The sequence below is a fragment of the Adiantum capillus-veneris genome, chromosome 1 (assembly GCF_014529385.1).
Source record: "Adiantum capillus-veneris isolate H3 chromosome 1, ASM1452938v2, whole genome shotgun sequence".
Lineage (NCBI taxonomy): Eukaryota > Viridiplantae > Streptophyta > Polypodiopsida > Polypodiales > Pteridaceae > Adiantum > Adiantum capillus-veneris.
Genome location: NC_140931.1, coordinates 87381260 through 87525438, shown reverse-complemented (window position 1 = coordinate 87525438; position 144179 = coordinate 87381260). Strand labels below are relative to the sequence as shown.

At 44.4% G+C, this 144179-nt stretch overlaps 1 protein-coding gene across 1 annotated transcript; it reads right to left on the bottom strand.

The window, feature by feature from the left end:
- Nucleotides 1-26934: 26934 nt before the first annotated feature.
- Nucleotides 26935-142123, bottom strand: CBP20 (CAP-binding protein 20). Its single transcript, XM_086518332.1, has 8 exons — nt 141966-142123; nt 90570-90793; nt 82789-82927; nt 82647-82680; nt 82459-82554; nt 27527-27571; nt 27357-27442; nt 26935-27241 (listed from the first exon to the last, which is right to left on the bottom strand). The coding sequence occupies exons 1-8, from the start codon at nt 141981-141983 to the stop codon at nt 27179-27181; spliced, it is 705 nt and encodes a 234-aa protein (XP_086374458.1). The 5' UTR covers nt 141984-142123; the 3' UTR covers nt 26935-27178.
- Between the last annotated feature and the right edge of the window lie 2056 nt (nt 142124-144179).

The window sequence follows — 144179 nt, the reverse complement described above, 5'->3', positions numbered from 1 at the left end:
AAAGTTGCCTTATGAGCTGAAAAAAAACTTGGCATTTTTTTTGGAATATCGATCTCACCATTAACATTACTCTTATTCAATACTTTTGAACCTAAACTGTGTGAAAAAACGGGTCCTATTTTTGGCTTTTTTCAAAGTTTTGCAACTATACCGCTCTAGACTTCATGTTTGTGAGGTTTAGATTGCTAGAGGATAAGCCTTCATAGTTATCATAGGTTTTGATGCTTCTAAGAAGAACTAAGTGTTAAGATTGAAAGTTATGACAAACTTACAAGAATTTCATAATCATGTTTTTTTGGCCAAAATTAGTACTTTTATGATTTTTTGGTGGCTTTCTTGATATCCAAATGCAATTTTGATTGTGTAGGTGGCATGTATAACATAAAGCTAGTCTTTCTTGAGTTTTGGGGGACCTAATACACTATATAGCATAGTATTGATGATGGTTGAGTTTTTTATTGCTGAATAATATGAGACATTTTAGTGTAGCAAGTATAGCTTTCTCAATATTGCTAGTTTCTTGGGTCAATTGTGTATATTTTGTAGGTGTAGTAACCATATAGAATCATAAACCACAAATTTGGCTAGATATTGAGTAGTTTCTATGGGATTTTAGAGATCATAATGCTAAACCCACTTTTGTCATGTTTGCTGCATTCAACACTTCATCATTGTCCCCAAGGTTCCACTTAGTAAGAGATCCATTATTCTTTTGACATGCTCCATGGCTCCTTTCAAATCCAAAGGCCCAAAGGAAACTAAGAAAACATGTACATAGTATCTATATTGTGCGTGACTATAGAAACTTTGATGATAGGTCTGTAAAATGGCAAAAATACAACTTTTTTGTACCTTTTTTTTTTGCCTCTCAAAAAAATAGTGAGGCAAAAGCAACCATATGTTTTTATCACCAACCCATTGAAGTTAACGAGGCATTTTATCTCATGTCCTACAAAAATCCGGACTTTTATTTATATGCAATCAACCGTAAGAAATGGTTGTTTTGGGCAATATGCACTGGTCCATCAATTTGGAGGCTTGTTTTGACCAAGAGATGAAAATTTTTACAAATTTCTCATTTTTGTCATATTTAGTAGTCCTTGAACTATAAACTCATGAAAGGATTTTTCAAAATGAGTGGATCTACTATGGTTTTGAATTTTTTTCCAAAACCTTGAAAGGACACTTTTATGTCGTGTTAGGTTACAAGACTAGTGTTAAAACCACATAGCTTAAGAGTGTCGTCTTTTGCTATGCAGAGGTAGCTTGGAAGTAGATTGTACTTACTAAGTACCTTGTAGGATTGTAGGATTGTAGGATTAGGTTAGGATTTTGAAAATGATTGATGGACAAGACAAGTCTAAAGATCAAGGCTCAGAAAACCATAAAAAACAAGAAAACAAGTGTTTGTGGACACCTTCCACAACCCGATTACAACAGAACCTAAGAGTAGGGTAAGTAGAATCCGAGATGGGATCTCAAATCATTGCTCACTCCAAATGAATCATCTGTGAGTTGTTTATGTGAAGTTACAGAATTTCAGGTCTACGGCTTGAGCAGCATCAAAAGACTGTTAACCATTGAATCCGGCTAGAGATTATGCTCATAAAAGTTGTATGAACTAGTGGGTAAGCATAAGGATGCATTTGAGGTAAATTTTCAAGAGTTTGCAAAAACTCAACTTATTTACACTTTCTTGAGAGTTTAGGCCAAATTAAGTTTTGACTTGACTCAGAGGCTTAAAACATGTCATAAAAAGACTTACCAATGAAAAAATTGCAAAAAATGTTTATTTTAGGTAAAAAGTAAATAATCACGATTATTTACTTTTAGCTCAAAATTGACCAAGGTTGATACCAGAGACTCTATGCATGATTACAAACATCTTTTGTGAAGGCTCATAGAATTTGGATCAGAAAAGAGACCAAAAACTTGATAAAAACTAAAATGTGTACTGATTGTCGAGAAATTGAGTTTAACTTGATAAATCTTACTCAAATTTGGTGAAACTTGTCCAAGAGGCTTAGTTTAAAGTGTTTAACATGTGTGTATGCTCAGATGATTAAAAAAATGCTAAAATTTGCCAGAAGTAAACAATTGCGATTATTTACTTTTGTCAAATTTTCAAGTGTTTTTGGCCAACCCAGTATACCACAAGTTCTATCATGTTGTATTGAGCACTCACATCAAATTTGGTAAGATTTGGATCTTTAAAGTGAAAATTGTGGCCAATTTGCAGACACAAAATTGTTGATAAATTGAGCAGGGTTTATCCAAACTTGGTGAAACTTTGCTAGGGAGCTTAAGTTGATTTGCTTTACCTGGTTGTATCAACATTTTGGCAAAATATTGCTAAAACATCCCAGAAGTAAATAATGGTGATTATTTACATCTGCTTCAAAAATGAGATTTTTTGCACAACTGAGTATACCACAAGGTCAAGCATATCAAGTAGACTACACATATATAATTTGGTGGAATTTGGAGCACTCACATCAAATTTGGTAAGCTAGATTCTCAAAAACTAAGTCTACGGACACTAAACAGTTGATAACTTGGACAAATCTTGTTCAAACTCAGTGAAACTTGTCCAGAGACTACAACAAGGTGTCTATATAGAAAAACAATTCTAAAAAGTGAGAAAACTGAGAAAAGTAAGTAATTAGATTATCTACTTATGAGTCCCAGAGACAAAATTTTGGACTTTGAGCTTGTACAGTGTTAGAACAACATAATACAAGGTCACTAGTCAAGTTTGGGTTCCATCGGATCCAAATTAGTACATGTTAACTCAGTTTCTAGGCTACAGATTAGTCCTTTAGCTCTTTGCAAGGGTAGATACTGGAAGTCTCATCTACTGACTCACTTAGCTCAGATTGAAGTGATATACACGGACCAATCACAATAGTTAGCAAAAATTATACGATCTTTGAGAGAAAACAGCTAACTTGGTTAAAATTGACACAGGAACCAGGTTGCAGGCAAGGAATTGGGAGCTTGATAGGAGTTGAATTCAAGTCAAGTGAAAAAACAGATAACAATTCAATCCGCCAGTAAGTACTCTATCCAGGGCTTAACAAGTCTATATGAACCTTAGTATACTAGCAAATCAAGGCATATTTGGAGAGACCGCTAGTCGGGTATCCACTGAAGAGAGTGTGAATCAAGGAGATCAATTGGGCACTATCTTTGAAGAAGTCCCAGACCCTTATTCCTACTCAACATCTAAAATGTCTTCCTATTCGACTCAATCAGGACCCAGAACGATAGTGCGATATAAGCACATACTCACCTTTTATAAGACTAATGTCCATGGAGCTTAGGTTTACTTGGATCCTAATGAAGAGTATGTCATTCGCATTGCTGACCATGTCATAGAGTTTGAAGAGGAAATAAGAGCAAACAAACAAGGAAAAATGTATTTGGATAAAAACGGAACTCAGTATGTAAAAGTTGAAAACCCTGATGTGATAGACAAATGGGGGTTAGAAGTGAATACAATAATTCCAGATATGGCAGCAAAAGAAGGTCCACCAATTTAGAATTTGCGGGATACGATCAAGTTGATTTGAAACCTTTGAAACGGGTTAGTACTGATAATCCTAGGATTGGAGTCTATTGTTGGGAGGATAGGAACGTCAGGATCTTTTGTGGACCTCTCATGCCAAACCAGGGCTGTTAACTCCCATGAAGATTATCTATATCTTCAAGATCAAAGACAAGGGTTCAACAAATCTACCACCTCACCTATTTAGGGATTGTTATAACAATAACTTTGTTATGATGAGTCCTGAGGAGGTAGAACAGACCAGATACCAAGGGTACTTTATAAGAGATTGGATATTAGGACAAGGACCTGATCCTATTCCAAGAGAGGAACTTCGTGAGAGATCTTTTGGGATCCATGTTAAAAAACCTGAACCTACCTCATCAAAAAGAAAACTGAGTGACATTAAAGCCTGTCCAGGGCTACACGAGTCACTATTTCCAACAGATTGGTTTGAAGGACTCGAGACAGGACTAACTACCAGAAGAGTCGGAACTGAACCAAGTAGATGTGTCAGACCAGCTGATTTTCAAAAATGGGTCAGAAAATACAGTGGATCTGGGGATCCATATGACCACTTAGATAGCTTCAAGCAAGTGCTAAGAGAAAAATTCATATTTAATTTCCACACTCAATTTGAGGGATTTGGAATGACTTTAGAAGGAAATGCTTTGACATGGTTCCAAAACATTCCACCAAGGTCAATTATGGATTTAAATACATTAGCTCAGGGATTTGTAGCTGCATGTTCCAAAACGGGGATCAAACATAATACGGTAGCTCAAATCTATAGCTTCAAATAGAAACAAGGTGATTCTGTTAGGGATTGTGCAACTAGAATGAAGCAATATATTTCCAGATGCCCAAAATTAGAACTATCAGCAGAAGAAAGATTAGTGTCATTGTTTCTAGAAGGATTGCTAAACAAAGAATGTCATTCTATATTGTATAGCAAGAAGCATACGACCCTAGAAGAGTGCGTATTAGATGCTATTGACTTGGGAGACAATTGTGATATTTTCAATAAAGAAGATGTCCCTAAGGATACTCACAGTGAGAAAACACCATCCACAAAACCAACACAAGTGGGAATAGCTATTGCAGCACCACTTATAGCCATAGAAGACATGCTCAAAAGGATGAACATAATGATGAATAATATGTAGAAAGCTCCTATGAGAGGACCTGGACAAGGGATACCTCAATAGGGACAACCAGTTAGGCCGCAAAAATGGTGTTCCATTGAGGGTAAATGGAAAAACCATGAGACCAATGAGTGCTATTACTGACCAAAGTACGATGGAAATGTTCAATATGTGCCTATGAGGCCACAAGGACAACCCATGTACAGATATCAGGCTAATATGACCCCAGCACAAAGACCACCGATGGGTATGGAAAGACCACAACCAGTGTTGGGTCAACAACCTCTATATGCTGGACGCAGCGCCTATAAAGTACATGCATTCAGAAGCATTCACAGATGAACAAGCACTAGTGCTTGTTACACCTTATGTTGAGCCCAACCAATCTACAGTAATGGTAGAAGGAAAGTGGTATAATTTACATCCACCTTCAATGGAAGAACATGTGACTTATGCTACACCAGAGCTTACATCGATGTACTTTGTAGCTAATCAAGGTGTTAGACCTCCAATGGTAAGACCCATGATTAAGCCAAATATTGGAAACTACCATAATTGTGGTACAGTGATCATTGGAAAAATGAATGCCCAGAACCTGAAAAGAACATTACACCAATTAAAGCTTTTTGTACCCAATGTTGCAAAAAGGGTGGACACTTCCTGAAGACTGTTCAAAAAATCCATTAAACAAGGGAAAAGCAGTGGTGAATGTAGTCCAAGTGATACCTAGTAGCTCTTCGGAAAGTGAACCTATTGTTCCAATCAAGGTGATCACTAGAGCCCAAGCTAAGAAAAAGAAACATAACTCCTTTGATGAATCGGAGAATACTAAAAATTCCTCCCAAAAGACCAAGAAAAGAAGAAGCCAAAGGTATGAGTTAAGAAAACAGAAACAAAAGGACGAGATTGAGGAAAAAGCCAAGAAGCTATTCCAGGAAAAAGTGAAAGAGAATGAAAGTGAAATTAAGGAAACCATAATAAAATCTGGAGGATCAATTTTGGTAGATAAAATTTTTGAGCCAATTACTGTAGCCTTGGAAGCTTTCCATGTAGGACTTAAAGCAAACCAAAATATGAAAAACAAATGGAAAAACTATCCCTCTCCAAATATGGAAGCAGCTAAGCTTGAAGCTTATCAAATTTGGTAAGAATTACTTAAGAAATGCTGAAAAGCAAAAACCCAAGCTTGAGAGTATAGCAAAACTTGAGGAGCTTGTGGTAGAAACCAATAACGAGTAATCCAAAGTGGTGGTAGAACCCCACCTTGAAACTAAAGAGCCAGAAGTCATAGTGCCTAACAGTGAAGATGCTTTAAATAGAATTCTATTTGTGGAGGAAGACTGGCTAGGACATTTATGGAAAAAAGTGAGAGAGATTAATGACAGGAGCATAACTTTGAAATAATCTCCTATAGAGGAAGTTTGGTTAGAAAATTTACATCTTCTTGATATGGACATTGATATACAATCCTTGTATGGGGATTGCGGCTCTGGAGCTTCTGGTATGTCTAAACCATTGACTCTAGAAACACTACCCTCTTACTTAAGAGACAACGAAGATGAGTCTATAGTGTGCAAAACCTCTCATGTAAAAAGAGCGGAACAGACCCTAGAGGTATAGAACATCCATTCAATCATGTCAATATCCATTCAATGTACTCTTACCTTGGAAGAATTTTTAAAAATCAGACCATATTTATGGAATAATTTACAAAAAACTCTAGAGAAGGTGCGGATAACAAGGCTAATTGCGAAAAATTTGGGTAAATTGAAACATGAATTAGATAACAAGGAGATTAGATCCGTCCCTGTGAACAAAGTTGGAGAATACCACGAAGGGGACGAAGGAAACACAAACCTTCCATTGACATATCATGACGTAGAAACCATGGCAATACTGGACAGCGGGGCTGGCATAGCCATAGCTGCACAAAAGCAGTATGGGAATCATGGGGAAATTACAATTGGATGATGGACACATAGAAAAACCCTAGGACTGCTTGAAAAAGTGATAATTTAGTTCCTGTGGAATTGATTATCAACATACTTTTGCAATAGTGGAATTTGGAAAGAAACTTAATTATGAAATCATCTTGGGAAGGCCATTCATACGGCAAGTACAGCTCCTTCAAGATTGGGGAAATAATTACCTATACTTGAAGCAAGTGGGATCCATCACAAGGGTTAATTTGAAAGATCATACTTATAGAGATGTAATGAAAACACCCATTCTAGAATTTGACTCAGTCTCTGCATCTTGGGTTCCTGAACTTCTTCTTCAATGTGAAGGGCTGAGATCATTTGTATGGGAATTATGTCATAACCATCTTCATTGCAAAATTGAGTAGGCATAGACGTATTCACATACACATCCATTGTTGCCAAAATTTGAGTCCATTCAAATGGCTCAAACAAATGCTCTGAAAAGGGTTCATATATATATGCTTAATCTGTGCAATCCCTTTCTAAGATACATTCTTCTCATTTTAAACTCCCGTTCTATGAGGATCCACACATCCAAATAGATGTGTCTTTGTTTAACCAATGCTTATATTTATTCAAGGACTGAGGAATGCAGATCTCCAGAAGGACTTACATATGAAGAGGAGCACAACTTAATGAAAGCTCAACAAGTCTTTTTAGACCTCTGTTATGATGCTACTGACAAGTTTGAAGAACATTCAACTACCTCTGATGATTCTGGGTCAAAAAAAGAACATGTGAGAGCATAGCAACTCCTAAAATGAGGAGAGGATTTTTTTTTTAAACTTTCCCAACCAAAAAACAAGAAGACAGAAATGGCAAAGAAGAAAAAGAGAAACAAAAAACTTGAAATCTAAACCTATGTCATTAGTTCTAGCAGAACACAGTTTCTGATGTAGATAGATACACATGATTGTGTCAAAGACAAAATCACATGTAGATATCCTTCAAACAACAAACAAAAAACATCAAGGAAAATGAGAAAGGAAACTCAATCAAACCCTAAACACCAGGATGATGAATCATCCATGACACGAGTTGAACAAAAGAAAAAATATCAAGAGTTGAAGGAAACTCTAAAGGAGGTGTATACCACTGAAATGGAAACAACCGAGGAAGAGAGTAAAGATGTAATGAGTGTTACATCCCATTACAAGAAATATACCCTCCAAGACCGAAAGATCATAGTCGAACAACCTGTACGGAACTAAGAAAGTAGGGTGAGTCATATGAAGGAACTAAAAATACAAAGAAAATAGATTTAGCTCAACCAGGAGAAGAGCCCATACATGCCTACATTGCGAACGATTTGACTGAAGAAGAAGAAGAGCTTTTGCTAAGCTTACTGAAAGAATACCGAGATATCTTTGCTTGGTCTTATAAAGATCGCAAGGGTGTTGATCCAAAAATTTGCCAACATACCATACCTATGAGAGATGATGAAAAACCAATTAGACAACGGTCATATACTTATAATGAAACATTTGCCAAAAAGATCAAAGAAGAGATAGAGAAGCTCAAGGAAGCCAAATTCATTTATGAAATTGAACACAAAGATTGGGTGTCTCCAATTGTGGTGGTACCCAAGAAAATTTGAAAATTAAGAGTGTGTGTCAATCTCAAAAAAGTGACTGCAGCCACCATTAGAGATAACTACCCTCTTCCAATCACCGAGCATGTTTTAGAACGGGTTGCAGGAAAAGAAGCTTACAGCTTTTTAGATGGCTTTTCAGGGTACAATCGACTTTTAACTGATCCCAAAGATCAGCATAATACTGCCTTTGCAACTAAATGGGGTATTTTTTGTTGGAATTAGGGTTGCAGAGAAACACACACAGCTTGGAGAACACGAAGGAAGCTCAAGGCACACGATAGAGAGTGTGTTACTTGGTGTGCAATGGAAAGATAGATAGCCCTAGAGTGACGGGCGTATATACTATGCACGGGGGAAAAAACCTCCTAAAGAGGGAAAAAATGCCCCGACGGTCCTAGTGTGTTCACACACATCACTACCACATGTATATGGTAACAAATCCCCCCTGGAGTGATGCGGTGAACGAGAGCTGGCACATGAGTAAAGGGAAGTGCCATGTCCTGAGGACAGGATCAGTCCACAAAGGGGAGTAAGCCCAAAGCTTTGCGGAAAGCTTCAAGCTTCTCACGAGACAATGCCTTTGTGAAAAGATCTGCAAGGTTGTCCTGTGTTAGCAGATAAGCCAAGCTGATCTCTCCTGCTGAGAGCCTCTCCCTGACATAGTGGTAATGCACCTCAATGTGCTTTGTGCGAGCATGAAAAACTGGGTTCCTCGCAACTGCCAATGCGCTCTGACTGTCAGTGTAGATAGTGTTGGCAGTGTCCTGTCCAACACCCAAGTCAGCCATAAGGCGTCTGAGCCATACACACTCAACCGTAGCTGTGAAGACTGCCCTGTACTCAGCCTCACAACTCGAAGTGGCCACAGTAGGTTGCTTCTTGCTCAACCATGATATACATGAACTGCCAAGCATGAAACAAAAACCACTTGTGGACACTCGCGTGTCAAAACAACCAGCCCAATCTGAGTCCGAAAAAGCATGTAAGTCTGGCGGCAATGATCCCCCCTTGGGATAAAACAAGCCAAGATGTAAAGTGCCACTAAGGTAGCGGAAAATCCTCTTGACAGCCTGCCAATGCTTAGACCCTGGGCTATGCATAAATCTGCTGACCTGCGAGACTGCAAACTGAATATCTGGCCTCGTGTTGCATACATAAATGAGGCAGCCAACAGCAGTTTGGTAAAGAGTGACATCAGCAGGATCGCCAGCATCATGTAGACTCAACTTCAAACCTGTTTCCATGGGAGTGGCAGTAGGTTTGCAATCCTCAAGTCCAAACTTACATAGCAATGTCTCTATGTAACTTTTCTGACACAAGGCAATACCACCATCACACTGCTTAAACTGTATACCCAAGTAATGATGCAACAGCCCCAAATCTTTCATCTTGAAAGTAGCATTCAAATCAGCCTTAAATTCAGCAATATGTCTCTCATTTGGTCCAGTGATCAGCAAATCATCAACATAAAGAACCACAATGAGAAATACATCATCCTCACGCTTTACATACAATGTGCTTTCTGTTGGACTGTTACGAAAGCCTCGTTTAACCAAATGAGTGTCAGCTTTCTCATACCAAGCACGAGGAGATTGCTTCAACCCATACAAAGCCTTCTTACATTTGCACACTTTGTCCTCTTGTCCTTTTATGACAAAACGGCGAGGCTGCGTTACATAAACTTCCTCAAATATGTCACCATTCAGGAAAGCAGTAACAATGTCTGATTGATGTACATCCCAACCAAAATGAGCTGCCAATGCACATAGAAAACGCAAAGTAGTCATACGACAAGTGGGAGCAAAAGTCTCTTCATAATCTATGCCTTTTTGTTGTGCATAACCCTTTGCAACAAGTCGAGCCTTATGGCGATCGATCTCACCATCCGGCTTGCGTTTCAACTTGTAAACCCACTTCGTACCAATGGCCTTTTTGCCAGGAGGCAAATCACATAAAGTCCATGTGTCATTCTCTATAAGTGCATCATATTCTGATTTCATGGCAGCAATCCAATTTTCTGAATTCTGTGCTTCATCAAAAGACAGAGGCTCCTCAACATCATGTAAGCTAGACACAGCCAAAGCATAACAATCTGATGCATAAGATGCATGGCGAGAGCCTGAACGAGTACGACTAGATAAAGGTGCATCCAATTTACTGTCACGCAAAGTGTGCACCAGCCATTTTGGCAAACCTCTAGCCTGCTCATGTTCAACCCTTTCCTCATCAAGTACATCATGTACATCTGCATCAGTAATAGGCTGTTCTAAAACATTTTCAGAAACCCCCATAGGCTGTACATTTGCCTCATTGGAACTTACATTCGTATTTCCACCACTGAAAAGAGGCAACAAAGTGTCATAAATGTCCTGTGAGCTTACATTACTGTCTCTAGTACATGACAGCAAGGGCTGAACAGAATCTTCCACAAACACTACATCCCGTGAAACCAAAATACGTTTTGTTTGCGGATGATACAACCTGTAACCTTTGCTTTCAGCACTATAACCAACAAAAATACATTTGACAGCCTTATCATCCAATTTTCTGCGCTGCACTTGTGGCACCAAAGCATATGCCAAACAACCAAAAACACGCATGTGCTCAATAGAAGGCTTTCTATCATGCCATGCTTCATATGGAGTAATAGACTGGAAAGCTTTCGTAGGACACCTGTTAAGTACATAAGTGGCACACATGATGGCCTCAAGCCAAAAAGAATGCGGCAAAGCTTGACTTTTGACCATACATCGTGCCATTTCCGTTAGTGACCTGTTTTTCCTCTCAGCAACACCATTTTGCTGAGGTGTATAAGGCACTGTACATTGGTGTTTTATCCCACGACTAGCCAGAAATGCATTAAATTCATGAGACATATACTCCCCCCCTCGATCGGAACGGAGGGTGCCCATAGTACATTTTGAGACATTTTCAACCATAGCCAAAAATTGTTTGAAGCACATAAAAACTTTGGACTTCGCTATAAGCGGAAATACCCATGCATGCCTGGAGTAATCATCAATGAAAGTCACGAAGTACAGGTAATTGCCCAAGGACGGAGTTTGCATGGGCCCACGAACATCACTATAAACAAGCTGCAACCTGCATGTGGCCCTAACTGAACCATCCTTTGGAAACTTATAATGCTGCATTTTACCCAGAATACAGCCTTCACAAACATGTTTGACAGGTGCTTCAAGAGGCGGCAAAGAAGCAACCATATCAGATTTCTGCAAACGCAGCAAACTGGCAAAATTCAGATGACCAAAACGTGCATGCCAAAGTTTTGCATCTGAAATAGCCCTTGAATCTGCAACAGCATTTGCAAAATTTTGTCCACACTTGTCATACAAAGTGAGCTTATACAGCCCACGGCACAAAAGCCCAGATGCAACAATTTCATCACCAAAACCGAGATCATGAACTGTACATCTGTCATCCACAAATTTGACTACAAGTCCAAGTCTAGCAAGTGCGGATACAGACAAGAGATTCTTCTTGATCCCAGGTACATAAAGTGCATCAACAAGTGTGAAGGAACTGCCATTAGCAGCAGTGAGCACAATCTTTCCAACTCCCTGAACTGGATAAGAGGCGTTGTTGGCACAATTGACTGAATTCCCATGAGGGACAGACTCGAGAGAGGTAAACAATTCACGATGTGAGGTAATGTGCTTTGTAGCACCACTGTCGAAATACCACACATGTGAATCTGCAGCAACTGACAAGCATGCATCATGGACAGCAGGATTGTAAGTGCACTCTGCGCTAAAATCCCATTCTGCATCAACATCAGCGTCACAATCTCCTTTCACAGAAGACTCAACAATGGCTGCATTTGTAGTGGAACCAGCATTTGCAGTGGAACCACCCTCTTTCTTCTTAGCCTCTTTGGCCTTCAACTTAGGACACGACTTGATCAAGTGATCATTGGCTTTACAATAATGGCAACGCATCTTCTTTTTTCCCTTATCACCAGAATTGCCAGACGAAGTGCTGCCACCAGAAGCATTAGGAACAGAATTTTTGCCACTCGCAGCAGAACCATAAGAAGTGGCTGCATTACTGTTACCACCCTTTCTTTGAGAAGCAATAAAAGCCTGTTCAACTGCACGCTGCCTAGTCCTGTTTTTTCTAGAAAGTGACTCTTGCAACAGCAATGTGCATAATGCATCAAACTTGACAACTTCAGGATTTCCTTGGGTCATGAGTCTCCAAGTACTAGCAAAAGTCTGGTAGGAATCTGGTAAGGCATCAAGAACAGTCTGCACAAGGGAACTGTCCGAAATGACTTCACCTGCAGAAATGAGTTGCTCATTGATATCCTTGACACTAGCAAGGAAAGTGTCCATATCATCTTCCTCATGCATAATCTTCGACTCTAGCTCTTTACCCAGCAAAGCAATTTTAGCCTCATTGCGGCTTGCATAAAGACCTGCTAGAATATCCCAAGCCTGTTTTGCAGATTTTGCTGAACGGATGTGAGGAATAATGGTGCGCTTCACAGACAACGCAATCAATGCATGAGCCTGCGCATCCTTAACATCCCAACGAGCTTGTTCTGCCGTATGCAAAACAACTCTAACAGCTGCAATCCTTGCAGCAAGACCTGCAACATCCTCAACATCGCCTACATCTTCAGAACCAGGACGTACATCAATGCCCTGCACAATGTTCCAGACACCTTTTGACACAAGAACATGTTGCATCATATAAGCCCACATAGGGTAGTTGTCCCCATCCAACCTGTCCTCAGCAGCAAACATCTTGAACACATCTGTGTTGTTGTTGTCAGCCATGGTAAATGCTGCACCTGATGTGAAAACTGCCCGAAAATAGGAGAAATGGAGCGAGAACAACTTGTGCTATATAGCACAAACCGTAGAAAACTATAAGGCACCTGTTATGCAAAAAACGGCACTGACAGAAAATTTGCACAAAATGACAAAATAGCCTGTGCAGTACTGCCCGTAGTGGAAACGGAGGCCGAAATGAGCCCAAATCAAAATTCTGAGCAGACCAAGCTCTTCGAGTGCTCCCAAAATATTTGTCGACCTGCGAACGCTCGCCAAAGCTCACTGAAATCGGAGAAAGTGAGCAGGCGTGTGCTGGAGCAGCTGGCGACTAAGCCCGGGAGGACGTGACCTGCTCTGATACCAATTGTTGGAATTAGGGTTGCAGAGAAACACACACAGCTTGGAGAAGACGAAGGAAGCTCAAGGCACACGATAGAGAGTGTGTTACTTAGTGTGCAATGGAAAGATAGATAGCCCTAGAGTGACGGGCGTATATACTATGCACGGGGGAAAAAACCTCCTAAAGAGGGAAAAAATGCCCCGGCGGTCCTAGTGTGTTCACACACATCACTACCACATGTATATGGTAACATTTTTGCATATAGGGTTATGCCTCTTGGGCTAACTAATGCTCCTGCAACCTTTCAAAGATTGATGAGCCATGCTTTCAAAGAATACCTGAAGAATTTCTTGGAAGTATATATGGATGATTTATGTGTATATTTATCAATCCGGGCTGATCATTTGAGCATCTCAAAAAGGTATTTGAAAAATGTAAACTTTATAGGATTTGCTTAAATCCTGAAAAGTGCACATTTATGGGTAGACAAGGAAAAGTTCTTGGACATATAGTGTCTTAAAACGGCATAGGAATCGATATAGATAAAATTCATGTTATTGTTGAATTGCCTAGACCGACAATAGTCAAAGGGGTTCAGGCTTTCATGGAACATTGTGGATATTACATACAATTTATTTATATGTATGCTATAATCACATAACCTACGTATGGCTTGATTACACTCTTTGTGTGGACTGCTGAGTGCGAAGAATCCTTCATGAAGCTTAAACAAGCTCTCACTTCAGCCCCAATATTGAAAGCACCAGATTGGAATAAGATATTCCATATACATGTTGATGCTTTCAATTTTGCCATTGGGTGTCAACCAGGAGACAAAGAAATTGATTTTCCCATTTCTTATGTTAGTAGACAGCTGAATGTGGCAGAGAAAAACTATACAACCACCAAAAGAGAAGGATTAGGGATGATCTATTCCGTAAAAAAATATAGACATTACCTATTAGCCAACAAATTTGCGTTCTTTGTGGATCACCAAGCTTTATTGTACTTGGTCAACAAGCCACACAACACAGGGAGAATAGTGAGATAGTTCATTATTATTTTGGAATTTGATTTCACTGTAGTTGTGAAATAGGGGACCACACACCAAAGAGCAAATCATTATTAAGGATTATTTCAGGAGAACTACCAAAAGGGGTTCATTGATGACTATAGCTCAAGAGGATTTTGAAATACCACTTCCTATTACACCAGGATTAATTGGGGAATCGATTATGTATCAATTACTAACTGGAAGGCTATACAAAAGAAATCAAGATGGAATATTACTTTTTTGTATTAATCTTGAGGAGAAAACCCAATAGCTAAATCAAGCACACATTACCATAGTAGGACTTCACTTTGCGGAAGACCAAACTTTGCAATGGATGTTGAGACTTGGAGTATTATGGCCAACCATGAGGACTGATGTTTACTCATTTGTGAAAAATTGTCTGCAAATGCCAGAATAAACACCCATACTTCATGTGACATTATTTCAAATCTCACTCGTTCCTAAGTGGAGTAACTGTATAGTTACTTACTTATCAAGCAAAACATTTCCGGAGGATATGAGTAAATGCCACCAAAGAGCTATTGAAACTTAATCAAGAGACTATGCTCTTATTGGAAACCAATTGTATTGGAGAGGAAAGGATCAACATTTGCATCTCTGTGCAAATAAAAATGAATACATACCCACTCTGGAACAACCACATGCTGGATTAGCTGGAGGTAACTTTTCTACTGAAACCACCGCTAGAGCAATTCTAATGGCAGGCATATGGTGGCCAACACTTTTTGCAGATGCTAAAGAATATGTTTGAAGGTGTGATGCATGCCAACGAGCAAAAATGCCAACCAGGGTAGATATCATTCCTTTAAGACCAATCATGGGGGCTAAAGCTTTTGCAAAATGGGGCATAGATTTTGTCGATCCAATACAACCACCTGCTTATAGAACTCATGCTCAATATATCGTTGTAGCTACGGACTATTTGACCAAATGGACAGAGGCTAATGCAACCAAGAAGAATGATGCTAGAACCAGAGCCGCATTTTTGTATGAGAATGTATTCACAAGATATGGACTACCAATTGTCAGTGATAGGGGAACTCATTTCCTCAATGAGGTAATTGAGTATCTGTTGAATGAATTTATGGTCATCCATAATAAATTCGCTCCATATCATCCACAAGCAAATGGACAAGCGGAGCACACGAATAAAATTCTTAGCTCGGTATTGACTAAAGTGGTTAGTTCAAGACGAACTGATTGGAAAATGAATCTACATACCGCTCTATGGACTTATAGAGTTTTATTCAATACAACCTTAAATGCTACACCCTTTGACCTTGTTTATGGTCTTGATGCCATACTACCGATAAAATTTCTATTGCCAACACTAAGGGTAGCTAAAGATCTTGAGTGGACCGGACATGAATTGTCAGAGAGGCTTGAAGATTTAGAAAAGCTTGATAAAAACAAAGGCTAATTGTTGTAGCTCACATCTATGCACAATGAAAGAAACAATAATTTTTTGATTCACATCCAGCCACAAAAATCTTCAAAAAAGGGGACCTAGTTTTAGTTTATTCCCTTAAGCAACGCATTCCCAAGTTCAAGAACAAGGGAAATGGATCGTTTATCATTGAAGATGTATCTCCAAGTGGAGCAGTTAAGTTGTTCACTATACATGGTGAACCAATGGCTAACTGGATTAGTGGATGTCGCTTAAAAAAGTATCATTTGCCACTAACCAATGATTTGCTAGAGAAAATGCATGCAACAAAGCAAAGAAAGATTAAACGAATGCAGGTTGTTGATGAAGCTCAAGAGGAAGCTCGACTTTGAGTACTCAAGAGGAAAGATGCTTTTAGAAATCAACAAACACCTATTCCCATCAGCACTTTGGGACCAGATAAATGGGAATCACAGAATGATGCAGTATCAATGGATGATGAATGGTTGGATGGAATTGACCTTTGCATCGCGATACAACTGAACAATCATAGCACAAATACATCAGTGGATACTGGAGCTTGAATGAATGCCATCATTTATTCCACTTACAAGAAAGCTACGAATCAGTCTTTAGCATCGAGAATATCTGTTATCAAAGGATGCAACAAAAACCCATTACCGGTGTTGGGAGTGGTTAACTTGAATGTGATAGTAAATGGATTTTCATGCCCTCATCAATTTATATGCATACTAGATGAACATATGAATGAAACGATGATTCTTGGAATCTCATGAATGCAGACATACAAGGCAGTACCAGATTGGGACACCAATCAACTCAAGCTATCACTTAAAGGAGGACAACTCTTAGTTCCAATTGCACTGCGCAAAGAGAAATGAAAAACAGGTCGCCCACAGAAGAAACCAAGGAATAATCAATCTACATCATCCTCTAGACAAGAAAATGCTATAAGTAGCAATGCAAGGAGTCAGGCATATTTGGGTACCAAAAGCACAACTCAAGGACAATCCGTCTCAAATTTGGGTGCCCAAAAACTCATCTACCGTACTTAAGAAAGTTTCACATTTACCAATTCAGAGAAAAGAATCTTTCAGAAGAGAAACTAATACTAGATGGGTTTGGAAACCAAAGGAGCATTTATCTTCTCCACACCGTAAAGCCGATGAATCAGTGTAAAGTTAAATCTCAAAACACTCAACCACAACAGTTCATCAATGGAAAACCAAAATACCAATGGAGAGTTAAATCTCAGCAATGGTCATCATTGATACCTACAGCTCAGGAAATCGGTGTGCCAAAGAATCCATATGGTACAATCAGACAAAGAGCACATAAATTACAAAATCTCCTATTTAGAAAACAGTAACAAGAAACCTCGACCACGAAAATCCTTGAGTTAACTACTCAAGACCCAACTCTTGCACCGCATACCCGTTTAAATTACATTGACCTTCAAAGCATGATAGAGCCAACCACGGCTATGCAAAGTCACAATTGTTCAACCCATGCACACAGTCGTCCCTAAAGTACTCCATGTAGGAGGGGTGGAAGGAAACTTCAGTAATTAAGGGCAATGTTTGAAGAAGAGAGAGGAAAAAGTTGGATGTTAACGTATGGTTTTTTGCAAAATTACCTAATAATGCTCTTAAAAATCATCAACAGGGAAATTTCAACTGATAACATCTCCTTGATGAGTGTAAATAGTGTATATACTATCAAAAACTACATTAAAAAATAGTATTTTTTGCTTATTTTCATCAAGTTTTCTTGATATTGGAGCTTAAAAATGGAGAAATCCACCAAGAAGTTATAAAATAGTGTTTTCCAATGGATTTTCTTAATTATTGAGCTTTCAATTTGATTTTTTTAGTGCATTTTATTAGTTTCTTTGATTTTTTCAATAAACATGTCAAAAATTAATAATAAATAGCAAATGAGCTCTGATGGAGAAACCGAAGATACGTTGATGATCAAAAAAACAAGACGAACATGCACAAAAATTTTCAATCAAAATGACAAATGGAAGCGGGAGGCCTAAATTAGGCCGCCACGGCTTGCTCTTGCAAATTCTTGCAGAATGAGCTAACGGAAACCGATTGAGGAAATTTTCGAGTCTTAACATAGATTTCACGGCCTAGTAGGACTAACAGGGGAATCTGGAGAAAATAATTTGGGAAGTCCGAATATAGATATCTTAGGTAGCCCAAAATCACCTCGTTTCCATTAGTCACTCTTGTAGAAGAGAGCTCTCTACCTTCTTCGCACGCGACTTTCGGAGTCCACAGTCGCCCATTTTCAGCGCCGTTTCACACGAGACATGAGGGCTAAGTTCTAAACTCATCAAAGAACGTTTCTATGCAGGTCTAGGCCCAGGAAAAAACCCTAGAATCTAGTTGTGTACGAATTTCTACAACACAAAAACGACCATGGCGGCCTGTCAGCTCAACCGAATTGGACAAGACTTGAATTGTAGCATGCCCCTATATAGTAGAATACTTCAATATCATTAGATGACCATTTGGCAGGGGTCGAGAGGGTCCCCAAGTAAATAATCTAGGTTTTTGACACATGCCAAAATTGAATTATGACTCCACAGGCAGCTTATAGCCAAGGTCTATACACAATGTACCTAGATGGTTTCAAGAAAACAGTTAGGGAAAGCTCTCTAACAGCAAGAAATAGCTCAAAGTCTACAAAGCGTCAATTTTGACATATGAAGACAAACTGACTCCGAATGAGCCCAAACTGGATGAGCAGCATTAGGACTATGTAGCAGACAAGTCCATGGCTTCAAATGTGACCAAACAACTCTACACACCAAGTGGTAACAAAAACTGGTGATTTCAGAGTCCACAAGAGCACTAAGTGATGTCGGCATGACCAAATCTTACCAAACTCATTCTAGGATTTGTTTTAGATATAATGAAGATGTGTAGGTCATAAAATTGTTTTTTCAAGCAAAAAATACAATTGTTGTTAATAATCACGATTATTTACTTTTGTGCACAATTGGCTTGAAAATCTTCATTTGCTTCACCTATCTTTTGTACACCTCTATCTCATGCCACATGTCAAAAATGAGCCCAAAAGATCAAGTAAATCTCAGATTTTGTCAAAAAACGCACTAAAAGCTCTTCAGTCCAAATTTTGAGTTATTTGCCACATTTTTTGATCCAAAATATCCCATATCTGATACAGAGGGTTTGTAGCATGCTTAGAACCAATTTGCAAGAAAAAATGTTCAATTTGATGAAAATGTTAATAATCACGATTATCTACATTTTTGTTAGAATGAGCCCAAATTTCATCTTTGACCTTATGGGACCAAAGTACATGATGTGACAAGCCCATCAATCAAGTTTGATCACGTTTGAATCTCAAAAACTCAGAATCTCTTTATATCTATTGTTTCACATATGAAGACTAAATTTGGCACCATTTCCACCCTGTATACTCAAATGAGCCCACACTTCACTTAGAGTATCTAAATGACATGTTCTTCAAACTTGTGAAGTCAAAAATGCAAAAATATGAAAAAATTTCCCTACTATAAATAGTCGTGATTATTTACTTTGCTTGCAATTTTTGCCTGGATTAAATGATTTTGATCTTCACATGTTTTCATGCATCTATGCATGCTCCAAAATTTATTTGAAGCAAAACAGACATCATTTGCAAAAATTCAGACACAGGGCATGTCAGAGCAAAAATTGTGGAAACTTTTAACTTCAAAATTGTATTCTCCTAATAGATGCAATGCAAGCTGTTGAGAAAGCAAAGAAGAGAATTACCCAAAAAGAAAAGCTGCAAGAGTTGCCACCATATCAATTGGAGCCGAGTTTAAATGAAAAGGGCAAAAGTAACCTACTTATCAAAAGAACAGCTTGAGGAGCACAATACTACAATTTTCACTGGCAGATTCAACACTGAAGATGGAAATCAAGTAGAGTTGCAAATGCTACCCAAAGAAGTCTATGATGTAGCAGTGAAGCCAACAACAAAAGAAGCCAGCATAAGGTTAGGACTTCGAAAATTTTACGACCCAGATCCATGTGGAGTAGACTTCCAAAGGGCTTATGAACTATTATCAACAATCAAAGAGGATGGATCTGCCCAGATCACGGATCAACAAGGATAGAAAGTCAAAGTGGTCATTAACAAAGACATAGTGGTTGAAGCACTAAAACTGCCCACTGAAGATATGACAATGAGGGCCAGAGATAGGAAGACAGCTGGCACATTCACAAAGGATAAAGTTGCCACCCCCTTCTCTGACCTTATTCTAAAGCAAGTGGAGGATCCCACCCGTCTCTATCACCAGCACTTCCACTTTCTCGCAAAGAGACTACCAAGATACACTACTCCAAATCATAAGGTTGCAACCATCTTCACGCAGGTATTGAAGTCAACAACAAGACAATTAATAGATCATGCTCAGTATGTGCTTACAACACTCAAGAGCATAAAGAAGGAAGGAAGAGTAACATATATGGGAGCTCTAAAAGTTCTAACCCGGATTGCATACCATGCCATTGGGATGGCTGATAACTTGCCGCCAGCCCCATATTAGAATACATGGATAGTCAGAGCTCAACCCCTCTCCAGGAGCCACTAGATCAAAGAAGAAAAGAATCTATAAATCACATGAAGAATCAGCAAAAATCTCACCTAAAGCCCATAGCAGTGAAGAGAGTCCTGACAATGAAGAAAAAAGGGCAAGGAGAGAAGAAATTAAAAGAAAAGCAGTGGCCGCCCATCAGGGAGAACCTCAACAGAAAAAGCAAGGTTCGAAAGAGAGAAAGAATCTTATAAACAAAGTCGACAAGCTGCAGGAGAGAACCCAGAATCATGGAGTCCAAGGGAAATCAAGGATCCTATAATCAAGAACCCAAAGAAGAAGATCCAAAGGACCTGTTGGAAAGAATGCATACGGAAGCTGAAGCCCTAAAGATACAGGAGGCTTTAGAAGCACAAAGAAAAGCTAGAGAGGAGTTGACTGCTCGACAAACACAACAAGTAGAAGCTGTAGAACCAACTGAACCACAACATGAACAAGTAAAGATGTCACCAAGACCACCCTCACCCACTACCGAACAAGAAGATCAACCATTTCCTAGTCCAATCCCTTCACAACCTGACAAATCGAAAAAAGGCGAGGAAACAAAAGGAGATGAGAAAAAAGAGGAGGAAGCCAGTCAAGAACAGCCCAAGGAAAAAGACAAAGATGAGGATGAACCCTCTACAACACCACAAGAAGAATCGGTTGAACCCTCTACAAAACCTCAAGCAGAATTCAATGAAGCGTCTAAAGAGCCACAAGCCAAATCTGCAAGACCTACTAAAAAGCCTTAGATAGAATTTGAAGAATGGAAAACAACGGATGAAGTTATCATCCAAGTTAATGAATATGCAAAGCAGATGCAGCTGATGATTGAAAAGATGCGAACAATAGCTCTTAGCCACAGTGCTAAAGCTCGAGGACTGGAACAAGTGATTGATGCTCTCCAAGGCGAGCTTGAAGACAGGATGAACATCATTAAAAATCTTCAAGGACAGATCAAAGAGCTCAAGAACAAAGCAGAGCAACACAAAAGCGTCAGGGAAAAGAAACAAAAGGAGATGGAAGAATTAGGGGAGCTCCTCACCAAGCTACAGATGCATGTAAAAGCAAGGACCAACACTTGGCTGAAGTAACAAATGAACTTTTGACACTACTCAATCAGTACAAAAGCTCCAAGTACAATCAAATGTAGAAAATTCCTCTTTGCAATACTCAGAGCAGAGAATCAATGACCAAGCGGCATCTCTAAATTAGATCAGAGAAAACCTAGCAGTCGCTTCACTCAAGGGGACAGATGAAGTTTACAAGACTTTGGAAAAGAGAAACAAGGACCTAGAACTTGAGTTGAAGCTGGAAGAGACGCAAAGAAGGGACCTCGCCCTAATGCGGGTACAAAGAGAAGAGCAGTTTCTTAAAGAGATAGAAGACTTAAAGAGAGCCAATCGGCTGCTGAGAGAAGGGAATGTGGAAGTTCGTGAGGAGACAAGTACATCTGAACAGCCAAATCTAGAGATACCATCAGTCTCCTTTGCAGAAATATAAACACACCAACAAAAGGGTAGAGAGGAGTTTTTGAATTCCAAGTACCAATCACCGAGGAAGAGGAACAATTGCCAATGGTCCAACTCTCTAAAGCTGAAGAAGATGCACTTAAAGATAGATTGTTCACGAAGTGGATGCTGAATGGAAAGCGGCTATGGATTAGGAGTTGAGGGTTCTTCACTCTCTCAATGTAACACAGCTCACTCTCAATCAAATCAATTCTCAATGGCATCAATAGTTGCTGCCTTATCCTTTGATAAAGGTGGATCTACTCCAAGTAAAAGAAAGACTTTACAAGGATGTTCATAGTACTTAGCTATCATTCATAGTACTTAGCTAACTGAGCATACTCGCTTCTAGTAGATTCCATTCAAAGTGACTAACACATGCACACAAATTCCAATTAAATGGCTTGCATATAAGTTTGATTCCTAGCTTCAAAGAACCTCCAAGTACGTAATTTCTCAATTTACTCTATTAACATATACCTCACAAAAGCATTTTTCTTTGATCAGTCGGTTCTCTCTCTATAGGCCTAAATGCCATGCACCACCCTAGTAGTCATGTTACCCTAAGATCACCACATTATACAACACCTCTTACAACATCTGCTTATACGACAATTCCACAGTTTAATATGCTCGGTTTGATAAATGCTTATTCTATTTAATTCCTTTTAAGTGGCTCTCTTTGCAAATATACCTAACAAACTAAACGCAAGCAATTTTGCAACAACATAGAATATCGTCAGACATTGTTTTAGAAGACATGACTCTTTTACTCATTTTCATTAATTCCACTCACATGAGCTCATGTGATTTGAGATGGTCGACTTGCCCTTGCCGAGATTCTCTGCAACGTATCTGTCTCCCTTGTTCTTTTGGACTACAGGTGATGGGTGCTGCTACAAAGTGTGCAAGAGAGGGAAGCATGCAAGAGAGGGGAGAAGAGAATTGGGGAAGGTGATGAAGCACATAGAGTTTGGGTTAGTGGAGAGGAAAGTGAGAGAGAGTCGACTCTTTCACTCTCTCTCCCTATATTGATTAGGGAGAAATAAAGTAAGGGTTGTTTCCTAGGGCCACTTGGCCTACATCCCAACAACCTCCCACTTGAAGGTCATGGTGGCCAATAGTGGCATCAATATAGTTAATATATACAAAGTTGATGAAGCATCACCTAGGCTTCATCCTACATCCACAAGTGAACTATGAAATGTATAAATCGCTCTAGGGCTAGGCTCTTTGTGAGAGCATCTGTGGGGTTGTCATCAGCGTGAACCTTGACAAGCTCGATGCGCTTGCTAGCCAATGCATCTCGTATGACATGGTATCTCACCTCTATGTGTTTTGACTTTGAGTGAACCATCGGATTCTTTGCCAAAGCAATGGCACTCTCACAATGCAGTACTGGAACCTCGTGAATGCCCAAATCTCCCACTAGACGAGCTAACCATATGGCTTCCTTGCTTGCGTCAAATGCAACAACATAGTCTGCCTCAGTGGTAGATGAAGACGTGTAGTCTTGGAGACACGATCTCCAAGTGATAGCTTCTCTAGCAAACATGAACACTTAGCTAGATGTGGATCTTCTACAATCCACACAACCTGCATAATTTGCATCCGTGTAACCTACAATAGATGCATCGCTGTTTTCAAAGCGTAAACACTTGCTAGCTATACCCTTCAAGTATCTGAGTATTTTCTTCACTGCTTCCCAATGATTCTTGCCAGGGTTTTCCATGTACCTACTAACCACTCCGACTGCATGTGCAATGTCTGGTCTTGTGGCTACCATAGCGTACATCAAACTGCCAACTATTGAAGAATATGGTACTTTTGCCATTTCCTCTTTCTCAACAACTGTCTTGGGAGAATCTTCTTTGCTAAGTTTGGAGTATGCTTGCATTGGGGTACTCAGTGACTTCCCCCCCTGCATACTAAAACATTGCATGACTTTGTGGATGTACTTTTCTTGAGATAATTCCAGAACTCCACAGTGCTTGTCTCTCTTGATACACATACCAAGAAAGTGATTGGCATTTCCCAAATCTTGTATAGAAAACTGAGTGCTTAGCATATGTTTCAACTGATTGATCTCATCAATTGATTTGCCTACAATAAGCATATCATCTACATACAAGATCAAGATGATTAAAGAACCATCATTAAAGATGATTAAAAAATGAATAAATTAAAGAACCATCGTTCAACCTCTTTGTGTAGAAGCAGTGATCCTTTTGACTTCTTATGTAACCTTGAGACTACCTGACGTGTCAAAGTTTTGATACCATTGCCTTGAACCTTGCTTGAGGCCTTAGAGTACCTTTTTAAGTCTACAAACCAATTTTGCCCTCATTGGCTTTTGGGTTTCACATATGAGACCCTTTAGTTGTTTCATGTAGACATCTTCATCTACATCCCATGAAGACATAATGTGTTCATATCCATTTGGACAAGTTCCATGTCTTGGATAGCAACCAAGCCAAGCACAATGCGAAGTGTAGCCAGTAGTATATTATCACTTGAATTTTGGAATTGAAAATAAAAGAGAACTAAAAGGACAGGACTTATCTCGCTGCTTCTCTCTAATGTTGTTTGTACTCCATGGTATACATGCATTAAGCTAAAAAATGTAGGTGGGCCACATTATGTTCTACATTTGCTCTTGTGAATTGTCAGATGCTAAAAAGGTTCTTGAAAATGAAGGTCAGCAGTAAAATCATCATTTGATTGATGTCATACAAGATAGACAATTGGGTTATCTTAAAATATATAAAAATTATAGACTAAACAAAAGTACGAATGCTAAGCCACTTTTAATGTAATCAACAACTAGAAAAATATAAGGATGGGTCATTTAAATAGAATAAAATCATGAAAATCTCCACAAATATGTAAGTGCCACAACTTTTAAGCCCTACAAATATATTTATAACGTTTAAAAGTCATGCAAAAGCCATATCTGTTATCAACCAATCAATGATTGATTGATTGTGAGTATTCGTGTAGAATAAATTTTATTCTATCAAAATTGCTATGGAGGGTACTTGAGGTAGTGGGTAATGTTTTTTTTTTCGGTAGACATTTTTGTTGTCTAATTTTGAAGCCTCACTACAACAGAGCACAGAGGGCCTGCAAAATCAACAGACGCGCATACCTAAATGATCATGTACACATAGAAACCACAGCAAGATTAGTAAGTGAATGGCAGAGAGCGAGAGGGAGAGGGGAAGAGAACGTGCAAGTGCACCTCTTAGCGGAGTGTCACACAGACACAATGAGAGAGGAGAGGTGAGAAGAGAAAAGAAAGACACACACACTGGATGCAATCTCCCCCCGTGCAAGAGTGAGCATTTTCCTCTTGCACATATTTATTTATAGATCTCTTGAATGCTCAAAATGAATACAAACTGTCCGCTCGAACATAAAGTGGCCATAGCTCATAAAGAGCGAAATATCTCGCGTAGTACGTAGTTCTCTTATGCTTTTGCCACCTCGGCTGCTTTGATACCACAGGAATAGGCAAAACTCGCCATGTTTGTTCAAAGACAAAATTGGGTTTTTTTAAAAAAAATTGTTTCATTTTGTTGACCTATTATCAAAGTATATATCTCAATGCTCAATATTGCCACAATATACATGTTCTTTGGTTTGCTTTGGGCCTTTACATTCATGAGAAGCCATGGAGAATGTCAATAGCACATAAAAGTTCACTAAGAAGAATCTTGGACATGATGATGAAGTAATAAAAACAACAAACAGGAAAAAGCTTGACTCCCCATTATGACCTTTAAGCTCACATATAAAATCCTTCATATATATGCAAATTTGAAGGTTATAATTAGATAGTGTTACTAGCTACAAAGTTTACCTAATTGACAATCTTGATAAAACTATACTAGCTAGCTATACTAGAATGGGTTTGATTCGCGCTAGATTGAAAAAATTAACCATCGTTGTATAGTAAACTATATTGCGTATAACCCCTTTCACACACGTCCACTTGAACATGCGTGGATGAGGTGGCAAAAAGTGGTTGGTTGAAAACGTTACCGCTACTCTGCAAAAAGAACCAAGGCAAACCCCTTGTTCATCCGCGCTAATTGCTAGGGACGTCCGCCAAAGCAGCAACAAGAAGGCATGACAAAAGATTTGGTCGCTTCACGTCCTACTCAACAATGAAAACTCTTCCATCTGAGCTAAGCCATTCAACAGTAGCAAGTGCAAAAAAAAAAAGATAGTAGAGGTTTAATCAGTCTAGGTTTCACTTTAGACAAGCATGCTACAAGTAGACCGAATTTAAATTTGAAGAGTGCATCTACTCATCTAGTCTATCGAGGTGTCCGCACTGCTAGATGCACAGCCCACCAATGCTGATGTCTTTCCTTCAGATATGCCAATGGACTCCTTGACGCAAGGTTGGTAATGGGACACTTTTATGTCTTGAGACACTTTAATGTAGGTAACTGACCATTTTACTTGAGTTCTTTGAGGATTTTTAAAATCCATCTTTAAGTGCTACATATCCCCAAAGTTCGCCTATGGGCTAAAAAAAAAACTTGACATTAACCTTACTCTTGCTCATCATTTTTCAACCTAAAATGATGATTTAAGGTATTGGCCATTAAATTTTGCAGCTTAAACATATCTGCAGCTACAAAGCACCTTTGCTAGTACTCTAAAGAAATATCCTCCTTACAAAATGTCCTGTAGCAATCTATTTAACGGGTAGAAAACTACAATAAGCATCCGCTGAATTGAATCATTTAACATTGAAATAACGACCTCCCCCTCGATGACGAGTAAAGTTATCTATCCAGTCTTCGCAAGATGGCATGCTTGTTTCAAATCCATCTTTGGCAGAAAAACACTGCAAACAAGATAAAACGGAGATTTCTAGATGACGTTTTCTACGAGACACTAAAAAGTGGTACTTCATCCATCACAAATCACGCCTAGTATTTATGAAATAGGGGCTCTTTTAACTTGGAAGGAACATTGTAGCATGAGTCAAAGTAGCAAATCTTCCACCAAAAAGTTCTCTCAGTTTCAGCATCTGGTTAACCTTGCCCTTCATTAATCCCATTTTTGCTTGACCATCATCTTCCACAAGATCTATGTGTCTACATAACGATATTTCTCCTGTTTGTTTTCTTGCCCACAATACATCCAAAGACATATGTATATTAACGCTTGGAAGATTCTTCCTCATCTGAATCATGCCGTTCTCTAAACCGTGGGTTCTTCTCCTGCAAAATCCAACATATTCAATAAACAATCCAACTCAATAAACAATCACACACAGAAATTACAGAATGGACCACATATAACACTTATCAATGGCCAATGCAATATTCCACTTACGGGCCTTGAATCACGATTTGATTCTCTGTAAGAACGTTCAGAGGAATGATACTCATCATCTCCTCTATGTCGCTTCCGACTCGAATCTAGCAGAAAAAACAAAAAAGTTTGTGAGCAAATATAGACATTGTTCTCATCAGGCACAATGCTTTTTCGAATTTGAAGATTACCTCTCCCACTCCTATGAGAGCTCCGATTGTCATCGTGTGATCCAGCTGCCAGCAGATAGCCAAACGTTCTCTCTCTCTCTCTCTCTCTCTGAAAATGGAGCTATATACTGTGTACAAGAGACCTTTGGGGATGCTGAATGGGCCTTTCCCAGAGGAAACTAGAGTGCAGTATGAGTGCTAGCTATACATCACGGTGGCATATAGAAAGAATGACGTATGAAGTTTGAACCACCGAGGAGGTGCATAATGCCATACCATGTGTCCCTAATCCAGACTGAAATGGTGTATCACTATGCAAAAGCGCTCATGGCTTTACATATAGGAAGGACAATGAACGTAGTATGATTGACTATATGCTACTTTCTGAAACCATCGTGCGTAGCATTCAAAGTTTTATCCTTGGACAAAAGAACCCAGCAATGATGCTATTGGATATCTCATAAATATACAAAATATTGCACTCATATACTATGTATTGATTGCATAGTTACCGGGAACAGGAAACCGGAACGCAGAATGGGAACGGCAACGAGCGTGAATTGTCATTCCCTGTTACGGATACTCACGTGTGAAACACGGAACGGGGATTCGGAACAGAATGTTCGAACGGGAATGGGGAATGGAGACCTAAAAATGGCCATTCCCTGTAACTATGATTGATTGACCTTGATGAGTGAGAGGGACCTAGGCATATAGATTGGAGCTATAATGTAGGGAATTTATAACAATTTTGGCTAAAGAAGACAGACTAGGCACAGGAAGGTGTAGAGACAGATAAGAGGAAGATGCTGAAGACTCCGTAAAGCTACTTTTTATCCTAAGGTTAAAAAGCTTTTTAAAAAAGGAGGCCAAGTGAGTGCAAAAGGGGACAATAGTTTTTTTTTTAATAAAAGGGACTTCAGCTCAAACTTGCAGCGTGAGAATTTTTGCACAAGCCTTAAGAAAGCTGCGCTTGCGCTGGCTCTGCAATGCAGCAAATTCACCTCCTCTCTCTAACTCACACAGTCCTCTCTCTTACTCTGGCGCTTCCCTTTTCTTACCAACAGGAACACTTTTCCTCTCCTTCACAGTGATGCACAAGATGTGCAGAAGCTCTCCCTCTGTCTTCACGCTCTCACACACATACACAAGTGATAGTGCCAGATGCAACGGACTTGAGAGAATAGGTAGAACCGAGAATTCACATGTCTACAATCCTTTGTTCTTTCCTTGCGTTAATGAACGCAATTTTGCGTTACTGATGGTTCCTTTTAAATACTTGAGAAAAAAGGTCAGATAGATGAGGTATAGAGAGAGAGAGAGAGAGCATCGATGGCCAACTCTCTCAAGAGAGAGGAGAAAAGGCATTGATGGCCAACTCTCTCGAGGCCCCCCCACACGGTTACCGATGGCGTATTTGCTTTAGATAGTGTAAATGGAATGTACATGATGCAAGACTCGACTTGAGTTGTGGTAACTCTTCAAGATGAAGCACCTTCAGGGCGTTGATTTGATGGTGTCAGCGTTACACTCGATGTGGGCAACCAATGGCCACCGAAAGGAGATGCTCAGGGCTGATCTGATGCACCAGTTGGGAGGAAAACCTCGGCTGAAAACTTTCCTGAATATACGCTGCATATATATACCTGCAATGCACATGAATTTGCAGCCGTACGATGGGCGGATGATGAGGGAATTACGTCAAGATAGGACAGTCCACGAAGCACTAAATTTGGACCAGTAGATGGGCCAACCGTGGACTGAGATGGGACTGTCCTAGACTTGCAAGCAATGCACAGCAGCAGTACCTCTGTAGGGCTGACGGTGAGCCTCGTGGCAGGCAATGGGCTACTGATGGCATTTTCCTCCAAAACACAGATGAAGGAAACGGTCAAGGGTGACCCCCAATGGATAAAGCAACTGGCTGTCCCAAAATGCGAGAGGAAGAGGACAGTTGGAAGGCTGCCAGATGATCGCCAATGGAGAGGTGAGATGAGGGAGATGCCTATTAGGAAAACGCTGGGCTTTCTTTTTCTCCATGCTCTTGATTTGTGGCCCCAAGGTAGGGCAACTCACAAATCTGATAGATGCCTGATTTTATAGTGTCACCTTTTAAAAGTGAGGCCCCAGAACTTAACCATGTGGCCAAGTGCACCCAATCCAGTGACCTGATGGCTCAAGTGAACTGCCCAATGTGGTCTCATTATTTATTTTGGCTTTAGGGTGGTGGTTTTTTTCGATGCACCAAAGGGCCCAGAGGGGGAGGTCCCTTCCAAGTCTGGGGAGGCTTAGGTGGATATATATGCAACCCATTGCCCCCATTGTATATGCATCAGTTATTCATTGACAATGTTGGTTGGTTCAGGATGCGACAAGCTCGCCGTCTCAATGTGCGAGTGACCGGCATCAAAGAAGAAGAAGGGTCTACACCCGAAAGCGATGGGAAAGCTTTATGCAAGAAAGTGGGATACAAGGAAGAAGAGATCCCTTTCTCCAGAGTTTGGAGAGCCGGCAAAGATCCAAAGAAAAGAGCTCTCATCCTCCAATTCGCCTCCGAGGAGTCTCGAACTTCCTTCCTCCGAAAGAGGGTCATCTTGAGAGGGATAGACGGCCCCCCGATTTATCTTGATGATGACCTCACAAAGATGCAACAAGATCACCGTCGCACGTGCATGCCTCGAGTCCACCAAGCCCGCAAAGAAGGGAAGAAGGCAGTATATCGGGATGGTAGGGTTATCATTGATGGCAAGACCATCGCATAGGGACTCGCGGCCTGTGGGACACACGAGGAGATTCATGTCACGGTTTGGAATTGCAATGGAGACCTATGGACACACCCAGAGAGACTTGAGGAGGTGATGAGAGGTCGAGACATCATTCTACTTACAGAGACACACGAGAGCCAGGAGAGAGGGTTACCACGGATACATGGATTCCAGTGGGAGTCTCTACATCGAGGATGTATGCGCCAGCACACCACTCGCGGCTCAGGAGGAGTGGCCATACTCTTTAGACAGGGGCTTCACAGCAGACTACAGATTGTTGCCCGGGACCCACAGGCCCGCTACATGTGGATTCGCCTCGAGCTCTCACGAGACAGGATCGTCTACATTGCCCTTTGCTACTTTGCTCCCACAGGCTCCAGATTCGCCCCTATTGAGCAGGAGTCACCGTACGCATGCCTCACGGAGGAGATTATGGAGTACTCCACACTGGGTGAAGTCTTCCTTATGGGAGACTTCAATGCTCGTACACGCAGTGAGCAGTGTGAGACATATGACCATGAGGACCCAGAGACACTACACACTCTAGATGAGGAGGCTACTATGAGAGACACAGCAGACAGAGCTCCAGTCACAGCTTACGGACGACATCTACTTCGACTTGGCTCCCAGCACCGTCTCGTTATTTATAACGGGATGGTCCAGTGGCCCACCTCAGGGGGCCTGACTTGTATGCCACATGGAGTTGCAGAAGGAGGGGGGAGTACAGTCGACTATATTCTGGGACCCAGGGAGGCTACACACCTTATCACATCCTTCACCATTCCACCCATACCCATCGGAGCCGACCACACATACCTCTCTTTCTCCATCACCGGAGATACCATCACACACAGCTCCACAACACACACTCCACACACCACCATCCATTTCACACATGAGCTAGCCTCTATTTACTCGGCCAAGGTCGAACATGGCCTATGTCTCCTCCACCCATCCACACCACTCTCAGTTCTCACATCACATATCTCTTCCGTTCTCCACACTTCAGCTATTAGCTCTTTTCCACACACCACTCACACAGGACGCACTCCCCCCCCCGGGGCTATGCCTCAGAACCGCTGGTATGATGATGAGTGCAGAGAGCTATACCGACGCCTCCATGCACGGCGAGCCTTGGGAGAGATCACAGAGAGAGAGGCCAGACGGCATATGAAGACGCTGACACGCCAAAAGCGGCGAGCATTCGAAGAGGCACAGGAGCTTGAGCTATACCGCCTATTCATGAGCATGGAAAGCGCGACGGCATGGCGCACCCTACGCGAGCCACGTCCGACTACAGCTATTGAGGATCCACAGATATGGCATGATTATGCAGAGCGACTTTATGAAGTGCCAGGGCAGCCTCCTATTCCACAACCACACGAGCCTCGCCCCACGTGCTCCTCCTTCTTTACAGCAGAGATGGTAGAGAGGGCCATACGCCGCATGCAGCACAGACGATCAGCTGACCATACTGGATTACAGAGTGAGCACATCATTTATGCGGCCTCCACTATAGCCCCGTTGATTGCACATGTCTTCAACCGGGCTATAGGGGAGGGCTTCCCAGAGGAGTGGACACAGCACACCATAGTGCCTATCCACAAATCTGGCGACACCCTGGACCCAGGGAACTACAGGACTATCATGATTGGCCACACGATGGCCAAGCTATATGGAGCAGTACTTGAGGCACAGCTCAGCTGCTACGCAGAGATCGAGGGTTTACGAGCTCCAGGCCAGGCAGGTTTCAGACGAGCTTTCTCCACCATTGACCACATCTTCGTTCTGCGCTGCCTCATTGATGGGGCAAAGGCGCGGAAGAAGAGGCTTTACTGCTGCTTTGTGGACTTCCGCAAGGCCTTTGACACAGTCCCACGCGAGAGACTCTTCCAGCGCCTTCACAGCATTGGGGTACCAACAGAGATGATTTGGGCCATATATGCTCTCTATGAGAGGGTGACGGGTCGGGTTCGTTGCCCAGGCGGTTTTTCAGAGACCATTGCTAGCACCATTGGTGTTAAGCAAGGATGCCCACTCTCCCCGACACTCTTTGGGCTATACATCGACGAGATCTCCGACTACATACTGCGAGCAGGGGGAGAGGGGAGCGACTTGGCAGGTACTCCGGTCCACATCATGTTATATGCTGATGATATTGTGTTGATTTCAGAGTCACCCGAGGGCTTGCAATGCCATCTTGAGGCCTTGGACGAATTCAGCACACACAGGGGGTTGACTGTGAACCTTGGCAAAACCAAGGTTATGATCTTTCACACATCCAGTGCAGTGAGGAGCGCCGCCACCTTCACAGCAGCAGGAGGACAGGTTGATGTAGTCACCTCCTATGTCTACCTTGGCATCACATTCACCAGCCTACCAGGACCCTTCACTATGAGGCAGGCTGCTGTTGACAGGCTCACCCGAGGATATGCAGCTCTGGCCATGCTAGAGCGGAGGTGCCACCAGGCATACTTTCAGGAGCCCCGCACGAAGGGGTGGCTTTTCGACACCTTAGTCACCCCGGCCTTGATGTACTCGGCGGCAGTATGGGCACCAGGATTGACAGCTGACCAGTGGACACAGCTTGAGAGACCACAGGTATATATGATCTCACGCTTGCTCCGCAGCAAGAAGACAATGCCACATGACATTATTAGAGCCGAGCTCGCCACACCACCTATGGTTGTAGAGGCACTATTCCAGACAATTTGCTTCATCCAGAGGATGAGAGAGCTACCTCCTGACAGACTTACCCGTAGAGCATTTGAGGCAGCTATACAGCTATCAGAGAGTGGGCATGAGAGAGCATGGTACTCACAGGTCAGAGCATGGTTTGAGGGACACGGTCTTGACATGGAGAGCCTACCACCATTCCAGTACGACCCCCACTCACCATATGTTCACCTCTCTCGCAGTGAGAGGAACTTGGTATTGAGACAGGATCTGTGGCAGCTATACACTAGGAGAGTCTGGGAGGCACCTAGCTTGGGGACGAGGATGTCAGATTACAGAGACCAGTTTCTCACCATATTGTCTGGGGGGTTCATACAGAGACCACGCTACATGGACACATATATGCCACATAGCTCACGGGTGGCGATTGGTCAGCTGAGAGTGGCTTCACACAGGTTAGAGATTGAGATCGGGAGACATACTGGTGTTCCCAAGGGGGAGCGAATCTGCAGAGCCTGCACAGAGGAGGTGGAGAGTGAGGAGCACTTTGTATGTAGATGCAGAGCATACACTGAGATCAGAGGCAGGTATGAGGCCCTATTTAGAGGACAGCCCACTCTCCGAGAGATCATGGAATCTCGAGATCAGAGACAGCTCGGACGTTTCTTACTAGAGATACAGAGCCATCGGGACACACTACTACAGCCACACACAACTACACAAACAGAGGGGAGACAGTCGCAGCTCACAGACTTCTTTCAGAGGATTTCCGCCCCCCCCTCACCAGACACTCAGAGGGGAGTGACACTCCCACAGGCGGAGGTGAACCGAGCTAGACGACGACCACGAGTCACAGGCTACAGGGGCGCGAGCTCCCACCACCGACAGATCGAGGAGATCCGAGCCCGGGAGCGCCGTGCCACTGAGGAGCGAGTGGCTCAGATGAGGGCCGACCCGACAGCTTTCATCCGGGTAGCCTTGGCACCAGACCCACCCATGTACCACATCTTACATCCCCCCATTAGTACAGGATGGAGCTAGGTAGCTTGATGCATTCTCATGATTGTACTACCTTGAGCATACAGACATGCATATACCCCTAGAGATAGAGCTCCATCCCTCCTCCGATACTCCACTACCTACATTCAGTTCAGTTTTGTATCAATTTTGTTTCATTTATCTTTCCGATAGACGGATGACATACACACAATGTACATTTGATTTGTCTCATAGGCCGATTTCGGCCTGACATAGACGTTAAAAATCTTTCTTTCTTTCTTTCTCTCTCTCTCTCTCTCTCTCTCTCTCTCTCTCTCTCTCTCTCTCTCTCTCTCTCTCTCTCTCTCTCTCTCGTCTCAGCCCACCAGCCAGTCCACACCATATCTCCCTGCTGCCTAGCCTGCCATTTCTCTCTCTCCCATTAGTCCAACCCGTAGGCCCCCGCCCCCCAATTGCAGCTCAGCTGCCATACAGCCCTCCCTCCTTATTGGATGTACGGTGTAGCACCACAGTAACAGGGAACGGGCGGAATGGGGCCCTCCTGTTCCCGGAACATGTTCCCAAGCCGCGGAATGGAAACAAGAACGGAAAGCTGTTCCTTTCCCAGGTATAACCGGAATGACATCTGAAACCGGGCCTTGGAACGGCCCAGTTCGAAAAAATGATTGTTTGAGGCAGCTCTTTTAAACTTTTTTTTTTTTAATTTAATTTTTTTTTTTTTTGAGGGGGGGCGGGGCGGGGCGTCCTTCCTATCCTCTTCTATATAAAGAGGGACTTTAAACCCTATCTCTAAAGCTCTCAACCTCACCCTCTCCCCCTCCCTAAAAACTTCAGAGTTCAAGCCTCAAGCACAATCGCTCTCAAAGTCTCAAGCTCTCAACTTCACCCTCTCCCTCTCCTTCTCCCTTGAGCCTCAAGGCTCCAAGCCTCTATTGAAGTTCAAGCCTCGAGGCTCAAGCTCCATCACACCCCTCAAGGCTTACTCTCCGATCTTAAGCGCCATCTGGCATCCCTCCCTCGTGTAAGCCTTAAGGATTATTGAAACGCATGTCTAAATAGGATTCTACTTGGACTAATGGGTGTGTGTGGCTCTCTACCAACATATAGGTTGAATCCAACATATTTTAGGTTTACCGTTCCGGCCCCTTGTTCCGTGTAACTTTGTGTGGCACACCTATGAGGAAGGAATAGAGCCACGAACAATAATGACATTGAAGGCGACATTCATGCTCACACACAAGCTACTCACATAGATGGAAAAAGAGATGGAGTGGAAAGCGGAGATGGAAGGTTGGAGGGAGGAAAAGGCAGGTTTCCTTCAAAAGCAATCTAGCAAAGAGGGAAAATGGAAAGGGGAGAAAGAGGACTTGCGGGCGCGTTCAAAGGGGAGGTATCGGCCCTTTGAAAAGAGTTGGCTGAAGTTCACACAAGAGGGGGACTTGAAGGAGGAGAAATTCATCCCTCAATGATCAAAGAGCTCAAAGTTATCGAGGAGCAAGTGCAGGCGATCAAAGAGGATGAGAAGCAACATGAAGCAAAGACGTCTACATGGGTGGAGGTGATCACCAAGACACAAAAGATGGATGGATGAATCGGAGAAGTGGATAGAGGTTGCCAAGAAAGGAAAAGGGAAGGAGGCATCAACCTCCACACCAACCATCATCAACATGACATTAGATGAGGAACAACGGAGAAGCTCACGTGCTTTACATGTGAGAGTTACATGTCTCAAAGATCGAGATAAAGTCAAGGAAGAAGTGAAGGAACAACGCTCTACATGACGGAAGGGAAGGTGGTCATTGTGGAGCGACGCTCTACATGACGGTTGGAGACCTATGGGACCAAACTTAAAATAGCAGTGTGGAACTACAATGGATCTCTCAAGCTTGATGTGGGTGCCTTTGAGGACAGCTTTAGAGATAGAGGCTTTGTGTTTTATTCAAAGACTCACTAGGCCCCGGGTCAGGTGATGCCACATGTGATTGGATACAGATGGGAGACATCTCATCGAGTAGATGCCAGATCTGAGCATGGGAGTAGAGGATCCGGGGGGGGGTTTCCTTTCTAGGGAAGATTTGCAGCAGCTTGTACATATTGCTCAGAGAGACGATCATACCAGGTACATGCGGGTGAGATTGAAGGCTGACACAGGCAAATTTTTTTATATTGTCATATGCTACTTTGCTCCAAGTACATCGACTTCTTCGTCACCTACAGGAGACTCTCCTTTCTTTGTACTTAATGATGACATATGGGAGTTCTCTAGGGATGGAGATATCATTCTCTTGGGGGACTTCAATGCCCAAACGGGCAACCATGATACAATCTTCTATGATACTTCCAAGGAGATGTTTACAAAGCTGGACACCATGGACATGGGATACTCACTAGATACAGAGTGTACAGAGTATGGGAGATACTGGTAGATATGGGCATTGCACATGGGTTAACCATACTTAATGGCTTGAAGAAATTTTCAGTAGCCGCCAACTTTACCTATTTCCCACATCGTCACAAGGCTAGCACAATGGATTATATTATGGCCATGCCGAGCTTTCATATTAAGGACTTCATAGTTAGACCTCGGTCCAATAGAGTAGGAGTGGATCATGCCCTTTTGACATCGGAGACTAACTCAGTTTACATGGACAGGATTTAAAGACGCCTATGCACAAAGCAGCCAGGGCGACCTTTGGAGGGGCTCACCCACATTTTGATAGAGACTCTACGGAATGCAGCTAGGGAGGCATATCCACATACACACCCGAGGAGAGACGTCGTTCTAGGACTATGCCCTAGAACAGTTGGTATGATGAGAATTGTAGAGAATTGAGAGCCCGGCTATAGAGTGTCACAGGACGTGGCAACTGCTAACCTTAGTTGTTGGTTTCTTTCCGATGATTTTCGTTTAATTTTTGAGACCCTCTTTTTGAAGTTGCAAATGGTTGGACATTGTATGGCCAATGTGAAACGGTAGTTTCACCCGGAGACGCGAAGTTGGTTGGCACTGGAATTCGAGTAGTAAAAGGGTATCTAGGCTCAGTTCAAAGTCATTTAGGTACCCTCGCCGCACTTAATAAGTTGGTGGAAACTAGGAAACTAACTCAAATGAGGCACAGTGACAAGGTGGGGTCACCCAGAGAAAATCACCTAAGAACTGGGCTACATTGCATTTTTAGATGTGGTCTAGTGGTGAAAGATGGTCAGATGACCAGTGGAAGTGCCATGGAAGCATCTCCTATAATTTACAGTACTGCTATTTTAGGCCACAAATCTGTTCGCGTCATTAGCTTCAGAATGACAAGGGGAACATTTTATTACTCTGCCGCTAAGTCAACTGATGCACCAATTGAAAGATTTTTAAGCGGGAAGCCCAATGCAGGGAAATTGCATGCATGAGTGCCAAGTGGCACTTTCTAGCCAATTTACCAAAAATGTGAGGAGGGGCCGAGTAGAAATCAGCAAGGGAGCACATTTTTCATCTCCTGTCACAGGTTAAGAGCTATTGTGTGCAAGCTTTCCCTCTCATGTACAGTGTAGTGCAAGAAGTGATGTCCTGCACACTCTACACTGCTCTCTCTCCCCCCTACGTGCAGTAACGTGATGCCCCACAAGAGGGCTCTTCATTTGACCTATGTACAGTTGTGTGGTCTTATGCTTCTGTGCCGAGGCAAGAGCCTCTTTGAGCAAGAAGAGGAGTAGCTAACTGCTACTCCAAAAGCAAGCAACGGTGAGGGTGATAACCTCACCTTACAAGTGCATTTCCAGTGCTGGTTATACGCTGTTTTTGGAATGTTTTGCAGCCAGAAGCATTGGCAACAGTGCCCCACTGTTAGAGGACAGTTTCGGGACTGTTTAGGGCTGAAAACAGGGTAAAAACCAGTAAATACAGCAAGCTGTAGTTGCTGTTTTTGGGCTGAAAACAGAGGGTTTATGTCTTTGGAAGCGAGTTCCAGCAAGGGGATTTGTTCAGGGCAAGTTTTGGGGCCGTTATGCTGCCAAAATGTTGCTAGAACACGTGTGAAGATCCCCAAGACTCTAGTTTTGTAACTTTACCCTCTAAAGGAATAAAGACATAATGAAAGGGGTGCCAATTTTTGGGGCCTACACATTGTCGGCGTCTGCTCGGAGCATTCCAGCTTCCGAGCCGTGTGTGCTTTGAAGTGTTAATTCCCGTTACAGGTTCCTTCTGCAAGGTTTCTCTGTGTGTTAAAGCTTAAAGTAAAGTTTAGGGTGAAAGCCAAAGTCTACCACCCTACGGGGCCGGTTTTACAGAGAGAGACAGTCATGTATTGCCTTCCGGCGTTTAGTACGCCGGCAAAAGAGGGCCTTTCTTGCTTGCTTCGGGCAGGAGTTACACTAGCTATATTTGAGTCAGGATTCGGCAGAGGCTTGGCGGATTTTTCGTAAGTCCTCTCCCGCTCTAGCTATTACTTCTCCGGAGGTGTGGGACCGATATGCAGCATCCCTATATACAACCCCTGGGCAGCCACCTCTTCCAGACCCACCAGAGCCATGCCCACATGCATATGCTTTATTTGCAGAGGAGATGGTAAGGAAAGCCATTGTGAGAGTTTCTAGGTATGATGTTTAACCGTGCTATGTGTGAGGGTCTGCTTGAGACTTGGAGTTTTTCTACTATCATGCCTATCCTAAAGGCAGGAGACCCTATAGAGCCTGGGAACTACCGTACTATTATGATCGGTCACACATTAGATCGGTTGTATGCATCCAATCTCGAGCAGCAACTAAGTAGATGGGCAGAGATAGAGGGATATGAGCAACAGGACAGGCAGGTTTTAGGAGGGGTTTCTCTACTCTTGGCCACATCCTGATTCTGCGTGCCATTATCGAGGAGGGCAGGTCACATGGGAAACAGATATATTGTAGCTTTATGGACTTCGGCAAAACATTGATACTAGATTGATGCGACGACTGCAGGCCATGGCGGTACCCACAAAGCTCATATGGGGGATTATGGCTTTATACAAATCAGTTGTGGGGTAGGTATGCAGTCCAGAGGAGATCTCTACCTTGGTTCACTCCACTATTGGAGTGAAGCAGGGATGCTCGCTATCTCCTACATTCTTTGGTATGTTACCGTATGTATGTAGATGAGGCTTCTGCTTACATTACGAGACTAGAGGTGTCACAAGGACGTGGCAGATGTTAACTATGTCACGAGGACGTGGCAACTGCTAACTTAGTTGTTGGTTTCTTTCCAATGGGTTTTGTTTTATTTTTGAGACCCTCTTCTTGAAGTAGCAAATGGTCGGACATTGTATGGCCAATGTGAAGAGTAGTTTCACCCGCAAACGGGAAGTCGTCGGTACTGGAATTCGTATAGTAAGAGGATGTCTAGGCTCAAAGCAAGATCATATAGGTCCCCCCATCGCACTTACCAAGTTGGTGGATACTAGGGAGTGAACTCAATAAAGGCCTAAAGTCAAGGTGTGACTACCAACGGAAAGTACCCGACAGTTGGGCCACATTGCACTTTTGGATGCGGTCCCAATAAGGATAGATGGTCAGATGACCAGTGGGAACCCAACGGAATCATTTCCTAAAATTTAGGAAACTGCTATTTTGGGCCGTGAAATGTGTTCGCGTCATTACCTCCATTATGACTAGGGGAACACTTTGCAACTCTGCCGCGAAGTCAACTGGGCGACCAATCGGGAGATTTTTAGGCGGCAAACCTAAACGGGCAAATGCTTGTAAATGCGCCAAGTGGCAGTTTTTCATGAACTTGTCTCATGCAAAAAAATGGGCGCTGAATTTTATGCTAGGGGAGGCCTCCTTTTGCATTTTGTCACAAGTTAAGAGCTATGGAGTGCTTCCTTTCCCCCTTATGTACAGTGCGGTGCCAGGAGTGATGCCCTGCACGCTACGCACTGCTCTCTCTCCCCCCTATGAACAGTATGTTATGCCCCTCTCGTGGGCTTTTCATTTGACCAATGTACAGTTATGTGGGTTCATGCGCGATTGCCGAGGCAAGAGCCTCTTGCACAGGTACCGGATTAGCTAGCGGCTAATTCCCCGCACGTACAGGTGAATTCGGAGAGGTTTCACGTGAGAAATCTCATCCGATTCAAAGGGCAAGTAGCCCTACAGGTGCGGGAGCTCGAGGTCTTTCTACAGATGCGACCGGCACGCGAAACGGAGCCCAAAACAGGGAATTCCAGCCTGCTGTGTATTTCTGCAGGTTTAGGGTTTCGGCCCTAAGCGGACCCTAATACCCCCAAGAGGTTCGGGGACGCGAGGGGACCGCTATACAGGTGATCTGGTGCATTTTCGGGGCAAAAAACAGAGAATTCAGCGTGCTGCAGATACTCGCCAGGTTTTGCAAAGTGTCCGTATGCGTCGGGAAAGTCATCTATTGCGTGGGGATACTGACTGTGAAGCGTCCTAGTACAGTTATGCTGCCGAAATCGGGCCAGAACAAGTGTTTCTTAGCCTAGATTGTGTGGGCAGCTCGTAGGAGATCACAGGTTTTATTCCCTCTGTTAAAGAATAAAGAAATACCGAAAGGGGCGCCAATTTTGGGCCTACAGGTTGTCGGCGTATGATCGGAGCATTCTAGCTTCCGAGCCGTGTGTGCACTTAGGTGTTAATCCCCGTTACAAATTACCTTTGCAAAGTACTCTGTGTGTGTCTAAAGTAAAGAATTTCGGGTGAAAGCCAACGCCTACCGCCCCACGGGCCGGTTTCAAGGTTCTGTTGCCGGGACATCAATCACTTTTTCCTTAAAGAGTGAGCCTGGATTGTTTTGGGTAAAGACATAGAGTGCAGGAACGCGGGATTACACTATGGCTGACAAAGGAAAGGGCATTATGGAAGAGGGTTCCTCTTCATAGGACAGGTAGGAGATCCCTATGGTTTTTGAGATTGGCGAGAGCTCACAGCCACGTCAGTCTGTACCTCCTGTCAATGTGAATGTCCCTCCAGTAGTACAGGGCTCTATGACAGGGCAACTTGAGGATGATGCGTTCAAGACTTAGTTAGTTGCCGCGGTGAATGTCTTTTCGCAGCTGGTGCAGAATCCAAGGTTTATGGAGTTCTTGCAAGCGCCACCAGTGCAACAGCAAAATAGGCAATCTACGACGCGTACGGAGCTTGTTGAGGCTCAAGCCCACGTACTTCATGCGGCTCAGGAGGATAGGGAAAACTCACATGTTGCAGAGTCAGGGGCTCCACAACAGGTTCCTCCCGTCATTGAACACGTGGCTAGAACGCCTATTCCACAGGTTATGCCAGTTCAGTCCGCCACCTTTCAAAGCCAGCGTGCTGTCTTGAATGGACAGGGAACTAGATACCAAGCTATGAACCCAGTTTTTCCACCACCCACGATACATCCTGGGTATTTCGGGGGTGGATCAATGTTCCAAAGTATGGTTGGTTATGCGCCCGGAAGTCAACCGTACATGCCAGGAACAATGTTCGGGGGTATGCAAGGCATCATGCCAAACCCCATGTATGGTAGTATCGGCATGCAGCAAGGTTTTCACTGCAAACAGGGCCAGTTTGGGGTGTCATTTTGGCATGGCTGGTTTTTCTGGACAGCAGCTAGATATCGCACCTCTGATGCAAAATGTCAATGGCCAAGATGTGCCGATCATGCCTACTACACTGCCCATGTTGCAGACCATCCCTTATGACAACTTGGGGGCACTAGAGAAGCCAAAGGCTTACAAAGAAAGTGGTGCAGCTGTAAAGTTCAGTACCTTCAGTGGTTTCTAGGATAAGACAAAGGCTCTTACCTTCCACCAGCAGTTTGATACAGCATATGCAGGAGGAAATTTTATAGAGGCCTAAAAAGTCAGGAAAGCTGCCACTTTCTTAAAGGACAATGCGCTCACATGGTGGACGACATTGTTAATGCAAGGACAGGCACCCGTCACTTGGGTTTACTTCAAGCAAATGTTTGCATCTGCTTGGCTGTCAAATGAATTTGAAGCCGACGTCATGACAGATTGGCATCAGCTCACTTCAGCTTCGTGCAAGAGCTTGCTGGAGTACAATAGGAGGTTTGTAAAGCATTACTCTCAGTGACCTCTTACAAATTTGTGCCATTGACAGAGCAGATAGAGAAGTACTGTTGAGGGTTTCCTAAAGGGCTTCGCGATTACTGTACAAAAAACAGAGTGGCTACCCTCACTCAACTTATGGAAGTTGCAAACACTGGTCTTGCCTTGTTGAAAGGAGAGGACAGTGGATTTCCGAGCAACGACAAAGGAGGGCAGCAAAAGAAAAATTCAGCGAAGAAGCCCTTCGTGAAAACGGCTCCTGATGCGTCACAAGGATCAGAAAAGGCCACCAAAGACAAGGATTCAGCCGGGACTTTTGGAGCACAGGCAAAGAAACAGAAAACGAAGCCTTTTATGCGCAAGTCGCTCGACGAAAAGAAGGTTCTAATGGCTGAGAACAAATGCTTTATATGCGAGCAGCCTGGTCACTTCGCTATCAATTGTCCACAAAGGAAAAGACCAACTGACTCAGAGGATAAAGAAGACCAGAAAGGCAAGAAGCCTAAACCCACGGCAGGTTTAGTGTCAGACATGGTGGGTGATAGGCCCAGCACAGATGCCAGTGAGTTATGCAGGGCATGGGGTAAAGTTAGGGATCAGACGGCACTTATCTTCTTTGATCCAGGTGCCAAAGCCAACTTTATCTTAGCAGAGTTAGCTATGAAGCTAGGCATCAGAGCTGAAGAGATGGGGTACACAGCAGAGGCAGGGTTGGCATGTCCTGGCCACTCAGAGTGTGTTACTCCCATCATTGGAAAACTGTGTCTGCATATTCAGTCGTATGTGGACACAAAAGAGTTCTACATCATGCCGCTGGAAGGTTGTGACGCCTTGTTGGGGATCCCGTGGATGTTCCGAGTGCATGGAGTCTTGGATGCCTACAACAAAAAGATCACTGTACAGCATAGGGGCAAAACTCACATCTTGGATGTAAAGCTTAAAGGAGATTCAGTCCCTATTGTATCTGCTTCTGCTATCACTTCTGTAATAAAGAATCATCTTTCTGTGTACTTGATTTTTGCACGTGATGTCTCAGATAGTGATCACTCAAATTTATCTGTGTTAGATAAAGAAAGGTCAGCATTTTTGCAAAAGTTTAGTGACTGTTTTTCCGATTTATTACCGCCGCAATTGCCGCCAGAGATACTTGAGGACCATCGGATAGATTTGGTGCCAGGGTGTAGCCCACCAAATAGACCTCCCTACAGGGTTAGTGCGGCGCAGCAGAAAGAGATTATGGGCCAGGTTGAGGAGTTATTAGAGGAGGGGCTAATTCAGCCTAGTTCTTCACCCTTTTGCTCCCCAGTGCTCCTAGTGCAGAAGGATGCAATTTTCAGCAGGATAAACCTTAAGAGTGGGTACCATCAGATTCGTAAAAGGCCAGAGGATGTGCACAAGACTGCGTTTAGAACGACATTTGGTCTTTATGAGTTTCTAGTGATGCCGTTTGGCCTAACAAATGCTCCTGCCATGTTCAACAGAATGATGGACCGGATTTTCTGCTCGCATCAACTGTTTGTTGGACGTTCTTTGATGACATGATAGTGTATTCGAAAAATGAAGAGGAGCATAGGCATCACTTGACCATTGTGTTCGAAGAGCTGCGCAGTCACAGGTTACTTGTCAATCCTAAGAAAAGTGAATTCTTCCTCGAAGAGATCCAATTTCTTGGCCACATAGTCTCAAAGGATGGTGTTAGAATGGATCCCGCAAAGGTCGAAGCTATCAAGACAGTGCACGATGTCAGAAGCTTCTTGGGATTGTGTTCCTACTATAGAAGGTTTATCAGAAACTTTGCAGAGATAGAATCGCCTCTTCACGCTTTGCAAAAGAAAGAGGTCACTTTCAGATGGACCCAAAAAGAGATTTCAGCTTTTAGTCTCTTAAAGGAAAAGTTGCCTTCAAATCCAGTTATTGTTTTGCCAGATCTCAGGAAGTCATTTGTGGTCCAGTGTGACGCGTGTGGCAGTAGCATCGGAGCAGTGCTAATGCAAGACGGACGGGTAGTAGCTTATGAAAGCCAAATTCTGCAAGGGCCAGAGAGGACTATGCAAGTCTATGAAAAAGAGCTCTTGGCCGTGATTCATGCGCTTTCTAGCTGGAATCACTACCTCCTAGGTGCTGATTTTGTTGTCCAAACAGATCATTAGACCTTGCGATACTTCTTGACACAATCAAAGTTATCCGAAAAGCATATGCGATGGGCAAACATTCTTTCCATGTTCCACTTCCAAATTATGCATGTGGAAGGCAAGAAGAATATTGTGGCTGATGCGTTATCAAGAAAGCCACAAATTTCAGCTGTGTCAATTCCTTATCATCATGAGTTAGATGACATGAAGGAACAGTATACTGTTGATGAAGATTTTGCAAGGATCTTTGAACAGTTACAAGAGGGGCAACATCACCAGCACTACCTCCTCAGAAATTGGTTTTATGATGATGCATGGCAGACTTTGTGTCACTAGGCCACTGCTAAAGGTCATGGAAGAGAGTCATGTCCCACCGTATGCAGGGCATCGCGGCATTGATGCAACAGTTAAAGCGGTAGAGACGTTCTTCTATTGGCCTACCTTGAGGAGAGATGTGGATGCCTTTCTGCGAGCATGCATAGTTTGCCAAAAGGTCAAGTTTGACAAGCAAAGGGCACCAAGGTTGTTACAACCAGTGCCGATTCCGGATAAGCCATGGGAAAGCATTGCTATGGACTTTATCTATGATCTTCCAAGAACATCAACAGGGAATGATGGTATATGGACCATTATCTGCAGGTTCACCAAGCAGGCCCATTTTATCCCCGTTAGGAAGACGATAAAATCTGATTATTGTCTTAGATCTACTGAAATGCTATGTGTCAGATAATAAGGGCAAGTGGGAACCGTATTTGCCTATGCTTGAGTATGCGTACAATAATACAGTGCATTCGTCTACTGGCAAAGCACCTTTTGAGATTGTTGAAGGCGGCAAAAAGGTTCCTCCCATTTTGCATACAAAGGACAAAATCTTTGAGGCAAATTGATATGTTGAGAACATGGATGAGATGTATAAGAGAATTAAAGTTGCCTTGGAGAAGACTCAGGCAAAGCAGAAAAAGGCTACTGATTGTCACCGTCGTGAATTGTTGTTATCACCTGGTGATTGGGTTTTGTTAAGGTTCGAAAAGGCAAGGTTAAAGAAGATGAAGGGCAAGGAACGGCTGTTTCCTAAGCTCAATATGCGTTACTATGGGCCTTTTCAAGTGCTTGACAAGATCAGCGATGTGGCTTACAGGCTGAAATTGCCTGATGCATGGAAGATTCATAATGCGTTTCACATGAGTCTTCTAAGACCCTTCGTGGGTGATGTGCCAGAAGATATGCCAGATGAGGATCACCCAGAAGTTGAGGAACTTGATGAGATCCTGGTACCTGAGCAAGTTTTGGCACATAAGGACAGAAAAGTTAAAGGACAAGTTGCAAGATACTATTTGGTGATGTTCAAGAACTATCCGCCTATGGATGCAAAGTGGATGGAAGAGCATGAACTGTCACAGTCACCAAATGTATTACAGCTTTACCTTGAAGCCTTTGGGTTACAACCTACTTATGCCCCAACCCAACGTGTGCAAAGGAGGGGTAATGATAGAGCTAGTACATCAAATGTACATATGAATTCAGTGTAATAGATGGAAATGACAAAAGTATAAAGGTCTCATTAAGTCATTTGTATCTATATGTTACGACCTTTTTTGCAAATACATGCGATGATAAAAGAGTGTTAATAGCACAAGATCATCAGTGGCGTGTATTTATGGTATGCAATCGAGGATGTTTGCGATTTCAAGAGGGGGGTATGTCACAGGGACGTGGCAGCTGTTGACTATGTCACGAGTACGTGGCAACTGCTAACTTTAGTTGTTGGTTTCTTTCCAATGGGTTTTGTTTTATTTTTGAGACCCTCTTCTTGAAGTAGCAAACGGTCGGACATTGTATGGCCAATGTGAACGGTAGTTTCACCCGTAGAACCGTCTGCACTAGAATTCGTATAGTAAGAGGATGTCTAGGCTCAAAGCAAGATCATATAGGTCCCCCCGTCGCACTTAGCAAGTTGGTGGATACTAGGGAGTGAACTCAATAAAGGCCTAAAGTCAAGGTGTGACTACCAACGGAAAGTATCCAATAGTTGGGCCACATTGCACTTTTGGATGCGGTCCCAATGAGGATAGCTGGTCATATGACCAGTGGGAGCCCAACAGAATCATTTCCTAAAATTTAGGGAACTGCTTTTTTGAGCCGCGAAATGTGTTCGTGTCATTACCTCCGGTATGACTAGGGGAACACTTTACAACTTTGCCGCAAAGTCAATTGGGCGACCAGTCGGGAGATTTTTAGGCGGCAAACCCGAAACAGGCAAAGGCTTGTAAATGCGCCAAGTGGCAGTTTTTCATGAACTTGCCTCATGCAAAAAAATGGGCGCTGAATTTTATGCTGAGAGGCCTCCTTTTGCATTTTGTCACAGGTTAAGAGCTATGGAGTGCTTCCTTCCCCCCTTATGTACAGTGTGGTGCCAGGAGTGATGCCCTGCACGTTACGCACTGCTCTCTCTCTCTCCCCTATGAGCAGTATGTTATGCCCCTCTAGTGGGCTTTTCATTTGACCAATGTACAATTATATGGGTTCATGCGCGATTGCCGAGGCAAGAGCCTCTTGCACAAGTACTGGATTGGCTAGCGGCTAATTCCCCGCAAGTAACAAGTGAATTTGGAGAGGTTTCGCGTGAGAAATCTCGTCTGATTCACAGGGCAAGTAGCCCTATAGGTGCGGGAGCTCGAGGTCTTGCTACAGATGCGACTGGCACGTGAAACGAAGCCCAAAACGGGGAATTACAGCCTGCTGTGTATTTTTGCAGGTTTAAGGTTTCGGCCCTAAATCGACCCTAATACCCCCAGGAGGTTCGGGGACGCGAGGGGACCGCTATACATGTGATCTGGCACATTTTCGGGGCAAAAAACAGAGAGTTCAGCGTGCTGCAGATTCTCGCCAGGTTTTGCAAAGTGTCCGTATGCATCGGGAAAGTCATCTATTGTGTGGGGATACTGACTGTGAAGCGTCCTAGTACAGTTATGCTGCCGAAATCGGGCCAGAACAGATGTTTCTTAGCCTAGATTGTGCGGGGCAGCTCGTAGGAGATCACAGGTTTTATTCCCTTTGTTAAAGAATAAAGAAATACCGAAAGGGGCGCCAAATTTGGGGCCTACAGGTTGTCGGCGGCTGCTCGGAGCGTTCTAGATTCCGAGCCGTGTGTGTACTTAGGTGTTAATCCCCGTTACAGGTTACCTTTGCAAAGTACTCTGTGTGTGTCTAAAGTAAAGAATTTCGGGTGAAAGCCAACGCCTACTGCCCCACGGGCCGGTTTCAAGAGGATAGAGAAGCATAGCTAGCAAGGACATGGATCCCACTTTTGTTATATGCTGATGATATTGTGCTTATTTCTGACTCCCCAGAGGGAATGCAATGCCATTTGGATGCCTTACATGTGTTTGCGGAAGATAATGGATTGTCTGTAGACCTTGGTCAAACCAACGTTATGGTGGCAACAGAGAGCAACAAAGACTAGATTGACCAGAGCTTATGCAGCCTTGGGCAGACTTGAGAGGATGTCTTCGGATGTTCAGTTTTAGGAATCTCAAACAAAACTTTGGCTTTTTGATACTCTGGTGACTTCAGCTATGATCTATGGGTGCAAATTTAGGGACCCTCAGTTGTTTGTCACGCATAGTGGGCAGCACTAATGGTGTCACAAACTGGTGACGTGGCTGCCCAATACACTTCCCCTTGGCAATGGACCCTCGGGAAAGCCTGGTAAATGCTGACGTGGCTGGTTGCCGGAATTTGCGGCGCATTTCACGAGCTGGCTGACACGTGGCAGACTGTACGGACGTCCGCGTTTTGCGGCAGCGAGAAAAGCAAGCGGCAGTTTTTGCTTTGCTTCTTCTTTATTTACTAAAGAGAGACCTTGTGAGAGAAAATATTGAGCATGCTTTATTTTTACAGCTTTTGATTTTAAGGCTTTTGGGCTCTGCTATTAGCATCCCTTGTAAACTCTTTAAATTGGTAGTTTGGGCTCTCACTTCTCAGAGCATCTGGATGCAGAGTCTGAGAGTGAGTCTCGGCTACTCGCTTGTACTTTGAGTTGCAGATTAATAAAAAAAGAAATATCGAAAGGGACGCCAGTCTTTGGGGCCAATATTTCTAGGCACAGAACTCCGCCAGGCCAGTGTCGAATCAATTGTCAACTGTGAATTGTTTTGAAGTGATTATTTGTGGTGTCGCGGTATATTCTCGACTTGGAGTGTACAAGTCTATTACAATGGTATCAGAGCACGGCCGATTTCTCTTCTACCGGGAAATCCGATTCTTTTTACGCGGCACTTATGGCTTCAAACAGAGATCAGTCGACTTCCTCTACATCCGGAGATGCGGGAGAGATCACAACGAAGATTCACGTGATTACGGCCCGCCTCGGCCTACTCAGGAGGAGCTCGAAGAGATGGAGCGTCGGCGATGCAACAAAGATGATGCTTAATTTTGCGAAGCACCCGAAATTTGCAAAATATATGAGTCAGACTTCTTTCGATGAGGTGCATACGCAGTGGCGGCAGACCACAGAACCACCCCTCAAACCGGCCCTGAAGAAACCTCCCTACTCTGAGGATGTACACAGAGCAAGAATTAGAAGAGGTGGTTGATGCACGAATTGCTTAGCTTTTTGACGCGCAGAACAAAGCTAAAAAGCACGACAAAAAGCAGAAGAAAGGCGCTCACTTCCCGGGTTATTTGGGTCGTCAATCTACATTTGAATCGGCAAGAAAGCAGAAGAAGCGTGTTCGATTCGAAGGAGTTTCTTCTTCTTCTTCTTCTCCTTCTTCTCCTTCTCCTTCTCCTTCTCCTTCTCCTTCTCCTTCTTCTTCTTCTTCTTCTTCTTCTTCTTCTAGCTCTTCTAACTCGAGTGAAGAAGACAGAAAAGGCAAAAAGCGAAGCAAAAAGCAAAGCTTCGGAAAGGGCGAGAAAAAGGCAAAGAAGCCTAAATCCCGCCCCGTGGTTGACAGCTCTACAGAGGACACGTCTTCAGATAGTTCGCACTCTGATGACAACAGTTTTTACGCAAAGAAGAAGAATTTTTATAAAGCCAACCAGTATGACTTTCTGGAAGATAAAAGCAAGAAACTTAGAAACTCCGAGAGTTTAAGGTGGACAGTCAATTAAATTTGACACGTTTTCTGGTTATAGAGATGCTTCGAAGGCTTTGTCTTTTATATAGCAGTTTGACATAGCTTTCTCATGAGGGCGTTACTCAGAGCACTCTAAGATTCGGAGGGCTGCCTCTTACTTCAAGGGGAATGCTCGAACTTGGCGGTCCACGCTTTATTAAACAAGACAGCGCCAGTTGAATGGCTGAAATTCAAAAGGCTTTTTATTTCTTCTTGGCTGACTCGAGAGTATGAACGCGACATACGAACTGCTTAGGACCATCTTCGGATGACCAAGAAGGATACAATGGACGCTTATTGCGAGAGATTCTGGAGCTCTTTTCTACCTGCCTCTTCATTTAAGAAGATCTCATTCAAAGAGCAGATTGAGCGGTTTACCTTAGGTCTTCCTACAGAGATTCGAGATCACTGCTTAGAACAAAAGTCAGCTTCCATCCAGGAGTTGATGAGTCATGTGAAACGGGGTTTTGCCATTCACTCAGGCAGTTTGACTTACCCCACAGATGAAATCATGACGCAAAGGGCCAGACAGACTTCGACAAATAAAAGTAGAAAAAGGAAGAGCAACCCAGAAAAGAAGGAAAAGGATGCACGACCCAAACTCACTCCTCGAGAGAGAGCTCTCTACATCAAGGAGGGGAAGTGCTTTGGATGCAGGGAAACTAGGCATATCTCCGCGAAGTGCCCCAAAAAGGCACAGAAAGAATAGAACGACAAAGACGAAGAAAGGCCTGAGAATTTGAGAGCAGCTGAGGAACGTGGACGAAAAGGCAAGATGAAAACAGGACTGGTTCCAAATTGCGTGGGTACTGAACCCAGCACGATGGACGAGAGTACAAAACTTTGCCGAGCTTGGGGCAAAGCAAAAGACCAAGAAGCCCTGATTTCTTTGATGGAGAAGCCAAGGCCAACTTCATTTCACCGGAATTGGCGGTGCGGCTTGAGATCCCTCCCGATCAGATGGAACCACTTGCAGAGGCAGTTCTAGCCGCACCCGGCAGGGACGTAGCCATTACACCTGTCATTGGCAAACTTCGATTGCATTGTCAGGGGTATTTGGGGCTTTGGAAGGTTGTGATGTCCTCTTGGGAATTCCCTAGTACCACAAGAACAATGCCGTGGTCGACTATCGAGCGAGAAAAGTGACTTTAACTACAAAGAAGGGCAAAACCATCATACTCGATGTAAGACTTAAGGGCGAGTCTGTCCCTATTGTATCGGCTTCGGCCATTTCAAAATTAATGAAATGCGGACAAGACCCTTTTCCAAGAGGTCTTTCACTTGGTTCATAATTTCTTTGTTCTGGGCTCGGCTCACATGATAAGGTGGTCGGTTCGGTGGTGTGCTTCCAGGTATGAGATCAATGGTATGATCTTCAAGACGAGCGGGTGGTAACTTGCCTGGCAAGCCCTCTAAGAAGCAATCGGCATGAGTGTGGAGAAAATCTTGGCGTTCTTTATCAAGTTCAGACATATTTGTCCTATTCTCATCATTCATCTCTCTCAAAAAGATCGAGTAAACAAACAGACTAGCCTAGTACTTCACCGTACTGCTCTCCTGTGTTGTTGGTTTTGAAGAAAGACAGATCTTGGAGAATGTGCATCGATTATAGAGCTTTCAACAAAATCACCATCAAGAATAGATTTCCGATTCCTAGAATCGATGATATACTTGACCGACTTCAGGGATCCTCGTGCTTTAGCAGGATCGACTTGAAAAGTGGATATCATCAAATTCGAATCGCGCCGGGAGATGCCTACAAGACAGCCTTTTGGACGACTTTTGGGTTATTTGAGTTTTTGGTGATGCCTTTTGGCTTAACCAATGCTCCTGCGACATTTAATCGGATGATGGACAGGATTTTTCGAGAGTACAGACTATTTGTTGGCACTTTCTTTGACGATATCATTGTTTTCTCCAAGGATGAGGCAGAACATAGAGAACATCTTCTTCAGGTCTTTCAGGCATTACGAGATCACAAGTTAGTGATTAATGCGAAGAAAAGTGAATTTTTCCTACCAGAGATACACTTTTTGGGACACATTGTGTCAGCAGCAGGAGTACAGATGGACCCGGCCAAGATAGAGATTATCCGTGATTGGCCAAATTTGGAGAATGTCCATGTTCTTCCTACCGGCGGTTCATCAGAAAGTTTGCAGAGGTTGTTTACCCCTTTGCATTTGTCGACATTGAAAGGAGTCCTTTTCTCGTGGGGATCCACAAAAGTGACTGCCTTTCAGGAAATGAAAGAGAATTTGACTACAGGACCAGTTTTTGACTTTGCCGAATTTGTAGAAGTCGTTTGAAGTATATTCTGATACTTGAGGTCGTAGTCTGGATGCGGTCTTAATGCTGCTAGAAAGCCAATGTCATTGCCTATGAGAGCCGATTGTTTTCAAGGCCAGAATTGACAGTACAGATATGTGAGAAAGAGCTTTTGGCGGCTATCCATGCTCTTATTCAGTGGCGACATTACCTACTCGGAGCCGATTTTACGGTTTTCACAGATAATGGGAGTTTACGCTACTTCTTGTCACAGAAGCAGCTATCGGAAAGGCAAACATCTTGTCACAGTTTACTTCCGGGTTGTCCATGTGCAGGGACAGAAGAAATTGGTGGCAAATACTTTGCCCCGAAAGCCGTTGATTCTAGCTATTTTCCGCGATACATCATAGAAACTTCGAGGATATGGTAGGTCAGTACGCCACAAATACAGATTTTGCAGATGTATTCAATTGAATACAGAAAGGGGAGATAGTAGCGGACTGTTCCATTCGGGATGGCTACTTCATGAAGAAAACCATGTTGTGCGTTACACAACCGTTGAGGGAAACGGTTCTAACCGAATGCCACTGTCCGCCTTTTACGGGTCACCACGGCATTGCTACCACCTTGAAAGGGGTAGAGAGATACTTCTTTTGGCCGAAAAAGGGTGGACGAGTTTGTGCGCAGTTGCTTGGTATGCTAGAAGGTCAAGTTTGGCAGGCATAAAGCATAGGGATTGTTACAGCTTTTGTCCCTACCCACCCGCCCCTGGGAAAGTATTGCAATGGATTTCATTTTTGATCTCCCGAGAACACAGAGTGGTCACGATGGTATCTGGACTGTTATTGACAGATTTAGCAAGCAGGCTCATTTCATTCCAGTGAAGAAAATAGTCAAGCCGGATCACTTAGCGAGACTGTTTGTTGCCCAGATCTTTAGATTGCATGGCATGCCCGAGACGATTGTCTCCGACAAGGACCCCAAGGTTTACGAGTTTGTTTTGGAAGGAAATTTGGGAGAACATTGGCACGCGGTTGCAATTCTCGTCATCTTTCCACCCGCAGACTGACGGGGAATCTGAGATTGCCAATTCAATGGTTTTAGATTTATTGAAGTCTTACATCTCGGATTAGAAGACTCAATAGGAAAAATATCTACCTTTGGTGAAATTTGCCTACAATAACATGATACACTCTTCGACGGGGAAGGCGCTATCACCAAACGAGCACCACGTGCCAATAGAAAAGAACATGAACAGACTTTTAGCACTTCAATAACAATTGAACTGAGAGAGAGAGAGACTACACGCGACACGGAGTGGCGGAATTCCACCCCAGAGAGTATTAGCCCCAAACCTTGGCGCCCCTTTCGGTAATTTCTTTATATTGCGTCAACACAGTACAAGCAGGTACTCCAAACTCTGCACCTTCACTAGGAAGCATGCCAGAGAATGAGCCCTAACCTCATATCTAAAGGCCCTTGGCCTGAAAAGAAGTTACAGTGAAAAGCCTTTAAAACTCAAAAGCTTCTACTCCAAAAAGCAATGCCAAAAGCTGCCAGCGTAAAATCCGGAATTGCGTACAACTACCACTTTAGCAGTCAGCACAAAACGCGGAAATCCGTACAGCATGCCACGTCATCAGCCAGCGTGATTTTTGGAAATCTGCCACGTCATCCTGCTTTATTTTACTTCTTTATGTCACTTGGGGCTCCATCGGACGGGGTCCCCATAAGTTGGTACGACTTCTTCTTCTTCTGCTACTTGTTCTTCTTAGGGTTTAGACCCCTCGACCACCATCAGTAAGTTGGCTCCATTCTTTAGGCTTTGACACGTCAGCAATTTGTGACATCTCCCCTTCTTGAAAGAGAGTAATCGTCCGCGATTACAGCATATCTGCAAAACAACTCAAGTTAGCTCAAAAATTTCCGAGGGTCATTCAAAGGGACATTCCGAGGGACAATCAGTTTGCTCTTTTTGTTAAGGAGTTAGTTTCTTCTTTCGGCTCTTTTGATCAAGGAGTTAGCTTCTCCTTTCGTCCAGATCGGAACTCTTGATATTCCGGCGTAGTAACATTAGCCATCACACCCAGACCGTACTGATCTTCCACGGGTGTCTTGATGCACTAAAACTACATACCCAGTCAATCTCATCCAATTAGGAATATTCAGTGTTTGGCACATCACAATGCAACACAAATGCTCACATATGCATGTTACAAGACATAGAAACATAAAGCCGCCGATGAACACTCCTCCCGCATAACCTAGCAAGGTCCGGTCCGGGAGATATTCAACGACTCCCTCGTCGCTCCTCCCGCATAACCTAACAAGGTCCGGTCCGGGAGATATTCAACGACTCCCTCATCACTCCTCCCGCATAACCTATAAAGGTCCGGGCCGCGAGATATAGAGGCCTTTTACAACCAAGCGCCCCACAGACCGTAGTGTCACGGGGACGTGGCAGCTGTTAACTATGCCATGAGGACGTGGCAATTGCTAACTTTAGTTGTTGGTTTCTTTCCAATGGGTTTTGTTTTATTTTTGAGACCCTCTTCTTAAAATAGCAAACGGTCGGACATTGTATGGCCAATGTGAATGGTAGTTTCATCCGCAGATGGGTAGTGGTCCGCACTGGAATTCGTATGGTAAGAGGATGTCTAGGCTCAGAACAAGATCATATAGGTCCCCCCTCGCACTTAGCAAGTTGGTGGATAATAGGAAGTGAACTCAATAAAGACCTAAAGTCAAGGTGTGACTGCCAACAGAAAGTATCCGACAGTTCGGCCACATTGCACTTTTGGATGCGGTCCCAATGAGGCTAGATGGTCAGATGACCACAGGGAGCCCGACGGAATCATTTCCTAAAATTTAGGGAACTGCTATTTTGGGCCATGAAATGTGTTCGCGTCATTACCTCCGGTATGACTAGGGAAACACTTTACAACTCTGCCGCGAAGTCAACTGAGCGACCAGTCGGGAGATTTTTCAGCGGCAGACCCGAAACGGGAAATGGTCCGTAAATGCGTCAAGTGGCACACTCTTGTGCACTTTCCTCATGCAAGAAGAATTGGCGCTGAATTTCATGCTGGGAGAGGCCTCATTTGCAAACTATTACACGTTAAGAGCTATGGAGTGCTTCCTTTCCCTCTTATGTACACTGCGGTGCCAGGAGTGATCCCCTGCACGCTACGCACTGCTCTCTCACTCTCCCCTATGAGCAGTATGCTATGCCCCTCTAGTGGGCTTTTCATTTGACCAACGTACAATTATGTGGGTTCATGCGCGATTGCCGAGGCAAGAGCCTCTTGCACAAGTACTGGATTAGCTAGCGGCTAATCCCCCGTACGTACAGGTGAATTCGGAGAGGTTTCACGCGAGAAATCTCGTCCGATTCAAAGGGCAAGTAGCCCTACAGGTGCGGATGCGACCGGCACGCGAAACGGAGCCCAAAACAGGGAATTACAGCCTGCTGTGTATTTTTGCAGGTTAAGGATTTCGGCCCTGAACGGACTTTAATATCCCCAGGAGGTTCGGGGAGGCGAGGGGACCGCTGTATAGGTAATCTGGCGCATTTTCGGGGCAGAAAACAGAGAATTCAGCGTGCTGCAGATTTTCGCCAGGTTTTGCAAAGTGTCCGTATGCGTCAAGAAAGTCATCTATTGCGTGGGGGTACTGACTGTGAAGCGTCCTAGTACAGTTATGCTGCCGAAATCGGGCCAGAACAGGTGTTTCTTAGCCTTGATTGTGTCACAAAGTGATGACGTGGCGGACAGCAAAAACACTAATTTCTGCCAGAAACCCTAAAATTCCTGCAAACCCTAATTTTCGAAAATATCAGCTTTTTGCTATGATTTGAGAGAGAGAGAGAGAATCTGCTTTTGCTTTCAAGATTTTGAGGCTCTGCTTTTGGGCATCCCTTGTAACCTTTAAATTAGTGGTGAGGGCCTCACTTTTCAGAGCATCTGGACGCAGAGTCTGAGAGTGAAACCCTAACTGCTCTCTTGTACTTTGATGATCGATTAATACAAAAAGAAATACCGAAAGGGGCGCCAGTCTTTAAGGCCAATATCTCTAGGCACTGAACTCCGCCGGACCAGTGCAAATCTATTGTGATCTGTGAATTGTTTGAAGTGGTTATTTGGTGTTCTCGTGATTGATTCTTGACTTGGAGTGTCCAAGTCCGTTACAGTGGTATCAGAGTCTGAGAGTGAATCCCGACCCACTCTCTTGTACTTTGAACTGATTAATATAAAAAGAAATACCGAAAGGGGCCAATATCTCTAGGCACGGAACTCCGCCGGGCCTTGGGGCCAATATCTCTAGCCACGGAACTCCGCCGGGCCTGCGCAAATCTATTGTGATCTGTGAATTGTTTGAAGTGGTTATTTGGTGCTGTCGCGATTGATCTTGACTTGGAGTGTCCAAGTCTGTTACAGATTGTGCCGGGCAGCTCGTAGGAGATCACAGGTTTTATTCCCTTTGTTAAAGAATAAAGAAATACTGAAAGGGGCGCCAAATTTGGGGCCTACAGGTTGTCGGCGTCTGCTCGGAGCATTCTAGCTCCCGAGCCGTGTGTGTACTTAGGTGTTAATCCCCGTTACAGGTTACCTTTGCAAAGTACTCTATGTGTGTCTAAAGTAAAGAATTTCGGGTGAAAACAAGCGCCTACCGCCCCACGGGCCAGTGACATGGTTCCATTGCCGGGATATCAATCACTTTTTCCTTAAAGAGTGAGCCTCGGTTGTTTCGGGTAAAGACACAGAGTGCAGGAACGCGGGATTACACTATGGTCGACAAAGGGAAGGGAATTATGGAAGAGGGTTCCTCTTTAAAGGACAGGCAAGAGATCCCTATGGTTTTCGAGATTGGCGAGAGCTCACGGCCACGTCAGTCTGTACCTCCTGTCAACGTGAATGTCCCTCCAGTAGTACAGGGCTTTATGGCTGGGCAACTTGAGGATGATGCGTTCAAGACTCAGTTAGTTGCCGCGGTGAATGTCTTTTCACAGATGGTGCAGAATCCAAGGTTTATGGAGTTCTTGCAAGCTCCACAAGTGCAACAGCAAAATAGGCAACCTACGCCGTGTACGAAGCTTGTTGAGGCTCAAGCCCAGGTACTTCATGCGGCTCAGGAGGAAAGGGAACACTCGCATGCTGCGGAGTCAAGGGCTCCAAAACAGGTTCCTCCTGTGCTTGAACAGGTGGCTAGAGCGCCTATTCCACAGGTTATGCCAATTCAGCCCGCCACCTTTCGGAGCCAACATGCTGTCTTGAATGGACAGGGAGCTAGATACCAAGCTATGCACTCAGTTTTTCCACCACCCACGGTACATACTGGGTATTTCGGGGGTGGATCAGTGTTCCAAAGTATGGCTGGTTATGCGTCTGGAAGTCAGCCGTACATGCCAGGAACAGTGTTTGGGGGTATGCAAGGCATCATGCCAAACCCCATGTATGGTAGTATCGGCATGCAGCAGGGTTTTCAAAGCAACCACGGCCAGTTTGGGGTGCCACAAGGTCATTTTGGCATGGCTGGTTTTTCTGGACAGCAGCCAAATATCGCACCTCTGACGCAAAATGTGAATGGCCAAGATGTGTCGATCATGCCTACTACAGTGCCCATGTTACAGACCATTCCCTATGACAACTAGGGGGCACTAGAGAAGCCGAAGGCTTACAAAGAAGGTGGTGCAGTGTAAAGTTCAGTACCTTCAGTGGTTTCGAGGATAAGACAAAGGCCCTCACTTTCCTCCAGCAGTTTGATACAGCTTATGCGAGAGGCAATTTTACAGAGGCCTCGAAGGTTAGGAAAGCTGCCACTTTCTTAAAAGACAATGCGCTTACATGGTGGATGACATTGTTAATGCGAGGACAGGCACCCGCCACTTGGGTTTACTTCAAGCAAATGTTTGTATCTGCTTGGCTGTCAAATGAATTTGAAGCCGACGTCATGACAAATCGGCACCAGCTTACTTCAGCTTCCTGCAAGAGCTTGCTGGAGTACAATAGGAGGTTTTGTAGAGCGTTACTCTCAGTGACCTCCTACAGATTTGTGCCATTGACAGAGCAGATAGAGAAGTATTGTTGTGGGTTGCCTAAAGGGCTTCGCGATTACTGTACAAAGAACAGAGTGGCTACCCTCACTCAGCTTATGGAAGTTGCGAACACTCGTCTTGCCTTGTTGAAAGGAGAGGACAGTGGATTTCCGAGCAGTGACAAAGGAGGGCAGCAAAAGAAAAATTCAGCGAAGAAGCCCTTCGTGAAAACGGCTCCTGATGCGTCACACGGGTCAGAAAAGGCCACCAAAGACAAGGATTTAGCCGGGACTTTTGGAGCATAGGCAAAGAAATTGAAAAGGAAGCCTTTTGTGCGCAAGTCGCTCGAGGAAAAGAAGCTCCTAATGGCTGAGAACAAATGCTTTATATGCGAGCAGCCTGGTCACTTTTCTACCAATTGTCCACAAAGGAAAAGACCAGCTGACTTAGGGGATAAAGAAGACCAGAAAGGCAAGAAGCCTAAACCCACGACAGGCTTAGTGCCAGACATGGTGGGTGACAGGCCCAGCATAGATGCCAGTGACTTATGCAGGGCATGGGGTAAAGTTAGCGATCAGACGGCACTCAACTTCTTTGCTCAAGGTGCCAAAGCCAACTTTATATCACCGGAGTTAGCTATGAAGCTGGGCATCAGAGCTGAAGAGATGGGGTACACAACAGAGGCAGGGTTGTCGTGTCCTGGCACTCAGAGTGTGTTACTCCCATCATTTGAAAACTGCGTCTACATATTCAATCGTACGTGGACACAGAAGAGTTCTACATCATGCCGCTGGAAGGTTGTGAGGGTTGGGGATCCCGTGGATGTGCCGAGTGCATGGAGTCCTGGATGCCTACAACAATAAGATCATTGTACAGCATAGGGGCAAAACTCACATCTTGGATGTAAAGCTTAAGGGAGATTCAGTCCCTATTGTATCTGCTTCTACTATCACTTCTGTAATAAAGAATCATCTTTCTGTGTACTTGATTTTTGCACGTGATGTCTCAAATAGTGATCACTCAAATTTATCTGTGTTAGATAAAGAAAGGTCAGCATTTTTGCAAAAGTTTAGTGACTGTTTTTCTGATTCATTACCGTCGCAATTGCCGCCAGAGATTTGGTGCCAGGGTGTAGCCCACCAAATAGACCTCCCTACAGGGTTAGCATGGCATAGCAGAAAGAGATTATGGGCCAGGTTGAGGAGTTATTATAGAAGGGGCTGATTCAGCCTAGTTCTTCACCCTTTTGCTCCCCATTGCTCCTAGTGCAGAAGAAGGATGGCTCATGGCGCATGTGTATTGATTACCGTGCGTTGAATAAGAATACCATCAAGAATAGGTTTCCTATTCCTAGAATTGATGATATTCTCGATCGTTTAGAGGGTGCTGCAATTTTCAGCAGGATCGACCTTAAGAGTGGGTACCATCAGATTCGTATAAGGCCAGAGGATGTGCACAAGACTGCGTTTAGAACGACATTTGGTCTTTATGAGTTTCTAGTGATGCCGTTTGGGCTAACAAATGCTCCTGCCACGTTCAACAGAATGATGGACCGGATTTTCCGCTCGCATCAACAGTTTGTTGGGACGTTCTTCGATGACATGATAGTGTATTCGAAGAATGAAGAGGAGCATAGGCGTCACTTGACCATTGTGTTCGAAGAGCTGCAAAGTCATAGGTTACTTGTCAATCCTAAGAAAAGTGAATTCTTCCTCGAAGAGATCCACTTTCTTAGCCACATAGTCTCAAAAGATGGTGTTAGAATGGATCCCGCAAAGGTCGAAGCTATCAAGAGATGGCCAGACTTGAAGACTGTGCACGATGTCGGTTGCATTCTTGCTATAGAAGGTTTATCAGAAATTTTGCAGAGATAGCATCACCTCTTCACGCTTTGCAAAAGAAAGAGGTCACTTTCAGATGGACCAAAAAAGAGATTTCAGCTTTTAGTCTCTGATAGGAAAAGTTGACTTCTCATCCAGTTATTGTTTTTCCAGATCTCAGGAAGTCATTTGTGGTCCAGTGTGACGCATGTGGTAGCAGCATCGGAGGACTGCTAATGCAAGATGGACGGGTAGTAGCTTATGAAAGAGCTCTTGGCAGTGATTCATGCGCTTTCTAGTTGGAAGCACTACCTCCTAGGTGCTGATTTTGTTGTCCAAACAGATCATCATACCTTGCGATACTTCTTGACACAGTCAAAGTTATCCGAAAAGCATATGCGATGGGCAAACATTCTTTCCATGTTCCACTTCCAGATTATACAGGTGGAAGGCAAAAAGAATATTGTGGCTGATGCGTTATCAAGAAAGCCACAAATTTCAGCTGTGTCAATTCCTTATCATCATGAGTTAGATGACATGAAGGAACAGTATACTGCTGATGAAGATTTTGCAAGGATCTTTGAACAGTTACAAGAGGGGCAACATCACGAGCACTACCTCCTCAGAAATTGGTTTTATGATGATGCATGGCAGACTTTGTGTCACTAGGCCACTGCTAAAGGTCATGGAAGAGAGTCATGTCCCACCGTATGCAGGGCATCGCGGCATTGATGCAACAGTTAAAGCGATAGAGACGTTCTTCTATTGGCCTACCTTGAGGAGAGATGTGGATGCCTTTCTGCGAGCATGCATAGTTTGCCAAAAGGTCAAGTTTGACAAGCAAAGGGCACCAAGGTTGTTACAACCAGTGTCAATTCCGGATAAGCCATGGGAAAGCATTGCTATGGACTTTATCTTTGATCTTCCAAGAACGTCAACAAGGAATGATGGTATATAAACCATTATCTGCAGGTTCAGCAAGCAAGCCCATTTTATCCCTGTCAGGAAGAAGATAAAATCTGATCAGATGGCACGCTTGTTCATGTACAATGTGTTTAAGTACCATGGTATGCCACAATCGGTTATCAGTGATCGTGATACTCGCATGACCAGTTTGTTCTGGAGAGGATTGTTTGAGAACATGGGCACCACGCTCAAGTTCTCGTCTTCCTTTTATCCACAAACTGACGGACAGTCAAAAGAGGCTAATTCTATTGTCTTAGATCTGCTGAAACGCTATGTGTCAGATAATAAGGGCAACTGAGAACAGTGTTTGCCTATGCTTGAGTATGCGTACAATAATACGGTGCATTCGTCTACTCGCAAAGCACCTTTTGAGATTGTTGAAGGCGGCAAAAAGGTTCCTCCCATTTTGCATACAAAGGACAAAATCTTTGAGGCAGATCGATATGTTGAGAACGTGGCAGTTGTTAACTATGTCACGAGGACATGGCAACTCCTAACTTTAGTTGTTGGTTTCTTTCCAATGGGTTTTGTTTTATTTTTGAGACCCTCTTCTTGAAGTAGCAAACGGTCGGACATTGTATGGCCAATGTGAATGGTAGTTTCACCCGTACATGGGTAGTGGTAGGTACTGGAATTCATATGGTAAGAGGATGTCTAGGCTCAGAGCAAGATCATATAGGTCCCCCCGTCGCACTTACCAAGTTGGTGGAGAAAGTATCCGACTTTTGGGCCACATTGCACTTTTGGATGCGGTCCCAATGAGGATAGATGGTCAGATGACCACAAGGAGCCCAACGGAATCATTTCCTAAAATTTAGGGAACTGCTATTTTGGGCCACGAAATGTGTTCACGTCATTACCTCCGGTATGACTAGGGAAACACTTTACAACTCTGCCGCGAAGTCAACTGAGCGACCAATTGGGAGATTTTTCAGCGGCAGACCCGAAACGGGAAATGGTCTGTAAATGCGCCAAGTGGCACACTCTTGTGCACTTTCCTCATGCAAGAAGAATTGGCGCTGAATTTCATGCTAGGAGAGGCCTCATTTGCAAACTGTCACAGGTTAAGAGCTATCGAGTGCTTCCTTTCCCTCTTATGTACAGTGCGGTGCCAGGAGTGATGCCCTGCACGCTACGCACTGCTCTGTCTCTCTCCCCTATGAGCAGTATGTTATGCCCCTCTAGTGGGCTTTTCATTTGACCAATGTACAGTTATGTGGGTTCATGCACGATTGCCGAGGGAAGAGCCTCTTGCACAGGTACTGGATTAGCTAGTGGCTAATCCCCCGCAGGTACAGGTGAATTCGGAGAGGTTTTACGCGAGAAATCTCGTCCGATTCAAAGGGCAAGTAGCCCTACAGGTGCGGAAGCTCGAGGTCTTGCTACAGATGCGACCGGCACGCGAAACGGAGCCCAAAACAGGGAATTCCAGCCTGCTGTGTATTTTTGCAGGTTTAGGATTTCGGCCCTAAACGGACCCTAATACCCCCAAGAGGTTCGGGGATGCGAGGGGACCGCTGTACATGTGATCTGGCGCATTTTTGGGGCAGAAAACAGAGAATTCAGCGTGCTGCAGATTCTCGCCAGGTTTTGCAAAGTGTCCGTATGCGTTGGGAAAGTCATCTATTGCGTGGGGATACTGACTGTGAAGCGTCCTAGTACAGTTATGCTGTCGAAATCGGGCCAGAACAGGTGTTTCTTAGCCTTGATTGTGCGGGGCAGCTCGTAGGAGATCACAGGTTTTATTCCCTTTGTTAAAGAATAAAGAAAAACCGAAAGGGGCGCCAAATTTGGGGCCTACAGGTTGTCGTCGTCTGCTCGGAGCATTCTAGCTCCCGAGCCGTGTGTGTACTTAGGTGTTAATCCCCGTTACAGGTTACCTTTGCAAAGTACTTTGTGTGTGTCTAAAGTAAAGAATTTCGGGTGAAAGCCAACGCCTATCGCCCGACGGGCCGGTTACACCGCAGCTTGCGTCGTTTGGAGGTGCTGAGAGTAACCACTGCTCTCTATATACTCCTCCCGCATAACCATCCACGTCCGGGCCGGAAGTCACAACAACAATTATGTTACAAGCATACAACCAAACGCTCCCTAGACATCCCACCTGCGTCATTCGAAGGTTCAAACAATAGCAAAACAACATTTCTCACTACTCCGTCCGGGAGTAAAATCGCCAATCATTGAAACCAGTATTAAAACCAGAGTCAAACATCTCAAATTGGCACCAAAACAAGTTCAAAACAGATACTTTCCATTTCAAACATTACTTTCTAGCTATAAGAAAAAACAAATAGAGAGAGTTCATTCGAGGTTTTGTTCAGACAACCGAACTTTGAGGACGACTGGCTTGTCCTTCTGCATCACGGTGATGGTTCGGGTCCGATCTTGGAGAGTCGCATCATTCTTGTCATGCCAAGGCATGCCGTAGAGAACGTCGCAATTGCCCAACTTCATGATGTGGAAATCAACTTTTCCATGATAATCTTGAATAGTCACTGGAAGAGCACCAATGAGCGGTACTACTTTCTGAGTTTGCCCCGTGGCTAGCTCAGCTTCAATTTCTCCACCCTTTGCATCATAATCAAAGTGCATCTGCTTTAAAAATTCTGAATGGATGAAGTCCTCTGTAGCTCTAAGATCAAAGAAAATAAGGGCTTTGAAGCCATTGACTTTGCCATATGCTCGACACAATTCATTTGTACTCTCAAGGCGTATGCCATAAATATCAGAAACTAGTCCAATAGCGGGTCTAGCTCTCTTAGCAGGAGGTGGCGCTAGGGTTCTGTCGACCGTTGGTGCGGGCGTCGGCTCATCTGGTCTATCAGTGCGTTTGGAACAATTAGAATGATTATGCCCTGTTTGAAAACATCCAAAGCATCGGCCTTCTTGTAGTAAGGTGTCTTGTTGTTCAGGCGTCAAACAAGGCCTTTGCGGTTTTCATGAGACTCTTGAGAATTTGTTCGTTGTTGCCGAGAGTTGTGGTTAGCGGCCGAAGATTCTTCTGTGGTAAACTCTAGCTTTCCCTTCATCAGTTTGTAGCCGACCGCGGCATGATCCATAAGTTCTTGCATGGTAGAGACTTGCTTGGATAGACAATATTCCTGCAATGGTGATGGTAGTCCAATGGTGTATCGCTCGCATTGGGCCTCCAAGGGAACAGATCTAAAGAAGGACATCGGAAGGTACACGTCGAGAAACCTTTGGTTATATTCGTCCATGGTTTCGGTGGCAAGCATTTTCAAGTTGCCCCACTTTGCCAAAATCCGGACTTCAAACATCGAAGTCATGTAACTACGTGCAAAAACTGTCTTCAAAGCTTGCCAGGTCCTTGGAGCATGTTGTTGTGTCGCGATTGAACTCCACCATTGCATAGCATTATCTTTAAGAAATCCCGCTGCTCGAGAAATCTTGGATTCTTCTATATAGTTCCCCAAAACATATATGTTCTCGAATTGTTGTAGGAACTCCAATGCTTTCTTACGATCTTTCACCTCGGAAAAAGTGAAAAATTTGACTGTCGTGCCACCATCTTTGAACTTTGGGTTGGTTAGGCGCATATCCCGGGTATGGATAATAAGGGTATCTATATGGGCTTCAACCATTGTAGCCTGGTGGCGGTGGTGGTGGAGGTGGGGGCAATGGCGGTGGCAAAGGCGGTTGCACTGGATCAGCGTCAGATGACTGCACCATATTCCTAAAGACTCCCCCAATTGGAACAGACGGCTGAGAAGGTTGCCGGTTGGAAGCTCTCGTACTTTCTGGTGCCGGAGGAGGAGGTACCACCTGGGGCATCAGAGGGGGTAACATGTAGTTCAAAAATTGTTGAAAACTTTGCAGCATCGGAAGATTCTGCTGAGGATGCCGCGAAAGAATGTCGTGAAGCTCATTGAGCAGAAATTGCAAATATTTTGTTGAATCCATGAATTCCAAGTATTGGATTCTTTATGGCTTATGCCCTCTAAGACACTGTGATGAAGACGGGAGCGCGCCCGATGCACGATGAAGTAAGGGTGGGAGTGGCTAATAAGTCCGGGTTGGAGGGCGAAGATAACTCAAATAAAGTCCGGGTTGGAGGGAGAAGATAACTCAAATAAAGTCCGGGTTGGAGGGCGAAGATAACTCAAATAAAATTCCAAAAAGCTCTGTCTGATCTTTTGTAGGACCGGTATGCTTTCAAAAAAGCACACGTCTGATGCTCTGATACCATTGTCACAAGACGGGCACCACGTGCCAATAGAAAAGAACAGACTTAACAAACTTTTAGCACTTCAATAACAATTGAGCTGAGAGAGAGAGAGAGAGAGAGATGACACGCGACACGGAGTGGCGGAATTCCACCCCAGAGAGTATTCGCCCCAAACCTTGGCGCCCCTTTCGGTATTTCTTTATATGCATCAACACAGTACAAGCCGGTACTCCAGACTCTACACCTTCTCTAGGAAGCATCCCAGAGAATGAGCCCTAACCTCATATTTAAAGGCCCTTGGCCTGAAAAGCAGTTACAGTGAAAAGCCTTTAAAACTCAAAAGCTTCTAGTCCAAAAAGCAATGCCAAAAGCTGCCAGCGTAAAATCCGGAATTCTGTACAGCTGCCACGTCAACAGTCAACACAAAACGCGGAAATCCGTACAGCATGCCACGTCATCAGCCAGCGTGATTTTCGAAAATCTGCCACGTCATTAACCAGCTTCGTAATTTCTAGTCCTGCTTTATTTTAATTTTTTATGTCACTTGGGGCCCCATTGGACGGGGTCCCCATAAGTTGGTAGGACTTCTTCTTCTTCTGCTACTTAATCTTCTTGGGGTTTAGGCCCCTCAACCGGCATCTGTAAGTTGGCTCCATTCTTCAGGCTTTGACACGTCAGCAGTTTGTGACAGGCGCCATTTGAGATTATTGAAGGTGCTGCGAAGGTTCCACCCTTCCTAAGCACGAAAGATAAGATTTTTGAAGCTGATGAGTACACGCGCGACTTGCACACGACTTTTGCCAAGGTCCACGAGGCTTTGCAAAAATCTCAAGAAAGACAGAAAAAAGGCAGCAAATCGCCATCGTCGCGATTTGAAATTGGAGGATGATTGGGTGCTCTTACGTTTTGAGAAGGCCCGCCTGAGAAAGAAAAAGGGAAAGGAGAGGCTTTTTCCAAAGCTTAGTATGCGATACTACGGACCTTTCCAGATCTCCGAAAAGATCAATGATGTCTCCTTCCGACTGAAGCTGCCTGACACTTGGAGGATTCACAGTGCATTTCATGTGAGTCTCTTGAAACCTTTTTAAAGGTGAGGTGGCCGAAGATGGAGAGCTTGATGAGCAACCCGAAGTGGAAGAAAACGAGGAGATCCTTGTTCCTAAACAGATATTGGCACATAAGGACAGAAAGAGAATAAGGGTAAAGTGAGAAGGCAGTTCTTGGTTAAATTCAAGTACTATCCTGCATTGGATGCGAAGTGGATGGAGAAGGAGGACCTAGCAAATACTCCTCAGATTGTGAAACTTTACCTTGAAGCTTTTGGTTTAGCATAGTTTACTCCAAATGAAACCCCGAATTCAGCTTGGCCGGAGACCTGGTGCAGTGGGTTTGCACAAGAGGGGAGTTACTCTACTCCTTTGCCAACAGATGCCTCGATTTTTGAATACTAGAGTCACTAATGTCTCTTTGAGCTTCAAAGATACTGAGAGCTGACAGTATTCTGTTGTATGACTTTATGAAATGGAATTCTGGAAAATATGAAACTAATTTGTTCTTGACTTGTTTAAGTGCAGGAACTGATAGACGAAATGATTGCAGCATTTTGGTCTGAATGATATCGATAGACATGGTTGCAATAGGGATTAGTCAATCGAGCATGTATAAGACCTGAGTGGATCTAGATGCGATTGCTAATTGCATTGCCGATAAATCATGACCTGAGATCCGAATGAATGTTGAATGTGATTTGTCATGTGATGTCCTGTGATGTCTTGTGATGTCAAGTGATGTCCTGTGATGTCGTGTGATGTGACTGTCGATTCGAACATGTACTAGATGTGAGTTCCTAGTGCGTCGGTACTAACAGTCAGTGTCTGCTAAGATAGTTTATGGCTTCTGTTTGTTTTGCAAGCGTAATCTAGGGCGATTACAATGCTTTCAAGAGGGGTGTATGTCGCAAACTGGTGACGTGGCTTCCCAGTACACTTCCCCTTGGCAATGGACCCCCGGGAAAGTCTGGTAAATGCTGGCGTAGCTGGCTGCCAGTATTTGCGGCGCGTTTCACGGGCTGGCTGACATGTGGCAGGCTGTATGGACGTCCGTGTTTTGCGGTAGCAGGAAAAGCAGGCGGCAGTTCTTGCTTTGCTTCTGCTTTATTTACTAAAGAGAGAGCTTGTGAGAGAAAATATTGAGCAAGCTTTATTTTTACAGCTTTTGATTTTGAAGCTTTTGGGCTCTGCTTTTAGTATCCCTCGTAAACTCTTTAAATTGGTAGTTTGGGCTCTCACTTCTCAAAGATTAATACAAAAAGAAATACCGAAAGGGGCGGCAGTCTTTGGGGCCAATATCTCTAGGCACGAAACTCCGTCGGGCCAATGTCGAATCAATTGTGAATTGTGAACTGTTTTGAAGTGATTATTTGTGGTGTCGCGATAGATTCTCGACTTGGAGTATACAAGTCTGTTACAGATGGATGGAGAGGGATGGAGAAGCCTTTGGTATCTATGATTTTCCGGATAATTAGAGCCTAGGCTTCAGTACCTCATGAGATTATTAGAGCAGAGCTAGTTGCCGCTTCGGTGGTGATTGAGGCACATGATAGATCGGTCTCTTTCATACATAGCTTGTGGCCCTGTGGGACCTTCCCAGAAATAGATACGCCCAGCTTGCTCTTGAGTCTTCCCGGAAGTTGGCCTTACAGGAAGACACGGCTTGTTGATATGGACAAGTGCCTTCTTGGTTCCAGATGCATGGTTTTAGCATGGACAGATTGCCTCCCTTCCAGTACTCGTTGGAGGCTCCCTCTCTCGTTGTGACACGAACAGAGATTACTAGACTCATCTGTCAGGACTTGATTCAGCTGGACACCAGAAGGACTTGGATAGAGCCTACTCAGGAGTTGGGCACGAAGATGGCTTTTTACAGAGAACATCTTCTCCAACTCATGGCAGATGGCTTTGTAGTCAGGCCTAGTTATATGGATACACATTTATCGTATGGGGTGCGGTGTGCTATTGGCCGGCCGCCAAATACGTACGTATCAGCTTGAGATTGAGACTGACAGATATAGAGGGGTTTTAGTTCCAGTTGAGGCCAGGATATGTTGCGTATGCTATAGGCAGCCACTGTCAGCAGCTGCAGCGGAACTGTTTAAGAATTTAGCTCAGATCTAGTACTTCGCACAAACACAAGGTTACTTTACTTCACTTGAAAAGAGAAACTGAACTGAAGACAATGAGGGGGGGGGGGGGGACGACGTGGCATATCGGGTCCCAACCACCCTCAAGGGCCCCTCGCTCTGTTGCCAGAGCAAGTACTTGCTTTATTTACTCTCACAATGCTCATACAATGGTCCTAAATGTTGAGATGTTGATGGGTACTTGTTAGAGATGCTTGGTAATGCGAGGCTAAGACGGGAGAACTGAAAAACGCTAGAGGTTCTAAGGCTGGACTCTGCAAGTTGCTTGGCAATGAAGAGTGAAATCTTCAAGGCTGAATATGTTGATCTGCTGGCCGATTTCCTGATGCTTCATGCTGAAAAACACTGGCTGAATTTACTGATGTGTCACGTGACACATCCAACCCTGTGTGTCCGTGGACAAGCTACAGCATGAGCAAGGTTCAATTCAGTCAAGTCAGTCTAGAATAGGAAGTGATCTGGCGTTCGCAGACCGTGCATGTCCAGACACTTAGTATAGATGAATATCCTCTGGTTGCACACAGCATGATCATTAGCATTCCCATCAGAATCCTTCAGGGGAATTTTCCAGTGCATTTAGCCTATTTTTCCTATTTTTAAAATTTTTCACTTCTTATTTTTAAGTGACTTTTGTTGGAAAGTAGGTAGGGCAAATTCAATAAGTTTGTATACAAGCAAACCTAGACTAGCACTAATTGGCAGAAGAGGCAGCAAGAGCACTCGCTCAACAGGCAACTTCTCAGCAGAACCCAAGAGGCCTAACGTTTTCTGCATCAGTAGGACAACCCTAGCGTTTTTCATCTACAAGACCAGCCTTGGCGATTTGTGCACAGCAGATCAGCCCGGCGTCAACACGACACAGCAAACCAGCCTAGCGTTTTGCATTTGCAGGACATCCGACGACAGCAGAACAGTTTTCAGCCCTAGCGTTTTTGGTTTGCAGATCAGCCCCCGCGTTTTGCAGATTCACCGCGACGGAACACCAAGAAGCATCAGAGTTTTCAGTTTCAGCCTTTCGACATCGCAGAAGAAGTCCCGAACCTCGCAGATCTCACCTTCCCGCAGCAGTTCCTTGCCGCACAGTCAATTTCCGCAAGGTTTACAATTTCAGCCCGGAAAACGCAGATTTCAGCATCTGCGTTTTCAGCGCGTCGTCGTCGCATCGTCGCCATCGACATCGTCATTGACATAGAGTCAGAATTCAGCAGATAAAGATTTGCAGATTTCAGCCCTTAGAGTTTTCAGATTTCAGCCCATCTCGTCTTCGTCCGCATCGTCGTCGACATCGTCGGCAAGTCCAAGCATTGTAGAGATTTGTGCAATCATAAGTAGACCACTCTCGCCATAGAGAGTGGGGCCTTTGGAGGAGGGTTTTACAACGTCTCTGGTGTCGTATTCTCTTCTCTATCTCTCAGTCTCATACACTTTCACACACAGTGTCCATTCTCTTTGTTTGTGTTCATTGCACTCTCATTAAGAACGGAAGATTCTCCCTTCCATAAGAACAAAAGGAACCTTGAGCACAGTTCGGAGCACTCATCTTGAGCAAAGTTCAACATTCATTCCGCTGCACCTTACATGATGCTTCATGCTGAAAAATGCTGGTCTGAATTTACTGCTGCTTTATGTTGAAAACGCTGGTCTGAATTTACTGATGCTTCATACTGAAAAACGCTGGTCAGAATTTACTGATGCTTCATGCTGAAAAACACTAGTTTGAAGAGGCTATAAAACGCCAAGGTGCTGAGGGTACTTGTGCTGCGGGTATTGAGGGGTCCTTGCCTACTTGAGAAATGAACCCCCATGTCTCTTATATAGCCAAGTAAAGCTAGGTCAAGCAGCATTGTTTCTGAGCCCCTACGACTTTTACAACATATGCTTTAAAATGTCACTTATTATTAAGTGCCTTAAGGGACTGTTCACATGCCTACATGCCTATATGCTGAACTGACTGTACTGTGCAAGAGAGGGTATGCAACTACGACCTGCCTGAACATGCACGTCTTGCTAGAGGCTCACAAAGTGGCACGCTAGATCCTAAGCTATGCTAAGGCTGACGCTAGATTGTAGCAGAAGCTTGTCCACGTGGCTCAAGTGCAATGCACACGTGACAGCCAAAGATAAGAGTTGCATTACATATGTCATTGCTCCGCATACTATGAAATACGAGGGCGATTGTAAGGTGCAGCGGAAGTGAATGTTGAACTTTGCTCAAGATGAGTGCTCCGAACTGTGCTCAAGGGTTCCTTTTACGTACGGAAGGGAGAGCCTTCCGTTTTTTAGTGAGAGAGTGCTGCGATCACAAACAAAGTGGATAAACACTGTGAATGAAGGTGCTAAGACTGAGAGATAGAGAGAGAAGAATACGACACCACAAAAGCTGTCAAACCCTCCTCCAAAGGCCCCACTCTCTATGGCGAATGATTGCACAGATCTCTACAATGCTTGGACTTGCCGAAGATGTCGACGACAATGAGGACGACGACGAGACAGGCTGAAATCTGAAAATGCTAAGGGCTGACATCTGCAAATTTTTATCTACTAAATTCTGACTCTATGTCGGTGATGATGTCAACGACGACGATGCGACAGCGATGCGCTGAAAACGCAGATGCTAAAATCTGCGTTTTCCGGGCTGAAACTGCAAACTTCGATGGATTTGATCGTGCCGCGAGGATCTGCTGCGGGAAGGTGAGATCTGCGAGGTTCGGGACTTGTTCTGCGGAGTCTATGTGCTGAAAACTGAAAACGCTGATCCTAGGGCTGAATCTCTCGCGATGGAATTGCAAAACGTTGAGGATGATCTGCAAACCAAAAACGCTAGGCTGAGTTCTCATTCCTGCAGTGGAAATCGGCTAGCACTGGGAATTTGCTGTCTTCTGGGGAATCTGCTAACGCTAGGGCTGATCTGTTGTCTACCTTCCCCGGGAATATGCAAGTGAAAAACGCTGGCTGATCTGATGCAAAAACGCTAGGCCTTGTGGTGAGTGAAACGCTAGTGTTGTCACGGGGGGGAGTCTTGAAGTTGCCTGATGAACACCGGGTTCCTGCTGCCTCTTCTGCCAAAAAGTGCTAGCGCTAGGTTTCTTATATACAAACTTATGAAATTTGCCCTACCCAGTTCCCAACAAAAGTCACTTAAAAATAATACGTGAAAATTGTCAAAAATAGGGAAAATAGGTCTATGCACTGTAAATATGCTCTTGATGGGAATCTGATGATCATGTTGTGTGCAACCAAAGGATATGCATCTAAGCTAAGTATCTGGACATGCACGGTCTGCGAACAGACTCACAAAAGTGCCATATCACTTCCTATTCTAGACTGACTTGACTGAACTAAACCCTAGTCCTTCTGTAGCTTGCCACGGACACATAGGGTTGGATGTGTCACATGATAGCGATTCCATTGCTTATTCAAAGAGGGTTTTGGTCCTTGGACCACTTTCCAAAGTTATGGGATACCAGGATCACAAATGCTTGGGTTTGTTCTTGCTTGAGCTGAGGAGACATAGAGATTGCTTGTTGAGGCGATCGAAGAGACAGACTCAACGGCAAGTTACAGACTATTTTAGGACTAGACAACTAGACAGACAAGTACTGCAGCAAATTTTTGATCCTACCTCCACTAGAGGCACACTGATTGACCGTGCGATGGACCTAGGGAGATACAGGCGTCCATGATTATAGAGGAGGGCATCTCAGCATAGATGGAGGCTACATAGGAGGATTCGGATTATTTTGGCACGCCAAGCGCGATATCCAATCAAGGTCTTGACCATGGAGGACATCGAGGAGATCCGACACCGATCAATGCTAGATTTACTCTGAGCAAGAGGACTATCCCTTCTTAGTATCTAATGTCATTGTATCCCTCATTATTTTTTATTTCATGAAATTGTATCCCCTCATTGTATCTTCCAAGTTATCAACCCTCATTCTGTATCATTGTATTAGCTAGAGAGTCTCTAGTCCATCTCACTTTCACTACAACACTTAATTTAGTTTTTTCGTCTTTCTTTAAGCGCACACACATTGTATCAGATTCACCACTTTGTAACTTGTTGGTCTCATAGGTCATTTTGGCCTTTTGTAGACGCTAATATATCATTTTCTCATTTCATTTCTCTCTCTCTCTCTCTCTCTCTCTCTCTCTCTCTCTCTCTCTCTCTCTCTCTCTCTCTCTCTCTCTCTCTCTCTTTCTTTTTGGAAAGATCAGGGCTGTATATTACTGAGTACAAGATAATCCCCAGCGGATGCCAAAATAGCCTATCACGTGGGGTGTACAAGCTGAATGTAAGGTTGAGAACCACTATAGTGACAACTCGACTAGAATAATCTCATGGTGGTCTGTACGATGAGTGGAGGAGGAACCACTTAGGAGGCGCATAATGCCATGTAATCTGTCCACCTGTAAGTGTGAAGAAGAGTGGAGATCTTGCCCAACACCGAAGGAAATCAAATCGACGAGGCTCGGCTGCTCTATATGTACCTGAGGAAGAATCCCACTGCCAAATGAGGGTGTGAATGATGTCCAGCCAAATGGCATTGAGGATATCCGGAAGGAGCTGAGGTGCCGCACTGAGAATATGAAGACAACGAGCTCTCCAAACTTTCGAGAGTGCAATGCTAGTGATGATTGAGAAGATTTCATCACGTGTCTGAGGATCCCCCTGCCAAGCAATCTGTGGTAACATAGCCAAAGTCCCTCGTCGATAACCAGTCGTGGTAAGCATAAGAGCTGGATCTGTGTCTGAGCCCTCGTAGAAAAGATGCGGTCCGGGCATCGGCATCAACCAGGAAACAGATCCCCAAGTGAGAAATCCATGCTGAACACCAGCTCTGCTAAGTAAAAAGCAAACTGCTAGCCAAACTGCATGAGAAGACGAGCATGACCAAAGGCAGTGCGCAGGTGACTCAAGTAGACGCAAAGAACAGCGAGTACATAACGGATCGTGACCCATAGAAGCTAACCAAGTCCCAACTGGAAGTCCTGCATGTGCAGTCATCCAGAGCAAAAAGGAAATACGACGAGCCACATGTAAATCCCAGATGGCTGACCAAAATTGCCGTAGATAGACATGTGAGAGACCTGAATGTAACCAGAAACGCATACGAGTGGGCTACTCTGGGTGTTGTCTCATCAATGCGAATCTTCCAATTCTGACGCTAATATATCATTTTCTCATTTCATTTCTCTCTCTCTCTCTCTCTCTCTCTCTCTCTCTCTCTCTCTCTCTCTCTCTCTCTCTCTCTCTCTCTCTCTCTCTCTCTCTCTCTCTCTCTCTCTCTCTCTCTCTCTCTCTCTCTCTCTCTCTCTCTCTCTCTTTTTGCGTTCTAAAAGGCAGGTGAAGGTCATCGTCATCTTGTGGTAGTAGCGTTTGTGGGGCTCTGTCTTGAGGTGGCGTTAACTGCTAGCGTTTTAAAATGCTAGCCGTGGAAACCCCTCACCAGGCAACGACTGCAACAGTTAGGCGACCCTCAACCTCGCGTTTTGACACTCTATTCCCCAGCACCTCTTGACGATAGCAACGACGATTCTCTCCTCCCCCTTGGTAGCGATGGCAACGGTCACCCCCAATTGGTGACCCAACGTTTTAAACGTTGCTCTTCCCCCTCATTGCCGACAACCCTCCTACTCTCTCTCTTCTTGATCCGACCCACAAGCTCCCTGCCAACGTTTTAAAACGCTGCAAGTGGACTTGCATGTGAAGTTGGAGCTTCGAGAGGGGAATCTTAGGGCCTGCTTGATCCGCTTTGAAAGGAATGAAAACGGGTCGCAAGGGGCAATAAAGAAGTGAAAAAAACAACCATCTTGCTAACGAGGAAGCAAAGTTTTTTGGAGCCCTTTTAGCGGAAGTTTTGAAAGTTTTTGGTGGATAGCTTGGACTTTGCGGCCACCCCTTGGAGTGCTAGAAGGAACCCCTTTTTTCCAGATCTTGTAACTTCAGTATGGCCCCCCCCTTGCTTGAGTGCCAACGACAAATTGAACGGCGATAACTACGCCCATTGGAACTTGATTATGCGACTCTGCTTCACACAGAAAGGCTTATGGGACATAGTCGACGGCTCGGAGCCCCGACCTACGAGGGATCCCAACAACAGGTACACCCGCCTTCAAGATGACGAGTATCAAAAATGGTGTGTCGATTGGGATGCAAGTAATGTGAAGGCAATGTCGACCATTGTGGAATCTCTTACAAAGGAGATTTATCTAGCCATTCAGATTTTGAAGACTGCCAACGATATGTGGTTCAAGCTCGTTGGAATGCTTGATAGGGATTCTACGATGCAAGTAGTCACCCTTCTTGGACAGTTATTTGCCATCAAGTTTCCACCCGAAAGTTCCATGCAATCATTTCTTATGAAGACTAAAGTTATTCATGATTAACCATCGGCGATGAAAAGTGCACTGACCAGATCTCAATTAGCTGCTTGGTACTCACACAAATCACGAAGGAAAAGCTAGAATTTGATGATCTCAGTTCTTTTCTCATTGAGCAAGAAGTTCTATTAATAACTCTTGGAGTATTTTGGACGTGATGTGTTCATAGTTCACGAATGGGGATTCTTGGACGTAGTGTGGTCTACAATTCAATTTTCTTAAAAGCAGTCGATGCTCAAGATGGCATTCTTCTAAGGTGTATCCAACAAGCAGTTGTTGCTGGGGTGTCCATGGTAGCTTCTTCATCAACTTGGTCTCACCATTTTATGTCCACCATAGTTTTTCCATACCTCAACCACACGTCAGACGCACACGGGTACAAAAGAACGGAATAAGTACGGATCAAACTACCCAAAATTCCACACGTCAAATAGCCTACTACATAGGATGCTTAAAAGCCTACATACTACACCACCAGTTTAAAACTTTATACACAAACACAAAACCGTAGAAACTTTATAAATTAGAATTTAGAGACTAGCTTGTTGCTCAATCTGCACACGGTACACCAATCAGTCAATGACCATCAGTCAATCAGGCATGTAGACAAAGAACAAAAAGTGGAGACATGGAGCCTCAAAGTAATAAAGTAACCTCCAAACAAAAAGGAGTCAGAACTGGAGAAGCAAGCCAAAAATCATTCAGGAGTCACGAGTGTAGTCTCCTAAATCCAAAACATAAGTAGAGACTAGAGGCTAGAATCTAAACTGTAAAGTCAACACCATAAGTACAGGTCCAACACCATAAGCAGGCGGCCAAGCGCAGTGAGCTCTAACTCTCACCATAGCTCAAATCCTCATCGTCATAAGCGGCCCGTCATCACCGCCATCATCATAACCATCACCATTATTCTCGTCCTCATCCTCGTCCTCATCACCACCAATTGAGGATGATGTCCCAATATGACTGGCACCAACAATGGAAATAGGCTCTATCGCATCTGTAGTACTCTCTACAATGGCCTCTTGAATCTCTTGCAAGGAAAGCAAGCGGTCCTCATCTTGTTCCTTCTTGAGCATTTCCAATATGACCTCCATTCTCTCATAGCCGCTCTCTTTGATTTTGGATATGAGCCCCAAGTTCATGTGTATGTACACAAGCTTCTCTGTATGAGATGAGAGTAGCCTATTTCTCCTCTTGGTATGAACGAGGGAGAAGGTGCTCCAATTTCTCTCACATGGAGAGGCACATAAGTACCCTTAGAGCAAGAGCTTGCAAAGCAGGTGTGCAAGCCCCAAAAAGTTTCCACCATTTCATTCCCTCTTGCATCATGTTTTGGTCTTTTGCAATTGAATGAGCAAATGACTTGCTTTTAGCTTTATAAATGTCAAACTAATTAAGGTGCCTTGCAAGGTCAAATCACCCTCGGTGTACGTCTCCAAGAATGTCATCAATCCTTCATGCACATCGCCATCACTTTCTTGCCGTCTTCCTCGCCATATAGGATGCAAGATGTATCCAACATGTAACGGTGTGTGCATCATATTCCATCTTTCAATGCATAGATCCTTAATCTCTCTCATCTTTGCAGCATCAATGCCTTGCATGTTTTCAATTTGCTCTACCATGTGATCCGTAAGCTCGTACAAAATCCCCATGGTGGCTCCTTCCCTATCAGCCAAACAGAGAATTTTCAAAATGGGAGCACAAATTTTCAAAATCAACCTGGCCTCTTGCCAAAAGGATGCATTAAACACAATGTTCGAGACCTCGATAGCCTTTTCAGTCTTGGATCTCTTCATCTTCACAAATTTGTCATCAATCATAAGCTTGCGCATACCTTGCATGCATCTCTCATCCACAAGATTGGCCAACATAATAAAGTAGTACGCAAAAGTTGCCGAAACTATGCCAACACAGTAGACTTTCTTGTCACAAATGTGACAATCGTTGTTGCATCCTCAAGCACTTTTGCAACCCAAGAAATCTTGCCAATGTCCTCGAACAAAAGGTCCAAGCAATGGCAAGCACATCAGGTAAAAAGAATGTGTTTCCACTCCCTTTCAATCATCTCCCCAGTACCAACACAAATGGTTGCATTGTACAAGCATACATGTACAACATTTGCTGGGCCATGCAAGAAAGTTAATGATTGGCCTGCGACTAGTATCAAACCATCCATCACACACAATAGAGCATCCATGTCTTTTCCATTTCTTGCGCACACGCATGATCTCAGTCTCAGTCTTTACGCATTTGAACTCCTCATTCAATTCTGTGGTGCGCAAAGCATGGTAAGAGGGGGGAACATACGAAAGACCTGCTTGTCCAAGCGCTTTCACAATATGCAAAAAGTAAGGGCTCCTTACTTTCCATGTAGGAACATCCTCAACATGAAAAAACCTGCGCAAGGCTTGATCTGCTTGCTCCGTGGTTGCAAGTCAAATGCACTTGCCGAACCCCCTTGTACAACCTTCCTCTTCTTGCTTAAGAACCCCACATTGGACTTATAAGAGCCACTTACATTAGTCCTTCCCTTAGCATGCTTACTCATTGAAGCATCTCCTTGAGCTTGAGAGGCATCTCCTTCCAAATCATTGACCAATGCATCTACAAAAGCACCATGCAATCTTCTGACAATCTCTACAACATCGGTTGGGGCCTCATCACATGGGCCTTTCACACCATGGCCAACAATGCCCAGTATATGTGCACGGATACGCAAAGGACCACCGTCCCATGAACACCCACAAAAAATACATTTGCAAGTCCAGTTTCCTTTTAGGAGGCCCTTCACTTGCTGCACATATTGCCACTCTGGACGCTTGGTTAGGTCCATCTACAAACTTGCAAAGAATGCGGCCTGGAAGATGAAGCTTGAGCCTTGGAGTGCTCAGTGTCTTGACTCTCGACCTCTCGCAAGAAAGAGTCACGCCGCGTGACGATTTAAGCTTCGTGGGCTTTGTGGGCGCGAGAGGATGGCCGAAATTCAAATCGCATGCTCCTTGAGTCCGTGCAATGCCTGCATAGCGTATACAGAGACTTGCACCCAAACTCTCTACGCTCGCGCCGCCAAAATATTGCAGTTGAAAGCATTTTGACCCAAATTCCCCCAATTTTTTTGGCACGCTGGCTGCCTATACAGATTCCTTTTCCGTACGCCTTCTGTACTCGAACCCGTATGGACGTACGGCAGGCCAACCGAACGCGTATGAAAAAAAACTATGATGTCCACGATGAGTTGCAGAGAGGGTGTTAAAGTTATGGCATCTCCCGTGAACTGCCCAATGTGATCCCATCATTTATTTTGGCTTTTAGGTATTTATTTCACTTATTTGTCAAAGTCTGGGTAGGGCAATTTACTTAGGTGGGTATATATGCAACCCATTGCCCCCATTGTATATGCATCAGTTATTCATTGCCAAGGTTGGTTGGTTCAGGAGACTCTCTCTCTCTCTCTCTCTCTCTCTCTCTCTCTCTCTCTCTCTCTCTCTCTCTCTCTCTCTCTCTCTCTCTCTCTGTGTGTGTGTGTGTGTTCTGCATGCTACTCTTCGAGGATGGATTAATTCTGTTTGGGGTGGAGATCCAGATGGAGTCTGGACCATGTTCGATACAGGTTACACCTTTTTATTTGGTACAGGAGAGATTTCAGGGAGCAGCACGAAGCAAACTACAGATACCTTATCATCCACAGAGGCCGAGTATCGAACTGGTTGCAATGTTATGTTGTTACACAGGTTGCTTTTGGAGATTGGTTTTCCATAGCAAATGACCACAGATTACTCTGACAATCAGAGTAGAATAACCATTGTGAGGTTTCATGGTCGAACCAAGTATATAGAGATACAGTATCATTTTCTTCATGAGAAGCTCCTAACGTATGCATTGTATGTATGCATGCATGCTTGCATGTCAGCATGGATGTCTGTTTACACCATAGTTACATGGGACGGCGGGTCGGGGTCGGGAACGGGGTCGGGACGGCAAAAGTCAGGAAACGGGGACGGGGGTCGGAACGGCAAAAAAAAAAAAGAGAGTTTTTTTGGCATTTTTTGCATAGTTACCGGGGAACGCCCCCTAGCCCCCGTTCCGGCGTTCCGGGGGGCAGTTCCCTTCCCGAACGTTCCGGAACGTCCCGGAATGTCTGACGTTCCGGGTGGCCAATGCAAACCGGAACGGCCGTTCCGGAACGTTCCGAAACGCCCTCGGACCGTTCCGGAATGCCCCTGGAACGGCCAACGGCTACAAACAAATTTGGCAAAATTTGAAAAAATTGAAGTAAATGTTTGGGCTTCTTTTGAAAGTGTGCAAGGCCTCAAGGACTCATAAAATGCACCCCCCTCCCCCTTTCTCTTCACAAGCTAATCCTCAAGGCTCAAGCTCTCTCCCTCTCACTCTCAAGATCTCTCCCTCTCAAGACTCACTCTCTCAAGGCTCAAGGCTTCAAGCCTTCAAGCTCTCTTCCTCTCCCTCCGACTCTCTCAAATCTCTCCCACTCCATCTCACTCTCTCTCTCTCTCTCTCTCTCTCACATCATCTAGTCATAGCAAGGTTGAATGGTCTTCAAAACGAGTTTTTTGTGAGTATTAGAGTCAAAGCACTCTAATACTCCTTGTATTTAAACACAAGGAGCTAAAAATTGTACTATTTGGGTGTTTTTTATACCTCCCATTCCGCGACGTTCCCGTTCCGGACCCCTAGCCGTTCCCCCGTTCCGCGGGGATCTCGTTGCCGTTCCCGTTCCCGTTCCGCGTTCCGGGTAACTATGATTTTTTGACCTACACACATGCCACACACATAGAGCATCACTATGACCATAAATTTACACTAAATAGACCAAAGAACACGAGTCATATAGGCTGAAATGTGCTAATAAAACATCGATGATCGATGGATACAAAATGAGAAGTGCATGCCACAAGGGCTCAAGAGTCAAAAAGCCTAAAAGGACTTAGGACAAGCCTGAGGCCTCAAGGATAACAAAAAGTACAAAGGGCTATGTAGTAGGTAGAGTCGTAGACTCAAGAGTCTAGACTCGAGAGTCGAGTGATCAATGATCATCAAACTCAAGAAGTGCTCGCCTGCTGAATCTCCACATCGTCGTCGTAGTCGAGGTCGTCAGCAACGTATGAGGGCTCCGGCTCGGGAGGCTCGCATTGAGGCTCGAAATCCTCCTCTAGCTCCTCCAAAAGAGTATCGGCCATAGATGGATTCTCTTGTGCCATCTCCCACTCAGTGAAAGGATTTGCCTTGTGTGTGATGCTCTTGGCAAGCATGCGCAAGTTAGCGCTCACAAACACCAAATCATTGGCCCTCTGAACGCCAAGGCGATTCCTCTTCTTAGAGGCAATGTGGCTGTACACACTCCATAGTTGCTCCAAGCAACTAGTGGTACATGCTTGGCTAAGGACACGAACAGCCAAGCGCTGCAAATGTGGGCCATCTCCTCCATAGTCCTCCCACCACAAAACCGAGCCAATCTTGTTGCGATCAAGCTGTGCATCTACACATCCATAGGAGCCCTTCTTTTGCCTGTAGTTGAGTAGCTCGTCTCTAATCTTGCGCCTAATGTCACTGCTAGGCTCAAGGCGCTCCAATGCAAGCCGCCATCCTTTGCTCACCTCCTTGTCGGTCTCTTGACGCCTTCCTTGAAACTCAGGGTCAAGCACATAAGCTGCCGCATGAAGTGGAGAGTAGTATCCATTTGACCTCGACTCACACAAGCCATGAATCTTTGCATACTGAACAGAGTCAGGCACAAGCTTCTCAAGTGCCTCTATCATCCGATCCATGGCTTCGTAGACTTTGCCAATGCATGGCTGCAAGCCATCCACCACTCGAAGTAGGTGTAGAATAGGCTTGACCATGGCGTCAAGAGTCTTCACCTCCTCCCACCAAGCGGCGTCGTCGGCCCATTCTCGGCATTTCAATCCTACTGCTGATGTAGACTCCGGCATGGCCTGGAACTCATCACTGAGAAAGAGGCCCCTTAAGGCTCCGCCACATGTAGACAAGCGGCCTAGCATAAGCCAATTGAATGCAAATCTTGTCTCTGAATATTTGAGCAAAGACAACTGGCTCCTCTTTGAGAATTCATGGCGCACTTTTTGACGGTTGAGCACAAAGGAGACAATTCGAGAGGCGTCACCAATGGTGGGTGAAATCCATGACAAGTTCCCTATGTCCTTGAGGAGGTTATTGAGGCAATGCGCCATGCAAAATGTGACATGGATGCTGGGATACATGCCCTCAATGATAGCTCCGGCTGCCCTATTTGACGCCTCTCCGTCTGCAACCATACAAAGGACATTCTCCGGGCCGGTGATCTCTATGGTGCTTGTCCACTCCGCAGCAAGCATCTCGGCGGCCTTGCCACTATCGGATGCATCATGTGACTCCACAAAGTACATCTCCCCCCGAGAGTAGGCCACCACCCCGTGGATGGACCGCTTGCGGGTGTCGCTCCATCCATCTACAAGAAGAGAGACGCCATTGGTCTCCCACAAATCCTTTGTTGTTTGGGCTGCTTGCTCCACCGCAAGCTTCTCTTTGTCAAGAAGGGTGGTGCGAAGCCTCTCCGATGAAGGTGGCACATAAGAGGAGCCATATTCCCCTATTTTCGTAACCATGGTTCGAAAGTATGGAGACCTATCCACACAAAATAGAGCATGTTGTGTTAGTATGGAGAGTCGAGAAATTATAACCCATTATGAATACAAAATGGAAGATTGCAATGTGCATATGCCAAGGGAAACTCACCGCGAAGCATGGAAGGCAATGTGGTCGTGGAAGAAGAATCGGGCAACCGACCTATCTACCTCTTCCTTCAATTTAGGATTCCAATTTTCGTTGAGAGTGGTTTGGCGATGCGGAAGGGAAGAGGACGGTGTAGATCCATGGCTCTTGAAGGTTCGAGAGATGTCGTCAAGGTTGGCTTCCCTTTGCTCTCGCGGTGTCACCGTGGCGGAGGGATCAACGGCAACAAAACGCCCCCTCTTGGCCGCTTCCGCAACCTCATACACCGTGAGTTTCTCAAGAAGATCCAACCTCTTCTCGGGAGCTACATGAGGGCAAAACTTCACCTCGTGACCGGGTTCATGAAGAAGATGGGCTCGCACTTTGTTTGAACCACCCGATCTCTTGTATGGACATAGCTTGCACGTCCATGGTCTTGCACCGCCACCTTTGCCACGCGAGCTAAAGTCGACTTCATCCCACCACGACCACGTTTGCACGGCGGGCCTCCTTCGAGAAGAAGCGGCTTGAGAAGTGGAGTTGGCTTGAGATGACATGATGGTGGAGAGACTCGAGAGAGTAGAGCTTAGAAGTTAGAAGGGTTAGAGGAGAGCTTGTGTGGAGAGAGAGTAAAGGAGAGCTTCAAAGTGGGTAGAAGAGGGAGAGGAGAGCTTCAAAGTTCAAACTTGAGCCTTGAGCTTCAAAGTTCAAAGTTGAGCCTTGAGCTTGAGGGAAATGGAATGAGCTTGAGCCTTGAGCTTGAGGGAAATGGAATGAGCATTGAGCATTGAGACTATGAGTATTAAGAGGCCCAAGGGAGCCTTTTATAGCCTCCCAAGGGCCAAGGCTTAAAAAATATGGCAGTTGGGGCTGCACAGAGCCGTTGCAAACGGTCAAAAACGGTCACTTTTTTGAATCGGACCCCTGCCGACCCCTGCTGTCCCCGTCCGGTCCGTCGGACCCCGGTCCGGCCCCGGCCGTCCCCGGTCCGTCCCCCTGCGACCCGCCCGTCCGGCCCGTTTTCCGTCCGTCCCTCGGCGTTCCCAGCCGTTCCCGGCCCGGTTATGGCCGTTCCCCGGCCCTAGGGCCCGTCCCCCCCGTCCCCTGTAACTATGGTTTACACACACATTCATAAAAGATGTACATGCACAAGCATCAAATATATCAATAATGCATACACTAACCTCACTGACTACTTAAAAATGCCAAAAAGGTCCGCTGAAAAATAGGGCAATGCACTTCAATTGGAATACCTGCTCTACAAAGATAACTGATTGCTCTTTGCTGACCATATAAGAAGGCTAGCAGGATGCGCATGGCTTATTTTAAAGAGATTACCAGGGTTCAACCACTATCACTTATGAAAAGGCATGTAAGAAAGCAAGACGCACAACCACCATATCAGTATCAAAGTCTGCAGTTGCTTACAAGAATGCAGGGTGCATGCGTTAATTACAAATAATCAGAATGCAGTGACACACAATGCATTCCCACCAATGCAGCTCTCATGTATAACAAAGCAATCTTAAGTAACAGTAAACCAGCTTAAAGCCAATGTCTGATGTCTGATGTATTTGTGCTCAGTTTTCAAACCATAAAGGCATATATTGACCTGCTAAAGAAATATATAGGAGTTAATAGTGCTTACGTGTAGTGTAGTAGGAACCTAGACCTCCAGTATAGTCAACAAGTTGCCTGCGAGATTCTAACTCCCGTTGCACAATCTTTCCATACCCTCCTCTTCGTGAACAGCAGGTCAAGAGAAAACAACTCTAGAAGTTAAAGCAAATAAAGTAGAAAGGTTTAATTTCCAGCATGGTAGCACACAAAGGATATCTGGATCATAATCAGTTCGATATTCATCGCGAACCTGTCATATTGAGAAGATCCACCAAGAACGTTACTCGCAGGCAATCTCTAAGATCTAAAGTCGTAAAGCCATGATTACTGCTAAACAGGGAACAAAATGGACACTTGCCTGCCCACCACTTCTACCACGACCCCATTGGCGACCATCTTGAAATCCCCAATCAAAATCCACTCGAATAGGTCGCTCATCAAGAATAGTTCCACTCACATACTTCACCGCATCTTCTGTATCTTCTCTTGAATAAAATCTGAGGCACATTCAACTAATGAAGCTTAATTCTTTTAAGATTGAAAAGAGGATGGGGGTTTTGGGGATATTTTTTTATTTTCTTTTGAACCGGGGGGGGGGGGGGGGGGGGGGGGGGGGGGGGGGGGGGGGGGGGGGGGGGGGGGGGGGGGGGGGGGGGGGGGGGGGGGGGGGGGGTCGGGGGGGGGGGGAGAGATAGAGAGAGTATAGCATCAGTGCCATCTGGAGGCCAGATTGACCTATGAGACAATCAGCATACAAACATTCAATGTCTTTGTATATCATAAATGAAAAAAAAAATGTACAAAAACGAGATTGAAGCTATGTACAGGAATACTCAACTAGGAAGACAGCCCATCTTACGACCTGGGGATATCATAGGGAGTAATATAAAGTGACCGAAAACGGAACAATGGCCTCCCCGCAAGTGAGAGAAGGAAGCTAGCATCATCCCTCCTCTCTTGGGGTCGAGCTCATCTTGCCAGGCTCAGATTGTGGATGTGGCATGCAGCTTTGAACTACCTCAGCCTCCAAAGTTCTGAGTCAAAGAGGGAATTTTTGTTTCTGATTAGAGGAAAGAGTATTGTGTAACATGAAACGAAAATGGCTGCCTTCAATAGCACAATCACAACCAGAGAGGAAAGTGCAATGTGTGAGGCTTTGCCAATAACCTTGTTAAACTGTATGTGATGGTGATAGATAAGGATGAGTGCTCTGTACGTACATAGGGATCCTTTCAATTAATGAGAGAGATGTGCAATAGACAAAGAGAGAGAGAAGAGAGAATGCTACTGCGAGTGAAGGTTATGTGAGTTGTCACGTGCACATCTAACCCTATGTGCATGTGGACAAGCTAAGTTCTAACTCCTACTTTTAGGGTTTAGGATAGCCTAGGAAGTGTTTTGGCACCCTTGTGAGCCTGTACGTAGGACGTCCATGTCTAGGCACTTTATAGTAGTTGCATACCCTCCGATTGCACATGAGCACAACCAATATCTGCTAAGTGTAGGCACTCAGGAGTGTTCCCATTACAATTATAGTAACAGGCCTAGGTAGTTATCTACATACGAAACACCTACTATCAGTAAGTTATTGAACTTACTAATAAGTGGCATGCAGCATTAATTGACAGAATTCGTGGGTGTCTTCTGGCGTTTTAACTACTCGACCAAGTCTGTCAGGAGCTATAAAGGCAACCCTTGACCTCCAATTGCAGAACACAGAGATCAATATTGGTAGCACCCTACGGGCAGCCCACCAATCAGCATCCCCAATACCCTAGCGTTTTGCCCAACAGTAGTCCACTGTCACAAATGAGAGCGCACACGAATAATCAATAGGCTGAAAGTAAATAAAATATTGATCAAAAGCGAATAGGGAGAAGATAGACACGGTATTGGGGACCAGATGCCCCACCCCCCCCCCCCCCCCCCCCCCCCACCCCCCCCTCCCCCCTCCTAGGAGAATCTTTTTACAAGCACAAGAACCGAAGAGACCTCTCCGTTCTAGATCTTAGACTCGATGGTCATTTCCTTCCCATTAGGGAAATCCAAGAGACGAGCTCTCAATTCCAATTCCTTTCCAGTCTGTGTTCAGAGTGTAAAGCTCCACAAACCGTTCCGGGTTCCGTTTTCGGAATCCCCAAGAATAGGCCGAAGCCTCATTGCTCCTCCTCCGCAATGGAGTACCTACAAAAATCACAAACACAAAAGCAACAATTCGTAGAGCATATTCACAGACTTCACCTGTCGCTCCTAGTACGGAAAAGCGACCTCCGTATTTGGACTTCTCGCGATCACTTGCGGTTCCGTAGCGGCAAAGTCTCCTTGTGGTAGCCCTAGAAAAAACTGGCAGAGAAAGGGCACTAGGGCTGCTTTTATAAACTCTGGAGGGCGGCAGGAATATCCACGGTCATCCCTCTGGCTTCTGAACAGTTGTCCTCAATTGTAGTGCTTGTACATATCCTTCTAGAATCTCGGGATAAGATGCTAATTACTACTTGGTCATCCACTTAACGTCTAAAGTAGAATAGTTCTTGACTTTTACTAAATACTTCCGTGTAATCTTTCTGGATTTTAGTGGCCACTCCTAATAATGAATAATCTGCTCCAGTTGGAGTATTTCTTCTCTTTCCTCAACCTCATGAGGTTCCTCAGCAATAGGCTAACTTGGAGGCAATTCAACATATGGCTAGAGTAAACTAACATAGAAAGCATTATAGATCCTCTAATTAGGTGGTAGCTCTAATCGGAATGTCACATCATCCACTTGGTCAATTATCTTAAATGGTCCATAATAACGATTGAAAAATTTTACAACTTTCCCTTTATGTGTAAGGTGCAGCGGATGTGAATGATGAACTTTGCTCAGAATTAGTGCTCCGAATTGTGCTCAAAGGTTCCTTTTACTTACAGAAGGGAGAGCCTTCCGTTCCTTTAGTGAGAGAGTGCAAATGATCACAAACAAAGTGGATATAACACTGTGAATGAAGGTGTTGAGACTGAGAGATAGAGAGAGAAGAATACGACACCAGAATGTTGTCAAACCCTCCTTCGAAGGCCCCACTCTCTATGGCGAGAGCAGTCTACTATTGATTGCACAAATCTCTACAATGCAATGGACTTGCCGACAATGAGGACGACGACGAGACGGGCTGAAATCTGAAAACGCTAATGGCTAAAATCTGCAAATCTTCTATCTGCTGAATTCTGACTCTATGTCGGTGACGACGATGCGATGACGACACGCTGAAAAGCAATTTCAGAAATCTGCGTTTTCCGGGCTGAATCTGCAAACTTCGGTGGATTTGACCATGCGGCGAGGATCTGCTGCGGGAAGGTGAGATCTGCGAGGTTCGGTGCTTGATCTGCGGTGTCTAGGTGCTGAAAATACAAAACGCTTGTATGCACGTCTTGCGTACAAGCTCACAAGGGTGCCAGAACGCTTCCTACGTTGTCTTAAACCCTAGAAGTAGGAGTTAGCTTGTCCACATGCACATAAGGTTAGATATGCACGTGACATTCTCCCCTTTTCAAGATAAGGTATTGGTACCAAGTTGCATGGAATCGGGATACTAAGGGCACTCCCATGACTTGTATTAGCTGGGCATGTCACTTAATAAGTTAAAAAACAAACTCTTAATAGGAGGTGCTTCGTATGCTATAAGCTACCTAGGCCAAATACTAATGCTAGAGGATGGGAACCAGTGCCTACACCTAGAAGCAGACACTGGTATTGCTCATGTGCAACCAGAGGGTATGCAACTACTCTAAAGTGCATGGACATGCACGTCTTGCGTACAAGCTCACAAGGGTGCCAGAACGCTTCCTACGTTGTCTTAAACCCTAGAAGTAGGAGTTAGCTTGTCCACATGCACATAAGGTTAGATATGCACGTGACATTCCCCCTTTTCAAGATAAGGTATTGGTACCAAGTTGCATGGAATCGGGATACTAAGGTACTTCGCGTACTGGATCCTTGGTACTGCTTCAATCTGGCTTAAGAAGGTTTTTCTCTTACACAAGCTCAACTCCTTCCTGTGGGTACGCCCTTGGCGGCCTTGCGCTCACACCAAGGTTGCTTTTTCCCACCTCAGGTCGATTGACTTGCCGCAATGTGCAAGGTTTGCTCTCCACGAGAGGAATAGAGGAACTATGGGGAGTCTAGACAAGCCCTTCTTTTCTTACTTGCCACTCTTCAAAAGCATAGATTAGAGAGATCAACACACCCAAGTTGTCTTGGGTTACGTGCAATCTCAAACAAGCAAAAAAAATTGTGGTTCTTTAGGTTCTTTTTGTGAGTGATAATACCGAACACTACCAAAGAGCTCTAATACCAATGTTAGGTGCCGCTGAAGTGATTGATGGTGATAGCTTAAGATGAGTACTCAATACCTACACAAGGTTTGTCACAAACTGCTCACGTGTCAAGTCACTGAAGAGCAAAGCCACTGTGCAAATCCTGACTGAGGGGCCTAAACCCTAAGTGAAGAGGTAGCAGCAGCAGAAGATGAAGCAGCCTACAGGACCATCACACACACACACACACACACACACAAAAAAAGATACACAACTAGCTGATGACATGGCACATCTGTACGGATAGCCCGGATTTTCCACTGTGTGCTAACGTGGCAGAACAGTACGGATTTCCGTGAATTGCACTAACATGCTCACGAGCCTGTACGAATTTTCGCAATTTGCGATGCTGACGTGGCAGTTGTACGGATTTTCGTAAATCACGCTGGGTCTTAATAAGAGGTGCTTCATTGCTATAAGTGTCACAGATACCGAAGCGTACACTTAAATACTTCTGTAATTAGTTAATTAAATTCATGTATCCACACGGAGCGGAACTTAGAAAATAACGCAAAAAGTGAACACAGCACTAGGAACCAAAAAATGGGCTAGTCCCCCCGCCCTCCATCTTAGGAGATTTTTCTATTTGTTCTAAACTGTTACAAGCACATAAACCAAAAAAGTTTATATTGTTCCCTGTCTCGAGAGACTATTCTGATGCATAGATTCATGAGTCAATTTAGCTGAAATTTATCATACCTGTAGCCGAGAGTGGCTAATTTTGCTTCGCTCTGGAATTTTCTTGGCGGAAAAACTCTTTAGTGCTGTCTTCTCGCTTGTGTGGTACTCGAACGGGAGCACCTTGGCTGAAATTGACGACTCGAACTCGACAAAGTGTTGAAAAACTGAGCGAGCAGTTTCTACGGCTTGCTATCTGCCAACCGTGGTGTTTCTAAAATCTTAGGCTAGTTGCTATAATTTTTAAGTCTTATTTTAATGTTAAGTGATTTGACCGCTTTCTTACTAGCCTGGCCACTCGTTTCTTAAGGTATTAAACCTCAGACTTAAAAAGGAGCTTTAAAACCCCGAGTTTTTAGCCAATCTAGAGCATTAATAACTTGGCCGATTTCATGTCTCAATCTATCAGCTCCCGCCAGGACGTATTTCCATTGTGTCCATCCGATCACTCAGCCATCGTAAAAATATTAAATTATAACTTTTCTGAGCAAACTAAGGACATCACCTTATTCATGTGCTTGTTTTGAACTATTTTGTACTGCATCGGCTACTGTTTTACTTATCATACTATCCGAATACAAATAAATTTCAAGATGGCACATTGCATAGGGAATTTATCCGTTCATTAAAATTATTAGTTGGTATCAGTAAATTCATAAATCATTGTGTGCACAAAAATCATTTTGATTTATCTGTAGCCGTAGCTAAAAATATTACATCCCTCTGGCTTCTAAACAGTCGTCCTCAGCTGTAGGGCTTCATGATACTTATGCAAGATGTCTGGAAAATCGTTCGATTATGATTCTGTCATCCACTGAGCATCTAGAGGGGAGTAATTCTTGAACTTTCCTAAGTACTTACGATGAGTTCTTCCAGACTTCGGTTGGCGCTCTTGATGATGGATAGTCTATTATGAAAGAAGTATTTCTTTAGTTTCATCTACCTCACGAGGATCTTCTATAACTGGTTCTACAGAAGGTTTGCCAACGAAAGGTCGTAGAAAGGCTCATGTGAAAAGCATTATGGATTTTCGAAGTCTCAGGAAGATCCAATCTAAATGCAGCTTCGTTAATCTGTTCTGTAATCTTAAACGGGCCATGATATTTGTTGGAAAGTTTTACAACTGTAAAACTTTCCCTTTCTGATTGGCTTGTTTCTTAAGTCTCGCTTTATCGAACTTGAGAAGAACAAATTGTCCTTCAATTAGCTTGAGATTACGACGATGTTTATCTACTAATTTCTTATGCTTTTCTTGAGATCTAAGGATAGCACATTTCACTCGAGTGTAAGCGGTATCTAGGTCTTGAACAAATTCATCAGTTGTGAATATCTTATCCTTGGTGAGAAGGATTGGGGGAAGATGTGGTTTGCTATAAATAACCTCGAAAGGAGCTTTGCGAGAACATTAATCTTCCTAAGAAGAAATTTCCCGCTTTTGTTTTCGATGACGAAAACGCTTTTCCAAGGAGGGAGTAATGTCAAGGCAAGGGTAGGACCAGGGAGGCACAGCCCTAGGCTAGGCATGCAAGGTTCAACGGTCTCCCAAAGATAAACCAAGAGTCTATAAAAGGAGACAAGTTGGGTGGAGAAAGGCATGCATAGTTTCCCTGCCTTACAACATCAATAACCTCCAAATGAAGAACCTCTAAGAGCACCCTGTCATGGTAATCTCCTAGATCTACAAGGTACATAGCTGCCAAAGCGTCGCCTAAGGCAGCAGAGGACAAAACAGGAGTGGTAACTGCAAAAACACAAGGCAGAAGAGAAAGGGAGGGTGATTTGGCAAAAAAAGAGGAAAAGCGCTAAAGAGAGAAACTCTGCACGAGGAGAGAGAAAATTCGGGAGAGAGAGACCCGAAACGTTGGCAAACTACCTCCCCCAAAAACCTCATGACCCTAAAATAGAAAAAAAAGCAAAAACTGCCCATAGGCGGAAACCAGTAATATACCCCCGACCTGGGGTCACTAAGATGCAAACTAAATGACACTACCAGCAGTACAGGGTGGGCAAAACAATGGCAGGAATAGGCCAATAATGAGAAAACTACCTTCCATAGGCCAGGCACACCCAAAAACAGCCCTCACTCCCTATGATAGGCCCCAGGGAGATAATGGGGCACTAGTAGCTATGCGGCCAGGACCTGCCAGAGAGGTGACAACTCCAGCACTTTTATCTACATGTGTATATGTGTGATTGCTCCAGCACTTGTTATGTGATTTTTTGCAATTCTTACACGCATAGATTGATTTCTTTAATAAATCTTCATTCCGCTGCGTAAACCCAATTTGTCTGACAAGAGGATCATGGCCAGTGTGCCAAAGTGTCAACAGCCACAACACCTCAAGCAACCATCGACATGAAAAGGTAAAGGCATGTAAGCAAGCTTCACATATCAACCTTCTACTTTAACTTGAACACACACATGGGGAAGACATTGTAGTGTAACCTCTGCTCCAAATTGGAAATGTAAATGAGCAATGTAGAACAAGTAGGCACCAAAAGGCCTCTGCCAGGATTCCAAAGAAGGGCTCGAGCCATGATTGAAAGGCACGTAAGCAGACCTCACAGCTCAACCTTTTCCTTCACCTCGAAAGCAAGGACATTGTAAGTGTGTCATAACAGGTAGGCAACTAGAGGCTTCAGCTACGCAACCAAAAAAACCGCCCGAGTCAAGATTAGAACCCTCAAAAGTGCTCATGAAAATCTCTTGATGAGCAATGAGTCTTTGGCTGTTACTCAAAATGAAAGGGAATCACCGTTGTCATAGGAAGTATTTACAGCTGAACTTCAACAAGTTAAGACGGTCCTTGGAAGTATTTCTGAGACTTGAAGTGTCCATTATCACATATTTGGGTTTCATCATCCGATATAGAATGCTTCATCAATGTGTATACCAATGAGAAATGTTCCTTTGAAATGTAGAAATATCGAATAAAGAAAAAAATCAACCTTCAAAAGCATGCTTGGGGGCTACTCTGCACATTCAACAACAATGACTGGAAGAGAAATGTAATCATCAACCTACAAAATCAACAGAGGCGAAAACCTATCCCAGCTCTAGCCATACCAATAAAAGATTTAGATATAAGCATATAGCAAAGAGCTTACACAACAAAACAAAAGCCACACGGGGTCTTTGTGTTCTTGTCCAGTCCCATAGTGATTTTCTTTATTTCACCACATCGAGAAAAGAGATCATAGATTTGCTCCTCTGTTGTGTAAAATGAAAGATTGCCTATGTAGACTGTGGTGGATGTCTGCAAAGCTACTTCAAACTCATCTTGAGTTCCAGGAAATCTGCGATCTCGATATGGAGAAAGTACTTGAGTATTCTGCACAAGTCCAGATCAAATCTGTATTAGAGAAAAGAATTTAATGATAGAACGAACTGAAGCACCAAACCTAAAAACAACTATTTCAACTTTAAATTAAAATTTCCTCCTGCAACCAATAATTTACCTACAGTCACAAAGGCTGTTAACAAATATGTACATAGACATGAGCATTCACAACACGATAAGATAAACATGAAGCAACTCCTTACAATTTCACTGAGTGATTATGCTTACAACATTCTTATAGAACCCAGTCCTGACACCTACAGATTAGAAGGTTTAGGATTTAGGATTTAGGGTTTAGGTGCCATGTAGCAATGGCACTAAGCAAATTCTTGACAAGTGATGAGCGTGGATCTAATAGATGCCACATGGCAATGCCACTGAGAAAATGTGAGCGTGGATGACCACTGCTAAAGTTACCTCTAGAGGATAGTCATATCCTGGATCCACTATGAACAGAGCTGTATGTGTCCTCCATTACGGCCCTTGTTTGTAGGCTTCCTAAATGGTGTGGGCACGCCCTCCTATGAGGGAGGATGACTTATTATGGCACTTACAGCATATGTGCACACTTTATTTATGTTGTGGGCTACACATGCGATGCTGTGGTTTTTATCTGGCTTGTCATTGAGGTGCAATCCATCGACTACATACACAGGGCTCCCTCACATCCCCCTCCCCCCCCCCCCCCCCCCCCCCCCCCCCCCCCCCCCCCCCCCCCCCCCCCCCGCTTTTAGAATATCATCAAATTCTGGGAGTAAATTCAGCTGCATGGAGGCCTCTATCCATCAAGCTCTCTCAGTGTTCTCTCTCCCTCTCCCTTTATCTCATGTGCGCCTCAAGTGCCCACCTTCCTCTTGTCAAAGAAATGGGAAAGATACATGCGCTGCGCAGAACGAACGGTGGAAGAGAGAGGAGATGAAAAAACGCAAAAAGAGGGAGAGAGGGAGTGCACAAAGACCTTGATACCCAGTTTTAACCATAATAAATGCAAAAAAAAACCGTGGTTCACAGTCGTACACATCTCCTTCTGTCAATTTGATCACACGGAACTAGATGCATGTGTGCTACTTATCCTAGGCTGCATGTTGTGCCACTCAATGCTCACACCTCCACAAAAGTGCAACAACACCCAACTACGCCTTATACAATCATTTGTGAAAAGGGTTATGCAGGGGTTGTATGTACTCTAATGAATCCGTCCAAGCATGCAAGTCCTAAGGCACTCACAAAGGTGCCAAACTAGGTTCACCTAGGCTTTCCTAGTCTAAGGGTAGCATTAAGGACATAGTAGCATGACCCCATGGCACATAGAGCCACTGTGCATCTAATGCTCTATCCTGCTTGAGGTGAGACTATACTGAGCTGTTGTTCGCATCAAACGGGAGGTATTTGCTTCACTTTCTGCAAGTCTTGTAGACGCAAATGGTCTAAACGGGTCCACAATCAATGTCCTTAAGACATCTCCATCACACTCCCAAAGATGAGCAAAGAGAGCTTGACGTTGAATAGTACCTCCGATCCTAAAACAGCTGTCCTGCAATGGATGGCACTACTTTGACAAGCCTTGGAGAGACTTGAAGACTTGAAAACCAATCAAAACTGAAAACACATCACATAGATTAATGCCTTCAAGAGACTCAAGAGGCAAGTTCCTTTCAGACATGCATTGGCCACTAAGGTACGCGCCCCTAGCGGTATTTCTTAATTATAGAAAGTGTTGGAAGATAGTAAAAAACTCTCTTCTTGGAGAGACCAGTCTCAAAATCTGAGTATAACTCGCACACGAAAATAGCTCTAGTTCTTAGCAACTCTCAAACGCTTATCTAAAATCAACCACTCCGGCAATCCCATGTAGAATCAGCAAAAAGCATCTGCATTGGCTCTCCACATCAACAGTGGGCTGTATGTTTCTTTCTATATTGAGAGTTGGAAAACAGTACATGAACTCTCGTCTTGAAACAACTGCTTTCAGAATCTGAGTACAACGTGCAAATGGCCTGCAGCTCCAGTTGCCAAAAGCAACTCTTGAAGTCTATCAAAGCTACTCCTTCCGTAATAGTAGCTTGTACATGTCACAAGTGTGATGAATCATGATGTGGCATGTTACCAGTGGACAAAAGGGGCCAGTGAGAGGTCGGACAAAACCCTAAATCCAGGCACATCAAAAAAACGAACGCCAAGCAGAATTCAATCCAACGCAATTTGAACCGTAAATCACACTTAACGTGGCAAGGCTGTGCGGACGGCAGTTTTTGGGCCTATGCTTTTGGGCTTAGCTTTTGGGGATGAAAAGCATCAAAGTGGGGCGCCAAGATTTAGGGGCACTTGTACCTTCAAATAAGAACCTAGGGCCCTCTCTCTGGCGGATGAGCTTGGGCGCCGTGCAAAGAGGAGAGACCCATGGCAAGTTGTTCTTCGTGATTCATCAATCAAGAAAGGAATACCAAAAGGGGTGCCTGTCTTTGGGGCCAGTGCATCTGGAAGCGGAACTCCACCGCTTCGTGTCGACTCTTTTCTCTCATTCTCTCTCTCTTATAGTAAGTCTGTATTACCTGTTCTTCACATCCTTCCTCTCTCTCTCTCTCTCTATCTCCCCACATCATGGGTTTGGACCTCTCTCTCACTGTTTTTAGAGTTTCGACACCACTTTTTTGTTGTTTTTAGGGTTTCGTCACTGTTCTTTGCTATTTTTCAAGGTTTTGAAACTGTGTTTTTGCTGTTTTAAGGGTTTGTCACTGTTTTGGCAGTTTCGAAACTGTTTTTGCTGTTTTTTAAGGTTTTGCCACTGTTTTTTGCTGCTTTTTAAGGTTTCAACTTAGTGTTTTGCTGTTTTTAAGGTTTCATCACTGATTTTCTCTAATTTTTTAGGGTTTCACAAGCAATTATAGCTGTTTTAGGGTTCTCTTCTTTTTTTTTTATGTTTAAGAGTCTCTCTCTCTCTCTCTCTCTCTCTCTCTCTCTCTCTCTCTCTCTCTCTCTCTCTCTCTCTCTCTCTCATTCTCATGAGAAGAAGTGCCAATGGCTTTAGAAGTGCCAACAGCTTCCCCAACATGTAAGAAGACGCACCCCTCGCCAGCCGCCCACAAAGCCTCCACGCAGACAGGGAAGAGGATGTCGGCAATAGAGCAGAAAATCGAAGAAAGCGATGGTGCAACTTTCAAACCATCAAAAAGAAGAGGCCATAGGAAATCCTATGCCGCGTGGAAGAGATCGTCCAAGCTCAAGAAGTTCAAAGAGGGAGGAAAGAGCATCTCTTTCCTTACCTACGATGGCACCTTTGGTGCTACGGACAAAGTCTTGGCTTTCATCCAACAATTCATGCGGCGTTTGGAGATGAGGGCTTCACGGAGTCCTCTAAGCTATGCCATATAGCTATGCACTTTTAAAACACCGCCAGGCAATGGTGGTCTAGCCTACGAGAATTGAGAAATGAAGTGGAAGAGTGGAGGAAGGAGAGGAGCACTATTCTTGAAAGATGGACTGAAGAAAGAGATGGAATGTGGAAAAGGATCGCTTTGTTCGAGGAGAAAGTGATCATCCAAGATTCCACCATCCAAAATCTACAAGGTGAGCCTCGTGAAGCCAAGAGTGGGCAACTTGAAGGAGGGGAATTTTAGCCTTCCATGATGGAGGAGCTGAACACAATCAAAGAACAAGTGCGGGTGATCAAGGAGGAGGAGGAAAAGAAGTCATCTTGGGTCGAGGTCATCACGAAGACACAAAAGAAAGTGGAGGCAGCCGAGAAGTGGATCGAGGTCGCCAAGAAAGGGAAAGGTGAAGAGGCTTCTTCTACACCTACCATCATTAACATGACCCTCGAAGAAGAGCAAAGAAGGCGGGTACGTGCCTTACATGTGAGGATCACCGGACTCAAGGATGTCAACAATGTTGAAAAAGAGGTCACGGGCATATATCCTTTCAATACAGTACAGACCAAGTGTCAAGAGGGAGGACACACACCCGCTATACATTTACACCAGAGAGTTAATTTGTTTATCATAGAAGATCTATAGTCGTCTATGTACAGCAGCCAAGCCAGTTCTCTCAGTGGAGGAGATCACTACTTTCTTGACTGAGACATTGCAAGATGCAGTAGCAAAGGCATACCCACACACTCAGCCTGATCAGAGACGCCATTCTGGGAGTATGCCTCTATACAATTGGTGTGACGAGGAGTGTAGAGAGACGAGAGCACAGCTTCAGAGGGATCTTCTCCCAAGGGTCATCAATCACAGACAGTCTTGAATAGCCTTCAGGCGCCTTGTCCGGACGGGAGAAGCGAGCTTAGATGAAGCGAGACTTATACCAGTTGTTCTTGAGTAGAGACTCAGGAGAGGCGTGGTGTTTCTTCCATGAGCACTACCCTCCCCCAATGATTACTTCTCTTGATATGTGGGGTCTGTATGCAACATCCATATATACGGTCCCTAGATAGACACCCCTTCCAGATCCTCCTGAGCCATGCCCATCTATGAGTACCTTCTTTACCACTGAGATGGTAAAGACGACCATTGGCAGGATGAGGACCAAGAAGGCATGTGATCATGATGGTCTAGTAGTAGAGCACTTTATACATGCTAGAGATATGCGGGCACAGGTTCTTCTGTTCAAACGTCTCATGTGTGAGGGTCTACCTAAGACTTGGAGACTCTCTACTATTGTGCCTATCTTCAAGGCAGGTGATCCTATGGAGCCTGGAAACTACCGTACTATTATGATTGGACACACATTGACACAGTTGTATGCATCTATCCTTGAGCAGCAATTGAGCAGATGGGCAGAGAGTGGAGGCATATGGGCAGTGGGATAGGCCAATTTCAAGAGAGGCTCGGCTCTCCACTCTTAACCATATTCTAACACTCAGAGCCATCATTGAGGAGGGTAGGGCAAATGGAGACTGATTTATTGTAACTCTGTGGATTTCTGCCACGCATTTTCCGAGAGCCAAATTGATGCGCTGACTACTGGAGATGAGAGTGCCCATTGAGTTGATTTGGGGGATCATGGCTCTATATAGTCAGTGGTGGGACATGTACACACTCTAGAGGGGATAAATGATTTAGTTAACTCTACTATTGGAGTGAAACACGGCTGTCCATTGTCTCCTACTCTATTTGGTATGTATATAGATGAGGTTTCTTATTACATTGGCACAGAAGGTGACAGAGGTGCCCACTTGGCAGGGACATGGATTCCATTGTTGTTTATATGCTGATTATATTGTGTTGATCTCTAACTCACTAGAGGGTATGCCGCAACATTTGAATGCATTACATGGCTTTGCGGAGGATACTGGATTTTCTGTAAACCTTTGAAAAACCAAGGTTATGATCTTTAAACCACACCGCAGTGGATCAGGTGACCAGCACCTACATTCACTCATGTTTAGGAGAATGTGTACACGGATGCATACACTTATCTTGGGGTAGTCTTCACTGGGCCAAAATATTTTTTGAAGAGAGCAGCAGAGGCTAGCCTAACCAAAGCGTATGCAATCTTGGGAGGATTGGAGAGGATGTGTTCGCAAGTTCAGTTCCAGGAACCCCAAACAAAGCTCTGGCTCTTTGATACCTTGGTAGCTTCAGCTAGGCTCTATTGGGGACACTCTATGGGTTAGGATGGGTGGAGAGGTATGGAGAGGCCATTGTTATCTATGATCTCACAACTGATTAGAGCAAAAGCCTTCGTGCCACACTAGATCATTATTGCAGAGTTAGCAGCCCCCCCGATGGAGAGAGAGGCGCTTACTAGATCAATCTCCTTTATGCATAGTTTATGGGATACTACCAGAGACAAATATGTCAGATTGGCCCTTGAGTCCTCCAGACAACTAGCTTTACAAGGGGACACATCATGCTGGTATGCACAAATGCCATATATTTCTGTCAAGATCCTGGATACGAATCACAATCATTGTAACTTATCAACAATCACATTCAGATTGCGTTGATTTGTTCATATATGTCTTGATCTACTAAATCTCGTCACTATCTGATCACATCGTTTCACATTTCATGCAAACATGCTAACGACCATCCCCCATAAGACAGTACATTCACAAAGCATGTATTCAACAAATCAATAATATAAGTTTACACTGAACACTCAGATGCAAAGACTTATTCTATTCATCTCGTCCAAAACTGTCGATGCTTCTATATCACTGCTTAGCCATCTCATCCTTGCGGAACTCTTGATGGGACAAGATATAATCTATGCTATGGGTGGCCAGCCCGGAGACACTAGCCGTACAAGGAGGTGCCCTAGATTTGTGTGAAGCAGCAGAGTGGTGTAAATCTAACACCCCCTCTTGACACCTGATGTTGAACAAACCGCGTGAAGCTGAAGATATGAGGCAAATGATGAAGATGTTTGCTGCGATGTCCAGTGAAGGATACTCCATGAGTGTAGCAGCAGTCTGGGGTGTCCCAACCTCCGAGAGATCTCCATGGTAAAGTGTCGTCACGAGCAGTGTAGCAAACTGCTGTACTCTGCCCCAATACAGGTGAAAATATCGCGTGAAGGTCTCAAATGTGAAAACAACTCCTTGTCGTGAGAAGAGTGCCAATAGACCTACATAGTACACGTGTCCTGCCCAATAGAATCTGTGGTGTATGTAGTCAAAATGTCTAGAGAAAATGGGAAAGCCTAGAAACCGTCATGAGAATGACCGAAAACCTGTCAATGCATGAACTTGTAACCCAAGGTGGCTAGGTGGCTAAGCTGTGTAAAACTCCAGGAGGGAGACTGCAGAGACCACCACCAGATGCTGTCTTGTCAGTAGGTAGGGTAATCCAAGATGAGGGGAAAGCTAGACTCAACAATCTGCACTGTGAAGGGCCTCTAAGAATAGTTGTGGTCAGACCAAGCTGTCTGCATCGTGATCATCCTGTATGAAGAAGGGAAGCCAGACTGAGCAGTCTGCACTCTGAATAATCTTTGAGAAGTGAAGTGGCTGTCAAAGCCGTCTTGATTGTATCTCCTACCTCCTATCCTCTGGTGTCAAACCAAAACATAATCCGTGCCAACAACGCCACCAAACCGCATCTCGGTGTGGCTCTCAATGTGAATGAGCTGGGAGTGGCCTGCTGCCCAAGTCTGCTGTAACGAGGGTGAGTGTAAGCAACTTTGAAGGTAGCAATCTAAATGATCACAAGTGTAGAAGAGCAACTGCACTACCATCCAAGCCAAGTTCAGGGTGACTCCGGATGTAGTCGCGTAATGATGTCTGATCTCCCGCATCTTGCAACTAAACTCTCCAAGAGAGTCCAAAGCACTGAAGTCCCCACTCCAATCTGTAGATCCAAGCAATAAACATGTCCAAGAAGAGATCCAAGATCCTCTCCCTAAGTCCATGTAGATGCTCCTGTGTAAGCAAGTGATCTGACATGTCGAGATGAAGTGGTAAGTTTCTGTCCACCCAAGATGGTAGTGTCTTCTCAGGGAATGTCAGAATCCCATTTGCCATTAGCATGGCCATATCTCGTGTGAACTATGATGGCTGGATTGAATGGATCTTCCAAGGATCGTACGCCCATAAATGATCAAGCCGATGTCGAAGATACCGTGTACTGCAGCAGTCACTGAGAGACCTCATGCACCACAATCGAATGGTGTCCTGGCAGGAGGTAACTTCATCCTCTGTAAAAAACTCAAACCATGTGGCTGCTGGCCACCCAGAAACACAACTGCGAGATGATGAAAAAGCTGCTGTCCAGCGATTTTCAGCGTGCTCGTATATGGCTGAAATCAGTGTACAATGGAGAGGATGTGCCCCGGTCCTGGAGTGGGCAAGGCCCAGCAACCCCCCTATACTGGTTGAAAAGCGCAGGCTGCTGGGGCCCAAAAACGCAGGTGTATGGCTGCCCAAAAACACAGCTCCACCTGAAACACCTTGATGGAGCAAAGGAAGTTCCGGCGATGAAACAGGCTTCTGTGGCTAGCACTGATGGGGGAGGGTAGAGATCTGGTGCTCTCAACCAAAAACGCAAGGGGAAGGATGAGGTCTTCCCGATGGATATCCTCCAACTGATGGCGTCCCCCCTCTTGGTGTAAAAACGCTGGCTGATCTGATCCCTTGGGAGGAGAACCTCATGCGGGAAGCACCCAGACCATGGAGAGTTGAAGCTCTAATACCATGTGAGAGTGCGTGTGTGCGGAAGTGTGAGAGAGAGAGAGAGAGAGAGAGAGAGACAAACGGGAGCATAGCAATATAAAATATATTCGGATAAATAGGATTTATCACTTATTACTGAAGCCAGAGGATATAGAGAGAAATAGAGAGAGAGAGAGAGAGAGAGAGAGAGAGAGAGAGAAGATCGAGACAGTACTGGGACCAGAAGATGAGCTGGTCCCCCCCACCCCCCGGTAATAGTATCTTTATTACTGAGGAGAAGTCTATGCAAGCACTTGAACCGAACGTATTACCACGTTCGTTCTAGAATAAGACTTGATGGTTCCCGGAAGCCTCGGCTTCCTATTCCTAGAGCAAAACCCTATCCCAAGGAACTTCCGTTCCTTATTCCAAATGTCACATGACACATCCAACCCTATGTGTCCGTGGACAAGCTACATCATGATCAGGGTTCAGTCAGTCCAGTCAGTCTAGATTAGAAGTAATCTGGCACTTTTGTGATTCTATTCGTAGACCGTGCATGCCCAGTCACTTAGTGTAGATGCATATCCTCTGGTTGCACACAGCATGATCATAAGCATTCCCATTAGAATCCATCAGAATAAGTCAAGGAAATTTTCTAGTGCATTTAGCCTATTTTACCTATTTTTGGCATTTTTCACTTATTAATTTAAATGACTTTCCAACAAAAGTAGGTAGGGCAATTTGGGTAAGAAAATATATAAGCAAAACAAAGTTAGCACTAAATGGCAGAAGAGGCAACTGGAGCCAAGCTCAGCACGCAACTTCTCAACAAGACTACTTGGTGGATTCCCTCCAAGCAAGAAGCAAGATCCCCCCGCAAGATCCTCTCAAGACTAGCGTTTTTGCAGAGCCATTGCCTGGCGTTTTTGCACCAGCACACCATCGCCAGAAGACAACTGCAGATAGCGTTTTTGCATCAGATTCCCCCGCAAGCAGATCACAGCACCTAGCGTTTTGGAAGTTCAACAACAGCTAGCGTTTTTGAACCAGCTTCCCTAGCGTTTTTGGACTCCAGCACATGCAGCAATGCAGCGTTTTTCATCAGTGAAGTACCTTCAAGTTCAGCCATAAAAGGTAGCAGATTCAGCCCGGTAACCTCAGTTTTCAGCCTTAAGAAGTCTCTGTTTTTCAGCCGTAAACCTGCAGAATTTCAGCGACAAAAACTCACAGAAACAGCCCCAAAAACGCTGGCGTTTTTGGACTAGTCGCAGATTTCAGCCCATAGCGTTTTTGGACAGCAGTAGAAAGATTGCAGATTTCAGCCCTTAGGTCGACTTCACCGTTGTCGTCGTCGACATAGCCTAGACTTGCATCAGTCTCATGCATACCATTTGTACCGGATTGTGCAATCATAAGTAGACCGCTCTCCCCGACGAGAGTGGGGCCTTCAGAGGAGGGTTTTACAACGTCTCTGGTGTCGTATTTCTCTTCTCTCTCTATCTCTCAATCTCATACACTTGCACGCACAGTGTCCATTCACTTTGTTTGTGATCATAGCATATTCTCTCATTAAGAACGGAAGGCTCTACCTTCTATAAGAACAAAAGGAACCTTGAGCACAGTTCGGAGCATTCATCTTGAGCAAAGCGCAAACATTCATTCCGCTGCACCTAACACCAAATAGTTGAGAACCAAGGTTCTCGACTCTGGATCTCACCTTCCAAACTCAGGGCATAGCATCCTTGCAACTCTTTTCCGACTCGATTTCCAGAGTCCTCTTCCTACAGAATAACTCTGCTTTCCTCGATACGGAGTCCTTACTTGGGAATCCCCACTTCCGGATCACAACTCGAGAGACTACCTCTCTCCGATCGGTGGATCTACTTCCCAAACTCGGGTACGAAACCCTTGGGCTGATCTCGCTCTAGGTCCTCAGAGCGCTTTCTCCTGCAGAGGCTCATGCCTTTCTCTGCTCCTACTCCCTCACTGAGAGGAACTACACCTGCAAACAAATACTTAGAGATCATAACATGAAAATCGTTACCTTCAAAGTCTCGACTCTCGAAACGCAACTCGGTTCTCAAAAAGCAATTCCCCGGAAGAGATCTCTACATAGGAAATCCTCTCTTCTAATCCTACACACAAAAGAGGTGTGTTCTCATGTTCTTTCTCGTAAATCAGCCCTGTCTACGACGTTTATGGGCTGAAAACAGAGAAAAACAGTAGCTTGTCGCGATGGAAACACGCTCCGTAGGCACTTCTTCGCGAAAGAACTCGCGCACTGGGTCCTAGCAACATCTGGTACACGTGGGGCAGCCATGGGCATCACCAGCAACGTCTTCTTTGCGGCTGAAATCTGCAGCAGCATCTCCTCCTTGCGAAAACTGGTCTTCCCTCTAGGAGAGGGCATGTGATGCTTTTATAGCTCCCTGGCCACGGCAAAGATAGCAGAGCACTGGCTGCCCGCGTAGAGATCGTGGCTCTTTTTTTTTCGTTGTTCTGCCAGAGAGAGAGAGAGAGAGAGAGAGAGAGAGAGAGAGAGAGAGAGAGAGAACGCTGGCTGATCTGTTGCCTTATTTATCAGATGGCTGCCCACTTATTAAATCGACGACCAACGTATTTTAAAAATAGGTATGAATCTACCCAAAAACTCAATAAAACCTTATAAGTTAAAGACAATGCTTTCACAGCACTTCCCAGACGTCCTTGGATGCAATCACATGCACAGTTGCAATGCAGACATAGACTTCCTCGCGGGAAAGCATTTGCTTTTCCGAAAAGCAACCTGCTTTCTCAGAAAGCAATTGTATTTCCTCAAAGTTTCCTTTGAACCCATCTTCATTCAAGTGCTTGCTCTTCCTTGTGCACAATTCTAACACAGTTCGGAATTTCCTCTCGACTATGGATATCCCCTTTCCGATGCACCCATCACCCACCTTGTGACGCATCAGGAATACCCATCACCTAGTCCTTTCCTACCAAACTTACGATACAATCTCCTTCGCGATGCTCTATGTCACCCATCCTATGACGCATCAGAGATGTCCGTTCCCGGATGGTCGGATACTGCTTCACGATGCTCCCTGTCACCCATCCGATGTGAAGCATCAGAAGTACCCATTCCTGGTGGCCTTACAGATATTCCCTTTCACAGTGCTCCCGTCATTACTCTGAATGACGCACTAGGAATACTCTGTACTCGGATGTCTCCAATGAGAAAAACACCCTCTCACTTAAAATTCCAATAATTCATTTTTCTTGGTTTTCCAAGCAAGAAAACCCTCTCACTTATAAATCCAAAAATTCATTTGAAATTATTTTTCTGTCAAATAAAGCCAATTTAGCAACACAGAGAGAGAGAGAGAGAGAGAGAGAGAGAGAGAGAGAGAAACGCAAAAACGTTGGTGTAGGGGAAGAGGGGACGATCAGCCCCGCATGACTACCAAAACAAGCAGACCCATACAATGATCAGATGATAATGAAATGTGTATCCCCCTGGCCCCATATATATGAGTGCCCAAGGTGGGCGCCCAACTCAAGTCGGCAACTGGCCCCAAACTCGGACGGCCGGACAAGTTACAACTTATGCTATGGGTGGCCAACCCGGAGACACTAGCCGTACAAGGAAGTGCCCTAGACCTGTGTGAAGCAGCAAAGTGGTGTAAATCTAACAGATAAAAACAAAAAATCTAGATACTACAAATGTCCATACCAATGTCAAATGTAGTGGAATTGAGAGAATAGGTAGAATCAAGCAATCACACTATCAAAATCCTTTGCATTAACATTGTGTAATTGCTTTGCGTCAATGAATGTAACTTTACATTATTGATGGTTCCTTCTAGATAACTAAGAGAGGAAGTTGTCACAAAATGATGATGTGGCATGTCCACATGGATGAATTTCAATGGATGAAGCACCACTCATGGGGCCCGAAACCCTTGAAAAAATAAGCTTGAACCTTGAAGGGGACTTCCATAAAATGCATTGACAAGCTAACCTGGCAGATCGTATGAATGCTGAAGTGGCAGGGCTGTACGGATTTCCGTGTTTTGCGCTACTACTGCCACGTGGTAGGCTCTATGGATTTCTGCAAATTACGCTAGCTGCTTTTGGGAGTCTCCAATGCTAGCTTTTGGGTGAAAGTGCTTTTGAACTAATTGCTTTTGGAAAGTTTATAAGAGCCCTTGGGGCCTCACTTTGTAGAGCATCTGGACGCAGAGTCTGAGAGTAGAGGACCCTCGGGAGTTGTACCTTGTTGTGATCAATAAATAAAGAAATACCGAAAGAGGCACAAATCTTTGGGGCCAATGCTTCTGGGCACAGAACTCCGTTGTGCCGTCTCTCTCTCTCTCTCTCTCTCTCTCTCTCTCTCTCTCTCTCTCTCTTTTTTTTTTTGGGGGGGAAAAGTCAGGGCTGTATATTACTGAGTACAATATAATCCCCAGCGGATGCCAAAATAGCCTATCACGTGGGGTGCACAAGCTGAATGTAAGGATGAGAGCCACTATAGTGACAACTCGACTAGAACAATCTCATGGTGGTCGGTGTGATGAGTGGAGGAGAAACCACCGAGGAGGGGCATAATGCCATGTAATCTGGCCACCTGTAAGTGTGAAGAAGAGTGGGGATCGGGCCCAACGCCGAAGGAAGGCAAATCGACGAGCCTCGGCTACTCGAGATGTACCTGAGGAAGAATCCCAGTGAGGGTATCCTGAAGGAGCTGTGGAGCCGCACTTAGAATGTGAAGACAACGAGCTCTCCAAACATTCCATAGTGTAATGCTAGTGATGACTTAAAAAACTTCATCACGTGTCTGAGGATCCCCCTGCCAAGCAATCTGTGGTAGCATAGCCAAAGTCCCTCACCGATAACCACTCGAGGTAAGCATAAAGGCTGGATCTGTGTCTGAGCCCTCGTAGAAAAGATGCGGGCCAGGCATCGGCATCAACCATGAGACAGATCCCCAAGGGAGAAATCCATGCTGAACACTCGCTCTGCTAAGTAAAAAGCAAACTGCAAGCCACACTACATGAGAAGTTGAGCATGACCAAAGACAGTGTGCAGGTGACTGAAGTAGTCGCAAAGGACAGCGAGTACATAACGGATCATGACCCATAGTAGCTAGCCAAGTCCCAACTGGAAGTCCTGCATATGCAATCATCCACATGAAAAAAGAAATACGACGAGCCGCATGTAAATCCCAGATGGCTGACCAAAACTGTTGTAGATAGGCATGGGAGAGACCTGAATGTAACCAGAAACGCATACAAGTGGGTTGCTCTCTCTCTCTCTCTCTCTCTCTCTCTCTCTCTCTCTCTCTCTCTCTCTCTCTCTCTCTCTCTCTCTCTCTCTCTCTCTCTCTCTCTCTCTCTCTCTCTCTCTCTCTCTCTCTCTCTCTCTCTCTCTCTCTCTCTCTCTCTCTCTCTCTCTGTGAGTTCAGTGATTTTGAAGTTTCTATTCGTGAGTTGCTATTGATTTCTCGCTTGGAGTGTCCAAGCCTGTTATGGTGGTATTAGAGCTCAGAAAGATTCTTCTTCTACGGAGGATCCGATCCCTTTTGCAAGGACACAAATTCTAGAGGAAAACATGACAGAATATTCGAGATTTTATATGTAGAGAACATGACAAAACGGTCGATCGAGATTTTATCTATATGTGAAAGAATCTCCGTGTCTAGTTCTCAGACTTATCAGCCACTCCCACCCTTCGTACATCGCCCATCGGGTGCGCCCCCGTCTTCATCGCTCTGTCTTTAAGAGCATAAGCCATAAAGAACCCCAGATTACACATGGGTTCTCGCAGAGAAACAACACCTCTCAAAGGAGGGAAGGGAAGAAAAGTTGAAATCCGGCACAGGAACTGAAGAAAAAAATGAAGATTTGGACAAATTCTTGGCGGAAAAGTTTACCAGAGTGGAGTAAAAACGTCAACTGCAAGTTGACGCGTGTGAAAAGACTGCTCAGATACTCCGAAGACCCAAGATTTGCAAAACACCGGAAAGTTACTCGATTGACAAGATCCATTTGCGATGAAGTGAGGCCATTGATTCTCCTCTTAGATCGGAAGGAAAGTTGAAAGGACAGACGAGTGCGGAAAAGCGGAACTCGCAAAAAGAGCTAGATAGAGTTCTTGACCAGAAGACAAGCCAAAGAGTTCCAAAGCAGCCGAAGAGCGCAGAAGAAAAGGAAAGACGAAAGCAGGACTGGTACCAGACAGTGTGGGGACCGACCCTGATCAGATGAATGAAAACACCAATTTTTGCGAGGCCAGGAAGCCCTTTATCTTCTTTGATGGAGGAGCCAAGGCCAACTCCAACCGAATTGGCGGCTCTACTTGAAATTATGCCCGAGGAAATGGAGCCACAGGCGGAGGCTGCTCTAGCGGCACCCCAACGGGATGTTGCTATTACACCTATCATTGGCAAACTACATTTGCATTGTCAAGGGTATTTAGGGCATGAGGACTTTTACATCATGCCTTTGGAAGGGTGTGACGTCCTCCTAGAAATCCCTTGGTTCCACAAGAACAGCGTCGTGGTCAATTATAGGGCATAGAAGGCCATCTTGCAGAATGAGAAGGGCAAAGAGATTGTACTTGATGTAAAACTAGAAGGCGAGTCCGTCCCACTTGATGAATAAAATCCAATCTTTTTGTTTATTCGATCTTCTTGAAAGAACTGAATGATGATCAAAGGTCAAATATGTCTGACCTCAAAAAGGAACCATAAGAATTTATGCAAGCTCAAGTTGATTGTTTCCCTGAAGGCTTACCAAGAGAGTTACCTCATGCATGTCCAAAAGATCATACAATTGATTTGATTCCAAGCAGTACACCACCGAACCGGCAACCTACCGAGTTCGCCAAGTCATTGAGTTTGTACAGCAGTTTGATGTCGCCTTCTCTGACGTCGCCTTCTTTGGAGGATGGTTTATGGAACACTCCAAGATGCGAAGGGCAGCATTTTACTTGCAAGGAATTGCACAGACATGGTGGTCTAGTCTATTGTTACGCAGAGAAGCACCTGTGACATGGTTAAAATTCAAGAAAAATTATCACGTCAACTTGGATATCAAATAAATATGAAAGAGATGTCATCACCGCTTGGCATCACTTGTAAATGACTGAGAAAGATACATTGGATGACTACTGCCAGAGGTTTTTGGGATACTTAGTTGCCAGTGTCTTCGTTACGGAAGATTATTTGAGAGACCAGATGAAGCGGTTTTTGCTACGGTTTGCCAAAAGAGATTTGAGAGCATTGTCTATAACAGAAGTCTGACTCCATTCAGAAAATTATGGGACGTGCTAAGCAAGGATTTGGGATGCATGCCGGCTCATGGATAGGACAGTATCCATCTCATTAGGGCAAGAGTCTTCCAATTAAGAGAACGAATCGAAGAAGTCGGGTAACAGATCATCGCTGGATTCCGGAGCAGTACAAGAATCAGTTGGTAGTGCATTCGAGGGTTTCAACGAACTAAGGGAACCTCATGCAAGATCATCAGAGAATTTCATAAAAGAAAGAGGAAAATAATGAGAGAGCTTCTAGAGAAGGGTTTCAAAATTCACTTAGCCCAGTACACCACCTTATTGTCGTCAGTACTGTTGGTTTTGAAGGAAAATGGATCTTGGAGAATGTGCATTGACTATATACTCTCAATAAAATCACTATCAAGACCAGATTCCCTATCCCAAGGATCGATGATATACTCGACAGACTTTAAGGGTCTACTTGCTTTAGCAGAATCGATCTGAAGAGTGGATATCATCAAATTCCATTTGATTTGTATGAATATTTGGTGATGCCATTTGGCCTTACGAATGCTCCGGCTACATTCAACCGCATGATGAATAGGATTTTCCAAGAGTATCGATCATTTATGAACACTTTCTTTGACGACATCATCGTCTTCTCCAAGACTGAGGCAGCGTAGAGACACCATCTTGTTACAAATTTTCCAAGCACTGCGGCAACATAAACTAGTTCCACTTTAGGAGGTTTTTCCCCCGTGCATTGTATATACGCCCATCACTCTAGGGCTATCCATCTTTCCATTGCACACTAAGTAACATACTCTCTATTGTGTGCCTTGAGCTTCCTTTCTCTGCAACCCTAATTCCAACAATTGGTATCAGAGCAGGTTACGTCCTCTCCGGCTTAATCGCCAGCTCCAATACACACGCCTGCTCACTTTCTCCAATCACAGTGAGGTTTGGCGAGCATTCGCAAGTCGATAAATATTTCGGGGGAGCTCAGATTTTTGATTCGGGCTCATTTCGGCCTCTGTTTCCACTACAGTCAGTACTGCACAAGCTATTTCGTCATTTTGTGCAGAATTTGTCAGTGCCGTTTTCTGCATAACAAGTGATTTACAGTCTTCTACGGTTTGTGCTATATACCACGTGTTGTTCCCGCTCCATTTCTCCTATTTTTGGATAGTTTTCACATCAGGTGCAGCATTTACCATGGCTGACAACAACACAGATGTATTCAAGATGTTTGCTGCTGAGGACAGGTTGGATGGGAACAATTATCCTATGTGGGCTTACAAGATGGAACATGTTCTTGTGTCAAAGGGCGTCTGGAATATTGTGCAGCGCATTGATGTACGTCCTCGTTCTGAGGATGCCGGCGATGTTGAGGATGTTGCAGGTCTTGCTACAAGGATTGCTGCTATTAGAGTTGTTTTGCCTACAGCAGAACAAGCTCGTTGGGATGTAAAGGATGCGCAGGCTCATGCATTGATTGCGTTGTCTGTGAAACGCACCATTGTTCCTCACATCCGTTCAGCAAAATCTGCTAAACAGGCTTGGGATATTCTAGCAGGTCTTTATGCAAGCTGCAATGAGGCTAAAATTGCTTTGCTGCGTAAAGAGTGGAGTCGAAGATTATGCATGAGGAAGATGATGCGGACACTTTTCTTATTGGTGTCAAGGATATCAATGAGCAACTTATTTCTGCAGGTGAAGTCATTTCAGACAGTTCCCTTGTGTAGACCGTTCTTGATGCCTTACCAGATTCTTACCAAACTTTTGCTAGTACTTGCAGACTTATGACCCAAGGAAATCCAAAAGTTGTCAAGTTTGATGCATTATGCACATTGCTGTTGCAAAAGTCACTTTCCAGAAAAAACAGGACTAGACAGCGTACAGTTGAACGGGCTTTTATCGCCTCTCAAAGAAAGGGTGGTAACAGCAATGCAGCCACTTCTTATGGTTCTGCTGTGAGTGGCAAAACTTCTGTTCCTAATGCTTCTGCTGGCAGCAATTCGTCTCGAAATTCTCGTGATAAGGGCAAAAAGAAGATGCGTTGCCATTATTGTAAAGCTAATGATCACTTGATCAAGCAGTGTCCTAAGTTGAAGGCAAAAGAGGCTAAGAAGAAAGAGGATGGTTCCACGGCAAATGTTGGTTCCACTACAAATGCAGCCATAGTTGAGTTTTCTGTAAAAGGAGACTGGAATGCTGATGTTGATGCAGAATGGGCTTTTAGCGTAGAGTGCACTTACAATCCTGCTCTCCATGATGCATGCCTATCATTTGCTGCAGATTCACATGTGTGGTATTTCGACAGTGGTACTACAAAGCACATTACCTCACATCGTGAATTGTTCACTTCTCTTGAGACTGTCCTTCATGGGAATTCAGTCACTTGTGCCAACAATGCCTCTTATCCGGTTCAGGGAGTTGGAAAGATTGTGCTTATTGCTGCTAATGGCAGTTCTTTCACACTTGTTGATGCACTTTATGTACCTGGGATCAAGAAGAATCTTTTGTCCATATCTGCACTTGCTAGACTTGGACTTGTAGTCAAATTTGTGGATGATAGATGTACAGTTCATGATCTAGTTTTGGTGATGAAATTGTTGCATCTGGGCTTTTGTGTCGTGGACTGTATAAGCTCACTTTGTATGACAAGTGTGGACAAAATTTTGCAAATTGTGTTGCAGATTAAAGGGCTATTTCATATGCAAAACTTTGGCATGCACGTTTTGGTCATCTGAATTTTGTCAGTTTGTTGCGTTTGCAGAAATCTGATATGGTTGCTTCTTTGCCGCCTCTTGAAGCACCTGTCAAACATGTTTGTGAAGGCTGTATTTTGGGTAAGATTATACAACGTTCGAAGTTTCCAAAGGATGGTTCAGTCAGGGCCACATGCAGGTTGCACCTTATGCATAGTGATGTTTGTGGGCCCATGCAAACTCCGTCCTTGGGCAATTACCTGTACTTCGTGACTTTCATTGATGATTACTCCAGGCATGCCTGGGTATTTCCGCTTAAAGCGAAGTCCGAAGTTTTTATGTGCTTCAAACAATTTCTGGCTATGGCTGAAAATGTATCAAAATGTACTATGGGCACCCTCCGTTCCAATCGAGGGGGGGAGTATATGTCTCATGAATTTAATGCATTTCTGGCTAGTCGTAGGATAAAACACCAATGTATAGTGCCTTATACACCTCAACAAAATGGTGTTGCTGAGAGGAAAAACACGTCACTTACGGAAATGGCACGATGTATGGTCAAAAGTCAAGCTTTGCCGCATTCTTTTTGGCTTGAGGCCATCATGTGTGCCACTTATGTGCTAAACAGGTGTCCTACGAAAGCTTTGCAATCTATTACTCGATATGAAGCATGGCATGATAGAAAGCCTTCAATTGAGCACATGCGTGTTTTTGGTTGTTTGGCATATGCTTTGGTGCCACAAACACAACGCAAAAAATTGGATGATAAGGCTGTCAAATGTATTTTGGTTGGTTATAGTGCTAAAAGCAAAGGTTACAAGTTGTATCATTCGCAAACAAAGCGTATTCTGGTTTCACGGGATGTAGTGTTTGTGGAAGAATCTGTTCATCCCTTGTTGTTATGTACTAGAGACAGTAATGTAAGCTCACACGACATTTATGACACTTTGTTGCCTCTTTTCAGTGGTGGAAATCCGAATGTACGTTCCAATGAGGCAAATGTACAGCCTATGGGGGTTTCCGAAAATGTTACAGATCAGCCTATTACTGATGCAAATGTACATGATGTACTTGATGAGGAAAGGGCTTAAAATCAGCAGGCTAGAGGTATGCCAAAATGGCTGGTGCACACTTTGCGTGACAATAAATTGGATGCACCTTTGTCTAGTCGTACTCGTTCAGGCTCTCGCCATGCATCTTATGCATCAGATTGTTATGCTTTGGCTATGTCTAGCTTACATGATGTTGAGGAGCCTCTGTCTTTTGATGAAGCACAGAATTCAAAAAATTGGATGACTGCCATGCAATCAGAATATGATGCACTTATAGAAAATGACACATGGACTTTATGTGATTTGCCTCTTAGCAAAAAGGCCATTGGTACGAAGTGGGTTTACAAGTTGAAATGCAAGGCTGATGGTGAGATCGATCGCCATAAGGCTCGACTTGTTGCAAAGGGTTATGCATAGCAAAAAGGCATAGATTATGAAGAGACTTTTGCTCCCACTTGTCGTATGACTAATGTGCGTTTTCTGTGTGCATTGGCAGCTCATTTTGGTTGGGATGTACATCAATTAGACATTGCTTTCTAGAATGGTGACATATTTGAGAAAGTTTATGTAACGCAGCCTCGCGGTTTTGTCATAAAAGGACAAGAGGGAAGAACAAGAGGACAAAGTGTACGGATGTAAGAAGGCTTTGTATGGGTTGAAGCAATCTCCTTGAGCTTGGTATGAGAAAGCTCACACTCATTTGGTCAAACGAGGCTTTCGTAACAGTCCAACAGAAAGCACATTGTATGTAAAGCGTGAGGGTCATGTATTTCTCATTGTGGTTCTTTATGTAGATGATTTGCTGATCACTGGACCAAATGAGAGACATATTGCTGAATTTAAGGCTGATTTGAATGCTACTTTCAAGATGAAAGATTAGGGGTTGTTGCATCATTATTTGGGAATACAGTTTAAGCAGTGTGATGGTGGTATTGCCTTGTGTCAGAAAAGTTACATAGAGACATTGCTATGTAAGTTTGGACTTGAGGATTGCAAACCTATTGCCACTCCCATGGAAACAGGTTTAAAGTTGAGTCTACATGATGCTGGTGATCCTGCTATGTCACTCTTTACCAAACTGCTGGTTGGCTGCCTCATTTATGTATGCACACGAGGCCGGATATTCAGTTTGCAGTCTCACAGGTCAACAGATTTATGCATAGCTCAGGGTCTAAGCATTGGCAGGCTGTCAAGAGGATTTTCCGCTACCTTAGTGACACTTTACATCTTGGCTTGTTTTATCCCAAGGGGAGATCATTGTTGCCAGACTTACATGCTTTTTCGGACTCAGATTGGGCTGGTTATTTTGACACGAGAGTGTCCACAAGTGGTTTTTGTTTCATGCTTGGCAGTTCATGTATATCATGGTTGAGCAAGAAGCAACCTACTGTGGCCACTTTGAGTGAGTACAAGGCAGTCTTCACAACTACGGTTGAGTGTGTATGGCTCAGACGCCTTATGGCTGATTTGGGTGTTGGACAGGACACTGCCACCACTATCTACCCGGACAGTCAGAGCGCATTGGCAGTTGCGAGGAACCCAGTTTTTCATGCTCGCACAAAGCACATTGAAGTGCATTACCACTATGTCAAGGAGAGGCTCTCAGCAGGAGAGATCAGCTTGGCTTATGTGCCAACACAGGACAACCTTGCAGATCTCTTCACAAAGGCATTGTCTCGTGAGAAGCTCGAAGCTTTCCGCAAAGCTTTGGGCTTGCTCCCCTTTGTGGACTGATCATGTCCTCAGGGCATGGCACTTCCCTTTACTCATGTGCCAGCTCTCGTTCACCGCATCACTCTAGGGGGGATTTGTTACCATATATACATGTGGTAGTGATGTGTGTGAACGTGTACACTAGGACCGCCGGGGTATTTTTTCCCTCTTTAGGAGGTTTTTTCCCCCGTGCATTGTATATACGCCCATCACTCTAGGGCTATGCATCTTTCCATTTCACACTAAGTAACACACTCTCTATTGTGTGTCTTGAGCTTCCTTGGAGATGTGCGTTTCTCTGCAACCCTAATTCCAACAAAACAGTTGCGGGCTATTCCATACGGGACGGCTATTTGATGCGGAAAACGATGTTGTATGTTACACAGCCTTTTGAGGGAAAAGGTTTCGATAGAGTGGCATCATTCACCTTTTTCAAGCCACCGCGGCATTGATACCACCTTGAAGGGTGTTGAGCGTTACTTCTACTTGCCGAGGCTCAAAAAGGATGTGGACGAGTTTGTTTGCAGCTTTTTTTGGTATGCCAAAAGGTCAAGTTTGACAGGCATTAGGCACCAAGACTCCTACAACCTTTACCCATACCCTCCCGACCCTCAAAAAGCATTGCCATGGATTTTACTTCTGATCTTCCAAAGACTCCAAGTGGGCGTGATGGCATTTGGACAATCATCCACAAATTCAGTAAGCAACCTCACTTCATTCAGTAAGCCTGATCATTTGGCGAAACTGTTTGTCTCACAAATTTTATGATTACATGGCATGCTTGAGTCCATTGTTTTGGACAGAGATCCCCGGTTTACTAGTTGTTTTGGAGGGCAATCTAATAGAACATAGGCACGCGGTTGCAATTCTCATCCTTGTTCCACCCGTAGACGGATGGGCAATTTGAAATAGCCAAATCAGTGGTTTGCGATTTGTTGAAATCTTATATTTCGGATTAAAAGACTCAATGAGAAAAGTATTTGCCCTTGGTGAAATTTGCCTACAACACAGTTCATTCATCGACGGGGAAGGCACCATTTGAGGTAATCGAGGGTGCTAAGAAGGTACCACCATTTCTAAGCACCAAAGATAAGATTTATGAAGCGGATCAGTACATACCAGATCTAGATCCTGCTTTTGCCAACGTTCGCGAGGCTCTTGAGAAGTCTCAAGCACGGCATAAGAAGGCAGCCGACAAGCATCGACGTGACTTGCAGCTGAAGGAAGATGATTGGGTGCTCTTATGGTTTGAGAAGGCACGCCTAAGGAAACAAAAGGGAAAGGAGCGGCTTTTTCCAAAGCTAAGAATGCGGTACTATGGCCCTTTCCAGATTCAAGAAAAGATAAAAGATGTATCCTTCAAACTGAAGTTGCCTGATACTTGGAGGATTTACAATGCTTTTCATGTGAGTCTCTTGAAACCTTTCAAGGGTGAGGTGCCAGTCGACAGGGAGCCTGATGAGCAACCTGAAGTAGAAGACAGCATGGAGATTCTCCTTCTCGAGCAGATACTTGCTCACCAAGAAAGGAAAGTGAACAGCGGTTCTTACTTAGTCAAGAACTCCCCTTGACTGTTTCGAGAGATCCCGAAGATTAATAGGGTTAAATCTAATGCAGATGTGACTCCACAAGAGGGGAGTCACTCCGCTCCTTTGTCACAGGTTACCCAAATGGAATAAAGTCACTGATTTTCCTTTGAATTTCAAGGATATTGATGGGTGATGGGCTGACAGTATTCTACTAGATGACTTAATGAAAGCAGTACTTCAAACTGAGAATTCCCGAAATGAATCTGATATATATGTGCTCTCTCATGTGAGTAGTGTTTGAGTGCATGATTGAGAGACGAAATGACTGCAGTATTTAGGTCTTGTGATTCCAGATGAGATGGACATGATAGCAATAAGAATTAGTCGATCCAGACATCCGTGAGATCTGGGAGAGTGTCACAAAGTGATGACGTGGCTACCGACAACAGAAACCCTAATTTCTGCCAGAAACCCTAAAAATCCTGCAAACCCTAATTCCTGCCCAAAACCCTAATTTTGTAGAAACCCTAATTTCTGGAAACCCTAACCCTAACTGCTGGCTGAAACCCTAAGTGGCTGAAAAACCCTAAAAGCTAGCGCTATTGCCCGTGGCAGCAGTGTACGGATTTCGGAAATCACGGAAGCTGAGAAAAAGCAACTAGCGACGCAATTTCTGCTCGCTTTTTGCTACGCAAGGAATTGGAGAGAGAGAGAGAGAGAAAGTTGATTTGCTTTATTATTGGCTCTCTCTTGAGAGAGAGAGAGAGAGAGAGAGAGGGATTGCTTTTGTTCTAAAGCTTTTGGGGCTTTGCTTTTGGGCATCCCTTGTAACCTTTAAATTAGTGGTTTAGGGCTCACTTCTTAGAGCATCTAGACGCAGAGTCTGAGAGTGAAACCCTAACCGCTCTTTGTACTTTGACATTGATTTAATATATAAAGAAATACCGAAAGGGGCGCGAGTCTTTGGGGCCAATATCTCTAGGCACGCAACTCCGCCGGGCCAGTGCAAATCTATTGTGATCTGTGAATTGTTTTGAAGTGGTTATTTGGTGCTGTCACGATTGATTCTTGACTTGGAGTGTCCAAGTCTGTTACAGTGGTATCAGAGCACAGCCGATTTCTCTTCTACGGGAAATCCGATCCCCAATTTTTTTTCCGCGGCACCTATGGCTTCACGCAAGGATCAGTCGACTCCCTATGCATCTGGAGATGCGGGCAGGGATCACAACGAAGATTCCGGCAGAGTATGGCCCGCCTCCGCCTACTCAGGCGGAGCAAAGAGAGATGAAGTGTCGTCAATTGATCGGCGATGCAACAAAGATGATGCTCAGTTTTGCAAAGGATCCGAAATTGGCAAAATATATGAGCGAGACTTCTTTTTAGGAAGTGCATGCACAGTGGCAGAAAACTACTACACCACCCCTGAAACACTCTCAAGAAACCTTCTGATCACAAACAGTATTCAGAGAAGGAATTACAAGAGGTGGTTGATGCACGGATTGCTCAGCTTTTTGACGCGCAAAAGAAAGTCAAAAAGCACGGCAAAAAGCAGAAGAAAAGCACTTGACTTCTCGAGATATTTGGGTCGTCAGTCGACATTGACAAGGCAAAGAAACAGAAGAAGCGTGTTCGATTTGAAGGAGTACCCAGTTCTTCTTCTTCTTCTTCTTCTTCTTCTGACAGTTCTTCTAGGTCTTCAGATTCGAGCGAAGAAGACAGAAAAGGTAAAAAGCGAAGCAAGAAACAACGCTTCGAAAAGGGCAAGAAAAAGACAAAGAAGGCTAAATCTCGCCCAGAGACTGACAGTTCTACTGAGGACTCGTCTACAGACAGCTCAGATTCCGATGACGGAAACTTTTATGCGAACAAGAAGAATTTTTATAAAGCCAACCAGTATGACTTTCTTGAAGATAAAAGCAAGAAAGTCCGAGAGTTTAAGGAAGGTGGCCACTCGATCAAATTTGATACTTTTTCAGGATACTCAAATGCTTCGAAGGCTTTGTCTTTTATTCAGCAATTTGACATCGCTTTCGCGGGAGGTCGCTATTCAGAGGTCGCTATTCAGAGCACTCCAAGATTCGGAGAGCTGCCTCTTACTTTAAGGGGAATGCTCGCACTTGGTGATCCACGCTTCTTTTAAACAAGACTGCGCCAGTTAAATGGCTGAAATTTAAGAAGCTTTTTATTTCTTCTTGGTTGACGCAAGAGTATGAACGAGATATACGAGCTGCTTGGAACCATCTTCGGATGACCAAGAAAGATACAATCAATGCTTACTGTGAGAGATTCTGGAGCTCTTTTCTACCCGCCCCTTCATTCAAGAAGATCTCGTTCAGAGAACAGATTGAGCAGTTCACCTTGGGTCTACCTACAGAGATCCGAGATCACTGCTTGGAACAGAAGTCAGCTTCTATTCAGGAGTTGATGAGTCATGCGAAGCGGGGTTTTGCCATTCACTCTAGCAGTCTAACCTACCCCACAGATGAGGCCATGACACAACGAGCCGAAGAGACTTCTGGGAATGAAAGTAGAAAGAAAAAGGGCAACTAACAGAAAAAGGATGCACGACCCAAGCTTACTCCTGAGGAGAGAGCTCGCTTCATCAGAGAGGGGAAGTGCTTTGGATGCGGGGAACATGGACATATCTCCGCGAAGTGCCCTAAACAGGCACCGAAAGAACAGAATGATAAGGACGACGACAGGCCTGAGAGTTTGAGAGCAACTGAGGAACGTGGCAGAAACGGCACATAAAAAAGCAGAACTAGTACCACATGGCGTGGGACCTGCACCGAATCAAATGAATAAAAGTACAAACTTTGCCGCTTTTCAGGGCAAAGTGAAGGATCAGGAAGCTCTTTTGAGGGAGCCAAGGCCAACTTATTTTCACTTGGAATTGGTGGCTCGATTTGGAATTACGCCCGACAGACTCATGCCACAGGCGGAGGTAGTTCGACTGGCACCCGGATGGGATGTTCAATTACACCGAGCATTGGCAAACTTCGTTTTCAATGAAAGGGGTGTTCAGGGTACGCGAGTGACGTTCTACTCGGAATTCCTTGGTACCACAAGAACTACGCCGTGGTTGACTACCGGGCCAAGAAAGCAACTTCGATAAATGAAGGGCTCAGAGATTGTACTTGATGAACTTCAGTTTCTTACTCATTCTTTTAGGAGAGAACTGAACAATGGATAAAGGTTGAATATGTTTTGACCTGAACAGCAGAACGCCAAGATTTTTTTTTCTCCACACTCATGCCGATTGCTTTCTAGAGGCCTGAAGATCAGACCATTGACCTGATACTTGGAAGCACGCCATCAAACCGGCCACCTTACCATGTGAACCGAGTACAAAATGAAAAGATTATGAACCCAGTGAAAGACCTCTTGGAAAAGGGTCTTGTCCGGCCTAGTACTTCACCGTATTGCTAACCACTGTTGTTGGATTTGAAGAAAGACGGATCGTAGAGAATGTGCATCGATTATAGAGCTCTCAACAAAACCACCATCAAGAACAGATTTCTGATTCCTAGGATCTATGATATACTTGACAGGTTACAGGGATCCTCGTGCTTTAGCAGGATTGATCTGAAGAGTGGATATCATCAGATCTGAATCCCGCCGGGAGACGTCTACAAGATAGATTTTCGGACTACTTTTTGGGTTATTTGAGTTTTGGTGATGCCTTTTGGCTTAACCAATGCTCCTGCGACATTTAACCGAATGATGGACAGGATCTTTCGAGAGTACAGGCTATTGGTTGGCACTTTCTTTGATGATATCATTGTTTTCTCCAAGAATGAGGCATAACGCAGAGATCATCTCCTTCAGAGATACACCTTTTCTTTTGGGACACTTTGTCTCAGCAAGCAGGAGTGCAAATGGATCCGGCCAAGATAGACACTATCCGTGATTGGCCCGATTCGAAGAAAGTCCATGAAGTTGGAAGCTTCTTGGGACTGTGTTCGTACTAGAGACGGTTCATTTGAAAGTTTGCAGAGGTTGCTTCCCCTTTGCATATCTTGATACAGAAAGGAGTCCCTTTTCTCGTGGGATCCACAGAGGTGACTGCCTTTCAGACATTGAAAGAGAAATTGACTACAGGACCAGATTTGACTTTGCCAGACTTGCAGAAGTCATTTGAAGTATATTGTGATGCTTGTGGTCGTAGTCCAATGCAAGAAGGCCATGTCATTGCTTACGAGAGCCGATTGTTCTCTAGGATTTATGAGAAAGAGCTTTTGGCAGCTATCCATGCTCTTACTCAGTGGCGACACTACCTGCTCGGAGCGGATTTGATTGTCTTTACAGACCATCAGAGTTTGCGCTACTTGTCATAGAAGCAGCTTTTGGAAAAGCAGATGCGGTGGGCGAACATCTTGTCACAATTTCACTTCCACATTGTCCATGTGCATGGACAGAAGAATGTGGTGGCACATGCTTTGTCTCGGAAGCCGTTGGTTCTGGCTATTTCCGCGATACATCATAGGAGCTTCGAGGATATGGTCGATCAGTATGCCACAGATACAGATTTTGCAGATATTTTCACACGAATACGGGATGGGGAGACAGTAGCAGGATACTCCATTCGGGAAGGCTACTTGATGAGAAAGACTATGTTGTGCGTTACACAGCCGTTGAGGGAAAAGGTTATGACTGAACGCCACTGTCCACCTTTTACGGGTCATCGCGGCATTGCTACCACCATGAAGGGGGTGGAGAGATACTTCTTTTGGCCGAGACTCAAAAAGGATGTGGAAGAGTTTATGCGCAGATGCTTAGTATGCCAAAAGGTCAAGTTTGACAGGCATAAGGCATTGGGATTGTTACAGCCTTTATCCATATCCACCCGCCCCTGGGAAAGTAGTGCGATGGATTTCATTTTTGATCTCCCGAGAACACAGAGTGGTCACGATGGCATCTGGACTGTTATTGACAAATTTAGCAAACAGGCTCATTTCATTCCAGTGAAGAAAACAGTCAAGCCGGATCACTTAACGAGACTGTTTGTGGCCCAGATCTTCAGATTACATGGCATGCCTGAGACGATTGTCTCTGATAGAGACCCCAGATTCACAAGTTTGTTTTGGAAGGCAATTTGGGAGAACATTGGCACACCGTTGCAGTTCTCATCATCGTTCCACCCGCAGACTGATGGGCAATCTAAGATAGCAAATTCAGTGGTTCTAGATTTATTGAAGTCTTATATCTCTGATCAGAACACTCAATGGGAAAAGTACTTACCCTTGGTGGAATTTGCCTACAATAACATGATACACTCTTCGACGGGGAAGGCGCCATTTGAGATTGTTGAAGGTGCTGCGAAGGTTCCACCCTTCCTGAGCACGGAAGATAAGATCTTTGAAGCCAATGAATATACGCAGGATTTGGATACGACTTTTGCCAAGGTTCGCGAGACTTTACAGAAGTCTCAAGAACGACAGAAAAAGGCAGCGGATCGCCATCGTCGCGACTTGAAATTGAAGGAGGATGATTGGGTGCTCTTACGTTTTGAGAAGGCACGCCCAAGAAAGAAAAAAGGAAAGGAGAGGCTTTTTCCAAAGCTCGGTATGCGATACTATGGACCTTTCCAGATCACTGAAAAGATAAATGATGTCTCCTTCCGATTAGAACTGCCAGATACTTGGAGGATTCACAATGCATTCCATGTGAGTCTTTTGAAACCTTTTAAGGGTGATGTGCCTGATGATGGGGAGCCTAATGAGCAACCCGAAGTGGAAGAAAACGAGGAGATCCTTGTTCCTGAACAGATTTTGACACATAAGGATACGAAGAATAAAGGTAAAGTCCGAAGGCGGTTCTTGGTTAAGTTCAAGAACTATCCTGCATTGGATGCGAAGTGGATGGAGGAGGAGGACCTAGCAGATACTCCTCAGATTGTGAAACTTTACCTTGATGCTTTTGGTTTAGCATAGTCTACTCCAAACAGAACCCAAAATTTAGCTTGGCCGGAGATCTGGTGGAGTGGGATGCACAGGAGGGGAGTCGCTCCGCTCCTTTGTCAACGGATGCCTTGATTTAGATACTAGAGACACTGATCTCTCACTTCAGGGAAACTGAAAGCTGACAGTATTCTGCTGTATGACTTTAATAAAATGGAATTCCTGATAATGATACTGATTTGTTCTTGACTTCTTTTGAGTGCAGGAACTGATAGACGAAATGACTGCAGCATTTTGGTCTGATTGATCTCGAATAGAGATGGTTGCAATAGGGGTTAGTCAATCGGACATCGATGAGGTCCCGATTGGACCTAGCTGTGATTGCTAGCTACATTGCCGATAAATCATGGTCTAAGATCCGAATGAATGTTGAATGTCATGTGATGTCCTGTGATGTCTGGTGATGTCCTGTGATGTGACTGTCGATTTGGTACATGTGCTAGATGCGTGTTCCTAGTACGTAGGTACTAAAAATCAGTGTCTGCTAAAACGGTTTATGGCTTCTGTCGGTTTTGCAGGCGTAATCGCGGTCGATTACAATGCTTTCAAGAGGAGGGTATGTCACAAAGTGATGACGTGGCTACCGACAGCACAAACCCTAATTTTTGCCAAAAACCCTAAAAATCTTGCAAACCCTAATTTTTGGAAACCCTAACCCTAACTGCTGGCTAAAATCCTAAGTGGATGCAAAACCTGGCACTATTGCCACATGGCAGCAATGTACGGATTTTGGAAATCAGGGAAGCTGAGAAAAAGCAACTAGCGACGCAATTTCTGCTTGCTTTTTGCTACGCAAGGAATTGGAGAGAGAGAAAGTTGATATGCTTTATTATTGGCTCTCTCTTGAGAGAGAGAGAGAGAGAGAGAGAGAGAGAGAGAGAGAGAGATTGCTTTTGTTCTCAAGCTTTTGGGGCTCTGCTTTTGGGCATTCCTTGTAACCTTTAAATTAGTCGTTTAGGGCTCACTTCTCAGAGCATCCAGACGCAGAGTCTGAGAGTGAAACCCTAACCCCTCTTTGTACTTTGACATTGATTTAATATATAAAGAAATACCGAAAGAGGGCGCAAGTCTTTGGGGCCAATATCTCTAGGCACGGAACTCCGCCGGGCCAGTGCAAATCTATTGTGATTATCAATTGGTTTGAAGTGGTTATTTGGTGTTGTCGCGATTGATTCTTGACTTGGAGTGTCCAAGTCTGTTACAGAGAGATTTAGATGCGATTACTAAACACGTTGCCGATAGATCATGGTCCGATATCTCAATGGACTTTATGTGATTTGGTTTGAATGTGATTTGAATGTTCAATGAGTGTCATCTTTGCGCAAGTGCTGGATTTGTGTTGTCTAGTGCGTCAGTACGTAGAGTCGGTGTATACTGAACTAGTTTCTGGCTTAGGTTTGATTATGGCTTCTGGCTGCTCGCTCAGTTTTTCAACACTTTGTCGAGTTCGAGTCGTCAATTTCAGCCAGGGTGCTCCCGTTCGAGTACCACACAAGCGAGAAGACAGCACTAAAGAGTTTTTCCGCCAAGAAAATTCCAGAGCGAAGCAAAATTAGCCACTCTCGGCTACAGGTATGATAAATTTCAGCTAAATTGACTCATGAATCTATGCATCAGAATAGTCTCTCGAGACAGGGAACAATATAAACTTTTTTGGTTTATGTGCTTGAACAGTTTAGAACAAATAGAAAAATCTCCTAAGATGGAGGGCGGGGGGACTAGCCCATTTTTTGGTTCCTAGTGCTGTGTTCACTTTTTGCGTTATTTTCTAAGTTCCGCTCCGTGTGGATACATGAATTTAATTAACTAATTACAGAAGTATTTAAGTGTACGCTTCGGTATCTGTGACACTTATAGCAATGAAGCACCTCTTATTAAGACCCAGCGTGATTTACGAAAATCCGTACAACTGCCACGTCAGCATCGCAAATTGCGAAAATTCGTACAGGCTCGTGAGCATGTTAGTGCAATTCACGGAAATCCGTACTGTTCTGCCACGTTAGCACACAGTGGAAAATCCGGGCTATCCGTACAGATCTGCCATGTCATCAGCTAGTTGTGTATCTTTTTTTTTGTGTGTGTGTGTGTGTGTGTGATGGTCCTGTAGGCTGCTTCATCTTCTGCTGCTGCTACCTCTTCACTTAGGGTTTAGGCCCCTCAGTCAGGATCTGCACAGTGGCTTTGCTCTTCAATGACTTGACACGTGAGCAGTTTGTGACAAACCTTGTGTAGGTATTGAGTACTCATCTTAAGCTATCACCATCAATCACTTCAGCGGCACCTAACATTGGTATTAGAGCTCTTTGGTAGTGTTCGGTATTATCACTCACAAAAAGAACCTAAAGAACCACAATTTTTTTTGCTTGTTTGAGATTGCACGTAACCCAAGACAACTTGGGTGTGTTGATCTCTCTAATCTATGCTTTTGAAGAGTGGCAAGTAAGAAAAGAAGGGCTTGTCTAGACTCCCCATAGTTCCTCTATTCCTCTCGTGGAGAGCAAACCTTGCACATTGCGGCAAGTCAATCGACCTGAGGTGGGAAAAAGCAACCTTGGTGTGAGCGCAAGGCCGCCAAGGGGCGTACCCACAGGAAGGAGTTGAGCTTGTGTAAGAGAAAAACCTTCTTAAGCCAGATTGAAGCAGTACCAAGGATCCAGTACGCGAAGTACCTTAGTATCCCGATTCCATGCAACTTGGTACCAATACCTTATCTTGAAAAGGGGGGAATGTCACGTGCATATCTAACCTTATGTGCATGTGGACAAGCTAACTCCTACTTCTAGGGTTTAAGACAACGTAGGAAGCGTTCTGGCACCCTTGTGAGCTTGTACGCAAGACGTGCATGTCCATGCACTTTAGAGTAGTTGCATACCCTCTGGTTGCACATGAGCAATACCAGTGTCTGCTTCTAGGTGTAGGCACTGGTTCCCATCCTCTAGCATTAGTATTTGGCCTAGGTAGCTTATAGCATACGAAGCACCTCCTATTAAGAGTTTGTTTTTTAACTTATTAAGTGACATGCCCAGCTAATACAAGTCATGGGGAGTGCCCTTAGTATCCCGATTCCATGCAACTTGGTACCAATACCTTATCTTGAAAAGGGGAGAATGTCACGTGCATATCTAACCTTATGTGCATGTGGACAAGCTAACTCCTACTTCTAGGGTTTAAGACAACGTAGGAAGCGTTCTGGCACCCTTGTGAGTTTGTACGCAAGACGTGCATACAAGCGTTTTGTATTTTCAGCACCTAGACACCGCAGATCAAGCACCGAACCTCGCAGATCTCACCTTCCCGCAGCAGATCCTCGCCGCATGGTCAAATCCACCGAAGTTTGCAGATTCAGCCCGGAAAACGCAGATTTCTGAAATTGCTTTTCAGCGTGTCGTCATCGCATCGTCGTCACCGACATAGAGTCAGAATTCAGCAGATAGAAGATTTGCAGATTTTAGCCATTAGCGTTTTCAGATTTCAGCCCGTCTCGTCGTCGTCCTCATTGTCGGCAAGTCCATTGCATTGTAGAGATTTGTGCAATCAATAGTAGACTGCTCTCGCCATAGAGAGTGGGGCCTTCGAAGGAGGGTTTGACAACATTCTGGTGTCGTATTCTTCTCTCTCTATCTCTCAGTCTCAACACCTTCATTCACAGTGTTATATCCACTTTGTTTGTGATCATTTGCACTCTCTCACTAAAGGAACGGAAGGCTCTCCCTTCTGTAAGTAAAAGGAACCTTTGAGCACAATTCGGAGCACTAATTCTGAGCAAAGTTCATCATTCACATCCGCTGCACCTTACACATAAAGGGAAAGTTGTAAAATTTTTCAATCGTTATTATGGACCATTTAAGATAATTGACCAAGTGGATGATGTGACATTCCGATTAGAGCTACCACCTAATTAGAGGATCTATAATGCTTTCTATGTTAGTTTACTCTAGCCATATGTTGAATTGCCTCCAAGTTAGCCTATTGCTGAGGAACCTCATGAGGTTGAGGAAAGAGAAGAAATACTCCAACTGGAGCAGATTATTCATTATTAGGAGTGGCCACTAAAATCCAGAAAGATTACACGGAAGTATTTAGTAAAAGTCAAGAACTATTCTACTTTAGACGTTAAGTGGATGACCAAGTAGTAATTAGCATCTTATCCCGAGATTCTAGAAGGATATGTACAAGCACTACAATTGAGGACAACTGTTCAGAAGCCAGAGGGATGACCGTGGATATTCCTGCCGCCCTCCAGAGTTTATAAAAGCAGCCCTAGTGCCCTTTCTCTGCCAGTTTTTTCTAGGGCTACCACAAGGAGACTTTGCCGCTACGGAACCGCAAGTGATCGCGAGAAGTCCAAATACGGAGGTCGCTTTTCCGTACTAGGAGCGACAGGTGAAGTCTGTGAATATGCTCTACGAATTGTTGCTTTTGTGTTTGTGATTTTTGTAGGTACTCCATTGCGGAGGAGGAGCAAGGAGGCTTCGGCCTATTCTTGGGGATTCCGAAAACGGAACCCGGAACGGTTTGTGGAGCTTTACACTCTGAACACAGACTGGAAAGGAATTGGAATTGAGAGCTCGTCTCTTGGATTTCCCTAATGGGAAGGAAATGACCGAGTCTAAGATCTAGAACGGAGAGGTCTCTTCGGTTCTTGTGCTTGTAAAAAGATTCTCCTTGAATAAAGATTCTCCTAGGAGGGGAGGGGGGGGTGGGGGGGGGGGGGGGGGGGGGGGGGGGGGGGGGGGTGGGGCATCTGGTCCCCAATACCGTGTCTATCTTCTCCCTATTCGCTTTTGATCAATATTTTATTTACTTTCAGCCTATTGATTATTCGTGTGCGCTCTCATTTGTGACAGTGGACTACTGTTGGGCAAAACGCTAGGGTATTGGGGATGCTGATTGGTGGGCTGCCCGTAGGGTGCTACCAATATTGATCTCTGTGTTCTGCAATTGGAGGTCAAGGGTTGCCTTTATAGCTCCTGACAGACTTGGTCGAGTAGTTAAAACGCCAGAAGACACCCACGAATTCTGTCAATTAATGCTGCATGCCACTTATTAGTAAGTTCAATAACTTACTGATAGTAGGTGTTTCGTATGTAGATAACTACCTAGGCCTGTTACTATAATTGTAATGGGAACACTCCTGAGTGCCTACACTTAGCAGATATTGGTTGTGCTCATGTGCAATCGGAGGGTATGCAACTACTATAAAGTGCCTAGACATGGACGTCCTACGTACAGGCTCACAAGGGTGCCAAAACACTTCCTAGGCTATCCTAAACCCTAAAAGTAGGAGTTAGAACTTAGCTTGTCCACATGCACATAGGGTTAGATGTGCACGTGACAACTCACATAACCTTCACTCGCAGTAGCATTCTCTCTTCTCTCTCTCTTTGTCTATTGCACATCTCTCTCATTAATTGAAAGGATCCCTATGTACGTACAGAGCACTCATCCTTATCTATCACCATCACATACAGTTTAACAAGGTTATTGGCAAAGCCTCACACATTGCACTTTCCTCTCTGGTCGTGATTGTGCTATTGAAGGCAGCCATTTTCGTTTCATGTTACACAATAATCTTTCCTCTAATCAGAAACAAAAATTCCCTCTTTGACTCAGAACTTTGGAGGCTGAGGTAGTTCAAAGCTGCATGCCACATCCACAATCTGAGCCTGGCAAGATGAGCTCGACCCCAAGAGAGGAGGGATGATGCTAGCTTCCTTCTCTCACTTGCGGGGAGGCCATTGTTCCGTTTTCGGTCACTTTATATTACTCCCTATGATATCCCCAGGTCGTAAGATGGGCTGTCTTCCTAGTTGAGTATTCCTGTACATAGCTTCAATCTCGTTTTTGTACATTTTTTTTTTCATTTATGATATACAAAGACATTGAATGTTTGTATGCTGATTGTCTCATAGGTCAATCTGGCCTCCAGATGGCACTGATGCTATACTCTCTCTATCTCTCCCCCCGATCTCCCCCCCCCCCCCCCCCCCCCCCCCCCCCCCCCCCCGGTTCAAAAGAAAATAAAAAAATATCCCCAAAACCCCCATCCTCTTTTCAATCTTAAAAGAATTAAGCTTCATTAGTTGAATGTGCCTCAGATTTTATTCAAGAGAAGATACAGAAGATGCGGTGAAGTATGTGAGTGGAACTATTCTTGATGAGCGACCTATTCGAGTGGATTTTGATTGGGGATTTCAAGATGGTCGCCAATGGGGTCGTGGTAGAAGTGGTGGGCAGGCAAGTGTCCATTTTGTTCCCTGTTTAGCAGTAATCATGGCTTTACGACTTTAGATCTTAGAGATTGCCTGCGAGTAACGTTCTTGGTGGATCTTCTCAATATGACAGGTTCGCGATGAATATCGAACTGATTATGATCCAGATATCCTTTGTGTGCTACCATGCTGGAAATTAAACCTTTCTACTTTATTTGCTTTAACTTCTAGAGTTGTTTTCTCTTGACCTGCTGTTCACGAAGAGGAGGGTATGGAAAGATTGTGCAACGGGAGTTAGAATCTCGCAGGCAACTTGTTGACTATACTGGAGGTCTAGGTTCCTACTACACTACACGTAAGCACTATTAACTCCTATATATTTCTTTAGCAGGTCAATATATGCCTTTATGGTTTGAAAACTGAGCACAAATACATCAGACATCAGACATTGGCTTTAAGCTGGTTTACTGTTACTTAAGATTGCTTTGTTATACATGAGAGCTGCATTGGTGGGAATGCATTGTGTGTCACTGCATTCTGATTATTTGTAATTAACGCATGCACCCTGCATTCTTGTAAGCAACTGCAGACTTTGATACTGATATGGTGGTTGTGCGTCTTGCTTTCTTACATGCCTTTTCATAAGTGATAGTGGTTGAACCCTGGTAATCTCTTTAAAATAAGCCATGCGCATCCTGCTAGCCTTCTTATATGGTCAGCAAAGAGCAATCAGTTATCTTTGTAGAGCAGGTATTCCAATTGAAGTGCATTGCCCTATTTTTCAGCGGACCTTTTTGGCATTTTTAAGTAGTCAGTGAGGTTAGTGTATGCATTATTGATATATTTGATGCTTGTGCATGTACATCTTTTATGAATGTGTGTGTAAACCATAGTTACAGGGGACGGGGGGGACGGGCCCTAGGGCCGGGGAACGGCCATAACCGGGCCAGGAACGGCTGGGAAAGCCGAGGGACGGACGGAAAACGGGCCGGACGGGCGGGTCGCAGGGGGACGGACCGGGGACGGCCGGGGCCGGACCGGGGTCCGACGGACCGGACGGGGACGGCAGGGGTCGGCCGGGGTCGGATTCAAAAAAGTGACCGTTTGCAACGGCTCTGTGCAGCCCCAACTGCCATATTTTTTAAGCCTTGGCCCTTGGGAGGCTATAAAAGGCTCCCTTGGGCCTCTTAATACTCATAGTCTCAATGCTCAATGCTCATTCCATTTCCCTCAAGCTCAAGGCTCAAGCTCATTCCATTTCCCTCAAGCTCAAGGCTCAACTTTGAACTTTGAAGCTCTCCTCTCCCTCTTCTACCCACTTTGAAGCTCTCCTTTACTCTCTCTCCACACAAGCTCTCCTCTAACCCTTCTAACTTCTAAGCTCTACTCTCTCGAGTCTCTCCACCATCATGTCATCTCAAGCCAACTCCACTTCTCAAGCCGCTTCTTCTCGAAGGAGGCCCGCCGTGCAAACGTGGTCGTGGTGGGATGAAGTCGACTTTAGCTCGCGTGGCAAAGGTGGCAGTGCAAGACCATGGCCGTGCAAGCTATGTCCATACAAGAGATCGGGTGGTTCAAACAAAGTGCGAGCCCATCTTCTTCATGAACCCGGTCACGAGGTGAAGTTTTGCCCTCATGTAGCTCCCGAGAAGAGGTTGGATCTTCTTGAGAAACTCACGGTGTATGAAGTTGCGGAAGCGGCCAAGAGGGGGCGTTTTGTTGCCGTTGATCCCTCCGCCACGGTGACACCGCGAGAGCAAAGGGAAGCCAACCTTGACGACATCTCTCGAACCTTCAAGAGCCATGGATCTACACCGTCCTCTTCCCTTCCGCATCGCCAAACCACTCTCAACGAAAATTGGAATCCTAAATTGAAGGAAGAGGTAGATAGGTCGGTTGCCCGATTCGTCTTCCACGACCACATTGCCTTCCATGCTTCGCGGTGAGTTTCCCTTGGCATATGCACATTGCAATCTTCCATTTTGTATTCATAATGGGTTATAATTTCTCGACTCTCCATACTAACGCAACATGCTCTATTTTGTGTGGATAGGTCTCCATACTTTCGAACCATGGTTACGAAAATAGGGGAATATGGCTCCTCTTATGTGCCACCTTCATCGGAGAGGCTTCGCACCACCCTTCTTGACAAAGAGAAGCTTGCCGTGGAGCAAGCAGCCCAAGCAACAAAGGATTTGTGGGAGACCAATGGCGTCTCTCTTCTTGTAGATGGATGGAGCGACACCCGCAAGCGGTCCATCCACGGGGTGGTGGCCTACTCTCGGGGGGAGATGTACTTTGTGGAGTCACATGATGCATCCGATAGTGGCAAGGCCGCCGAGATGCTTGCTACGGAGTGGACAAGCACCATAGAGATCACCGGCCCGGAGAATGTCCTTTGTGTGGTTGCAAACGGAGAGGCGTCAAATAGGGCAGCCGGAGCTATCATTGAGGGCATGTATCCCAGCATCCATGTCACATTTTGCATGGCGCATTGCCTCAATAACCTCCTCAAGGACATAGGGAACTTGTCATGGATTTCACCCACCATTGGTGACGCCTCTCGAATTGTCTCCTTTGTGCTCAACCATCAAAAAGTGCGCCATGAATTCTCAAAGAGGAGCCAGTTGTCTTTGCTCAAATATTCAGAGACAAGATTTGCATTCAATTGGCTTATGCTAGGCCGCTTGTCTACATGTGGCGGAGCCTTAAGGGGCCTCTTTCTCAGTGATGAGTTCCAGGCCATGCCGGAGTCTACATCAGCAGTAGGATTGAAATGCCGAGAATGGGCCGACGACGCCGCTTGGTGGGAGGAGGTGAAGACTCTTGACGCCATGGTCAAGCCTATTCTACACCTACTTCGAGTGGTGGATGGCTTGCAGCCATGCATTGGCAAAGTCTACGAAGCCATGGATCGGATGATAGAGGCACTTGAGAAGCTTGTGCCTGACTCTGTTCAGTATGCAAAGATTCATGGCTTGTGTGAGTCGAGGTCAAATGGATACTACTCTCCACTTCATGCGGCAGCTTATGTGCTTGACCCTGAGTTTCAAGGAAGGCGTCAAGAGACCGACAAGGAGGTAAGCAAAGGATGGCGGCTTGCATTGGAGCGCCTTGAGCCTAGCAGTGACATTAGGCGCAAGATTAGAGACGAGCTACTCAACTTGAGGCAAAAGAAGGGCTCCTATGGATGTGTAGATGCACAGCTTGATCGCAACAAGATTGGCTCGGTTTTGTGGTGGGAGGACTATGGAGGAGATGGCCCACATTTGCAGCGCTTGGCTGTTCGTGTCCTTAGCCAAGCATGTACCACTAGTTGCTTGGAACAACTATGGAGTGTGTACAGCCACATTGCCTCTAAGAAGAGGAATCGCCTTGGCGTTCAGAGGGCCAATGATTTGGTGTTTGTGAGCGCTAACTTGCGCATGCTTGCCAAGAGCATCACACACAAGCCAGATCCTTTCACTGAGTGGGAGATGGCACAAGAGAATCCATCTATGGCCGATACTCTTTTGGAGGAGCTAGAGGAGGATTTCGAGCCTCAATGCGAGCCTCCCGAGCCGGAGCCCTCATACGTTGCTGACGACCTCGACTACGACGACGATGTGGAGATTCAGCAGGCGAGCACTTCTTGAGTTTGATTATCATTGATCACTCGACTCTCGAGTCTAGACTCTTGAGTCTACGACTCTACCTACTACATAGCCCTTTGTACTTTTTGTTATCCTTGAGGCCTCAAGCTTGTCCTAAGTCCTTTAGGCTTTTTGACTCTTGAGCCCTTGTGGCATGCACTTCTCATTTTGTATCCATCGATCATCGATGTTTTATTAGCACATTTCAGCCTATATGACTCGTGTTCTTTGGTCTATTTAGTGTAAATTTATGGTCAAAGTGATGCTCTATGTGTGTGGCATGTGTGTAGGTCAAAAAATGCCAAAAAAAACTCTCTTTTTTTTTTTGCCGTTCCGAACCCCGTCCCCGTTTCCTGACTTTTGCCGTCCCGACCCCGTTCCCGACCCCGACCCGCCGTCCCATGTAACTATGGTGTAAACAGACATCCATGCTGACATGCAAGCATGCATGCATACATACAATGCATACGTTAGGAGCTTCTCATGAAGAAAATAATACTGTATCTCTATATACTTGGTTCGACCATGAAACCTCACAATGGTTATTCTACTCTGATTGTCAGAGTAATCTGTGGTCATTTGCTATGGAAAACCAATCTCCAAAAGCAACCTGTGTAACAACATAACATTGCAACCAGTTCGATACTCGGCCTCTGTGGATGATAAGGTATCTGTAGTTTGCTTCGTGCTGCTCCCTGAAATCTCTCCTGTACCAAATAAAAAGGTGTAACCTGTATCGAACATGGTCCAGACTCCATCTGGATCTCCACCCCAAACAGAATTAATCCATCCTCGAAGAGTAGCATGCAGAACACAGAGAGAGAGAGAGAGAGAGAGAGAGAGAGAGAGAGTCTCCTGAACCAACCAACCTTGGCAATGAATAACTGATGCATATACAATGGGGGCAATGGGTTGCATATATACCCACCTAAGTAAATTGCCCTACCCAGACTTTGACAAATAAGTGAAATAAATACCTAAAAGCCAAAATAAATGATGGGATCACATTGGGCAGTTCACGGGAGATGCCATAACTTTAACACCCTCTCTGCAACTCATAGTGGACATCATAGTTTTTTTTCATACGCGTTCGGTTGGCCAGCCGTACGTCCATACAGGTCCGAGTACGGAAGGCGTACGGAAAAGGAATCCGTACAGGCAGCCACCGTGCCAAAAAAATTGGGGGAATTTGGGTCAAAATGCTTTCAACTGCAATATTTTGGCGGCGCGAGCGTAGAGAGTTTGGGCGCAAGTCTCTGTATACGCTATGCAGGCATTGCACGGACTCAAGGAGCATGCGATTTGAATTTCGGCCAGCTCATCCTCTCGCGCCCACAAAGCCCACGAAGCTTAAATCGTCACGCGGCGTGACTCTTTCTTGCGAGAGGTCGAGAGTCAAGACACTGAGCACTCCAAGGCTCAAGCTTCATCTTCCAAGCCGGATTCTTTGCAAGTTTGTAGATGGACCTAACCAAGCGTCCAGAGTGGCAATATGTGCAGCAAGTGAAGGGCCTCCTAAAAGGAAACTGGACTTGCAAATGTATTTTTTGTGGGTGTTCATGGGACGGTGGTCCTTTGCGTATCCGTGCACATATACTGGGCATTGTTGGCCATGGTGTGAAAGGCCCATGTGATGAGGCCCCAACCGATGTTGTAGAGATTGTCAGAAGATTGCATGGTGCTTTTGTAGATGCATTGGTCAATGATTTGGAAGGAGATGCCTCTCAAGCTCAAGGAGATGCTTCAATGAGTAAGCATGCTAAGGGAAGGACTAATGTAAGTGGCTCTTATAAGTCCAATGTGGGGTTCTTAAGCAAGAAGAGGAAGGTTGTACAAGGGGGTTCGGCAAGTGCATTTGACTTGCAACCACGGAGCAAGCAAATCAAGCCTTGCGCAGGTTTTTTCATGTTGAGGATGTTCCTACATGGAAAGTAAGGAGCCCTTACTTTTTGCATATTGTGAAAGCGCTTGGACAAGCAGGTCTTTTGTATGTTCCCCCCTCTTACCATGCTTTGCGCACCACAGAATTGAATGAGGAGTTCAAATGCGTAAAGACTGAGACTGAGATCATGCGTGTGCGCAAGAAATGGAAAAGACATGGATGCTCTATTGTGTGTGATGGATGGTTTGATACTAGTCGCAGGCCAATCATTAACTTTCTTGCATGGCCCAGCAAATGTTGTACATGTATGCTTGTACAATGCAACCATTTGTGTTGGTACTGGGGAGATGATTGAAAGGGAGTGGAAACACATTCTTTTTACCTGATGTGCTTGCCATTGCTTGGACCTTTTGTTCGAGGACATTGGCAAGATTTCTTGGGTTGCAAAAGTGCTTGAGGATGCAACAACGATTGTCACATTTGTGACAAGAAAGTCTACTGTGTTGGCATAGTTTCGGCAACTTTTGCGTACTACTTTATTATGTTGGCCAATCTTGTGGATGAGAGATGCATGCAAGGTATGCGCAAGCTTATGATTGATGACAAATTTGTGAAGATGAAGAGATCCAAGACTGAAAAGGCTATCGAGGTCTCGAACATTGTGTTTAATGCATCCTTTTGGCAAGAGGCCAGGTTGATTTTGAAAATTTGTGCTCCCATTTTGAAAATTCTCTGTTTGGCTGATAGGGAAGGAGCCACCATGGGGATTTTGTACGAGCTTACGGATCACATGGTAGAGCAAATTGAAAACATGCAAGGCATTGATGCTGCAAAGATGAGAGAGATTAAGGATCTATGCATTGAAAGATGGAATATGATGCACACACCGTTACATGTTGGATACATCTTGCATCCTATATGGCGAGGAAGACGGCAAGAAAGTGATGGCGATGTGCATGAAGGATTGATGACATTCTTGGAGACGTACACCGAGGGTGATTTGACCTTGCAAGGCACCTTAATTAGTTTGACATTTATAAAGCTAAAAGCAAGTCATTTGCTCATCCAATTGCAAAAGACCAAAACATGATGCAAGAGGGAATGAAATGGTGGAAACTTTTTGGGGCTTGCACACCTGCTTTGCAAGCTCTTGCTCTAAGGGTGCTTATGTGCCTCTCCATGTGAGAGAAATTGGAGCACCTTCTCCCTCGTTCATACCAAGAGGAGAAATAGGCTACTCTCATCTCATACAGAGAAGCTTGTGTACATACACATGAACTTGGGGCTCATATCCAAAATCAAAGAGCGCGGCTATGAGAGAATGGAGGTCATATTGGAAATGCTCAAGAAGGAACAAGATGAGGACCGCTTGCTTTCCTTGCAAGAGATTCAAGAGGCCATTGTAGAGAGTACTACAGATGCGATAGAGCCTATTTCCATTGTTGGTGCCAGTCATATTGGGACATCATCCTCAATTGGTGGTGATGAGGACGAGGACGAGGACGAGAATAATGGTGATGGTTATGATGATGGCGGTGATGACGGGCCGCTTATGACGATGAGGATTTGAGCTATGGTGAGAGTTAGAGCTCACTGCGCTTGGCCGCCTGCTTATGGTGTTGGACCTGTACTTATGGTGTTGACTTTACAGTTTAGATTCTAGCCTCTAGTCTCTACTTATGTTTTGGATTTAGGAGACTACACTCGTGACTCCTGAATGATTTTTGGCTTGCTTCTCCAGTTCTGACTCCTTTTTGTTTGGAGGTTACTTTATTACTTTGAGGCTCCATGTCTCCACTTTTTGTTCTTTGTCTACATGCCTGATTGACTGATGGTCATTGACTGATTGGTGTACCGTGTGCAGATTGAGCAACAAGCTAGTCTCTAAATTCTAATTTATAAAGTTTCTACGGTTTTGTGTGTGTATAAAGTTTTAAACTGGTGGTGTAGTATGTAGGCTTTTAAGCATCCTATGTAGTAGGCTATTTGACGTGTGGAATTTTGGGTAGTTTGATCCGTACTTATTCCGTTCTTTTGTACCCGTGTGCGTCTGACGTGTGGTTGAGGTATGGAAAAACTATGGTGGACATAAAATGGTGAGACCAAGTTGATGAAGAAGCTACCATGGACACCCCAGCAACAACTGCTTGTTGGATACACCTTAGAAGAATGCCATCTTGAGCATCGACTGCTTTTAAGAAAATTGAATTGTAGACCACACTACGTCCAAGAATCCCCATTCGTGAACTATGAACACATCACGTCCAAAATACTCCAAGAGTTATTAATAGAACTTCTTGCTCAATGAGAAAAGAACTGAGATCATCAAATTCTAGCTTTTCCTTCGTGATTTGTGTGAGTACCAAGCAGCTAATTGAGATCTGGTCAGTGCACTTTTCATCGCCGATGGTTAATCATGAATAACTTTAGTCTTCATAAGAAATGATTGCATGGAACTTTCGGGTGGAAACTTGATGGCAAATAACTGTCCAAGAAGGGTGACTACTCGCATCGTAGAATCCCTATCAAGCATTCCAACGAGCTTGAACCACATATCGTTGGCAGTCTTCAAAATCTGAATGGTTAGATAAATCTCCTTTGTAAGAGATTCCACAATGGTCGACATTGCCTTCACATTACTTGCATCCCAATCGACACACCATTTTTGATACTCGTCATCTTGAAGGCGGGTGTACCTGTTGTTGGGATCCCTCGTAGGACGGGGCTCCGAGCCGTCGACTATGTCCCATAAGCCTTTCTGTGTGAAGCAGAGTCGCATAATCAAGTTCCAATGGGCGTAGTTATCGCCGTTCAATTTGTCGTTGGCACTCAAGCAAGGGGGGGGCCATACTGAAGTTACAAGATCTGGAAAAAAGGGGTTCCTTCTAGCACTCCAAGGGGTGGCCGCAAAGTCCAAGCTATCCACCAAAAACTTTCAAAACTTCCGCTAAAAGGGCTCCAAAAAACTTTGCTTCCTCGTTAGCAAGATGGTTGTTTTTTTCACTTCTTTATTGCCCCTTGCGACCCGTTTTCATTCCTTTCAAAGCGGATCAAGCAGGCCCTAAGATTCCCCTCTCGAAGCTCCAACTTCACATGCAAGTCCACTTGCAGCGTTTTAAAACGTTGGCAGGGAGCTTGTGGGTCGGATCAAGAAGAGAGAGAGTAGGAGGGTTGTCGGCAATGAGGGGGAAGAGCAACGTTTAAAACGTTGGGTCACCAATTGGGGGTGACCGTTGCCATCGCTACCAAGGGGGAGGAGAGAATCGTCGTTGCTATCGTCAAGAGGTGCTGGGGAATAGAGTGTCAAAACGCGAGGTTGAGGGTCGCCTAACTGTTGCAGTCGTTGCCTGGTGAGGGGTTTCCACGGCTAGCATTTTAAAACGCTAGCAGTTAACGCCACCTCAAGACAGAGCCCCACAAACGCTACTACCACAAGATGACGATGACCTTCACCTGCCTTTTAGAACGCAAAAAGAGAGAGAGAGAGAGAGAGAGAGAGAGAAATGAAATGAGAAAATGATATATTAGCGTCAGAATTGGAAGATTCGCATTGATGAGACAACACCCAGAGTAGCCCACTCGTATGCGTTTCTGGTTACATTCAGGTCTCTCACATGTCTATCTACGGCAATTTTGGTCAGCCATCTGGGATTTACATGTGGCTCGTCGTATTTCCTTTTTGCTCTGGATGACTGCACATGCAGGACTTCCAGTTGGGACTTGGTTAGCTTCTATGGGTCACGATCCGTTATGTACTCGCTGTTCTTTGCGTCTACCTGAGTCACCTGCGCACTGCCTTTGGTCATGCTCGTCTTCTCATGCAGTTTGGCTAGCAGTTTGCTTTTTACTTAGCAGAGCTGGTGTTCAGCATGGATTTCTCACTTGGGGATCTGTTTCCTGGTTGATGCCGATGCTCGGACCGCATCTTTTCTACGAGGGCTCAGACACAGATCCAGCTCTTATGCTTACCATGACTGGTTATCGACGAGGGACTTTGGCTATGTTACCACAGATTGCTTGGCAGGGGGATCCTCAGACACGTGATGAAATCTTCTCAATCATCACTAGCATTGCACTCTCGAAAGTTTGGAGAGCTCGTTGTCTTGGGTTTCTTGTCACTCTTCAAAAAACACGATTAGGAATCGACACGCCCAAGTGGACTTGGGTTACGTGCGACCACAAGAAGCAAAAGAAATTATGTGGTTCTTGTGGGTCTTTCCTTGAGTGATACAGAACACTGCCAAAGCTCTGATACCAATGTAAGGTGCAGCGGAAGTGAATGTTGTTCTTCTCAAGATGAGTGATGTGATCATGCTCAAGGTTCCTTTTACTTACGGAAGGAAGAGCCTTCCGTGCTCTTAATGAGAGAGTGCAAGTGATCACAAACAAAGTGAATAGACACTGTGCGTGAAGGTGCTGAGACTGAGAGATAGAGAGAGAAGAATACAACACCAGAGATGTTGTAAAACCCTCCTCCAAGGGCCCTTCTCTCGATGGCGAGAGAAGTCTATTCTATTGATTGCACAATCTGGTACAAGATGTTGATGCAAGGTATGTCTAGGACGGAATCAACGACGACAATGAGAACGGCGAGGACGATGACTCTGCTTGAAAAAAACGCTGGTCTTACTGCCTTAAAATCACTGGTTCTGCTGCCTTTTTACTTGCTGAATTTGTTGGTCTTTCTAGCCAAAAACGCTGGAGTCTATGGCTGGAAACGCTGATGTCTGCAGGCCTTTGAAACGCTGAAGGCTGGTTACAAACGTTGGCTGCTAGTGTCCCAAAACACTAGCATGCATGAGGGGAAACGCTGATCTGTGGCTGAAATCGCCAAGTCTCCAAGGGAATGAAAACGCTTGCTATGATGGTTCTTACTTGAGAAGTTTCCTGTTGAGCGATGCTCCTACTGCCTCTTCTGCCAGAAAGTGCTAGCGCTAGGTTTGCTTATATATTAACTTAGTGAATTTGCCCTACCCAGTTTCCAACAAAAGTCACTTAATAATAATAAGTGAAAAATGTCAAAAATAGGGAAAATAGGTCTATGCACTGTAAAAATGCTCTTGATGGATTCTGATGAAAATCTGATGATCATGATGTGTGCAACTAGAGGATATGCATCTAATCTAAGTGTCTGGACATGTACGGTCTGCAAACAGACTCACAAAAGTGCGAGATCACTTCGTATTCTAGACTGACTCGACTGAACTGAACCCTGGTCATGTTGTAGCTTGTCCACGGACACAAAGGGTTGGATGTGTCACGTGACATTCGGCGATTTTGAAGTTTCTGTTCGTGCTATTGATTTCTCCCTTGGAGTGTCCAAGCCTCTTATAAAAGTCAAGGAGATGAGGTAGATATATATATATATATATATATATATAGAGAGAGAGAGAGAGAGAGAAATGAAATGAAATGAAATGTTATATTAACGTCTTCAAAAGGCCAAAATGACCTATGAGACCAATCAGTTACAAAATAGTGAATCTAATACCATGTCTAGGTACAAAAGAACTAGAAAAGAACTAGAAGTGGAACAAAATACTACTACTACTACTACAATCTAAAACTACGTGGGTGTAGCAGCTGATACAATAGGTACCCGGTAAACTGGATGTAACAGTGTGTGAAACAAAGATGGAAGAAATGGTGAGGATCCATCCTCATCTGCACTCTGGATGTCGAGAGAGTATGGCTCGAATCTTCTGTTGTAGTCTCCGTCGATGCTGTGTAGCTCCTCTCCTCAGTCGCGGTCGTCTGTATCTCTGTAGCTCCAATGCTCGGTCGATGAGAGTGTCAGTAGTGGTCGAATGAGTGTGGGACGAGCTCTGCAGTGGTGGCTGCTCCTCTGGCTGTCCCATATCTAGTGAAAAGAAATCTATAATGTGTCTCTGGGACTGCCTCTCTCTAGCTCTCCCCAGTAAAGTGTCTCTACACCTGTGTAACTCAAGTAGATATAGTCCAAGACATCTCTGATCCTCATAACTCATGACCCTAGATAGAGGACCAAAACCCTCTCTGAATAAGCAGTGGAAATGCCCCCGTATCTCATAGAACACTGTGCAATGACATATGTAGTGCAACTCTGTCTCTGGCTCTCTCTGGCAAGACGCACCGATGGGGTCCCAACCAGCCCTCTCAAGGGTCCCCCCACACCATTAAGATCAAATTCCATAAATGGAATGTACACAGATACAATACCTCTATGTAAGACTCTACTCGACTATATGGATGATGTAGCCACCGTTTACTCTTCCACCTCTGGGGCTGCCTGGACCTGGCCGATGTTGCACCTCAATGTGGACATCACATGGCCTCAAATATGGGATGTCCAGAGCTGATTTGGTGGCCCAAATATGAAGGTAACCTTGACTGAAAACTAATGAACTTCGTCGGCTGCGTACTGCGGCAAAACATGCTGAGAATGCAGCAGAGAGGCGAGGAGAGAAGCTAGGGGCCAAATGTCCAGGGCCCAAATGTGGCCAATACTTTGGCAAAGATGGGGCTGAACTTGGCTGCAGATTCTGCAGTAAATCGGGTCAGCAAAGGGCCTCCTCTGACAGCCACAAGATGGGCTCCTGAGGTCGGCTATGGCTGCTCTTTGATGTACAACCTCCGCAACCTCGGCCTTGGAGCTCAGCCTTGCAGACCCCCAATGAGGGCGATAGTGGCAGAAGAGATCTCGCCCAACAATATGTACCAGCAAAAAGGAGGCTGGATGAAGATCACTACAGCCCTGAAACCCTGATCCTCTATTAGTCCCCCACGTATGTTATTTGAGTAGCCGATCAAAACCGACAAAACTGATCCACTCCTAGGGATTGACAAAGTCAAGCTCAACAACGTCCTCGACTAACTCTGAATCAAAGGGGAACTCTTTAATAAAGCGGCAATGTTTTGGATATTTCCAAACACATCATACTTAATACTTGTCCCAAGAGAACAGATCGTTCGTCCACCGAGCAACACCAACCAAAAATGCAAAGATGACGGTTGGACTTGAGCCTGATGTTTGTGTAATCTCTCTTCTAGGTTCCTCAAAAGAGCTCTACATAGTATATGGGAAAATTCAAGACAACGAAGCACCCATCTTCTTCGACCCAGGAGCAATAGATCACTTATTTTCCTTTGACTTCGTGAAAAGTCTACGGGTTGACTATGATCAAGTAGGCTCAAAATTGAGGCCGAGCTTGCTACTAGAAATGCTATAAAAGAAATGCACCACCCATTGGTTCCTTTTCTATTACTATCCAAGGCTTTCACGAGTACGATGACTTCCATACTATAAGGTTGGGAAATTCTGCTTGCCTTGGCATCATCAGGATGACGCTACCATCACCATACAACAAAGAGCCATTACACTGCAACAGATGGAAACTAGGAACCCTCCTAAACAGATTGACAAAGGACTCATCCGCTTGAGCTTGTTGAAATTGTGTTTGTTTGTAAATAAATGAAAGACACTTGGTTAGAGAATATTGTTGCATGTCTAATCTTGTTTGGACCTGCTTGAAACTTGTTTGAAGTTGATTGGTATTGATTGACCTGTTTAATTCTGTTTGGAATCTATCAGAACCTATTTGATCTAGGTAATCAAGCACTCATAGGATAGACATGACTGCAGACGTAGAGACACATCATTTGGACAAATAGCTCCAACCATTGAATGAAGAGTTGCAACCAGAGCGAAGGGGTATGACTAGTTGTCGAAGGAGTGTGGCTCTTGACAAAAAGGCATGTCTCTAGCACAAAGAGTCGTGACCATCCAAGTGTAGGGGTCCTCCTTGGTTAGTCACTTTTCGTATTCGCAACCATGAGAAAGTGTATGACGCAACTAAGTCACAATCGTGAAAACTTCACTTGAGAGAAACTGAACACAATGAAAGAGAGAGGTAGCGAGAGATAAGAGAGATGACATCGGATGTAGGGTCCCAACCATCCTCAAGGGCCCCCTTGCTCTGTTGCCATAGCAAGTATTTGCTTCTTATTGTTTGCACAAACTGTTACAATGGCTGAATGCTGAATACTGAATGCTTTATGCTGATAAACTGCAACTGCTAGGCTGATGCTGATACAAAAATGCTAGGGCTGATCTGCTACAAAAATGCAAGGGTGCTGATGTTGCTGAGGATGCTAATGCAAAACGCTAATGGCTGAATCTGACAACGCTGATCCTGAGGATGCACTGCAGATGGCTGATCTGTTAACACTGGTCTAGACTCTGATCTGCTAATGGCGATGAGACTAAGGGCTGAAAACGCTGGTGCTTGGTAATGATGGAAAACGCTAGAGATGGTGTTGGGTATTAGGCCCATGCAAGGGGTACTGGGTTCTGATCATCTAAGGGAGAGCCCCAAGCTCGCATAAATAGGAGTCTGATGAGGAGTAGAGCAGTACAATACTTCCCACGATTCCACATTTTAAAGCGTTTTTATTTTATAATGAACTACGTGACTTTAGAGACTGTTTACATGCCTAAATGACTTATGAATGCTTTGTACAAGAGGGTATGCGCTCTAATGATCTTTCTCGACACGCATGTCCTCAAAGAGGCTCACAAAGTGCCAGACTAGATCCCTAGGCTTTACTTAACTAAGAACGGTAGCAGATTAGCACAAGCTTGTCCACGTCGCATATGTACATGTGATAGCTTTTGCATGTTGCTGCCATATGACCAGACCTATAAGCAAATAAAGTGTCCTAGGAGCCCAATGAGGAAAACTCTATTAAATGTCTCCCTTGTAAATAGTAGAAAGAGAGAGAAAATGTGGTGAATAGTTTACCAAAGAGGAGTTAAGGATAACGCTGATAATGGAGGTTCAACCGCCATCAGACGGAGTGAGACCCTCACCTAGTAAAACTTTGGGGCTCCTCCCAATCTTTGTAATGTACGACCAGTATTTGGGCATGACACTTATGGGAGAGAGTTAGTGATGTCGACTACGTTTGATGAACAAATTAGAGACATTCTCGAGCTCTCTCACATGAAGGAGAAAACGTTCATTGTATGGGATGAAAATCATCGGCTCCATGCGTGGAAAGATTGGGCATTGCGGGAGCAACAGGATGAATTCTCTACACCAAAGGTTGAGTGCACGATTGTGAAGTGTGACCCAAAGGAGATGGCGGAGTTTCTGTTAGTGCTCGGTATGATCAACAAGTAAGTTTCTTTAGACTTCTATTGGTGCACTTGAGTTATCAATTGCTAGTAAAAGTTTGCATTTAAAATAGTGGCACGAGTTCATGTGCCTCACACCACTGCCCACCATGACATATTTATGATGCAAAAATTAGCGCTTTCCAATCCACAGTCCTTATTGGACAAATTCAATGAAGAATATAGGGCAAAAGCTAAGAGGACACTTTGTGGCACAGCAATGAACATATCAAAATGGCTTGGACTACCTATCTGTAGAAATTGAAGAATGCTCCGCTGCACTGCTCTGTGCTATGACCTCACCTGCCTGATTGATGTCCGAAAGCGAGCTCTAAATCAACCTCTTGCTAATGGAGAGATATCCACAATCCCGATATGAGGCCTTGCTTTAAAGGCTGCCTGGAGATAGTTTGTAAGCTCTAGAGTGGAGAGCCAAGGCTGCTGGGAGATAGTTTGTAAGCTCTTGAGTTGAAAGCTTGATCCCCACCACACCAATGCATGGAGAATCGATGAGGTAAACAAATACCCTCTCATGCTTATGTTTGGAAGTGAAAAAATGGTGACATTCATAAAGAAGAGGGCATTGCTACGAGGCTCCTCCCGTAGACCCATTTATGTGAATGATGATCTCACAAAGCTACAAGCAGAACTTTGAAAGGCTTGCATGTCCCAAATCATGCAAGAGGGCAATAAGGCCTTTTATAAAGATGAAAGGGATCGTCATTGATGGGAGGCCACTTGCATAGAAACTCATAGCCTATAAGACCGAGGAGGATACAAAATTGAAGCTCACACTTGTTGTCTGAAACTGTGACGGACCACGATTCCTCATGCACAAACCCCATCTGGTTGGGGGAGGGTATGGAGAGAAGAGCCATTGTCCTATTGACAAAAAGACAACAGAGCCAAGAGAGTCCTCCATCAGTTTCAGGGGTTCCAATGGGAATCAAAATATAGAAGGATCGCATGAAAACACTGCTCTCCTAGAAAAGGTCGGGCAGTATTGTCACTCTACTCAGACAGGAGCTACATGACATGCTAAGCGTGCTGAACGGAGGTGAGGCAGCAAGGTATACGTTGGATACTACTGTCTGATACAAAGGTTAACCACATTGCCATATGCTACTTCTTCTGAAGGGGTCTACATATGCTAGGTCCTGGATGGACAGCCATACACGCGTGGGACAGGGCAGAGAGGAGGGGATGGAGGCAGTGAGGGGAGATCGAGACAGACAACAATCCACAGACCCGGTCACCATACTCTATACTATCAGGAGACATTGTTAGGTTTGCAGAGTAGTTTCTGAAATGCAATTCAGTACGCACATGTTTCTTACATGTACAGTAAGTAAACAAGCAACATGTAAAGGTTACAGCCTTTAAGACTTTGAGAACACTTTAATAACAGAAGCACAAAAGCTTAGAGCCTAAAAAAATCTGTAGCTGTAATGTCAGTCAAGAAAGACCATTCTAACCAATGCACAAGTTCTGCTCATCAAGCACAATAAGCCGTTTCTGTTAGAGACAAGTGTCTCTCGGTGCTTCCACTCCAATTTTTTCTTCAAATATACATTGTTCGTCCATTCTGTAATAGACAGTGCTCTCCCAAATGTCTTAACAGGAGAACCAATCCGCACTTGTTGTTATTGTGCAGCAACATGGACCACAAAACAAACAGATGCCCATGGAAGCTTGTTACACAAGAATGCCCAATCGTGACATGTCTTTAAACTTTTACAACGTTTCAATTCAGCGTATGCCCTGAGTCAATTGCGCTATGCATGCCTGTAGCTTGGTGCAACGACGCACACAGAAATTCAGAAGCTTACGACTACAAAAGAAAAAAAAAAAAAAAAACAGAGAGAGAGAGAGAGAGAGAGAGAGAGAGAGAGAGAGAGAGGTAGTGAAACCTGCCCAAAACTACCCACCACACACACACTTGACGAGAGAAAGAGAGAGAGCGCACCACAAAAAGACTCGCCATAGCCCAAGCTCCACAGTCCCACTGGCTGGCTTCTGAGTATAACGTGAGCTTGCGCGGACCGAAGGAGAGCGGGTGCTTGCTGTAATTCTGAAAGTCCTTCCTAATAACTCGTTAATCACATGGATACAGTTTGAATATTAACCATTAACCCTTGGGCGGGGGCGGGGGCGGGGGGGGGGGGGCAACAAAAGACATAAATTTGTTTAAGAGCGGCAGAATTGGAGACATAAACCTTGGAAAATTTTAGAATAATATGGACAAAGAATAAAACAAGAGATATTTATTTTGAATCAAACAATTGAATTAAAAGAAAAAAGGAAAATACAACCCAGGCTCAAAAGGAAGAAATGCCAAGAGCTTTCATTCATCTATAACATGGCGGAAGGGGGAGCCCTTTACACTTGTCGAAATGTGCGACATGAAGGTTAAACTCCAAAACTGAGAGAAGCCCTTGTGCATGCGATAAAGAGGGAGAGAGGAAAATTGAGAGAGACCGTCGTAGGCGACCGGCCATACTAGTTATTTCTCTTCTCTATCTCTATATATAAAATGACAAGAGCTCATCGTCCGCCATGTATCTCTCTCTCCTCGTGTCCGAAGGACAGGTCACTCACTCGTACATATAAAAGAGTGGCATGGCATTACAATGTGCATCCACACTTGCATTTCTCTTACTATTTTGTTTTAGGCATTTGTCAATTCCTAAGTGCTTTCCTTCCTCTATGTATTGTAGAGGTCCATTAAGCTTGCATTTGGCCCTCAGTAAAGGCCAAACTTAATGGATTCAGTGGGCCTGCATCATCACTAAAACTTGCATTATGTTGGGGGCCCATTTTTCAAGGCCTTCAAGTCCACTATTGACTTGCCAAAGAAGGGGAATATTTTGCAAAGAGCTATGGGTCATAGCACGAGTGGGAACCTACTCTTAAAGTCTTTAAGGGTCAAGGCAATAAGTTAGTTAAGCCATGTGTCACCATATTGGAACTTTACCCATGCAAAAGGATGCGGCTACCCACGAGCTATGAGAACAGGGCGAGACGGAGCTCGGTGTGGGTGTAGGTGTGTGTGTGCTGCTACGAAAGCTCTACTAAGTTGATTGTTATGTTACGCTAGCTAGGGTCTAGCTTATCTGCACGTTACACAACATATGTACATAGAGTGTATTCATTCTTTGGTACTCTAAGGAATAAGACTTGGGGAGCTCACCATTGCAAATTAGGCTACATTGTCTCTCTCTCTCTCTCTCTCTCTCTCTCTCTCTCTCACACACACACACACACACACACACTTCTACTCCCATGAAGTGGCATTTCAAAAGAAGCTTGGAGTGGTGGTTTAAGCCATCATATGGTCGATTGTTGCGAGTCTTTGGGTGTGAGGCATGTGTTCATTGTACCCATGGACCTTAGAAAGAAGCTACAACAAAAGTCTACAAAGTGTATTTTCATTAGCTATGGAGAAAGTGGCAAAATGGGTTATCTCTTATCGGATCTAGTTTCTCATAAGATTGTCCAGAGCAATGATATTAGATTCAATGGAAAGAAAACACAAGAGAATCCTCCCAAAAAGGTTGAAGTGAGGAAAGTTGCATTTTAGAATGTTATGCCACATGTTCATGAACAAAGACAAGAGGTCGTCCATACGCCACAAGGTGAAGAAAGTGTGCACAATACCCTTAGGAGCTCAGACCATGTAAAGAGTGGTGGCAATACATTGAGTGGTATTGAAATGCGAGTGGGATAATTGGTTCCTCATGCAGAGCCTATTGTACTGAGAAGGTTGACGAAGGTTTCTAGGCCGCCTAAGAGCTTTGTGTCGAGCCTAGCCTACTTCGTGTTGATAGATTGTGGTGCCACAAAACCAGACATGGATTCTTTGAAGAACAATCAAACTTAGGAATTAGTATCTTTGCCTGAATGGAAAGAAAAGATTTGCCATGTAAATGGGTCCATAAGTTGAAAAGGGGTTGAAAATCACACCCAATGGTGGGAATCCCAAGTGCAAGGCTAGCCAAATGTTTCAAGCAGAAGCAATGCATACGATTTGACAAGGTTTTTTTGTGAACTATTAAGATGACTACCTTGTAGACAGTACTTGCTTTGGTTGCCAATGAGGGAATTTACATTTGGACCAATCTATGTCCTCTTTGGTTGTCATGAGGAAATTTACAGACAACATTCAGAAGGTTTTGTTGAG

What these genes read in the sequence shown, in the direction of transcription:
- CBP20 (XM_086518332.1), bottom strand. An exon ending in CTCTCATAGGAGTGGGAGAG is followed by an intron (nt 27,443 to 27,526) that starts GTAATCTTCAAA and finishes TTTTTCTGCTAG; the next exon opens with ATTCGAGTCGGAAGCGACAT. An exon ending in CAAATCGTGATTCAAGGCCC is followed by an intron (nt 27,242 to 27,356) that starts GTAAGTGGAATA and finishes TGGATTTTGCAG; the next exon opens with GAGAAGAACCCACGGTTTAG.